At 46.7% G+C, this 144,179-nt stretch overlaps 1 protein-coding gene across 1 annotated transcript; it reads right to left on the bottom strand.

Annotated features, from left to right (window-relative positions):
- Positions 1 to 38,564: 38,564 nt before the first annotated feature.
- LOC125548299 (phosphatidylinositol 4-kinase gamma 1-like) lies at positions 38,565 to 40,593 on the bottom strand. Its single transcript, XM_048711947.1, has 2 exons — positions 40,141 to 40,593; positions 38,565 to 40,037 (listed from the first exon to the last, which is right to left on the bottom strand). The coding sequence occupies exon 2, from the start codon at positions 39,995 to 39,997 to the stop codon at positions 38,753 to 38,755; it is 1,245 nt and encodes a 414-aa protein (XP_048567904.1). The 5' UTR covers positions 39,998 to 40,037; positions 40,141 to 40,593; the 3' UTR covers positions 38,565 to 38,752.
- Between the last annotated feature and the right edge of the window lie 103,586 nt (positions 40,594 to 144,179).

Genomic DNA, 144,179 nt, shown 5'->3' with positions numbered 1-144,179 from the left:
TGGTTTCGCAGAATATCCATATCAAATAGGATAAAAACGGACGGAGCTTATTTTTGGAAAATATGGAAAATTCGGAAGGAAAATCAACGCGAACCAGTGCCCGAGGTGGTCACGAGGCAGGGGGCGCGCCCCCTACCCTCGTGAGCCCACCGTAAGGCAGTTGACGCTCTTCTTTTGCCGCAAGAAAGCTAATATTCGGAAAAAATCACGGCGAAGGTTTCAGGCCAATCGGAGTTACGGATCTCCATATATATACGAAACGATGAAACAGAGCCAGAACAGAACGCAGAACCAGAGAGAAACAGGGAGATAGATCCAATCTCGGAGGGGCTCTCGCCCCTCCCATGCCATGGAGGCCAAGGACCAGAGGGGAAACCCTTCTCCCATCTAGGGAGGAGGTCAAGGAAGAAGAGGAAGAAGGGGGGCCCTCTCCCCCTCTCCTCCGGTGGCGCCAGAACGCCGCCGTGGCCATCATCATCACCGCGATCTTCACCAACACCTCCGCCATCTTCACCAACATCTCCATCACCTTCCCCCCTCTATCTACAGCGGTCCACTCTCCCGCAACCTGCTCTACCCTCTACTTAAACATGGTGCTTTATGCTTCATATTATTATCCAATGATGTGTTGCCATCCTATGATGTCTGAGTAGATTTTCGTTGTCCTATCGGTGGTTGATGAATTGCTATGATTGATTTTATTTGCTTGTGGTTATGTTGCTGTTCTTTGGTGCCCATCATATTATTGCACGCGTGGATCACACCCTAGGGTTAGTTGTATGTTGATAGGACTATGTATTGGAAGGCAAGAGTGACAGAAGCTTCAACCTAGCATAGAAATTGATGCATATGAGATTGAAGGGGGACCAATATATCTTAATGCTATGGTTGGGTTTTACCTTAATGAACATTAGTAGTGGCGGATGCTTGCTAATAGTTCCAATCATAAGTGCATAGAATTCCAAGTCAGGGATGACATGCTAGCAGTGGCCTCTCCCACATAATACTTTCTATCGGTCTAGTAAAGTAGTCAATTGCTTAGGGGCAATTTCACAACTCCTACCACCACTTTTCCACACTCGCTATATTTACTTTATTGTTTCTTTATCTAAACAGCCCCTACTTTTTATTTACGTACTCTTTATTATCTTGCAAACCTATCCAACAACACCTACAAAGTACTTCTAGTTTCATACTTGTTCTAGGTAAAGCGAACATCAAGCGTGCGTAGAGTTGTGTCGGTGGTCGATAGAACTTGAGGGAATATTTGTTCTACCTTTAGCTCCTCGTTGGGTTTGACACTCTTACTTATCGAAAACTGTTGCGATCCCCTATACTTGTGGGTTATCAATAGGATACCCAAAGGAGACAGTTGGGTACACCTTCTATCACAGATCTGAAGGCAAGACATTCGTTGATAAGAATGGATCCTTTCTAGAGAAGGAGTTTATCTCGAAAGAAGTGAGTGGGAGGAAAGTAGAACTTGATGAGGCAACTGTACCTGCCCCCTTATTGGAAAGTAGTTCATCACAGAAATCTGTTCCTGTGACTCCTACACCAATTAGTGAGGAAGCTGATGATGATGATCATGTAACTTTAGATCAAGTTACTACCGAACCTCGTAGGTAAACCAGAGTGAGATCCGCACCAGAGTGGTACGATAATCTTGTTCTGGATGTCATGTTACTTGACCATGACAAACCTACGAACTATGAGGAAGCGATGATGAGCCCAGATTCCGCGAAATGGTTTGAGACCATGAAATCTGAGATGGGATCCATGTATGAGAACAAAGTATGGACTTTGATTGACTTGTCCGATGATCGGTGAGTCATTAGGAATAAATGGATCTTCAAGAGGAAGACGGACGATGATAGTAGTGTTACTATCTACAAAGCTCGAATTGTCGCAAAAATGTTTTTGACAAGTTCAAGGTGTTGACTACGATGAGATTTTCTCACTCGTATCGATGCTTAAAAGTCTGTCCGAATCATGTTAGCAGTTGCCGCATTTTATGAAATCTGGCAAATGGATGTCAAAAATATATTCCTTCATGGATTTCTTAAAAGAAGAGTTGTATATGATGCAACCAGAAGGTTTTGTCGATCCTAAAGGTGCTAACAAAGTGAGCAAGCTCCAGCGATCCATCTATGGACTGGTGCAAGCATCTCGGAGTTGGAATATACACTTTGATGAGTTGATCAAAGCATATGGTTTTATACAGACTTACGGTGAAGCCTGTATTTACAAGAAAGTGAGTGGGAGTAGTACGGCATTTCTGATAAGTATATGTGAATGATATATTGTTGATTGGAAATAATGTAGAATTTTTTGGAACGCATAAAGGAGTGTTTGAAAAGAGCTTTTCAAAGAAAGACCTCGATGAAGCTGCTTACACATTGAGCATCAAGATCTATAGAGATAGATCAAGACGCTTGATAAGTTTTTTCAATGAGTACATACCTTGATAAGATTTTGAAGTAGTTCAAAATGGAACAGTCAAAGAAGGAGTTCTTACCTGTGTTGCAAGGTGTGAAGTTGAGTAAAGACTCAAAACCCGATCACAACAGAAAATAGAAAGAGAATGAAAGGTTTTTTGAGAGTACGCCAAAAGCGTACCTTAACTTTATAGAAGAAGAGAGCAATGGTCACACAAGAAATACAAGAATGGAAGCAAAGCTTCCAGAGAAAGACGCACACCCTAGCACACCCAACTAACTAGCCTGTGCCTACACTCTCACAAAACGATCCGAATCCTCCTCCACCCAAACTGGCCAGTCTCCAATCTTTGAGCTCTGCAATAATGGCAAGCGCCAACTCAGACGCAGTCTTCTGTTGGTTTAACCGGTGAAAACTCTGGCGTTGCGCTGCTTCCAGAGAGACCAAGTGGTCGCTATGATCACCTTGTCAAAACCGCGCTTGTGACCTTTCCTGAAGTTAGTCCTCGTGGTCAGCCACCACTCAAGTAAATTGTCTACCGGTCTAGGGGTGGAGCCCCTCAAGCTTAATGCCTCGAACATGTAGTGCCACACTTCCCTAGCATAGACACACTGAATGAGAATGTGCTCCGCATTGTCTTCGTCTTGAAGACATGTGAAAGAAGGGGACGAAGCATTCTGGAGACCATGCCTAGCTCTTTTGTCAGATGTCCAGATCTGGTGTTGCACTGCCAGCCACACGAAGATTTTACACTTAAGGATAGCCCAGCTTCTCCAGATGCAAGTAGCGTAGGGGGCCCTCTCGGCGCCCTGACAAAGCCGAATATAAGTGGATTTCGCCGTATAAGATCCGAAAGGGTCAGCCGGCCAAGAGAAACGGTCGTCACTGGCGAGATCACGATTGATCATGCTTATCGCAAGGTTGAGATGCAAGAGTTGAAGGTGACCAACAAAGTTTACATCTCCGCTGATATCGAGTAACCATCTCCCCTCCAATAAACCTTCCTCAACCGTGCGTCGATTAATCGTACGCGTGTCCACTTGAGCATGAATGAGCGGCGCGATGTCCTTAACCGCAAAGTCGTGAATCCATCTGTCTCTCCAAAACAAGACCTTGCTGCCCCTTCCCACAAAAATATGCACCATGCTATCAAACCCCTCCCGAGCTTCTCTGTCCACCGCCATTGGCAAACCTTGCCAAGGCCTGTCAGGATTTATCCTTCAAAGCCACTCCCACCGAACTCTCAGGGCTAGCCCTTGTAGCTGGAGATTACAAACACCCAGCCTACCAAGCCAAGTAGGTTTACACACCAAGTTCCAGGCCACAGGGCATTGGCCTCCGTTCACTTTATCTTTGCCAGCCCAAAAGAAAGATCGCATCCATTGGTCTCTCTCTTCAAAAACCCAGACCGGAGCCTCAGTGACCATGAAATGATGAATAGGTATGGCCGCGATCACGGACTTGACTAGCACCAATCGACTTGGCCGGTGTATCAGACCCCTTTGCCAAGCCGGGGCGAAACTCTTGGCTTGGTCAAGCATGGGCTGCCAATCGGTCCTCGAAAGCTGCTTAATGGCCAATTGGAGACCGAGGTATTTGCACGGGAAGTTGCCCAAACGACAATGCAATATGGAATCCACCCGAGCTCTGTCACTATTGTCCCTGTGGATCATGATGCTGTAACGCCCTCGATGCAGCTATATCTCCTACGTGTCGAAGCACGACTTAGAGGCATAACCGCATTGAAAGCAATGTCGCAAGTGAGGTAATCTTCACACAACCCATGTAATACATAAGGGAAAGAGATACATAGTTGGCTTACAATCGCCACTTCACACAATTACATGAATAAAGCATTACAACATCCAAATACAACCAAGGTCCGACTACGAAACCAAAATAAAAGAAGAACCCCAAATGCGACAAGGTCCCCGATCGACCCCAACTGGGATCCACTACTGATCGACTGAAACGAAACAACACAAAGGACAAGATCTTCATCGAGCTCCTCCTGAGCTCAGTTGCGTCATCAGCACAGTTCAACGGCACCTGCAAGCTGGTTTTGGAAGTATCTGTGAGTCACGGGGACTCAACAATCTCACACCCTCGCGATCAAGACTATTTAAGCTTATAGGTAAGGGAAAGGTATGATGTGGAGCTGCAGCAAGCGGCTAGCATATATGGTGGCTAACATACGCAAATGAGAGCGAGAAGAGAAGGCAAAGCACGGTCGATAAAAGTATGATCAAGAAGTGATCCTAGAACAACCTACGTCAAGCATTACTCCAACACCGTGTTCACTTCCCGGACTCCGCCGGAAAGAGACCATCACGGTTACACACGCGGTTGATGCATTTTAATTAAGATAAACTTTAAGTTTTCTACAATCGGACATTAACAAATTCCCATCTGCCCATAACCGCAGGCACGGCTTTCGAAAGTTCAAATCCCTGCAGGGGTGTCCCAACTTAGCCCATGACAAGCTCTCACGGTCAACGAAGGAATAGACCTCCTCCCGAGACATTCCGATCAGACTCGGTATCCCGGTTCTACAAGACATCCTCGACAATGGTAAAACAAGTCCAGCAAGACCGCTCGATGCACCGACATCCTGATAGGAGCTGCACATATCTCGTTCTCAGGGCAACACCGGATGAACACTACGTACAGCTAAAACCAGTCCTCAAGTTTCCCCGAGGTGGCGCCGCAAGTGGCTCTAGTTTGGACCAACACTTAGACAAGCACTGGCCCGGGGGGTTTAAAATAAAGATGACCCTCAGGATGCGTGACTCCCAAGGGAAAAAGGCTAGGTGGCGAATGGTAAAACCAAGGTTGGGCCTTGCTGGAGGAGTTTTATTGAAAGCGAACTGTCAAGGGGTTCCCATTATTACCCAACCGCGTAAGGAACGCAAAATCCGGGAACATAACACCGATATGACGGAAACTAGGGCGGCAAGAGTGGAACAAAACACCAGGCATAAGGCCGAGCCTTCCACCCTTTACCAAGTATATAGATGCATTAATTAAATAAGGGATATTGTGATATACCAACAAATATATCCATGTTGCAACACGGAACAAGCTCCAATCTTCACCTGCAACTAACAACGCTATAAGAGGGGCTGAGCAAAGCGGTAACATAGCCAAACAACGGTTTGCTAGGACAAGGTGGGTTAGAGGCTTGGCTCAACAATATAGGAGGCATGATAAGCAAGTGGTAGGTATCGCGGCATAGGCATAGCAAAAGAGCGAGCAACTAAGCAAGCAAAGATAGAAGTGATTTTGAGGGTATGGTCATCTTGCCTGAAATCCCGCAAGGAAGAAGAACGAGTCCATGAAGAAGACAAACAGACGTAGTCGAATGGGTCCTCACAAACGCGATGTTATCGGAACCAACCCGAAGAAGCACACACCGGAAAGAAGCACACAACATAGTAAACAACCATCACATAATCATGGCATGATGCACAATCAAGTATGATGCATGTCTGGTTTAAATATGCATGGCATGGCAAAGTGCACAAACAATCCTACAAATTAAGTGGAGATCAATATGGAACGAGTTGCATATTGACGAAACACCACATGACTTATTTAGTTCTCTCTCGGTTATGTACCCAAAAATATTAAATGTTGTTAAGCATGGCAAGAGGTGAGGCATAACAAAACTACACCATCTAAACAATTTAAATGGGGCCAGATATAACAAATAACGAATCCGGTAAATCCCCATATGCATTTAGCAATTTGGTGCAACAACAATTTTTAAACATTTAAATGTTATTATCATGATGCGAATGACATGTGCAAGTTTTATGCAATTTTTTTATTAAGACTTGATAAGAGCATTATGAAGCATTTTTGTCATCGTGGCGGAAACAAAAGGGGTGCCCCGGCGACGATAATGAAACGGTGCCACGACAATGTTCCGGTTCCGGTAACTCGATTGAGATACCGATGCAAAGGAGAAGTGTGCGGATGCGTGCAAAAGATGGTGGGGCGCTCCCGGATTCCGGGTGTCCCACGAGTTGGCGACAAGGAAACGAGTGACAATTTGGACATGGCGCAACACGAGCCTCTCAAACATCGCAAGCATTCATTCACGGACGTCATCTCGAGGTTATACCTTCGAAGCGTGCGTTATCGGAGGGGTTCGAGTACGATGCGGTGTAGGGGAAGTAGGCATTCTCGGATGCCGAGGGAAGTAGTAGTTCATGTCCGTAGATGTTCGGGGTCACGGCATGGAACTTGACATCCACGGGGTCTTCGAGTGTCGACGGTAGTTGTTCTATGCATCAGGCGTCAAGGTACTTGTCGTTCTTAGCGAATCCGAAGACGGCGGTAGTTGTACACACGTTGTCGGGGAACTTGTTAGTCCGGTCTTGGCGACGGTAGTTGTGCACAGATCATAGACGTTCTCGGGTCATCGTTAGAGGAGCTTGGTAGATTTGAATCCCTTCGAGGTTGTCGTGGTACTTGGGGTCTTCGGACTTGCCGGTCTCGACGAAACGAAGGGGTACTTGGCGATCAACGGACGTCGTGGTACTTGGGGGTAGTGGTACTTGACGCATCGTCATGGTACTTGGCAAAATTCTTCGAGAAGATACTTGACTTTCCGGGTATGGTTCTTCGTGTATCGTCCTTGCTGATCCAAAACCAAGCGAGACAAAAGGGCCCCGGGTGGGCAGCAGCAAGGTAGGGCGGTGCGCGAGCAGTGGCAGAAGATGCCGGAAAAACAAACACAGGTATGGGCATGGCCCTAAGCAGAAGAGGCTGCGATGGTTATGCTCAGAGTAGGAGCATCTCGATGCCGGCAGCTCGATGCAGAGCAGGCGAAGCAGAGTCGCTGCTGCCGAGCAGTTGCTGATAGCCAAGCAGCGGTCTGGAGGCGGGGAAGCAGGAGCAAGGTGGCTTGTCGGCGCGAGGTAAGGCAGCGACGCAGGCGAGGAGTCCCAGCGGCGGAGCTCCATGGGAGGCGCAGTCATGCACTGCTGCTGGAGCTTCTCATGCAGAGGGGAAGCCGGCGGTGTCTAGGCACCGGGGAACCACAGCGAGGAGGAGAAAAGAGCAGGGGCGCGCGACTGGGGAAGGCAGGCAGTGGCGGCTTGCTTCGACGCGGGGAAGGTAAGGAAGAAGGGCGCGACGCTCGAGCACTGCGGGCGCGCGACGACAACAACAACGCCATTGCCGGTGATGTCCCATGGTCCCACGTAGGGGAGGCGGAGCAGAGGAACGGAGTGGCCGGCCGCTCGAGTTGCACGCTCCTTCTCTCTCTCTGGCGGCGGAACGAGGAAGAGAGGGATCGGGACGAGGGAGAGATCGAGAGGAGTGTGTCGAGGGGATCAGGATCGAGGAGATGGTGGAGTCGGGCTGCGGGTTTCCCTCTGGCGGTGCGAGGGGAGAGATGGAGTGAAAGGGAAATGGGCTAGGGTTAGCGCTAGGGTTGGTGGGCCGATGGGCCTAAGTGGCCGGCTAGGCTGGGCCTAGGAAGGCCAGCCCAAAGGAAAGGAGAACAGCCAGGACCTGCTGGGCTGCCTCTCCTACTCTTCCCTCTTAACCAAAAAGAGAAAAATACAAATAGATAGAAGGGAAAAAAAAGAAAGAGAGGGTATGGATGGAATTTGGGCATGGAAGTTAAATTCCTAGACTCACAAGAATGATCTTGATCCAAGAAAAATATAAATGGGCATGTGTACAAAGTTTGGATTGGAACTCGTTTGAATTAAATTCAAATGAGTTCGAAAAAGAAGTGGGCGTTAGAAAGGTCCCAAAATGTTGAGATTTTTGGTAGACCTCCGGAAAAAGATAAAAGAATTTATGGGCGAAGTTTGAGGAGCAAACTCGAAGCAGAAAAGACATGTGATTATTTGCAAGTGTGTTCATGGGTGATTCCGAAAATGGAATATTCAATATAGCTCCCTAATATCGGGAGGATATGTTATAAAGAGAATCACCATGTGAATTCCCTCAATTTAAATGGATCAAAGATCCATGCCATTTATTTAGTTGAGTTAAGAAAAGAAATGACATGATGCAAAGATGAAAACGATGAACCAAACAAATCACAGACGAAACCCGGAAACCCTGGAAGGCATCTGCAGCTCCGGTCTTGGGGCGTCACAACACTCCACCACTACGAGAGGATCTCGTCCCGAGATCTAGGATGGCACCGGAGGGAAAAAGAAGAGGAAGAGAAGAGGTAAAACTAAGTTGCTTCTTTGACAAACGAGTGAGACCAAAGAACCTTGAAAATGTTAAGCCATTTCGAGAAAAGAATGCAACGGAGTTGAATGAAGTTGAAAACACTCCGTTAGAAAAGAGGAACAAGGGAGAACAACTTCGGGCAGCACTCCGATTGAAAAGAAAAGGAATTGAATAAGAACTTGGCAAGATGAGAAGATACTTGATGAAATCACAACACACTGCCTCTGGAACTATTGAATGAATGGAACAAGGGGTAAGAAGGTTCTCAGACAGCACCCTGGTTTAAAAGAGATGAAAAACTTGATAAAATGAAAGAGCTTGAGAAAAGGGACACAATACTTCGGTTAAAAGGATAAGCACGATCAAAACATGGTCCTGACAATCCGAGAAGATGGGTTGAGGAGAGCAACATCACAATGCCTCCGGACGGAAGAATAGAAGATAGATAATTGCCATAGGAGAATTGAGAAGAAAATGCCAACTTCTGCCACAAAAGAGCTTGAAGAGGCATCTTTAGGGGAAGGGTCGAACGGAATTGTTGGAAAAAAACCAACAACGAAAAGAATAAGCTTGAAGTGGGCTTATAGAAGGCATGTCAACATTATGAGGTGACAACTTGCCACTCACGGAAAAGATTGGATTGATAACAACGAGGAGACGAGAAACTTATTTCACCGGGAGAATAAATGAAGAACTTGGATCATTTATGAGCACCACAATTAGCAATGATCCTTAGGGAAAGCTTAAGGTGAAATATAGCTCAAGATAACTCCAATGAAGAGATTAATGAATTGGAAAGGATGTGTTGAGCGAAGAGAAAATGATGGATTTAGATATGTCACTCTTGAAAACTGTGTGATCCATGAAACACGAAGGGAAATTATCAACAATGACATAACACCACCTCAAAAGATATGCATGAAAGAATTGCACTCCGGATTGCAAGATGGAGAATGCTTGAGCTCCTCTGAAAATAATCTCAATGAAAACTTTGAGAAGGAATTAAATCCTTTATGAACCCTCATGTAGAGCCTCCATGAAGAACTCTGGTTAAAAGAATGATCACAAAGAAGTGAAGGATGAAAAGAATAAGGTTGAAGCCTTGCAATGATTAGATGAAGCTTGCGATGAGATAAATGAGAGATCTTGAAACTCCGGGAAAAGAAAAGGCTGAACACAATTGGAATCAAGAAGTTGATGCACCTCCGGAATAAGGAATTAATCACTTGGATGAACAAGAATAAGAATTACATTATGCTTATCCTTCACCAATTCAAATTGATGACAACCAATGGAATTGGCATACTACTTATTCTCGTAGAAAGGATTAAGATAGATAATGCGCAAACTTGAAGAGGCCTTCGATGATCCACCGGTAGGATTTGAAAGAACGGAAGTATGATAACGTAAGAAGAGGAATCTTGAACAAACCACCGTAAGAATTAAAATGAACGAAGAAAAGATAAAGAAACACCGGGAAGAATTATAAAATGAACAGAGATTGAGAGGATTTAGAAACATGAGAACGAAGAGATCACGAGCCGATTAAAGATCACTAGAATGAAGGACCGGTAAAATAGGAGAATGATAACTGACAACTGAGAATGAATAAACCTGAATTGATGGACTCCGGATAACAAACTGAGAAGACTCTTGAATTGCTTCGGATAGGTGAAAAGAATACTCACGATCAAAACAATTATGAGAGGATGGCAACAAGCTAGCATCACGAGTCTCTGAGAGAACGGATAAGATATGGAGGAAAAACTCTTCTTCGGTCTTCAAATGTTGAGAATGACGACGAGAAACACCACCAAGAATTATTTAGACACTCCGGAAGAATCAAAACGAAGAGGTTGAGCCAACGATGAAAAGAATTTGAAAGATCTTGGAGAAATACATTTGACTGATGATAATTCATTCTTACGTCAAACTTTGAAAAGAAATTTGAGGATATCTCCGGGAAATAAGAAGAGTCAGGTAAGATCCTGGGAATAGACCTGTGGGTTAGGGCCCACTGAAAAGAAAACACCGTTGAAAAGATTTAAAAGAGAGGTTGCACCGGTTGAATTAAAAGGCTTGAATGAGATAACAACCTCGAAATAGTTTGAACGGATGCAAAGTGAAAACACAAATCTTCGAAATATCTTCAGCACTCCGGAACAAATGGATAGTGAGAGGAGAATGAATATGAGGTGCACCGGCATGAGAAGGTATTTGAAACGATGAAAAAGGATATGATCAACACCAAAGCTTGATTTGAATCCACCGGAGAAGAAAACGAGTGAAGAGAGACGAACTTGAAGCTTCGTTAGCATCTTCTGAGAATCAACGGATAAGAACATTGACGAAAAAGAATGGAGAGATTTCCCATAAAAAAAAGGATACTTGAAAAAGAAATCTGAGTCGTTGACGAAAAAGGGTGGGAGGGAGGGAAAACAAAGGCAACTTGGAGACGGATGAAACAAACACCGTTGAGAAGAACTGATACTTGATCTTGCGGTTGTTGAAATGATCGGATCCACTTGAAGAGAAACACGCCGGTGAAAAGAAATTGAAATGACAAACTCGATGATCGAGAAGGATTAGTATTCACATCGAAGTATGAGAACACCGCTTAGGAAAGGTATGGGATCAACATTTGACTTTGAAGCAACTCGAATACCACAACTCAAAACACAACAAAGGATTGGCTTTCAAAATAAGCCGGAACAAACATATGATAGAGATTTCGTCCGAAGTTTTCGTGGTGGGGCCTACACGGGCTCGATCGTACGGCACCATCATGTACAAGGCAGTGCACATGACATACGAAGCATCCCCGAGTCGGCATAGCCAAAGACTCTTTAAGACACAACGAGACCACTGTAAAACCAACCGTGAATAGGTGGACCACTAGACGTCGAACCCCAATTTCATATCATACATCTGTCGGAAAGATATCCAAAGAGCTACTTGAATTCCCACTTATAAACTCCCGAAACTTTCCGGTTATGCAATCAGGTGTTGGGGATACAGGGGAAGCATAATATCTCACCCAAAACTAGCAAATCCTACATCCAGCTGTATCCATCCTTCAACACATAACCAAGAAACCTTCGGAAATCATCTACCTCAACCTTCGAAAAGCATCTGTTATACAAGTTATGGCAATACTCCCGCCCCAGTACTGGGTGGCGTCGAGGTTATCTCACCAACAACTGCATAAAAGAGATTTTCGATGTCGGCAAAACTAAACTCAGGTATTCCAGAACTGCAACGATAAAATTGTGACGACAACACCTCGGAGCTCAACTCCCCGGGACACTGCCACAACCCCTAAAGACAGGAGGCACCAAGAACAATGTTCTCGTCACAAAACCATCGGAACGATTCCAAGATACCCGCGTGATCCTAATTTTTTTTTGTGAAATTTGAGAAGAGAAGAGTCAAAACTCTACGTCAGGATGCCTTACCAGAGCGATGAGGAGACTGGGGAGTAAAAAGAATTCCTAAACTCTCCGATATATAATCCCTAAATGACTCAAAACATTTTTCTAGACTCAACAACGGCTGCTAATAACGATCAAGCAGTGGGGGCTCCTAAGGTCGGGGAAGGCTCTGATACCAACTTGTAATGCCCTCGATGCGGCTATATCTCCCATGTGTCGAAGCACGACTTAGAGGCATAACCGCATTGAAAGCAATGTCACAAGTGAGGTAATCTTCACACAACCCATGTAATACATAAGGGAAAGAGATACATAGTTGGCTTACAATCGCCACTTCACACAATTACATGAATAAAGCATTACAACATCCAAATACAACCAAGGTCCGACTACGAAACCAAAATAAAAGAAGAACCCCAAATGCGACAAGGTCCCCGATCGACCCCAACTGGGCTCCACTACTGATCGACTGAAACGAAACAACACAAAGGACAAGATCTTCATCGAGCTCCTCCTGAGCTCAGTTGTGTCATCGGCACGGTTCAACGGCACCTGCAAGCTGGTTTTGGAAGTATCTGTGAGTCACGGGGACTCAGCAATCTCACACCCTCGCGATCAAGACTATTTAAGCTTATAGGTAAGGCAAAGGTATGATGTGGAGCTGCAGTAAGCGACTAGCATATATGGTGGCTAACATACGCAAATGAGAGCGAGAAGAGAAGGCAAAGCACGATCGATAAAAGTATGATCAAGAAGTGATCCTAGAACAACCTACGTCAAGCATTACTCCAACACCGTGTTCACTTCCCGGACTCCGCCGGAAAGAGACCATCACGGTTACACACGCGGTTGATGCATTTTAATTAAGATAAACGTTAAGTTTTCTACAATCGGACATTAACAAATTCCCATCTGCCCATGACCGCGGGCACGGCTTTCGAAAGTTCAAATCCCTGCAGGGGTGTCCCAACTTAGCCCATGACAAGCTCTCACGGTCAACGAAGGAATAGACCTCCTCCCGAGACATTCCGGTCAGACTCGGTATCTCGGTTCTACAAGACATCTTCGACAATGGTAAAACAAGTCCAGCAAGACCGCCCGATGCGCCGACATCCTGATAGGAGCTGCACATATCTCGTTCTCAGGGAAACACCGGATGAACACTACGTACAGCTAAAACCAGCCCTCAAGTTTCCCCGAGGTGGCGCCACAAGTGGCTCTAGTTTGGACCAACACTTAGACAAGCACTGGCCCGGGGGGTTTAAAATAAAGATGACCCTCGGGATGTGCGACTCCCAAGGGAAAAAGGCTAGGTGGCGAATGGTAAAACCAAGGTTGGGCCTTGCTGGAGGAGTTTTATTCAAAGCGAACTGTCATGGGGTTCCCATTATTACCCAACCGCGTAAGGAACACAAAATCCGGGAACATAACACCGATATGACGGAAACTAGGGCGGTAAGAGTGGAACAAAACACCAGGCATAAGGCCGAGCCTTCCACCCTTTACCAAGTATATAGATGCATTAATTAAATAAGGGATATTGTGATATCCCAACAAAATATATCCATGTTCCAACACGGAACAAGCTCCAATCTTCACCTGCAACTAACAACGCTATAAGAGGGGCTGAGCATAGCGGTAACATAGCCAAACAACGGTTTGCTAGGACAAGGTGGGTTAGAGGCTTGGCTCAACAATATAGGAGGCATGATAAGCAAGTGGTAGGTATCGCGGCATAGGCATAGCAAAAGAGCGAGCAACTAAGCAAGCAAAGATAGAAGTGATTTCGAGGGTATGGTCATCTTGCCTGAAATCCCACAAGGAAGAAGAACGAGTCCATGAAGAAGACAAACGGACAAAGTCGAACGGGTCCTCACAAACGCGACGTTATCGGAACCAACCCGAACAAGCACACACCGGAAAGAAGCACACAACATAGTAAACAACCATCACATAATCATGGCATGATGCACAATCAAGTATGATGCATGTCCGGTTTAAATATGCATGGCATGGCAAAGTGCACAAACAATCCTACAAATTAAGTGGAGATCAATATGGAACGAGTTGCATATTGACGAAACACCACATGACTTATTTAGTTCTCTCTCGGTTATGTACCCAACAATATTAAATGTTGTTAACCATGGCAAGAGGTGATGCATAACAAAACTACACCATCTAAACAATTTAAATGGGGCCGGATATAACAAATAACAAATCCAGTAAATCCCCATATGCATTTAGCTATTTGGTGCAACAACAAGTTTTAAACATTTAAATGTTATTATCATGATGCGAATGACATGTGCAAGTTTTATGCAATTTTTTTATTAAGACTTGATAAGAGCATTATGAAGCATTTTTGTCATCATGGCGGAAACAAAAGGGGTGCCCCAGCGACGATAATGAAACGGTGCCACGGCAGTGTTCCGGTTCCGGTAACTCGATTGAGATACCGATGCAAAGGAGAAGTGTGCGGATGCGTGCAAAAGATGGTGGGGCGCTCCCAGATTCCGGGTGTCCCACGAGTTGGCGACAAGGAAACGAGTGATAATTTGGACACGGCGCAACACGAGCCTCTCAAACATCGCAAGCATTCATTCACGGACGTCGTCTCGAGGTTATACCTTCGAAGCATGCGTTATCGGAGGGGTTTGAGTACGATGCGGTGTAGGGGAAGTAGGCATTCTCGGGATGCCGAGGGAAGTAGTGGTTCGTGTCCGTAGATGTTCGGGGTCAAGGCATGGAACTTGACATCCACGGGGTCTTCGAGTGTCGACGGTAGTTGTTCTATGCATCAGGCGTCAAGGTACTTGTCGTTCTTAGAGAATCCGAAGACGGCGGTAGTTGTACACACGTTGTCGGGGAATTTGTCAGTCCGGTCTTGGAGACGGTAGTTGTGCACGGATCATAGACGTTCTCGGGTCATCGTTAGAGGAGCTTGGCAGATTTGAATCCCTTCGAGGTTGTCGTGGTACTTGGGGTCTTCGGACTTGCCGGTCTCGACGAAACGAAGGGGTACTTGGCGATCAACGGACGTCGTGGTACTTGGGGGTAGTGGTACTTGACACATCGTCATGGTACTTGGCAAAATTCTTCGAGAAGATACTTGACTTTCCGGGTATGGTTCTTCGCGTATCGTCCTTGATGATACAAAACCAAGCGAGACAAAAGGGCCCCGGGTGGGCAGTAGCAAGGTAGGGCGGTGCGCGAGCAGCGGCAGAAGATGCCGGAAAAACAAACACAGGTATGGGCATGGCCCTAAGCAGAAGAGGCTGCGATGGTTATGCTCGGAGTAGGAGCATCTCGATGCCGGCAGCTCGATGCAGAGCAGGCGAAGCAGGGTCGCTGCTGCCGAGCAGCTGCTGACAGCCAAGCAGCGGTCTGGAGGCGGGGAAGCAGGAGCAAGGCTCGGCGCGAGGTAAGGCAGCGATGCAGGCGAGGAGTCCCAGCGGCGGAGCTCCATGGGAGGCGCGGTCATGCACTACTACTGGAGCTTCTCATGCAGAGGGGAAGCCGGCGGTGTCTAGGCACTGGGGAACCACAGCGAGGAGGAGAAAAGAGCAGGGGCGCGCGACTGGGGAAGGCAGGCGGTGGCGGCTTGCTTCGACGCCGGGAAGGTAAGGAAGAAGGGCGTGACGCTCGAGCACTGCGGGCGCGCGACGACAACAACAACGCCATTGCCAGCGACGTCCCATGGTCCCACGCAGGGGAGGCTGAGCAGAGGAACGGAGTGGCCGGCCGCTCGAGTTGCACGCTCCTTCTCTCTCTCTGGCGGCGGAACGAGGAAGAGAGGGATCGGGACGAGGGAGAGATCGAGAGGAGTGGGTCGAGGGGATCAGGATCGAGGAGATGGTGGAGTCGGGCTGCGGGTCTCCTTCTGGCGGTGCGAGGGGAGAGATGGAGTGAAAGGTAAATGGGCTAGGGTTAGCGCTAGGGTTGGTGGGCCGATGGGCCTAAGTGGCCGGCTAGGCTGGGCCTAGGAAGGCCGGCCCAAAGGAAAGGAGAACAGCCATGACCTGCTGGGCTGCCTCTCCTACTCTTCCCTCTTAACCAAAAAGAGAAAAATACAAATAGATAGAAGGGAAAAAAAGAAAGAGAGGGTATGGATGGAATTTGGGCATGGAAGTTAAATTCCTGGACTCACAAGAATGATCTTGATCCAAGAAAAATATAAATGGGCATGTGTACAAAGTTTGGATTGGAACTCGTTTGAATTAAATTCAAATGAGTTCGAAAAAGAAGTGGGCGTTAGAAAGGTCCCAAAATGTTGAGATTTTTGGTAGACCTCCGGAAAAAGATAAAAGAATTTATGGGCGAAGTTTGAGGAGCAAACTCGAAGCAGAAAAGATGTGATTATTTGCAAGTGTGCTCATGGGTGATTCCGAAAATGGAATATTCAATATAGCTCCCTAATATCGGGAGGATATGTTATAAAGAGAATCACCATGTGAATTCCCTCGATTTGAATGGATCAAAGATCCATGCCATTTATTTAGTTGAGTTAAGAAAAGAAATGACATGATGCAAAGATGAAGACGATGAACCAAACAAATCATAGACGAAACCCGGAAACCCTGGAAGGCATCTGCAGCTCCGGTCTTGGGGCGTCACAGATGCCCATGGATTTTTGGTAGTTTATCCTCAGGCCTGAAGCCTCACCAAACACCTGTAACACCATCCTAACGAACGTGAGGTCCAGCGCCAGGGGCTTTATGAACATGACTACATCGTCTGCATAGATTGACACTGATTGGTGAGCAACGATGCCCGGAAACTTGCTGATGATGCCAAGGTTGGCAGCCTTGATCATGATGCACGATAACACATCCATGGCAATAACAAATAACAGGGGCGAGACCGGATCCCCCTGCCTGAGGCCCTTGGCGTGGGTGAAGCTTTTGCCGGGGACCCCGTTAACGATCACCTTAGTGGAGGCGGTCCGCATGAGAATAGCGATCCACCCACATCACTTCTGACCAAAACCTTTGCACCTCATAATATCCAACAGGAACAACCAGTTGAGGGAGTCAAAAGCCCTAGTAATATCCAACTTCAGGAAAACACTGGCCTCCTTGCGATAATGCAACTTCCTGGCCACTTGCCTCACAAGGAGGAAGTTGTCGCGTAAATGCCTCCCATAGATGAAAGCCGATTGATTGGCCGTGACGATTTCTTTCATTCTTCTTCTGGCTCTATTGGCAAGCAATTTGGCGAAGATCTTAGCCACGCTGTGCGGGAGGCTAATGGGCCGGAAGTCTCCTACCTCCTCTGCATCCGGCTTCTTCGGAATGAGGACAATGTGGGCTCGATTAAGCTTGCCGAAACCAAGCCCGTCACCAACATAAAGCTTATGGAACACCACCATGATCTCGTGCTTGATGATCGGCCACACCTTCTGATAAAAAGCGGCAGTGAACCCGTCCGGGCCTGGCGCCCGCTCCGGGTGCATCTCCTTGATCGTGCTCCAAACTTCCTCTTCAGTGAAGATATCATCCAGTTCCGAGAGATCGAGCTCGACCGGGTCTAGAAATCCAAGATCAATGTCGGCTTCTCGAGAAAAAGCATGACCCAACAGCTGCTCATAGGTCTCTATGAAGATCTCCTCCTTCCTCTCTTGTTGCGAGACCAACTCGCCGTTGTGCCTTATGTGGGGGATGAAGTTTTTGTTCTTCTGCCGTTAGCCACTGCTTGGAAAAGCTTGGTGTTCGCATCCCCCTCGTGGATCCATCTCAAGCAAGAGCGCTGCCTTTCAATGGTGCGCTGAAGAGAGGCTAGTCCCAAGAGTGCATGCTTAAGAGTTCTCCTCAGCCACCTCTCCCTCATATCCAAATGACGAGCATCCATTGCTTTGTCCAACCTCAGGATTACGTAATCGGCGATCGCCATATGAATTTTGATGTTGCCAGTCTTCCGTTGGCCCCAGGCTTGAAGGGCAGAAGCTGTGTTCCTAAGCAACACATTGAGTCTCTTGAATGGGTCAACGACATCATCCTCACAAACCCAGGCGTCTTTGACCGCTTGCTCGAATCCTTCCAACCGAGCCCAAAAAATCTCAAACCAGAACCTGCGCTTCAGGCAGAATGGGGCAGAGGTGGACAAGTGAAGCGGTGCATTATCCGAGATGTTCGAAGATAGGGCTTGGAGCAACACATCGGGAAAGTTGAGGTCCCAATCTACCGAGACAAGGACCCGGTCGATCTTCATCATCACTACCTGATCTCTTTCATTAGACCAAGTGAAACGCCTACCGTGCATGTATAACTCCTTAAGCTCATTGTTGTCCAAAAATGTCTTGAACTTTCTCATCATGCTCCTGTTGAGGTTTGGATTGCTCTTCTCGTTAGTGCGAAGGATCATGTTGAAGTCACCAAGCACCATCCATGGCCCCGGGGACACATCCCTACGATGTTGGAGCTCCACAAGAAACTGTGTCTTGAGCTCGTCCCCTTGGGGGCCGTAAACCACCGAAAGCCACCACTCCGAGCCATCTATGCTATGAACCAAGCCGGAGAGGAAATTGGTGTCGTGAGTGATGCTATTGATCACTAAATACGCGCTGCTCCATCCCAAGAGGATTCCACCCCTAGTCTCCAACGCAGGTAAATAGGAAAAACCATCAAACGATGTTCCAATGCATTGCATCACTAAATACGGGTCAAATACATCAATCTTCGTCTCTTGAAGACAAACAAGGTTCACCTTAGCCTCGACTACAAACTCCCGGACATCATTTCTCTTGGCGGGGTTGTTGAGCCCCCTCATGTTCCAGCACAACACCTGAGGGTTCCAATCCATGGAAGCGGAAGGAACACCCGAACCCCCTCCAAACGAGGAAGATCATGCCGCGCTCAACACCTCCACACCGCCAGAGCTCATATCCGGAGCCAGTGGCACCTCTTTGCCAAAGAGCGTAGCGATCACCCTCATGTGTTGCTCCCTCAGAGGGGAGTCAAAGATCTCGGCTAACTCGGAGATGGTATCTTCGTTGCCTTACAGATCCTCCGGAACCAAACCGAGAGCTCGCATGAGCACATTCTCGGCCTGCGTGGCCTTGGACTTGAAATCCTGTGCCCTCTTGGCGCTTCTCGTGGCCCTGCACAGGGTGAAAGGCTCGGCTTCAGACCTGAGAGATGACTGAACCTCCAATAGGAGAGGTGGCACAAGCTTCCTGGACAACGTTTTTCAAAACCATTTCAGTTTTCCATAAGCGATCACCTCCTGTGGTGTCATCCCCTCATCGTGACCTTGAATCCGTTGTTGCATGTCCTGCTGCACGTTAGAATTGCCCAGCACGGGCGCGCGGTCCTCAGGAGCCGCCATGTGTGGCCTCACATCCTCAAAGACCGGGGGATCATCGCCAATCATTTGTGGGCCCTCCATCTGCAACGGGATCTCCACAGTGCCATGCAACTCGTTGCAATGACCAACTAGCATTGCCGGATGTAATAGCTCGGCATCCGAGGCTTCCACACTCGGTCCCACCTCCACCAGCACAGGCGCACACCCCACCACCAAATCAAGCATCGGGCCCGCCACCACCTCAACCAGGGCCACAGGGGGCGCAAGCACCAAGGGAGTGGGGGTAGACGTCGGGTTTGTCTGTACGTGCGTCTCGGGCGGCACCAAAGAGCAATCCGACCGAGCGGTCTCCAACCGAGGAGCCACCCTCTTGGGGCCCACTAACAGCCGCGAAGGCGATCCGCGGTGATGCGACACAATTTGACCCACCAGACTGCCGATGCCCGAGCCAATCACGCAGGGCCCACCCGCCTGGTGCGATCCAATGGGCACCCGATCCTGAGCCGCGACCGGCACCAAGCTCCTCGAATCTTCCACCAACTCCCTCTAGATGAATGAATGGCCACCAGCTGGCAGCGCTGGAGAGGTCGTATCATTCTCAGGATCACTAACCACCACCCATGGAACCGGGGACGAGCCGTTGGCGCCCACCTGATTAGAAATCCCAGCACCTGGGCTAGCTGTCGCCACCACCCGTCCAGCCGTGCCTCCGAGGCGGTCAAAAGCAGACAGGCGTGAGGTCAGCCTATCCTAAACCAGAAGCGCTGGCCCACCTGCCGGGCCCGCGAGCTGCACCAGATCCAATGGGGGAAGCTGCCAAGGCACCGACGCCCGGTCGTCATTCCCTATGCCTCACTCATAGGTTCTATAAAGTATGCTACGCTGTTTACCAATCCTATTGTATACCTTAGCATGAATCTAGCAAGGGCGTACAATAGTGATCTAGGAGTAGATCACTGGACAACGGTCAAAATTATCCTTAGAGGACTAAGCAAATATTTCTCGGTTATGGAGGTGATAAAAAGAGTTCGTCGTAAAGAGTTACGTCGATGCAAGCTTTTTACATCGATCTAGATGACTCTAAGTCTCGATCTGGATACATATTGAAAGTGGGAGCAATTAGCTAGAATAGCTACGTGAGAGCATTATAGACATAGAAATTTGCAAAATACATACGGATCTGAATGTGGCAGACCCGTTGACTAAATTTCTCTCACAAGTAAAACATGATCACTCTTTGGGTGTTAATCACATAGCGATGTGAACTAGATTATTGAATGTAGTAAACCCTTTGGGTGTTAGTCACCTGGATATGTGAACTAATCACATAAATATGTGAATTATTGCTGTTAAATCACATGACGATGTGAACTAGATTATTGACTCTAGTGCAAGTGGGAGACTGAAGGAAATATGCCCTAGAGGCAATAATAATGTTATTATTTATTTCCTTATATCATGATAAATGTTTATTATTCATGCTAGAATTGTATTAACCGGAAACATGATACATGTGTGAATACATAGACAAACAGAGTGTCAATAGTATGCCTCTACTTGACTAGCTCGTCGATCAAAGATGGTTATGTTTCCCAACCATAGACATGAGTTGTCATTTGATAAACGGGATCACATCATTAGGAGAATGATGTGATTGACTTGACCCATTCCGTTAGCTTAGCACAATGATCATTTAGTTTGTTGCTATTGCTTTCTTCATGACTTATACATGTTCCTATGACTATGAGATTATGCAACTCCCAATTACCGAAGGAACACTTTGTGTGCTACCAAACATCACAACATAACTGGGTGATTATAAAGGTGCTCTATAGGTATCTCCGAAGGTACTTGTTGAGTTGGCGTATTTCGAGATTAGGATTTGTCACTCCAATTGTCGGAGAGGTATCTCTGGGCCCACTCGGTAATGCACATCACTATAAGCCTTGCAAGCATTGTAACTAATGAGTTAGTTGCGGGATGACGTATTATAGAACGAGTAAAGAGACTTGCCGGTAATGAGATTGAACTAGGTTTTGAGATACCGACGATCGAATCTCGGGCAAGTAACATACCAATGACAAAGGGAACAACGTATGTTGTTATGCGGTTTGACCGATAAAGATCTTCGTAGAATATGTGGGAGCCAATATGAGCATCCAGGTTCCGCTATTGGTTATTGACCGGAGAGGTGTCTCGGTCATGTATACATAGTTCTCGAACTCGTAGGGTCCGCACTCTTAAAGTTCGGTGACGATCGGTAATATGAGTTTTTGTGTTTTGATGTACCGAAGGTAGTTCGGAGTCTCAGATATGATCACGGACATGATGAGGAGTCTCGAAATGGTCGAGACGTAAATATCGATATATTGGACGACTATGTTCAGACATCGGAAAGGTTCCAGAAGGTTTCAGACATATACTGGAGTACCGGGGGTTACCGGAACCCCCCTGGGGGCTTAATGGGCCTACGTGGGCCTTAGTGGAAATAGAGGGCAGCAAGGGGAGTGTGGGGCGCGCCCCCCAAGGCCCAAAACGAATTGGTTTAGGGGAAGGGGGGACGGCCCCCACTTTCCTTCTCCTCCTCTCCCTTTCCTTCCCCCTCTCCTACTCCTAATAGGAAAAAGGAGGAGTCCTACTCCTTGTGGGAGTAGGACTCCCTCCCTTGGCGTGCCCTCCTTGGCCGGCCGCCTCTCCTCCCTTGCTCCTTTATATACGGGGGCCGTGGGGCACCCCATAGACACAACAATTGATCATTGATCTCTTAGCCGTGTGCGGTGCCCCCCTCCACCATAATCCACCTTGATCATATCGTAGCGGTGCTTAGGTGAAGCCCTGTGTCGGTAGCATCATCATCACCGTCTCCACGCCATCGTGCTGATGAAACTCTCCTACGAAGCTTTGCTGGATCGGAGCTCGAGGGACGTCATCGAGTTGAACGTGTGCAGAACTCGGAGGTGCCGTGCGTTCGGTAGTTGGATCGGTCGGATCGTGAAGACGTACGACTACATCAACCGCGTTGTGCTAAGGCTTCCGCTTTCGGTCTACGAGGGTACGTGGACACACTCTCCCTCTCGTTGCTATGCATCACCATGATCCTGTGTGTGTGTAGGATTTTTTTTGAAATTACTACGTCCCCCAACACCGCGATCTGCACACGTTCAGCTCGGTGACGTCCCGCGAACTCACGGTCCAGTAGAGCTTCGTGGGATAGTTTCGTCAGCACGACGACGTGATGACGGTGATGATGTTGCTACTGGAACAGGGCTTCGCCTAAGCACCGCTACGATATAACCGAGGTGGATTATGATGGAGGGGGGCACCGCACACGGCTAAAAGATCAACTTATCAAGTTGTGTGTCCATGGGGTGCCCCCTCCCCCATATATAAAGGAGTGGAGGAGGGGGAGGGCCGGCCCTCTACTATGGCGCGCCCTGGGGAGTCCTACTCCCACCGGGAGTAGGATTCCCCCCTTCCATGTAGTAGGAGTAGGAGAGAAGGAAAGGGAAAAGAGAAGAGAAGGAAGGAGGGGGCGCCGCCCCCGCTAGTCCAATTCGGACTAGGCCTTGGGGGGCGCGCAACCTCCCCTCTCTCTTTCCCCTAAAGCCCAATAAGGCCCATATACTCCCCAGCGAATTCCCGTAACTCTTTGGTACTCCGATAAATACCCGAACCACTCAGAACCTTTCCGATGTCCGAATATAGCCTTCCAATATATCGATCTTTATGTCTCAAACATTTAGAGACTCCTCGTCATGTCCCTGATCTCATCCGGGACTCTGAACAACCTTCGGTACATCAAAACACTTAAACTCATAATACCGATCGTCACCGAACGTTAAGCGTGCGGACCCTATGGGTTTGAGAACTATGTAGACATGACCGAGACTCATCTTCGGTCAATAACCAATAGCTGAACCTGGATGCTCATATTGGTTCCTACATATTCTACGAAGATCTTTATTGGTCAAACCGCATAACAACATACATTGTTCCCTTTGTCATCGGTATGTTACTTGCCTGAGATTCGATCGTCGGTATCTCAATACCTAGTTCAATCTCGTTACCGGCAAGTCTCTTTACTTGTTTTGTAATGCATCATCCCTCAACTAACTCATTAGTCACAATGCTTGCAAGGCTTATAGTGATGTGCATTACCGAGAGGGCCCAGAGATACCTCTCCGATACTCGGAGTGACAAATCCTAATATCGATCTATGCCAACTCAACAAACACCATTGGAGACACCTGTAGAGCACCTTTATACTCACCCAGTTATGTTGTGTTGTTTGGTAGCACACAAAGTGTTCCTCCGGTACTCGGGAGTTGCATAATTTCATAGTCATAGGAACATGTATAAGTCATGAAGAAAGCAATAGCAACAAACTAAATGATCATCGTGCTAAGCTAACGGATGGGTCAAGTCAATCACATCATTCTCTAATGATGCGATCCTGTTAATCAAATGACAACTCATGTCTATGGTTAGGAAACATAACCATGATTGATTCAACGAGCTAGTCAAGTAGAGGCAAACTAGTGACACTTTGTTTGTCTATGTATTCACACATGTACTAAGTTTCTGGTTAATACAATTCTGGCATGAATAATAAACATTTACCATGATATAAGGAAATATAAATAACAACTTTATTATTGCCTCTAGGGCATATTTCCTTCAGTCTCCCACTTGCACTAGAGTCTATAATCTAGTTCACATCTTTATGTGATTAGTTCACGTCTCCATGTGACTAATACCCAAAGAGTTTACTAGAGTCAATAACATAGTTCACATCGCTATGTGATTAACACCCAAAGAGTGATCATGTTTTGCTTGTGAGAGAAGTTTAGTCTATGGGTCTGCAACATTCAGATCTGTATGTATTTCACAAATTTCTATGTCTACAATGCTCTGCACGTAGCTATTCTAGCTAGTTGCTCCCACTTTCAATATGTGTCCAGATCGAGACTTAGAGTCATCTAGATCGATGTAAAAAGCTTGCATCGATGTAACTCTTTACGACAAACTCTTTTTATCACCTCCATAACCGAGAAATATTTCCTTAGTCCTCTAAAGATAATTTTGACCGCTGTCCAATGATCTAATCCTAGATCACTATTGTACGCCCTTGCCAGAATCATGCTAAGGTATACAATAGGACTGGTAAACAGCATATCATACTTTATAGAACCTATGATTGAGGCATAGGGAATGACTTTTCATTCTCTTTCTATTTTCTGCCGTGGTCGGGTTTTGAGTCTTTACTCAACTTCACACCTTGCAACACAGGCAATAACTCCTTCTTTGACTGTTCAATTTTGAACTACTTTAAAATCTTGTCAAGGTATGTACTCATTGAAAATATATCAAGCGTCTTGATCTATCTCTATAGATCTTGATGCTCAATATGTAAGTAGCTTCACCAAGGTATTTCTTTGAAAAACTCTTTTCAAACACTCCTTTATGCTTTCCAGAAAATTCTACATTATTTCCAATCAACAATATGTCATTCACATATACTTATCAAAAATGTTGTAGTGCTCCCACTCACTTTCTTGTAAATACAAGCTTCACCGCAAGTCTGTATAAAACCATATGCTTTGATCACTTTATCAAAGTATATATTCCAACTCCGAGATGCTTGCACCAGTCCATAGATGGGTCGCTGGATCTTGCACACTTTGTTAGCACCTTTAGGATTGACAAAACCTTCTTGTTGCATCATATACAACTCTTCTTTAAGAAATCAATTAAGGAATGTAGTTTTAACATCCATTTTGCCAGATTTCATAAAATGTGGCAATTTGCTAACATGATTTGGATAGACTTTTAAGCATCGATACGAGTGAGAAAATCTCATCGTAGTCAACACCTTGAACTTGTCGAGAACATTTTGCGACAATTCGAGCTTTGTAGATAGTAACATTACTGTGAGCGTCCGTCTTCCTCTTGAAGATCCATTTATTCTTAATGACTCACCGACCATAGGGCAAGTTAATCAAAGTCCATTCTTTGTTCTCATATATGGATCCCATCTCAGATTCATGGCCTCAAGCCATTTCGTGGAATCTGGGCTCATCATCGATTCCTCATAGTTTGTAGGTTCGCCATGGTCTAGTAACATGACTTCCAGAAAGGATTACCGTACCACTCTAGTGCGGACCAAACTCTGGTTGTCCTACGAGGTTCAGTAGTAACTTGATCTGAAGTTCCATGATCATCATCATTAGCTTCCTCACTAATTAGTGTAGAGATCACTAGAACTGATTTCTGTGATGAACTACTTTCCAATTCGGGAGAAAGTATAATTACCTCATCAAGTTCTACATTCCTCCCACTCACTTCTTTCGAGAGAAACTTCTTCTCTAGAAAGGATCCACTCTTAGCAACAAAGATATTGCGTTTCGGATCTGTGTTAGAAGGTGTACCGAACTGTCTCCTTTGGGTATCCTATGAAGACACATTTCTCTGATTTGGGTTTGAGCTTACCAGGATGAAACTTTTTCACATAAGCATCGCAACTCCAAACTTTAAGAAACGATAGCTTAGGTTTCTTGCCAAACCATAGTTCATACGGTGTCGTCTCAACGGATTTAGATGGTGCCCTATTTAACGCGAATGCAGCTGTCTCTAATGCATAACCCCAAAATGATAGTGGTAAATTGGTAAGAGACATCATAGATCGCACCATATCCAATAAAGTACGATTACAACATTCGCACACACCATTATGCTGTGGTGTTCCAGGTGGCGTGAGTTGCGAAACTATTCCACATTGTTTCAAATGAAGACAAAACTCATAACTCAAATATTCGCCTCCGCGATCAGATCGTAGAAACTTTATTTTCTTGTTACGATGATTTTCGACTTCACTCTGAAATTCTTTGAACTTTTCAGTTGTTCCAGACTTATGTTTCATTAAGTAGATATACCCATATCTGCTCAAATCATCAGTGCCACAAATAGGTTGCACTATCATTATTAACTTTGCATCTTTTGGTTTCAATATTATGAATATGTGTATCACTACGATCGAGATTCAATAAACCATTCACCTTGGGTGTATGACCACAGAAGGTTTTATTCATGTAAATAGAATAACAATTATTCTTTGACTTAAATGAATAACCGTATTCCAATAAATATGATCCAATCATATTATGCTCAATGCAAACACCAAATAACATTTATTTTAGGTTCAACACTAATCCCGAAGGTAAAGGGAGTGTGCGATGGTGATCTTATCAACCTTGGAATCATTTCCAACACACATTGTCACCTCGTCCTCAACTAGTCTTTGTTTATTTTGCAACTCCCATTTCGAGTTACTACTCTTAGCAACTGAACTAGTATCAAATACCGAGGGGTTTTCTATAAACACTAGTAAAGTACACATCAATAACATGTATATCAAATATTCCTTTGTTCACTTTTCCATCCTTCTTATCCATCAAGTATCTAGGGCAGTTCCACTTCCAGTGACCATTTCCTTTGCAGTAGAAGCACTCAGTTTCAGGTTTGGGTCTAGCTTTAGGATTCTTCATGGGAGTGGCAACTTGCTTGCCATTCTTCTTGAAGTTCCCTTTCTTTCCCTTGCCCTTTTACTTGAAACTAGTGGTCTTGTCAACCATCAACACTTGATGCTTTTTCTTGATTTCCACCTTCACCGATTTCAGCATCGCAAAGAGATTTGGGAATCGTTTTCGTTATCCCTTGCATATTATAGTTCATCACGAAGTTCTAGTAACTTGGTGATAGTTACTAGAGAACTTTGTCAATCACTATCTTATCAGGAAGATTAACTCTCACTTGATTCAAGTGGTGGTAGTACTCAGACATTCTGTGCACATGCTCATTCGTTGAGCTATTCTCCTCCATCTTGTAGGCAAAGTACCGTCAGAGGTCTCATACCTCTTGACACGGGCATGAGTATGATATACCAATTTCAACTCTTGGACATCTTATATGCTCCGTGGCATTTAAAACATTTTTGAATTCCCAGTTCTAAGCTGATACATCCATTTTGCATCATGCTTTTATATCGATATTTATTGCATTATGTACTGTTATTTCACTTTATGTCACAATACTTATGGCTATTCTATCTTATTTTACAAGGTTTACATAAGGAGGGAGAATGCCGGCAGCTGGAATTCTGGGCTGGAAAAGGAGCAAATATTAGAGACCTATTTTGCGCAACTCCAAAAGTCCTGAAACTCCACGGAACATCTTAAAATAAATAAAGAAAAATCCTCGCCAAAGATGAAGGCCAGGGGGCCCACACCCTGCTCACGAGGGTGGGGGGCGCGCCCCCTACCTAGTGGGCCCCATGGTGGCTGTTCGACGTCCATCTTTGTAACGCCCTCGATGCGGCTATATCTCCCACGTGTCGAAGCACGACTTAGAGGCATAACCGCATTGAAAGCAATGTCGCAAGTGAGGTAATCTTCGCAAACAACCCATGTAATACATAAGGGAAATAGATACATAGTTGGCTTACAATCGCCACTTCACACAATTACATGAATAAAGCATTACATCATCCAAATACAATCAAGGCCCGACTACGGAGCCAAAATAAAAGAAGACTACCCCAAAAGCTACACAAATCCCCGATCGACCCCAACTGGGCTCCACTACTGATCAACTAGAACGAAACAACACAAAGGACAAGATCTTCATCGGGCTCCTCCTTGAGCTTGGTTGCGTCATCTGCACGGTTCAACGGCACCTGCAAACTGGTTTTGGAAGTATCTGTGAGTCATGGGGACTCAGCAATCTCGCACCCTCGCGATCAAGACTATTTAAGCTTATGGGTAAGGTAAAGGTATGAGGTGGAGCTGCAGCAAGCGACTAGCATATATGGTGCCTAACATATACGCAAAAGAGAGCGAGAAGAGAAGGCAAAGCACGTTCGAGAAATCTATGATCAAGAAGTGATCCTAGAACAACCTACGTCAAGCATAACTCCAACACCGTGTTCACTTCCCGGACTCCGCCGGAAAGAGACCATCACGGTTACACACGCGGTTGATGTGTTTTAATTATGGTCAACTTCAGGTTTTCTACAACCGAATGTTAACAAATTCCCATCTGCCCATAACCGCAGGCATGGCTTTCGAAAGTTCAAATCCCTGCAGGGGTGTCCCAACTTAGCCCATCACAAGCTCTCACGGTCAACGAAGGATATTCCTTCTCCCAAGACATTCCGATCAGACTCGGCATCCAGGTTACAAGACATTTCGACAATGGTAAAACAAATCCAGCAACACCGCCCGAATGTGCCGACAAATCCCGATAGGAGCTGCACATATCTCGTTCTCAGGGCACACTCAGATGAGACATCCTACGAGTAAAACCAAACCTCAAGTTGCCCCGAGGTGGCCCCGTAGTCTGCTCGGTCTGACCAACACTCAGAGGAGCAGTGGCCCAGGGGGGGGGTTAGAATAAAGATGACCCTTGAGTCTGCAGAACCCAAGGGAAGGTGGTAGGTTGTTAGTGCAAATGGTAAAACCAAGGTTGGGCATTGCTAGAGGAGTTTTATTCAAGGCAAACTGTCAAGGGGTTCCCATTATAGCCCAACCGCGTAAGGAATGCAAAATCCGGGAACATAACACCGATATGACGGAAACTAGGGTGGCAAGAGTGGAACAAAACACCAGGCATAAGGCTGAGCCTTCCACCCTTTACCAAGTATATAGATGCATTAATTAAATAAGAGATATTGTGATATCCCAACAAGTAAACAGGTTCCAACAAGGAACAACATCTCCATGTTCCAACAAGGAACAAACTTTGATCTTCACCTCCAACTAACAATGCTATAAGAGGGACTGAGCAAAGCGGTAACATAGCCAAACAACGGTTTGCTAGGACAAGGTGGGTTAGAGGCTTGGTTCAACAATATAGGAGGCATGATAAGCAAGTGGTAGGTATCGCAGCATAGGCATAGCAAAAGAGCGAGCAACTAACAAGCAAAGATAGAAGTGATTTCGAGGGTATGGTCATCTTGCCTGCAAAGTTGTCAGAGTTGACTGGATCCTCGATAGCAAACTCAACGGGCTCCTCGTTAGCGAACTCGTCTCCCGGCTCTACCCAAACAAGACAAACAAGCAACAAGAACACAATCAACCACGTGCAAAGCTCAAACAACATGATGCAACAAGGTATGCTATGCGGGATGCGATATGTGATGCATATGCAAGATTTGACAAGGAATGAAAGAACCTGGCCTCAACTTGGAAATCCAAGTGTGCCACTGGAAAGGTGATGTGATTTTGCTTGAAAACGATATAAAGATCACCGGAATCGGAGACACGGTTTGGAAATGGCAAGCAATTCAAATATGGCAACGGTCTGCGATAAACAGCAAGTAGCCATCTAAATGCAACAAGATGAACATGCTACAACACCCAAACATGACAAAAAAATACATGGCAGGGATCCATTCATGAATCTTAACAAAATATGAACACTGAGATACGGCCAATTCATCCATTAACAGGTTCAAACAAGCATGGCAAAAGTGCAATTGCTAAACAGATTTCAGACTTCGTGAAATTAACACTTGTATGGAATTTCAGATCAGGTAGCACACTTTGGAGCATGAAAACTATATGCTACAGGAACTTAAAATGGCAAAGTAAAGCATGGCATGGAGCTACTCAAAGAGCTTAACAAAAGTCCCTTAGTGACCTTGAGCCAAAAGTGATCAGAAAATACAATTGCAAGCATGTGAACATGGCAAAAAAAACTTAAACAGATCACAAACTTAGTGAAAAACTGGAGCATGCAAATCAGATATCAAGTAGGCATGTTTACGAGCTCGATGCACTCACTACAGAGCATGTCATGACAATCTAAGCATATAACCATCAAGAATATACATTATACAAGCTAGACATGGCAAGAACAATAACATAGCATGCACGGACCAACTACAACATCCTCGGCAAAATCGCTAACAAGTAGACAATCTGCCCAGATTCACGAAATAGTAAAAGTAGAGCTCGATTGACTCAAGCTAGGGTGCTCCATAATTGCAAACAAGGACATGGATGGATAGAGCAATACAAGATTAACAAATCACCCTTACTGATCATCCTCAAAAGAGGCACGGACCACTAGGAAACAACATGAACATATGGCATATTGATAAAAACAGATCAAGGACTTAGTGAAATTCTAAGTCCCTGAAAACAGCATTAACGAATGCACTACTTTGCAAGCTTGTGCTAGTCACCACACATATCACAACAATACATGGATAGCACCTCTGGAAAGATGGCAAAGCATATAGCAAAACTCATGTAGAACTCAGGGGCATATCATGCACACAATAATCATGGCAAAAATGACAAATAGCTATTTGATGCAGCAGATCTGACAATTAACTCAAATAGCACTCTTCCAACAGCATTTCGGGCAGCAAGATGAGCTCAAATGAAAATGATGCAATGAGATGAAATTATGTACTCTCTGAGGCGAACATTTTGATATGCTACACGCCCAAAACGGATCTATGGATGCAAAGTTATAGGATGATGAACATGGGCATTTGAAACATGGAAATCTCGGGGACTTAGTGAAATATTACCTCCGTGAAAGTCAACGCGGGACGGAGGGATCCGGGACGGAACAGATCGGGACACGGGGAGGCCGTTTGGTTGGACTCCCGGTGGATCTCATCCAGGCGGGGTGGATCTGGCCGGGACGGGCTTCGGCGAGGTCGGCGCGCTCCGGCGAGTGGACTCTGGCGAGCATGGCGCAGTGGAGCTCCGGCGGCTCGGCGGCGGCCGGGAGCCGGAATGGACAGCGGCGAGGCGAGCTAACCGCGGCGGGGCGGCGGAGCCGCGCCGGCGTGAAGGGCGGTGCCGCCGGACGGCGGCCATGGCCGGCGAAGGCGGCGGAGTGCAGCGCGGCGAGGAGGTGGCGGCGCCGGCGATGGCTTCGTGCGGCGGCGCGCGGCGTACTCCGGCGAGAGGCGCGGGGAAGGCGCTCGGGCGGCGGCGGCCCAAACTGGCTCGGGGCGGGCCCGATCTGGGCTCCCTCGGGCCCGACGGCGGGGAGGAGGCAGGGGGGCGACGTGTCGCCTCCTGGTTGGTCGCGGGAGGCGGTGAGCTGACGTGGCGGCTCCCGATAGGGCGGAGCGAGGTGGCGGCGGCGGCTGGACATGTCCGGCCGGTGGAAGAAATGTCCGACGGCGCGGAGGGAGTGGATCTAGGGTTTCGTCTGCACAAGAATTTCGAAGGGAGACACATATTTATAGGTAGAGGGAGCTAGGAGTGTCCAAATGAGGTGCGGTTTTCGGTCACGCGATCGTGATCGAACGACCGAGATGATGGAGAGGGTTTAGGTGGGTTTTGGGCCAAAATGGAAGGGTGTTGGGCTGCAACACACACGAGGCCTTTTCGGTCCCTCAGTTAACCGTTGGAGTATCAAACGAAGTCCAAATGGCACGAAACTTGACAGGCGGTCTACCTGTAGTACACCAAGGCCGCTTGGCAAGTCTCGGTCCAATCCGGAAATGTTTAACCCCCACACATGAAAGAAAGGTAGAAAGGACCACTAGAGGAGATAGGAGCGCCGGATTGCAAAACGGACAACGGGAAAAATGCTCGGATGCATGAGACGAACATGTATGCAAATGAAATGCGCATGATGACATGATATGCAATTCATGTCACGCAAGCAATGACAAGGCAACAACATCGAATAACTGGACGACACCTGGCACATCGGTCTCGGGGCGTTACAATCTTCTCCTATATGAAGTCCTTCAATGAGAAAAAAATCAGAGGGAACTTTTCGGGACGAGACTCCGCCGCCACGAGGCGGAACCTTGGCAGAACCAATCTAGAGCTCCGGCAGAGCTGTTCTGCCGGGGATACTTCCCTCCGGGAGGGGGAAATCATCACCATCGTCATCACCAACGCTCCTCTCATCGGGAGAGGGCAATCTCCATCAACATCTTCACCAGCACCATCTCATCTCCAAATCCTAGTTCATCTCTTGTATCCAATTCTTGTCTCAAAGTCCGGGATTGGTGCTAGTAGGTTGCTAGTAGTGTTGATTACTCCTTGTAGTTGATGCTAGTTGGTTTATCTGGTGGAAGATCATATGTTCATATCCTATATGCATATTATTACCCCTCTGATTATGAACATGAATATGCTTTGTGAGTAATTACGTTTGTTCCTGAGGACAAGGGAGAAGTCTTGCTTTTAGTAGTCATGTGAATTTGGTATTCATTTGATATTTTGATAAGATGTATGCTATCTAGCCTCTAGTGGTGTTATGTGAACGTCGACTACATAACACTTCACCATTATTTGGGCCTAGAGGAAGGCATTGGGAAGTAATAAGTAGATGATGGGTTGCTAGAGTGACAGAAGCTTAAACCCTAGTTTATGCGTTGCTTCGTAAGGGGCTGATTTGGATCCATATGTTTCATGCTATGGTTAGGTTTATCTTAATACTTTTGTTGTAGTTGTGGATGCTTGCAATAGAGGTTAATCATAAGTGGGATGCTTGTTCAAGTAAGAACAGCACCCAAGCACCGGTCACTCACATATCAAATTATCAAAGTATCGAACGCGAATCATATGAACGTGATGAAAACTAGCTTGACGATATTCCCATGTGTCCTCGGGAGCGTTTTTCCTATTATAAGAGTTTGTTCCGGCTTGTCCTTTGCTACAAAAAGGATTGGGACACCTTGCTGCACTTTATTTACTTTTGTTACTTGTTGCTCGTTACAATTTATCTTATCACAAAACTATCTGTTACCACTTATTTCAGTACTTGCAGAGAATACCTTGCTGAAAACCGCTTATCATTTCCTTCTGCTCCTCGTTGGGTTCGACACTCTTACTTATCGAAAGGACTACGATAGATCCCCTATACTTGTGGGTCATCATAAGCCGTAAAGCATGGTGCACTAAACTATCAAGTAGTCATCATACCGAGCTTGTCAAACGTTCATAACGTCTGCATCTACTCCTGCAATAGGTCTGTCACCTAGCGGTGCATCAAGGACATAATTCTTCTGTGCAGCAATGAGGATAATCCTCAGATCACAGACCTAGTCCGCATCATTGCTACTATCATCTTTCAACATAGTTTTTCTCTAGGAACATATCAAAAAATAAACGGGGAGCCACACCGCGAGCTATTGATCTACAACATAGATATGCAAATACTATCAGGACTAAGTTCATGATAAATTAAAGTTCAATTAATCATATTACTTAAGAACTCCTACTTAGATAGACATCCCTCTAGTCATCTAAATGATCACGTGATCCAAATCAACTAAACCATGTCCGATCATCACGTGAGATGGAGTAGTTTTCAATGGTGAACATCACTATGTTGATCATATCTACTATATGATTCACGCTCGACCTTTTGGTCTCCAGTGTTCCAAGGCCAAATCTACATATGCTAGGATCGTCAAGTTTAACCCGAGTATTCCGCGTGTGCAAAACTGGCTTGCACCCGTTGTATGTGAACGTAGAGCTTATCGCACCCGATCATCACGTGGTGTCTCGACACGACGAACTGTCGCAATGGTGCATACTCAGGGAGAGCACTTATACCTTGAAATTTAGTGAGAGATCATCTTATAATGCTACCGCCGAACTAAGCAAAATAAGATGCATAAAGGATAAACATCACATGCAATCAAATTATGCGACATGATATGGCCATGATCATCTTGCGCCTTTGATCTCCATCTCCAAAGTACCGTCATGATCACTATTGTCATCGGAATGACACCATGATCTCCATCATCTTGATCTCTATCAACGTGTCATCACATGGTTGTCTCGCCAACTATTGCTCTTGCAACTATTGCTATCGCATAGCGATAATGTAAAGCAATTATTTGGCGCTTGCATCTTATGCAATAAAGAGACAACCATAAGGCTTCTGCCAGTTGCCGATAACTTCAATAAAACATGATCATCTCATACAACAACTTATATCTCATCACGTCTTGACCATATCACATCACAACAAGCCCTGCAAAAACAAGTTAGACGTCCTCTATTTTGTTGTTGCAAGTTTTATGTGGCTGCTACGGGCTGAGCAAGAACCGTTCTTACCTATGCATCAAAAACCACAATGCGGTATAGTGATTGCTTTTTGATCTTCAGAAAGAACCCTGTTCATTGAATCCGATTCAACTAAAGCTGGAGAAACAGACACCCACTAGCCACCTGTGTGCGAAGCACGTCGGTAGAACCAGTCTCGCGTAAGCGTACGTGTAATGTCGGTCTGGGCCACTTCATCCAGCAATGCCACTGAATCAAGAATCAACTAGTGACGGCAAGCGATATGTATATACCCACGCCCACAACTTCTTTGTGTTCTACTCATGCATATAACATCTACGCATAAACCTGGCTCAGATGCCACTATTGGGAACACAGTAATTTCAAAATTTTCCTATGCACACGCAAGATCATGGTGATGCATAACAACGAGAGGGGAGAGTGTCGTCCACATACCCTTGTAGACCGTAAGCGGAAGCGTTATGACAATGCGGTTGATGTAGTCGTACGTCTTCACGATCGACCGATCCTAGTACCGAACGTACGTCACCTCCGCGATCTGCACACATTCAGCTCGGTGACGTCCCGCGAACTCACGATCTAGTAGATCTTCGTGGGAGAGTTTCGTCAGCACGACGGCGTGATGACGGTGATGATGTTGCTACCGGAATAGGGCTTCGCCTAAGCACTGCTACGATATAACCGAGGTGGATTATGATGGAGGGGGGCACCGCACACGGCTAAAAGATCAACTGATCAACTTGTGTGTCCAAGGAGTGCCCCCCTCCCCCGTATATAAAGGAGTGGAGGAGGGGGAGGGCCGGCCCTCTACTATGGCGCGCCCTGGGGAGTCCTACTCCCACCGGGAGTAGGATTCCCCCCTTCCATGTAGTAGGAGTAGGAGAGAAGGAAAGGGAAAAGAGAAGAGGAGGAAGGAGGGGGCGCCGCCCCTCCCCGTAGTCCAATTTGGACTAGGCCTTGGGGGGCGCGCAGTCTCCCCTCTCTCTTTCCCCTAAAGCCCAATAAGGCCCATATACTCCCCGGCGGATTCCCGTAACTCTCCGGTACTCCAATAAATACCTGAACCACTCAGAACCTTTCCGATGTCCGAGTATAGCCTTCCAATATATCGATCTTTACGTCTCGAACATTTCGAGACTCCTCGTCATGTCCCTGATCTCATCCGGGACTCCGAACAACCATCGGTACATCAAAACACATAAACTCATAATACCGATCGTCAACGAACGTTAAGCGTGCGGACCCTACGGGTTCGAGAACTATGTAGACATGATCGAGACTCATCTTCGGTCAATAACCAATAGCGGAACCTGGATGCTCATATTGGTTCCAACATATTCTACGAAGATCTTTATCGGTCAAACCGCATAACAACATACGTTGTTCCCTTTATCATCGGTATGTTACTTGCCCGAGATTCGATCGTCGGTATCTCAATACCTAGTTCAATCTCGTTACCCGCAAGTCTCTTTACTCGTTCCGTAATGCATCATCCCGCAACTAACTCATTAGTCACAATGCTTGCAAGGCTTATAGTGATGTGCATTACCGAGAGGGCCCAGAGATACCTCTCCGATACTCGGAGTGACAAATCCTAATATCGATCTATGCCAACTCAACAAACACCATTGGAGACACCTGTAGAGCACCTTTATAATCACCCAGTTACGTTGTGACGTTTGGTAGCACACAAAGTGTTCCTCCGGTACTCGGGAGTTGCATAATCTCATAGTCATAGGAACATGTATAAGTCATGAAGAAAGCAATATCAACAAACTAAATGATCATCGTGCTAAGCTAACGGATGGTTCAAGTCAATCACATCATTCTCTAATGTTTGATCCCATTAATCAAATGAAAACTTATGTCTATGGTTAGGAAACATAATCATCATTGATTCAACGAGCTAGTCAAGTAGAGGCAAACTAGTGACACTTTGTTTGTCTATGTATTCACACATGTACTAAGTTCCCAGTTAATACAATTCTAGCATGAATAATAAACATTTATCATGATATAAGGAAATATAAATAACAACTTTATTATTGCCTCTAGGGCATATTTCCTTCATTCAAGACATACTGATCACACAAACACATGCCTCTATGAAGAAGCTCTTTCTCAATAGCAGTTCTCTAGTGTTTAGCCTGTCATGATTAGACACCAAAAATAAAAAAAACTTATGCTTCAATTGCGAGCATGCCTTCCATAGGCAAGAGATGGTAGAGATAGTGTAAAATTCTCCAGTAAGGATTTTGTAGTCATTTGCCAAAGTATATGACTTAGCAGCAGCAAGGTATTGCCATATGTCAGGATGGTCCTCTATGAATTTTGTACTAAGATCAACATGTCTTGAGATTGGGCAAAAGCTTCCACTGAAAGAGGCAGTTGAAAGATCAAGGATTACTTTCTATTGCTAGGTATCACCCTCTAAGATCTACTTCCTCCATATCATAATATAAGACATTTTTGTAGTTGAATTTGAACTGCAAAAATGTCTCATATTATGGTACATAGGTAGTAATAGTCTTGAATGATTCTAGTTGAGTGGCTTTACAATTTTAACGGTTAGGTGAATCAACCGGAGCCACACAGCTACCGTCTGACGTGAGCTGTTAATAACTATCTTAAATAAGTGAGAAGGCAAGGGTACATAGTGGATCTATTTTTACTATCTTAAATAAGGAATTAATTCATTTTTTAAAGAAAAACAAGAGCCGCCTAGCTAGTTTAGTGAGTAAAGTTTATTTTTTCGAAAAAGGGAATATATTAATATTGTGAAGATACCAATTACACTCAGACTTTGTACCTACAAGATGTCACAAGACATGCTGGATGCACACAACCAAAGGAGAAAAACAAAAAAGAAACAAAGAACAAAGGTCTTGCCACAACGATTAACTCCTCTCAGCAGTAGCACACAACCACCACCAAATATAACACCTAGAAAACATAAGAGGTCTTCAAAAGCAATGCCTTCCAAAAAGGAACAATGCACAAGCGTCGTCGTTGCCGATCCAAGATCTTAGGTTTTCATCCTGAAGGAAGTCCGAACTCTCAAAACAATTCCTTCAGTAAGGCAATTGCCACGCACGACCAATGAAGGTCAAACCTTAGGCTTTCACCCTGAAAGTCATGACTCAACACCCAAAGAGCACCACTAAAAATGAAATCCTGCAATGTTGCCGCCCCCACTTACCAGTGCCGCTCTGAGAGTTATCAAACACTTGGCTGACTCCATCACCACCGAGACCCCGTCTGACTAATTGATCCTCCGATCTTTGCCACCATGACCTTCTTCATCGATGTCTACTCCATGAAAATTGAGAGGCCTATATGTCCCATGGTATTAACAAACTACGGAGCTTCGCGCTGCGCCCTCAGAACCTCGTAGGTTGATTTGGACATGCACGGCCGGATACTATCCGATCCAGATCTCCTGGGCAAGATCATCGTCAGCAGTTCCAGAACCTGTCGATGACCAGATCAAGGAGTGTTGATCATGCCGAGCGTTGCCGAGATGCGAGCAAAGCACGAGGGCCGTCACCTTTATTCACGACAGCGGGCCCGCACGCCGTGCCGAACCAGCCCGTCGCCGCCTGGCTGGCCACCATCCGCACCACCATGGTGCCTACCAGGCGCCGCCAGGCCCCCAACCGTGCCACCGTAGCCGTTGTAAGATCTGGACGATAACCGAGATCCACGGCCACCACCTCCGCCCGCATCTGGCAGAGAGAAGCGGGCACACCGGATGCCCGCGCGATTCGCCGGAGCCGAGCTCGGCCGCCGCATCATCGCAACGCGGTGCCAGCGCACGGATCAAAGCAAGGAGCCGCCGCCAACGTCGTAACGAAGGTATGACAGTGTGAGGGGCAAAAACCGCCCCGCCGCTCTCTCAGCCTCTGCACCAACATAGAAACCTAAATCCGCCTCCGTGAGGATTTGAACCGAGACGTTGGGTTTGTACATCCACTCCTTCAACCAATTGAGCCAGGCTCACTCCCAACGTTGACCTTCTTGAGAAGGGGACGTTTGTCGTCCAATGCATTGTGTTGGCATCGCTACAACGTTTGGTGTCAGCTCCTTCGGAAGATGGTTCCAGAGCTGCATGCTCTCCGTAGCATGTCACGGCACAAGCTCACGTACACGTACGGCCTCGACCAATGTACGCACACACACATATAGGAGTAACACGCAAGGCTTCTCTCTTTGGTTAAATCACCACGACACACGTATGCATACATGTACACCCTGCGTGCAGAACGTACGTACGTTTCATCACGGTCGTCGGCGTTAATTCAGCGCAACGCCAGCCCCGCGCTTCTTGTCCTCGAACGCCGGCGGCAGCAGCTGCTCAAACTTCTCCATGAACGCCGCCCACTCCTCGCCACCCAGCTCCCCGAACGACACGCGCTTCGGCGACTGGGTGTCGATGGAGTCCACGGCCTTCTTGCAGAGGGCCTCGAGCGCGCTCAGCCCCTCCTCCGCCGACGAGAACTCGCGGGTCATCATGTCGCCGATGTCAGCCAGGCAGAGCCCCGCCGCGGCCGCGCGCTGGAGGAAGACGGTGCACAGCGTGAGGATCCGGATGGCCGGTTCCGTCAGGGACGGCAGCTCTTCCCGGAGCATCTCGGCGTCCTTGAAAGGGTCCAGCGACGCGATGTAGTCGAGCTCGGTGCCGGAGAATGGTCGCGACGACTGCGGCCAGTGCAGCCACTCGAAGTACGGGTCGTCGAGCTCCTCAGGGAGGCAGAGGCCGTGGTCGATCGGCACGAGCTCCAGCGGCGCCGCCGACGTGCTGCCATCCGCGGCGCAGTCGCTGGTGGGCGGATTCTTGACGAGGATGTTGCCGGCGTGGCGGTCGATATTGAGGAGGCGCACGTCCAGGATTCCTACGCGGTGCACGGAGGTCACGGAGAACCTAGACGGGCCGAGCTCGCCGGCGTCGTAGTGGTGCGCCACGAAGCGCTGGATGGACGCCACGGTTGTCTCCATCTCGGGGCGGGATATCTTGATCAGCGCCGTCGGCGCGACGCTGGCGAACCCGTCGTGGTCGAGGAGGTACGCGGCCACCTCCCGGAGCACGGCCTTGCTCTCGTAGCCGCCTCCGACGTTGGTCGATGGAGAAGACGTCGCGTCGTCTAGCGGCTTGATCACCGCCACGTGCTCGCCGGAGCGGCCGTCCTTGAGCAGCAAAGCCCCGCCGAGGCCGCTCTGCGCTGGCACAAGCCGCGTCCCTGAGGCGATGGCGCCCGCGGCCTCCGCGATGAGCTCGTGCACGCCGCGGGCGTGGCGACCCGCGACGATCTCCACGCGGGGCATCTTCTTGTCGTCGTGGGCGTCGTCAGAGGCGGGTTCGGTCACGGTGGTGAAGCACGGGGAGGAGAGACACCGGCGCTGCGGTGACAGTGCATTCCGTTCCTGATTGTCGCGTTCGAGCAGCGACCGGTCGAGCTGGGTGACGGAGTGCGGACGGTAGTGCCGGCCGCGGACGGCGGGCGGCTTGAGGTCGTGGCAGTGGCCGACCGCAATCGCCATCAGGTGATGGTGGTGGCAGTAGCCCGTGGCAAACGGCCGGCTACTCACAGATTCGATCCATGCATGAAACCAACTTCCTCAGATCACATAAGGTGGCATGTGCACTGTAAATTAAATCAATGGCGACCGGAGACACGACGTACCTCAGTTTGTGTTTCTGGCTTGTTACAACATGTCAATCGAGAGCTAGCTAGCTACTACATCCAGGTCGAGTCAGTAGCAGCCGTCGCGGCCGGGAAGGGACGACAGTGACGACGGCTCGGCGGCGACGGCGGGTGCAGACGAAGGCATTGGCAGTGCGGAATTGATTTGATACTCTTTTTCTCCACGATCAGGGTAGAAGAGCCGTACCGAATGGATCGATCAAGGCAGCGTGCAGAGGGAGAAGGGGCGTGTGCTGCGCTTCCCCCGCCGGCCGGCCGGCCACCACCGCCCACACCGTCGCTCGCCGCCGCCTTCTCCCGGCCCGATCTTTGATTGCTACCTCAAAGTGTTAGTTGTACACGAATCTACGCAGCTTTAGTTAATCCTTGTTCCTTCCCCTTCCTTTCTAATCTTCCCCTTCCCTCCGCTGCGTCTGGGGAAAGGAAAGGAAAGAGAAGGAGCTCTATTTTTGCAACCCCGGGGAAGCCATGGCGATGTATATAGATCGACCATCGTGCTGTTGCGTTTCTGTTTCGGCCATGGCTAAATTTGGCGCTGGCTTGCCCTGCCTGGCCCGTACGAACTACCCAAGCCACGGACGCGCCGGCTGCACAACCGTTGTGAGGATTGGAACTTGGAAGGTCGACGTCGCGAGTCGAGCGGCGGCGGGAGCCGGAAAGCCTGTGGTATGCCGGATCTTGTGGAAAGTTCTACAAGTTCTGAAGTATACTCCACTAATCTTCTTCTGTTTTTTTTTTGACTAGCACTAATCTTCTTCTGTTACCATTTTAACCGGCTAATCGAAGGTTGATTCTAATAGTCGGGCATGTCTAACTTCCGGGCACCCGCTGGGCTCTACAAGAAACTTTCAACGAAAAATTGCATCCGTTTTTTTTGAAAGATCCAGTATATTACTGGCTTTTCATTGATAAGCAGAAAGCACTGTGGAAATACAAAGGGTGGGGTGAGGGTCCTAGGACCAGTTAGTTTACAACACGGTAAACCCCGGAAGGACTTGTGCTTTAAATTTTCATGGTGGATCCCAAAAAGTCTCTCCAGATGAATTGCTCCCGCTTGCCGCCAAAGCTCGATGGAGTGCTCAATGGCCTTGATGATGTCTTGCGCTGAAGGTGTCTTTCCCTTGAACACACATCGATTTCTCTCTTGCCAAATCTCCCAGCATGTTAAGAGCATGGTGGCATTGCTGGCCCTTCGTTGAGCCGGCTGGGTGCTTGCCGCCATCCGTTGGAGTGTGGCGATGACGCTTTCTTCTTGCACCTATTGCTGTGGGTGAAACTGTTGGCACTCTCGTGGTGCGGCTGCCCTTTCCCAAACCTCACGGGCTAGTGGGCAGCTCCAGATGAGATGGTGCGCTGTTTTCAGGTTGCGAACACACAGAGGGCAGAAGTAGTTGTTCGGCCAGCCACGCCTTTGTAGCCTGTCGCAAGTCTAGAGGCGGTTTTGCAGGAGGAGCCAGGTGAAGATCTTAATGCATCCAGACACCTTTGCCTCCCAGATCAAATTCTGCCAATCAACTTGCACCCTGCCTTGGAATTGCACGGCATAAGCCGAGCTTGCCGAGTATTGTCCCGAAGCGTCTAAGTTCCACCTAATCTGGTCACTGCTCCCTTCCGTTAGCACGGTCGACGCGATCGTGCGGTGCAGCCTGACAAAATCCGGTAGTAGTGGTTGCAGGTTTCCGTGCCGCAGGTCTTTTATCCAAGTTTCACCGGTGAGAGCCTCGCGCACCGTCCTATTTTTCTGCTTGGAATGCGAGTAGAGGAGGGGGTAGGAGCTAGCTAGGGTGCTCAGCCCGATCCAGGGGGAGTGCCAGAAGAGTGCCTTTGCACCGTCGCCGATGGTGACCGTGGTTGCCACCATGAAGAGGGCTTTGTCGCTGTTGCTGCATGGCGGCTCCGTGCCGACCCAAGGCCGCTAAGAATCAGTCTAGGAGATCCAGAGCCACCGCAATCTGAGGGCGCGGCTGAACCGCTCGAGATCGAGGATTCCTAGTCCTCCATGTGATGCAGGAGTGCACACCGCTGACCAGTTGACCTTGCAGCTACCACCTGTGATCTCTTCATCTTGTTTCCAAAGAAACCTGCGCCAGCACTTGTCTATCTTCTTTAGTAGCTTCTTTGGCACTCTGAGGACAGTTAGTGCAAATGTAGGCATAGCGCCGAGGACACATCGAACCAGCACTCGCATACTAGCAATTGGCAGAAGTTTCCCTTTCCATCCCGCAAGGCGAGCTTTGATTCTGTCTATAATGAACTGCAGGTTTGCTAGTCGTAGTCTAGCTAGTGTCAGCGGCAAACCTAGGTCGGCCATCGGGAAATGCCCCTCTGTTCCTCCAAAATTTTGCAACACATACCCTAGGTCAATATTCTCACATCTGATGGGTAATGCCGTCGACTTAGAGGGGTTGATGTGTAGCCCGGAGGCTGCGCCAAACTTGCACAGGATGTCCATCAGTGCATCGATCTCCTGTCTAACCGGGTTTGGGAAGATGACCTCGTCGTCGGCGTACAAACTAATCCTAAGTTTTAGCTCCCGTCCTGGCAGTGGTGCAATGATGTGCTGTTCATCAGCGGCCTGAAGTAAGTGGTGCAGTGTGTCGATCGCTAAGATGAAGAGGAAAGGCGACAAGGGGTCGCCCTGCCGTAGGCCTCTCCGGTGCTTGATCTTCTTTCCGGGGACGCCGTTGAGGAGGAAGGACGATGAGGAGGAGGACATCAGCAAGGCTATCCAATCTCTCCATCGTGCACTGAAACCCCGTTGTTGCAGCATCTCCAGGATGTACTCCCATGACATATTATCGAAAGCCTTAGCTATATCCAACTTGAGAAGTAGAGCGGGTGTTTTCCGGCGGTGCAGGGCCTTGATGCAGTTTTGAACGTATAGAAAACTATCGTGTATGCATTTTGTCCGAAGAAAGGCCGACTGTGCTGGTGAGATGAGTGTGTGGATCACATTGGAGAGCCTGAGGGAGAGTACTTTGGATATCAACTTTGCTATGGAGTGGATGAGGATGATTGGCCTGTAGTCGTTGATTGACGCCGCTCCATCCTCCTTTGGCAGTAATGCAACCACCGTAGTATTTAGGGCCCCAAAATTGCTGCCTACTAAGTTGTAAAACTGGTTGAACGCTGCCATGATGTCGTTTTTGATTGTTGCCCAGCATGACCGGAAGAAGAGGCTGGAGAAACCGTCCGGGCCCGGCGCACGATCTGCCGGTGATGCTTTGATTGCATGCCATACCTCACTCTCCGTGAAAGAGTTGTCAAGCCCTCCGCCTTGCAGCCTGGCCATGGTGAGAGAACGCCAACCGATGGTAGTGCTGCGGTGCGCTGCCGTACCCAGCATGGAGGAGAAATGATTGTACATCAAACTTTCCTTGTCCTCCTGTGTGGTGGCTACACCGGACGGTCCATGGAGCGTGTGAATGAAACCTTTTCGTCTCCTAGCATTGATCTTCACTTGGAAGAAGGCTGTTGGCGCGTCCCTAGCTCGTAGCCAAGTAATTCTGGAGGCCTGGCGCTTCCTTGCACGCTCGATTGCTGCAAGTCTTAAAATCTTGAGCTTGAGCATTTTCCTAAGTTGAAACTCCGCATTAGAGAGGGCTCTAGTTTCTTGAGCTATGTCGAGGCGTAGGACTACTTCAGTTGCAATGTGCATCTGGATCTTTGCCCCACCAAACTGAGACTTGCTCCAGATTTTTAGATCCTTAGCTACCCTACTCATTTTCTCTTTTATCCTTGCAAAAGCGCATCGTGTTGAGGATGGGCGGTTCCAGTCATGTTGGACCATCTCCTGGAAGCGCGGGAACCGGGGCCAGAAGGATACAAATTTGAAGGTTGCCGGACGGCGTGGGGCTGTAGCAGCTGCGAGAAGCAGGGGCAGTGGTCCGAGCAGGATGTAGATGCAGCATGCAGGAGAAAAGATGGGAAAAGTCCCTCCCAAGCTATGGTGCAGAAGAACTTGTCGATACTAACTAAGGTAGGGTTTTGACGCTCGTTGCTCCAGGTGAAACAATGGTTTTTACACTTGATCTTGATACTTCTCCAACGTATGTATAATTTTTGATTGTTCCATGCTATTATATTATCTGTTTTGGATGTTTATGGGCTTTATTAAACACTTTTATATTATTTTTGGGACTAACCTATTAACCCAGAGCCCAGGGCCAGTTTCTGTTTTTCCCTTGTTTCAGTGTTTCGTAGAAAAGGAATATCAAACGGAGACCAAACGGAATGAAACCTTCGGGAGCGTGATTTTTGGAACGAACGTGATCCAAGAGACTTGGAGTTGAAGTCAAGGAAGCTTCGAGGTGGCCACGAGGCAGGAAGGCGCGCCCCCACCCTCGTGTCTCCCCTGACCGACTTCTTTCGCCTATATATGTCCACATACCCTAATAGATCGGGAGTTTCGCCGCCAGAAGCCTCCGTAGCCACCAAAAACCAATCTAGACCCGTACCAGTAGCTATGTGTTTGATCTATCTCTCTCTCTCTCGTGTTCTTGAGGTGGTATGATCTTGATGTATCGCGAGCTTTGCTATTATAGTTGGATCTTATGATGTTTCTCCCCCTCTACTCTCTTGTGATGAATTGAGTTTTCCCTTTTAAGTTATCTTATCGGATTGAGTCTTTAAGGATTTGAGAACACTTGATGTATGTCTTGCATGTGCTTATCTGTGGTGACAATGGGATATCATGTGATCCACTTGATGTATGTTTTGGTGATCAACTTGCGAGTTCCGTGACCTCGTGAACTTATGCATAGGGGTTGGCACACGTTTTCGTCTTGACTCTCCGGTTGAAACTTTGGGGCACTCTTTAAAGTTCTTTGTGTTGGTTGAATAGATGAATCTGAGATTGTGTGATGCATATCGTATAATCATACCCACGGATACTTGAGATGACATTGGAGTATCTAGGTGACATTAGGGTTTTGGTTGATTTGTGTCTTAAGGTGTTATTCTAGTACGAACTCTATGATAGATTGAACGGAAAGAATAGCTTCATGTTATTTTACTACGGACTCTTGAATAGATCGATCAGAAAGGATAACTTTGAGGTGGTTTCGTACCCTACCATAATCTCTTCGTTTGTTCTCTGCTATTAGTGACTTTCGAGTGACTCTTTGTTGCATGTTGAGGGATAGTTATATGATCCAATTATGTTATTATTGTTGAGAGAACTTGCACTAGTGAAAGTATGAACCCTAGGCCTTGTTTCCTAGCATTGCAATACTGTTTGTGCTCACTTTTATCATTAGTTACCTTGCTGTTTTTATATTTTCAGATTACAAAAACCTATATCTACCATCCATATTGCACTTGTATCACCATCTCTTCGCCGAACTAGTGCACCTATACAATTTACCATTGTATTGGGTGTGTTGGGGACACAAGAGAATCTTTGTTATTTGGTTGCAGGGTTGCTTGAGAGAGACCATCTTCATCCTACGCCTCCCACGGATTGATAAACAAGAAGAAGGTTGTGTAGTAGACATCAAGCTCTTTTGTGGCGCCGTTCCCAGGGAGGTTAGCGCTTGAAGGTATATCTTTAGATCTTGCAATCGAATATTTTAGTTTCTTGTTTTATCACTAGTTTAGTTTATAAAAGAAAACTACAAAAAAATGGAATTGAGTTTTCCTCATACGCTTCATCTTTTTAATATCTTTCGTGAGAATGATGGAAAGGAAAATTGTGCTCAAGTGCTAGAAGAAGAAGTCTATAAAATGTTTGGCACTAAATCTTTGAATGATGAGCATGATTGCAATGTTATTAGTATGAACTCTTTGAATATCCATAGTACTAATGATGATTGCACTAGTCATGATGAAAATATCTCTTATAAGCATATCGATTTTTGTGGAGTGCATAGAGTTTGCAAGTACATACCAAACAAGGAAGATAGATTCTGCAAGAGGCATAAGTATTTGGAAACTAAATGGTTGCAAGAAAGGCCAGATGTTTGTGCTGAATATTTAAGCTTTCTTAGCCGTACTTGTGAACTTTGCAATGAACATGATCATTTTAGTACCCAATGCAAATTGTTTCATTATCGTATCGTGTCCAAAAGTTGTGATGACTTGATTTCCCTTGCACATCATAATGAACTTAGTTTGCTCTTGGGTTATGAAGAAATGAAACGTATATCTAAGGTTATTCCAGAATTTGCCCTTGATAGAGTTATTAATCTTGATCTAGAGGAAATTTATATGTATTGTGCGGTGAATTGCATTGAAAATCCTTATATTGCCAAGTACATAAAGAAAAGAAAAGAAATAGAAGATGAAGAGAATACTAATGAAAGGGAAGAGGCTTCCCAATATCCCCCTATTATTTCTTATGATGAATCAGGTAATGAGGAGGAGCCTTCTATTCAACCAATCTCATTAATAAGGAGCTCAAAAAAAGAGGGTTAAACCCACACATGATGTGAAGAAGAAAAAAGAAAAGACGGAGAAGCAAAGGTAGAAAGGTATCCCTCCAAAATGATGTTGCTCCTACTACTCATTGTGATGATGATAATTGTTGTACTATCGATGTCATGGATCTAAGACTGACAGTAGAATGGGGGTAGGTATGAGGAGGCAAGATCCTAGCTATGGCGAAGTTGTACACACGAGTTTTACGAGTTCAGGCCCTTCGTAGAGGAAGTAACAACCCTACGTCTCGGTGCCCGGAGGCAGTCAACTGGATTATGTATGTGTGTGTTTACAGGGGGTGCGAACCCTTGTGCCAGTGGAGGGGGGTGGCTTATATAGAGTGCGCCTAGACCCCAGCCAGCCCACGTTACAAGGGTTTTAAGGTACATCAAGAGGGGCGTTACTGGTAACGCTAGCAATAAAGTGACATAAATGTCTATTAATTCTATGAAGTAAATGTCCGACCGTTGTCGTGCAGAGTGACTTTAGATCTTCTATCTGTCGAGTGGTAGTCGTCGCGGTCGAGTGACTTCAAGTCTTCCGAGTGGAATGCTTCGAGGTCGAGTGGATTATGCTATCCCTCGAATGTTTCTGGTTTTAGGATGATGTCCTAGGGGAGGGTGTCTAGGTGAGACCTATGACCCTACCCTAGGTACATAGCTTCATCATTAGCCCCCGAATGGTTCAGGGTTCGAGTGGAGAAGGAGTTGAGAACACCTCCGACTCAATTTCGCGCTTCAGAAGCGTCTTATTGGGACCAAATGAGCAATCACGATGACTTCAACTTCTTTTTCAGTCGCCTTGATCCATTCTTGGTTTTGTCGAGTGAACTTTTACTGCTAAGCTTCAAGTGCTGATATGGGAAAAATCTTCTGTCTGATAGGTTACTCTGCTGCTCGCGGATCTTGTGGGATTCAAATTTTGGGAAGCGCGCGGGGTGGAGGAGGCCACAGTAATCTGGTTGGATTAGGCAGGGCCGCCTCGATCACCGCGCCACCTTTTTTGCCACGTATCGCGCGCGCGACTGTTGCGGGATTCGATAGGACCGCCTGGACCCACTGGTCAGCCACTCAGAAACGACCTCATATAAGGTGCCGGATCGGGTTTTTTTTTGCATAGTGCATTCCCATTCTTCCTCTTTCTCCCCCGTTTCCTCCGCCACATCCATCTTTGCTCCCGGCGCCGCCGCTTTGTTCGAGCTCCGCCCGCTGCAATGGGGAATAAGAAGATGGTGGCCTTGGAGCGCGCAAAGAAGGCGACGGCGAAGGCGAAGGGGAAGAAGTCCAGCCAGGGCGGATCTTCTTCGAGGTCCGGCCTGCCGCGCGGCTGGATCCAGGGCGATTGGATTCGGTCGACGATTCATCAGGACGACATCGACGATCTGGTTGAGGGGGGACTGATCCCCCACGAATCGGCGCGGCACTCGGAGGGCGAGACCGAACCGCATCCGCAGGAGGGTGAGTGCGTTCTCCTCGCCACCCATGTTGGCCACGGGTTTTCTTTGCCTCCCCATCCTTTTTTCCGAGGCTTCTTGAACTTCTTTGGAGCACAACTCCACCACTTTTCCCCCAACACCATCGTGTACTTCACTACCTTTGTGTCCATGTGCGAGAATTTCTTGGGTTGTAGACCACACCGGGGCCTCTTCAAGCACATTTTCACGTGTCGTTCTCAGTCGGTAAAGAAGGACAACCCGAGTGATGAGAGGACGCACGTGATCTAGATGTGTGGGGGTCTTGGGATTGAAATGAGAGGTAAAAGCACTTTCCCAGCCATGATCCTTCCTAAGTCAGTCCAAGGGTGGCAGTCGACCTGGTTCTACTGCAAAGACCAGCCGACTCCAGGTTAGTCGATCGGACTTCCCCCCTTTTCCATGGCTCGAGTCGAGAAGCCCTTCGCCTTGAAAGTGACCCCGGAGGAGAAAGCGGAGGTGGAGGTGCTGGTCGAGCAGGTGGTCCAACTCATCCGTGATGGAGTGACCGGCATGGATCTGTTGGAGGTCTTCCTTAAGCGACACATTCAGCCGCTTCAAGCTCATGACCATCCGATGTGGATGTATTCGGGCATTGAGGATTCCACTCGGATCCACCCAGAATAGGTCGACGAGGATACGGTGGAGAAGTGGCTGAGGGGTATCACTGGCAACAAAGACAACCCCAGGGGGTCTAGGAGAGTCCCTCCACTCGACAACTCGCGCCAACCAGACAAGGTCCAACTCTAAATTGCCGAGTGTTCTCTTGATTTATCATGTAACTGCTTGTTGTCAACCGACTGATTTTTGCTTCGCTTGTTGTCTTTTAGGCCCTTGTTGAGATGTACTCTATGCCCAACGGGGAGCAGGAGCAGGATCCGGAGGGGGAGGTGAGCGGAGGCGAGAGCGGCGAGTGGCACTCTGATGAAGAGGAGGATGAGGAGAGTGACGGCCCGAGTGATGAAGAAGAGGTCGAGTCACCTCCCCGTAGGGAAAGGCGATCCAAGCACACTCACGACCCGACAAGCATCCATGACAAAGCGACCGCGCCGACTGGGCAGTCGTCAAAGCGCCCTCGGACGTCTTCTCCAGTGCCGACTGAGAAGGCACTGAAGCAACCGAAAGCTGTGCCCTCTCAAGCACCGACTGAGAAGGCACTGAAACAACCGAAAGCTGTGTTGTCAAAACCGCAGAAGGCCTTGCCCAAGATCAAAGTGGCCATTCTTACTGTTTCCGGGCAATAGTCGGACCTGATTTCTTGGTTTAGTACGAATCGAGTTTTGGTCGACCCACCGTGATAGACATGACCGACTGAATCTTGAAATTTGCAGTGCTGCTACCTCCGAGACTTCCACCCACAAGTATGAAGATGAATAAATGGAAGATGCAGTCACTTCCAACCCGGGTACAACTCTCATAATCTTGTCCCCAGTTACTCGGCCGTTTTGTTGGTCGATTAAATTCTGGCGATTGGTTCTTTTTGCAGCTCCTCCCAATGCCATTGAACTTCCAGACGACGACGAGGACGTGCCGCTGAGGCCCAGGAGGAACAAGAAGGCATCAGTTGGCAAGACATCCCAATCGGTGCTGGCGGCAGAGAAAGCGATTCAACAGCCTGAAGATGTGACTCGGGCTTCTGTTACTTTCGCTGATCCAGTATCGAGTGAACGCCCCACATCGTCGACTGTACCAGTGTTTTCTTCAACCGTCCAGCTTCATGCCTCGGAACTTCAAGCTGCTGCATCTGCACCGTCAATCCTATTCTTCACCACTCATCACGTTCCAGAAAGCCAGGCGGACACTGCTGCAGAAGCCATTCGCCAAGCTGGCATAATGATGGAGCGAGTGAAGGTGGTGCACGAAAATAGTCAGACTGCTTACGATGCCAGCGTGGCCCTTCGAGCCAATGTCCAGGTAAGTTGGCCTCCGACTGAACTCTTATCTTGTTGTTTGTTCTGTTAGGATACGCTACCTGAAAACTTTTCTCCGTGCAATTTCTTGTTATTCTGCACTTCGCATCTGTGCACCCAGTGGGTGTTTGACATCTTTGTTGTTTCACTCTTCCACTTGGTTTGGGCGGACCATGTCGAGTGGAATCTGAACCAGTGGGGGAACGCTAAGTACACCCACTGGGTGTAGTCCCGAGACCGCAGTCGACTGCTGGCAGTCGGTTGGGGTCTGAGTATGTCTTTCTCTCTTCTTCTCTCTCTTTTTTTCTTCCACTCGGTCTAGGCAGACCATGTCGAGTGGAATCTGAACCAGTGGGGGCACGACAAGTGTACCCACTGGGTGTAGTCCCCGAGACTACTGTAGAATGTTTGATTCTGCAGTAGTCTTAAAGTTTTATTCACTCGGAAGCAAATGATCTTTGATCTTGTCCATTGACATGTCTTTTACTAATTGTAGAAATCCTGTGCGCTTATCTCCAAGTTCGCTAAATTCGAGGGAAAGCAGGGACAACTCAACCTTGACTTGGAGCTGGCCCATCAGAACTTGAAAAAGGCTAAAGATGAAGTGGCTGGTACGGAAGGTAACGACCTGTCAACTGTTTATCTTAATCATCCCTCAAGTTATCTCTTCATTCTTCTGTCTGACCCGAGTTTATATCTTGCAAAGAAAATGAGGCAGGCTCTGGCGAAGAAGGACCTCGATCTTGCAGCTGCGCAAAACGAGGCTCAGGAGAAGACTGCACTTGCTGACAAAAAGCTGGCTTCGATCGGTGCGCTAGAGGAGGAAATCACCAAGCTGAAGACGTCTCTTACCGAGTCCAACCGAGAGGCGACTCGTCTGAAGAAAGATAAGGTGACTCTGAATGAGCAGCTAGAAAGCGTTTCTCGTAGGAGAAACGACCTAGAAGCTTATCTAAAAGCACTCGCCAAGAAGCTCTTCCTTATGCTCGAAGGTACTTTTCTTTATCCGACTGATTTACTGTTTGCAAGTCACCATGAACCGGTCGACTCATTAATTCTTTGAATCTGCAGAATTCTGCCAAAACTTTCAAGAAGAAACTGGATGGATCGAGACGGGCTTGGACCCCATCCTTTCTCGTGTCGGTGATGAGGCTGCCATGAACGTGCTCTGACTGGAATCCCGTGTTGCCAGCGTTACAAGCTATCTTGCTCGCCTGAAGGTGGCGGTGTCGCGCATCAATACGTCACTTTGGCCAAGGGCAACGCTTCAAAATGACCTCGAGTCTCTGATGACTCGACTCAATGAGGTCCCTGGTCGAGTGCAAGAATGGAAGAAGTCTTCTGCCCGATGCGGTGCTGACGTGGCTCTGTCGCTGGTTCGGGTCCACTGCAAAGAAGCCCGAGAAGAGAAGCTGGCGGCGATCAAAGTTGCCAACACAAAAAGGCATGACTTCCAATCCTTCATGGAAACCTTCATTGCTGCTGCCACTTAGATCGCTGATGGAATCAATCTGGATGAGTTCGTCGAGCCTGCAAGCCCTCCTCCTGCGGAGTGAACAAACTTTATATCTCGCCTTAAATTTGCCTCGGAATGCCGAGTGATTTTGTAACCATTAAACTCCATCGGGCCTGATGCCCGAGTACTTTTATCTGTGTTCTAGAACTTTAGGATTTATCTAAACTTGGTTTATCTTCTGAATGTGCTTGTGTTTGCCTTCGAGTGGAACTTGTTCTTCACTCGGAATAGTCTTTGTACTTGAGATGCAGTTCCGAGGAGGATGTCCCAGTCGACCTGCACCTCATCGTCCTTGTAGATTAGGATGGAGCGCACGTTGTATTTGTGGCGCAGCTCCGAAGAGAAGGTTGCAGTCGGCCTGCACCTCATCTTCCTTGCGGATGAGGATGGAGCTGATACGTCCATTTTGCATCATGCTTTTATATTGATATTTATTGCATTATGGGCTGTTATTACACATTATGTCACATTACTTATGCCTATTCTCTCTTATTTTACAAGGTTTCCATAAAGAGGGAGAATGCCGGCAGCTAGGATTCTGGGCTGGAAAAGGAGCAAATATTAGAGACCTATTCTACACAGCTCCAAAAGTCCTGAAACTTCACGGAAGACGTTTTCAGAATATATAAAAAATACCGAGCGCAAGAAATTCACCACGGGGGCCACACCCTGCCCACGAGGGTGGGGGGCGCGCCCTACCCCCCTGGGTGCGCCCCCTACCTCGTGGGCCCCCTGGTGGCCCTCCGATGACCATCTTCTGCTATATGAAGTCTTTCGATGAGGAAAAAATCATAAGCCATCTTCTCGGACGAAACTCCGCCCGCCACGAGGCGGAACCTTGGCAGAATGAATCTAGGGCTCTGGCGGAGCTGTTCTGCCGGGGAAACTTCCCTCCGGGAGGGGGAAATCATCGCCATCATCATCACCAACGCTCCTCTCATCAGGAGAGGGCAATCTCCATCAACATCTTCACCAGCACCATCTCCTCTCAAAACCCTAGTTCATCTCTTGTATCCAATTCTTGTCTCCAAGTTCGGGATTGGTACCTGTGGGTTGCTAGTAGTGTTAATTACTCCTTGTAGTTGATGCTAGTTGGTTTATTTGGTGGAAGATCATATGTTCAGATCCTATATGCATATTAATACCCCTCTGATTATGAACATGAATATGCTTTGTGAGTAGTTATGTTTGTTCCCGAGGACATGGGAGAAGTCTTGCTATTAGTAGTCATGTGAATTTGGTATTCGTTCGATATTTTGATGAGATGTATGTTGTCTCTACTCTAGTGGTGTTATGTGAACGTCGACTACATAACACTTCACTATTATTTGGGCCTAGAGGAAGGCATTGGGAAGTAATAAGTAGATGATGGGTTGCTAGAGTGACAGAAGCTTAAACCCTAGTCTATGCGTTGCTTCGTAAGGGGCTGATTTGGATCCATATGTTTCATGCTATGGTTAGGTTTACCTTAATACTTTTGTTGTAGTTGCGGATGCTTGCAATAGAGGTTAATCATAAGTGGGATGCTTGTCCAAGTAAGGACAGTACCCAAGCACCGGTCCACCCACATACCAAATTATCAAAGTACCGAATGCGAATCATATGAACGTGATGAGAACTAGCTTGAAGATATTCCCATGTGTCGTCGGGAGCACTTTTCTTTATATAAGAGTTTGTCCAGGCTTGTCCTTTGCTACAAAAAGGATTGGGCCACCTTGCTGCACTTCATTTACTTTTGTTACTTGTTGCTCGTTACAAATTATCCTATCACAAAACTATCTGTTACCACTTATTTCAGTACTTGCAGAGAATACCTTGCTGGAAACCGCTTATCATTTCCTTCTGCTCCTCGTTGGGTTCGACACTCTTACTTATCGAAAGGACTACGATAGATCCCCTATACTTGTGGGTCATCAAGACTCTTTTCTGGCGCCGTTGCCGGGGAGTGAAGCGCCTTTGGTAGGTGGAATTTGGTAAGGAAAAATTTATATAGTGTGCTGAAATTTACTGTCACTTGTTACTATGGAAAGTAATCCTCTGAGGGGCTTGTTTGGGGTATCTTCACCCCGACCGGTAGAGCAAAGAGTTTCTCCTCAACCTACTGAACCTACTGAAAATTAAAATGAAAATGAAAATGTCTGCTTTGAAATTCCTTCGGGTATGTTAGTAAAACTGCTAGCTAATCCTTTTGCAGGAGACGGAACAATGCATCCTCATGAGCACCTAATATATGTTGATGAAGTTTGTGGATTATTTAAGCTTGCAGGTGTAATCGGAGATGTTGTTAAGAAGAAGGTCTTCCCTTTATCTTTGAGGGAAGATGCATTGACATGGTATAGGCTATGTGATGATACGGGGTCATGGAACTACAAACAATTGAAATTGGAATTTCATCAGAAGTTTTATCCTATGCATCTTGTTCATCGTGATCGCAATTATATATACATATATATATATATATATATATATATATAATTTTTGGCCTCGCGAAGGAGAAAGCATCGCTCAAGATTGGGGGAGGCTTAAATCAATGTTATATTCATGCCCCAATCATGAGCTCTCAAGAGAAATGATTATTCAAAATTTATATGCTCGGCTTTCTGATAACAATTGCACCATGCTCGATACTTCTTGTGCTGGCTCTTTTATGACGAAGACTATTGAATTCAAATGGAATTTATTGGAAAGAATTAAACGCAACTCTGAAGATTGGGACCTCGACAAAGGTAAGGAGTCAGGTATGGCACCTAAGTTTGATTGTGTTAAATCTTTTATGGATACCGATGTTTTCCTTAAATTTAGCACTAAATATGGACTTGACTCTGCGATAGTAGCTTCTTTCTGTGAATCTTTTGCTACTTATGTTGATCTCCCCAAGGAGAAGTGGTTTAAATATCATCCTCCCTTAGAAGTAAAAATAGCTGCACCTATTAAAGTTGAAGAAAAGATTATCACTTATAATGATCCTATTGTCCCTACTTCTTATGTTGAGAAAGTCTTTGGCCCGTTAGCAAGGAACTGGTTGAGTGTAGCAAAGTGACTCTGATTGCTGCCTTGATTCCCTTGACTGCCTTGATTGCGCTCTTGAAGAATTTGCATGATCAGCTGTGTGTTTGCATTGGTTGCGGCCATCACAGCTTTCCATGCCTCCGGAGGAGGTGGAGGTGGTGGTGGATCAGGATTCGGAGTCGTGCGCGTTGGAGGAGCCATCCTGAAGAGGTTGACCACCATTAGCACATTGACAGATAAATATTGAAGCTGAATCCAATGGAATGAAAATTGCAACATATAGTCTTCACATCCGAACAAAATGAACGAATGCATTCCTCTTGAAATGGTCACATATCCATAAATTGAGAAGCCACGTAGAGTTAAGGTAGAGAAATAAATCAACAAGGTACGGATCAAGAACGAATAATCGGTAAGAAATCCCAATCTCAAACCAATATCCGTGGAAGAAGAACTAGAGATACTAGAATTCCCACCTATGAAACTCCCGAACCTTTCCGGTTATGCAATTAGGTGTTGGGGATACAGGGGAAGCATAATATCTCACCCAAACTAGCAAATCCTACATCCAGCTGTATCCATCCTTCAACACATAACCAAGAAAACTTCAGAAACCATCTACCTCAACCTTCGAAAAGCATCTGTTATACAAGTTATGGCGATACACCCGAACTCCCGCCCTAGTACTGGGTGGCGTCGAGGTTATCTCACCAACGAACTGCATAAAAGAGATTTTCGATGTCGGCGAACTAAAGGAAATATGCCCTAGAGGCAATAATAAAGTTATTATTTATTTCCTTATATCATGATAAATGTTTATTATTCATGCTAGAATTGTATTAACCGGAAACATAATACATGTGTGAATACATAGACAAACTTAGTGTCACTAGTATGCCTCTACTTGACTAGCTCGTTAATCAAAGATGGTTATGTTTCCTAACCATGAACAAAGTGTTGTTATTTGATTAACGAGGTCACATCATTAGTTGAATGATCTGATTGACATGACCCATTCCATTAGCTTAGCACCCGATCGTTTAGTATGTTGCTATTGCTTTCTTCATGACATATACATGTTCCTATGACTATGAGATTATGCAACTCCCGTTTGCCGGAGGAACACTTTGGGTGCTACCAAACGTCACAACGTAACTGGGTGATTATAAAGGAGTACTACAGGTGTCTCCAAAGGTACATGTTGGGTTGGCGTATTTCGAGATTAGGTTTTGTCACTCCGATTGTCGGAGAGGTATCTCTGGGCCCTCTCGGTAATACACATCACTTAAGCCTTGCAAGCATTGCAACTAAATGAGTTAGTTGCGGTATGATGTATTAAAGAATGAGTAAAGAGACTTGCCGGTAACGAGATTGAACTAGGTATAGGAATACCGACGATCGAATCCCGGGCAAGTAACATACCGATGACAAAGGGAACAACGTATGTTGTTAAGCGGTCTGACCGATAAAGATCTTCGTAGAATATGTAGGAGCCAATATGGGCATCTAGGTCCCGCTATTGGTTATTGACCGGAGACGTGTCTCGGTCATGTCTACATTGTTCTCGAACCCGTAGGGTCTGCACGCTTAAGGTTACGATGACAGTTATATTATGAGTTTATGCATTTTGATGTACCGAAGGTTGTCCGGAGTCCCGGATGTGATCACGGACATGACGAGGAGTCTCGAAATGGTCGAGACATAAAGATTGATATATTGGAAGCCTATGTTTGGATATCGAAAGTGTTCCAGGTGAAATCGGGATTTTACCGGAGTACCGGGAAGGTTACCGGAACCCCCCGGGAGCTAAATGGGCCATGATGGGCCTTAGTGGAAAAGAGAAGAGGCAGCCCTACATGGGCTGCACGCCTCCCCCTTCCCCTAGTCCTATTAGGACTAGGAGAGGTGGCCGGCCCCCTCCTTCTCTTTCCCCCCTCCGCGAATCCTATTCCAACTAGGATTGGGGAGGGAATCCTACTCCCAGAGGGAGTAGGACTCTCCTGGCGCGCCACACCTTGGCCGGCCAGCCTCCCCCCTCTAGTCCTTTATATACTGAGGCAGAGGCACCCTAGAACACACAAGTTGATCCACGTGATCTATTCCTTAGCCGTGTGCGGTGCCCCCAGCCACCATATTCCTCGATAATACTGTAGCGGAGTTTAGGCGAAGCCCTGCTGCTGTAGTGCATCAAGATCGTCACCACGCCGTCGTGCTGACAGAACTCTTCCCCGACACTTTGCTGGATCGGAGTCCGGGGATCATCATCAAGATGAACGTGTGCTCAAACTCGGAGGTGCCGTAGTTTCGGTGCTTGATCGGTTGGATCGTGAAGACGTACGACTACTTCCTCTATGGTGCGTCAACGCTTCCGCAGTCGGTCTGCGTGGGTACGTAGACAACACTCTCCCCTCTCGTTGCTATGCATCACATGATCTTGCGTGTGCGTAGGAAATTTTTTGAAATTACTATGAAACCCAACACGAACATATGTCAAGTATTCGAGAATTGCAACGATAAAATTATGCTGACAACACCTCAGAGCTCAACTCCCCGGGACACTTCCACTAAACCCCTGATAGGAGGCACCAAGACAGTATTCTCATCATAAGCCATCGGAACGATTCCAAGATACTCGCGTGATCCTAAATTTTTTTAGTGAAATTTGAGAAGAGAAGAGTCAAAACTCTATGTCAGGATGCCTTACCAGAGCGATGAGGAGACTGGGAAGTAAAAAGAATTCCTAAACTCTCCGATATATAATTCCTAAAGACTCAAAACATTTTTCTAGACACAACTCGGCCGCTAAAAACGATCAAGCAATGGGGCTCCTAAGGTCGGGGAAGGCTCTGATTACCAACTTGTCACACCCTCGATGCGACTATAGCTCCCACGTGTCAAGGCACGACTTAGAGACATAATCGCATTGAAGGCATATGTCGCAAGTTAGGCAATATTCAGTACATCCCATGTAATATGAATATTAAAGGGGAGATAACATAGTTGGCTTACACTCGCCACGTCACATCAAAGTACATAAATAACATCCATCATTCAAACACTCATGGCCCGACTACGGCGCCAAAATAGAAAAGAACCCAACATGCGACAAGGCCCCGAATCAAACCCCAACTAGGCACCACTACTGATCATCAGGAAAATACACGTAGTAACGCCGAGAGTCTTCGTGGAACTCCCACTTGAGCTCGTACTCGTCACCTGGAGCGGAGTCACCTGGACCTGCATCTGGAGTTATAGTATCTGTGAGCCACAGGGACTCAGCAATCTCGCACCCTCGCGATCAAGACTATTTAAGCTCATAGGAAGGGTAAGGCAAATATATGTGGAGCTGCAGCAAGCGACTAGCATATATGGTGGCTATCTTATTCGCAAAAAGAGAGCGAGAAGAGGAGGCAAAGCGCGAGCGTGAAAAAACTAGAGGAACAACCTGCGCAAGCATTACTCCAACACCGTGTCCACTTCCCGGACTCCGCCGAGAAGAGGCCATCACGGTAACACACTCAGTTGATTCATTTTAATTAGTTAAGGTTCAAGTTATCTACAACCGGACATTAACAAATTCCCATCTGCCCATAACCGCGGGCACGGCTTTCGAAAGTTCAATCCCTGCAGGGGAGTCCCAACTTAGCCCATGACAAGCTCTCACGGTCAACGAAGGAATAGACCTCCTCCCAAGACGTTCCGATCAGACTCGGTATCTCGGTAACTCAAGACACTTCGACAGGTTAAAACAAGACCAGCAACACCGCCCGAATGTGCCGACAAATCCCGATAGGAGCTGCACATATCTCTTTCTCAGGGCACACTCAGATGAGCCAGACGTCGGGTAAGCCAGCCCAGAGTTGCCCCTGGTAGCCTCGGACATCGCTCGGTGGGACCAACACTCAGAGGAGCACTGGCCCGGGGGGGTTAAATAAGATGACCCTTGAGTCTGCAGAACCCAAGGGAAAGAAAAGGCTAGGTGGCGAATGGTAAGACCAATGTTGGGCATTGCTGGAAAAGCTTTAATCAAGTCGAACTATCAAGGGGTTCCCATTATAACCCAACCGCGTAAGGAACGCAAAATCCGGGAACATAACACCGATATGACGGAAACTAGGGCGGCAAGAGTGGAACAAAACACTAGGCGAGAGGCCGAGCCTTCCACCCTTTACCAAGTATATAGATGCATTAAGATAACATAGCAATATAATGATATCCCAACAAGTAAATAAAATGATGTTCCAACAAGGAACGGCCTCCAATCTTCACCTGCAACTAGCAACGCTATAAGAGGGGCTTAGCAAAGCGGTAACATAGCCAATCAACGGTTTGCTAGGACAGTGGTGGGTTAGAGGTTTGAGATGGCAATTTGGGAGGCTGGCAAGCAAGTGGTAGGCATCGTAGCATTGGCATAGCAAAGAGCGAGCAAACTAGCATAACAAAGATAGTGGTGATTTCGAGGGTATGATCATCTTGCCTGCAAAGCTGTCAGAGTTGACTGGATCCTCAAGAGCAAACTCAACGGGCTCCTCGTTAGCGAACTCGTCTCCCGGCTCTACCCAAACAAGACAAACAAGCAACAAGGATACAATCAACCACGTGCAAGACCAAGCAATATGATGCAAAGATGATATGCTATGCGGGATGCGATGCGAGATGCGAAATGCAAGATATGACAGGAAATGCATGAAGCTGGCCTTAGCTTGGAATGCCAAGGGTGACACTGGAAAGAGGGGATGAAATCGCTTGAAAACGATATAAAGAACGCCGGAATCAGAGTTACGGTTTGGAAATGGCAAGCGTTTCAAAAATGACACCGGTCTGCAATTTACAGCAAGTAGGCATCTAAATGCAACGAAATGAACATGCTACAGCACCCAAACATGACAAAAAAATGCATGGCAGGGATGCAAACAAGATGCTTAACAAAAGTCTAGCACTGAGCTACGGCCAATTCATCCATTATGAGGTTCAAACAAGCATGGCAAAAACGCAAATGCAAAACAGATTCCAGACTTAGTGAAATGAACACTTGTCTGAAATTTCAGATCATGAAGCCCTCTTCGGAGCATCAAAACAACATGCTACAGGACCTGAACATGACAAGGAAAGACATGGCATGGAGCTACTCAACAATATTAACAAAAGTCCCTTAGTGACCTTGAGCCAAAAGGGATCACAAAATATACTAACGGGCACACGAACATAGCTAAAACACAATCAGTTTTCAGACTTAGTGAAAACTGAGACATGCTGAAATATAACTCACGAAGGCGTGTAAACGAGCTCGATGCACTCACTACGGTGCAAGTCATGGCAAGGCAAGCATACAACCATAAAGAAGGCACAAAATACAAGCTAGAAATGGCAAGAACAATGGCATAGCATGCACAGATCAACTACAATAACATCGGCAAAATCGCAAACTAGTTGACGATCTGCCCAGATTCACCATGAAGCAAAAGTAGAGCTCGATTGACTCAAGATAGGGTGCTCCATAATTGCAAAAAAATACATGGATGGATAGAGAACTACAATATTAACAAAACTTCCTTAATGATCATCCTCAAAAGAGGCACGGATCACTAGGAAACAACATGAACATATGGCATCATGAACTAAACAATCCCAGACTTAGTGAAAATTACAAAGTCCCTGAAAACAGATTTAACGGGTGCCTCACTTTGCAAGCCTGCACAAGTCACCACACACATCCTAAAAATGCATGGGTTGCACCTCTGGGAAGATAAAAAAATGCTTAACAAAACATATGAAGGACTCACAGGCATAGCATGCACACATTAATCATGGCAAAAATGACAAAAGTCTAAGATGAATTAGCAGATCTGACAATTAACTCACGAAGCCTCCTTCTAACAGAATTTTGGGCATCAAGATGAGCTCAAATGAATATGATGCAATGTAATGTAATGATGTACTCATTGAGACGAACATTTTGATATATTATATGCATGAATCGGAGCTACGGATGCAAAGTTACGGAGCCGCGAACATGGGCATATGGAGTAAAAATTCTGAGGACTTAAGTGAAAAAAAAACTACCCAGATCTGGATCTAGGGTTTCGATTCACTGTAGCAACCGGGTCGGGGCGCGCCTCCCGAGGCGACTCCGGCGAAGACGAGGATGGCGGCCGGCGGGGGCGACGTCCGGTGGCCGGGGCGGCGGCGCCGGGGCCGCGGTGGCCTGAGCCGGGGCCGGCTGCAGGCCGGGCGACGCCGGCAAGCTCCGCGGCGGCTCGGGGCGGGACGGCGGCTGCGGCGGCCCGGCGACGAGGTGGCGACGGCGGCCGGCGGGGCGGGCCGCGGCGGCGCGGCGCCGGAGTGGAGGGCGACGGCGGCGGGCGAAGGGCGCGGGCGACGAGGCGGCTTCGGGCCGGGGAGGGCCCGCGGCGGGCTTGCGGGCCTCGGGCGGTGGCGGTTCGCCGGGGTGCCACATGGCACGTGCTGAGAGGGCGGCGGGGCGGTGGACGTTGTCCGTCCTGGCGTGAACACGTCCGGCGGCGGCGGGATCTGTTTTTTTTCCTAGGGTTTCGGAGAGGGAGAGAGATCCGAAAACGGGGGGGGGGGCTATTTATAGGCATAAGTAGAGCTAGGAGAGTCCAAATGAGGTGCGGTTTTCGGCCACGCGATCGTGATCGAACGCTCTAGGACATGGAGCAGAGTTTGGTGGGTTTTGGGCCAAATTGGAGGGGTGTTGGGCTGCAACACACACGAGGCCTTTTCGGTCGCTCGGTTAACCGTTGGAGTATCAAACGAAGTCCAAATGGTACGAAACTTGATAGGTGGTCTACCGTAGTAAACCAAGGCCGCTTGGCAAGTCTCGGACCAATCCGGAAATGTTTAATCCCCACACACGAAAGAAAGCTAGAAATGACCACTGGAGAAGAACGAAGCGCCGGAATGCCAAACGGACAACGGGAAAAATGCTCGAATGCATGAGATGAACACGTATGCAAATGAAATGCACATGATGACATGATATGAGATGCATGACAATGAAAACAACACATGGAGACAAAGACCCGAACCCGAGGAAATAAATATAACTTGACGCCGGAAACGGCAAGAGTTGGAGTACAAATAGGGAAAGTTACATCCGGGGTGTTACAACACTCCACCACTACGAAAAGATCTCCTCGTGAGATCTAGGACTGAAAGAACTCCGGGTACTCAGAACGGAGGTGATCCTCGCGTTCCCAGGTAGCTTCACGGTCGGAATGGTGTGACCACTTGACTTTGAGAAATTTGATTGACTTGTTGCGAGTCTCGCGTTCAGTCTCTTCAAGAATAGCAACTAGGTGCTCACAATAGGAGAGATCTTCTTGGAGCTCAATGTCCTCGAAGTTGACGGTGCGGTCAGGAGTCTTGAAGCACTTTCGAAGCTGAGAGACATGGAACACGTCATGAACATTTGCAAAGTTTGAAGGAAGCTCGAGTTGATAGGCGAGGTCGCCTCTCTTGCTGACAATCTTGAAAGGTCCCACGTATCTAGGGGCAAGCTTCCCTTTGATACCGAAGCGACGAGTACCTTTCATAGGAGAGACACGGAGGTAAACATGATCTCCGATCTCGAAAGCCAAATCACGGTGCTTACTATCATAGTAGCTCTTCTGGCGGGATTGGGCTGCTTTGAGGTTATCACGAATGACTTTGCACATTTCTTCTGCTTCTGTGATTAAGTCATTACCCAAAAGCTGACGTTCACCGGTTTCAGACCAGTTGAGAGGGGTATGCACTTCCTGCCATACAGAATTTCAAAAGGGGCCTTGCCCAAACTTGCTTGATAACTGTTGTTGTATGAGAATTCAGCATAAGGAAGACAATCCTCCCACTTCATGCCGAAGGAGATCACACAAGCCCTGAGCATATCTTCAAGAATCTGGTTGACACGCTCGACTTGACCGCTTGTTTGAGGATGGAAAGCAGTGCTGAAGCGGATGTTGGTGCCCATGGCCTTCTGAAAAGAATCCAAAACTTCGAGGTAAAGATGCTGCCACGGTCTGAAGAGATCACTTGAGGAATACCGTCCAGAGAGACAATACGAGAGGTATAGAGTTCCGCCAATTGAGCTGCAGTGATCGACTCTTTGATAGGCAGAAAATGAGCCACTTTGGTGAGTTTGTCGATGACAACAAATATAGCATCATTGCCACGCTTGGACTTTGGAAACCCAGTCACGAAGTCCATTTTAATGTGGTCAAACTTCCATTCTGGAATGGCAAGAGGTTGGAGGAGACCAGCTGGCCTTTGGTGTTCTGCCTTCACTCTTCTGTAGACATCACATTCATTCACGAATTGAGCGATCTCGCGCTTCATTCGAGTCCAGCAATAAGCTTGCTTAAGGTCCTGATACATCTTCGTGCTCCCAGGGTGGATGGAGAGGAGATAATTGTGAGCCTCGTTCATGATCACTTTACGGAGGTCACCTTTGGGCACAACAATACGATCCTCGAAGAAGAGAGTGTCCTTGTCATCAAGGCGGTAGCACTTGTACTTGGACTGACTCTTGGCAATCCCAATCTTCACCTTTTTCACCATAGCATCAAGAAGTTGAGCTTGGCGAATCTGGTCTTCTAAGGTAGGAGAGACTTGAAGGTTGGCGAGGAAACCTTGTGGAACAACTTGCAGATTAAGTTTGCGGAAAGCTTCACAAAGCTCGGGTTGATAAGGCTTAAGAATCAAACTGTTGCAGTAAGCCTTCCTGCTCAAAGCGTCAGCAATCACATTGGCCTTGCCTGGAGTGTACTCAATACTCGGATTATACTCTTGAATCATTTCGACCCATCGAGTTTGCCTGAGGTTGAGATTAGGCTGAGTGAAGATGTACTTGAGACTCTTGTGATCAGTGAAAATGTCCACTTTTCTTCCCAATAGAAGATGTCTCCAAGTCAAAAGAGCATGCACAACTGCCGCCAACTCGAGATCATGAGTGGGGTAGTTCTTCTCATTAGGCTTCAACTGGCGAGATGTATAAGCAACCACTTTCTTCTCTTGCATCAATACTGCGCCAAGACCTTGGAGAGAGGCATCACAAAAGACCTCGTACGGCTTGGATTCATCAGGTGGAGTCATAACTGGAGCAGTGATCAACTTCTCTTTCAAAGTGTTGAAAGCAATATCACACTCCGGAGACCAAACGTACTTGACATGCTTCTGAAGAAGATTAGAGAGAGGCTTCGCGATCTTGGAAAAGTTTTCAACGAATCTTCGGCAATAGCTTGCGAGACCGAGAAAACTGCGGAGTTGCTTCACGTTCTGAGGAGGTTCCCAATTCACAATTGCAGACACCTTCTCAGGATTCATGGCAATGCCCTTGGCAGAGATGATATGACCAAGATAAAGAGCCTCATCGAGCCAAAATTCACACTTGGAGAACTTGGCGTAGAACTGATGTTCCCTGAGCTTATCAAGAACCAAACGCAAGTGCTTGGCATGATCTTCCTTGTTCTTGGAGAAAACCAGAATGTCATCGAGATAGACCAAAACGAAGTCATTGGTGTAGGCATTGAAGATGAAGTTCATCATGCGAGAGAACGTCGGAGGAGCGTTGGCAAGGCCAAAAGACATGACGGTGTATTCATATGAACCAAAGCTTGTTCTGAATGCTGTCTTGGGAATATCTTCTTCACGAATGCGAATCTGGTGATAACCCATACAGAGATCAAGCTTGGAGAATACTTGGGCACCTTTGAGTTGTTCGAACGGCTCATTGATGTTGGGAAGTGGGTATTTGTTCTTGATGGTCTTCTTGTTCACTGGACGGTAATCAACACAAAGTCGGTCCGTTCCATCCTTCTTCTTCACAAAAAGAACACCACAACCCCACGGAGAAGAACTAGGCCGGATGAGACCCATTCTTTCTTGCTCATCGAGTTGCTTCTTCAGCTCCTTCAACTCTTCAGGTCCGAGCTTGTAAGGACGTTTGCACACAGTTTCCGTACCGGGCTCAAGATCAATAACGAATTCAACTGGCCGGTGCGGAGGCATTCCTGGGAGCTCTTCTGGAAAGACGTCTTGATATTCGCAAACGACTGGAATTTGAGAGATGGCATCCAATTCACCCTTCTCATTGAGTGAAAACAGACGGATAGTATCATCACGAGCGGCAAATACAATTACATCCTCAGACGAATGAGTCAATTGAATCTGCCTGGCTGCACAATCAAGCTGAGCCTTGTGCTTAGAAAGCCAATCCATTCCGAGAATAAGATCAATATCCGAGTTACCAAGAACCACTGGAGAAGAGAGAAACTTGTAATCGCCCAATGTGATAGAAACATCTGGGGCAATAGCGCTTGCATTCATAAATTTACCCGGAGAAACAACGGATAACTGTCTTGGCAAATCTTGCAAAGGCAACTCATGCTTAGAAATAAATGGCCTCGAGATGAAACAATGCGATGCACCCATGTCAAAAAGAACTTTTGCAGGAATATCATTAACAGGAAGGTTACCCATGATCACATCTGACGAGTCCTCTGCCTGAGCTGCATTCATCAAGTTGACCTTGGCGGACTTAGGGTTATGCTTGACCACCGCTGTACTTGCCGATCTGACAGGAGGAGGAGGAGGAAGACGCCTCTGGTTGAAACACTTGTTGGCATAGTGACCCTTCTGTTGGCACTTGTTGCACGTGACCTCTGAAAGCGGACGGTGATACGGAGCACTCGATCTTGGAGCTTGAGACGATGTCTTGTTCTGAAAGCCAGGGTTGGGGGGGGGGGAAGAACCACTGCCACCTTTGCTCTTCTGCTGATACGGCTGACGGAACGGAGGAGGAGGAAGCCAAAACTTCTGCTGCTTGGCCACTTGAGTAGAGGAAGAAGGAGTAGCATCTCTGACTCGCTTCCTGGAAGCATCACACCTCAACTGAGCAGCCTCTTGCTTCAGTGCCATGTTGTAGAACTCATCGTATCTCAAGGGCTCGAAGAGGACAAGAGCAAGCTGAATTTCTTCTCTGAGACCACCCCTGAACTGATATATCATGCTCTTCTCATCAGGCACGTCCTGCTTGGCAAAGCGGGCGAGCTTCTGGAACAACTTGTTGTAGTCATAGACAGACAAAGAGCCTTGCTTCAGATTGCGGAATTCCTCACGCTTGCTTTCAACCACGCTCTGGGGAATATGATGAGCTCGGAAATCTTGACGGAAATCATCCCAAGTGATAACACGTCCACCTCTGGAGTCCTTGTACTGCTGGAACCATTCTGCAGCTTGATCTTTGAGTTGGAAGGAAGCGAACTTGACAAAGTCCTCAGGCCTGACGTTACTGCACTCGAAATGCTTACACAGATCCACAAGCCAATCGTCAGCATCGGTTGCCTCAACACAATTGCTGAAAGTCTTTGGCCCGTTAGCAAGGAACTGGTTGAGTGTAGCAAAGTGACTCTGATTGCTGCCTTGATTCCCTTGACTGCCTTGATTGCGCTCTTGAAGAATTTGCATGATCAGCTGTGTGTTTGCATTGGTTGCGGCCATCACAGCTTTCCATGCCTCCGGAGGAGGTGGAGGTGGTGGTGGATCAGGATTCGGAGTCGTGCGCGTTGGAGGAGCCATCCTGAAGAGGTTGACCACCATTAGCACATTGACAGATAAATATTGAAGCTGAATCCAATGGAATGAAAATTGCAACATATAGTCTTCACATCCGAACAAAATGAACGAATGCATTCCTCTTGAAATGGTCACATATCCATAAATTCCGTTCGAATCAGATCTGGCATTTGACCTTAATCTGAGATTAGATGGCACCACTATCATCGATCCACACATAGCCAAGCACGAGATCTCCTCAAACTATCTCCGTGGCTACAGCAACAATTCCAATATTGCCCTCAAAAAAACATAAGCTATCTAGACCAAATCAGACCGAGAAGAGTCATACTGTCTGCACACGTCAGCAGAAGAAAACAAATGACTTGAGGAAAAGATCTGAGAGCCAAAGATGATCGCTAAGCATATGCTGCCCATTGCAATTTGTCTTGACAATGAACTATCCGTCAATCTGCCACATCTTCACAGAGCTGATAGTTTGATCAAGCGGCACAGGTGCAGAAGCAATGTATTGCAGTATCAGATGTATTGGACCACCTAGTTGCTTGCAGGATATGGCGCCACACTATGCGTGAGTGCATGCTCCCGAGAGAGAGTGGCGATTCAGGAAGATACGTAGAGACTGTGCGCACTAAGCATGTGAGAGAGCACAGTCCGAAGAGTGCTAATGACGCACATGTATTGAGCACGATTTGACACGAGATAAGAGAGTCGGCACATGCTAGGAGAGCAGTAAGGTGTCTGAATCAACAACGAATGCAAATTGCACATAGCATCTTAACATACACCACGAACAAGACATGTAATCTGCACAATGCATTCCGCTGAAAGGCCACAACACATTAAATGAGAAGCCTCCGTAATCTTAGACGTAGAGACAAACACCACATAATCCATAGCAGAGGTACGGATCCCAAAAGAAACGAATCAACGAGACTATAATATTGCCGCCAAATAACCCTAAACCCATATTATCCAAATCTGGGGATATGAAACAACTAGAGGAGCTTATTCTACGAAGCGCGCCACACTATTGGAAACTCGAACGATTTCCCGGCACACGATTCATATGCGCAATCATCAGCCTGAGGGATCAGGGTAATCAGATTATGTTCCACGCAAACTAGCAAAATCCACATCCCAGCTGTATCCATCCTTCAACACATAACCAAGAAAACTTCCGGGCAGATACCCATAGATTTCCATACACTTCGATAAAGCAAATGGACGGTCTCGAAGTGAAGGCACTCGCGAATACTCAAAATAAAAACCAATGCGCGAATACCTGAAATCTGTCCCGAACGCATTCTCCCATCGTCACCCTAGACTGTGCTGCTGTGATAGTCGAAGGTTATCTCACATATATAACGGCACATAAGAGTCTGACTCAGGCGACAAGCTACATCAAGTATATTTCGAAAGAACTCGATACGTAAATATATGATGCACAAGACAAGCACTAAGGGACTTTTTTTAAAGCCTTGGATATCACCAATTCCCTACAGCATCAACTCTGCCCATATTCACACGGGGAACAGCCTTAGCAGTATCGAAACATCCATTTCCACAATGACACAATTCCACTTCGTTGGACCATAGATGGAAGGAGCGAGCGCCGGCATCCATCACCTACAAGAGACCAAACTTATGTTAACAAACGTGAACTGCATCCCGACCTATGAATAGTTTCACTGATTGGCTGCCTTATACACACGACGGCCAAATAGAGACTCGGCATCAGCACTAACGACCCACTGTGCAAATCCAGACCCCGCCCAGTGTCAAATGACCGCTGCCATCCCAAAACCGGAACCCGATCCGGAGTCGATACCTAAAAAAAAATTTAGTGAAATTTGAGAAGAGAAGAGTCCACACAACTCTACGCTCCGTCGGCAAAATACGACCTCTCAAACCTTAGTAGAACGATGAGAGGAACAAGCGGGACATGATGTACCCAAAGATTGAGACGTAGAAATCAATTGCACCTCTTCAATTCTGCATTAACGCTCTCTCCCGCTCCCCCAAGACAACCACCTTACCAGAGCGATGAGGAGACTGGGAAGTAAAAAGAATTCCTAAACTCTCCGATATATAATTCCTAAAGACTCAAAACATTTTTCTAGACACAACTCGGCCGCTAAAAACGATCAAGCAATGGGGCTCCTAAGGTCGGGGAAGGCTCTGATTACCAACTTGTCACACCCTCGATGCGACTATAGCTCCCACGTGTCAAGGCACGACTTAGAGACATAATCGCATTGAAGGCATATGTCGCAAGTTAGGCAATATTCAGTACATCCCATGTAATATGAATATTAAAGGGGAGATAACATAGTTGGCTTACACTCGCCACGTCACATCAAAGTACATAAATAACATCCATCATTCAAACACTCATGGCCCGACTACGGCGCCAAAATAGAAAAGAACCCAACATGCGACAAGGCCCCGAATCAAACCCCAACTAGGCACCACTACTGATCATCAGGAAAATACACGTAGTAACGCCGAGAGTCTTCGTGGAACTCCCACTTGAGCTCGTACTCGTCACCTGGAGCGGAGTCACCTGGACCTGCATCTGGAGTTATAGTATCTGTGAGCCACAGGGACTCAGCAATCTCGCACCCTCGCGATCAAGACTATTTAAGCTCATAGGAAGGGTAAGGCAAATATATGTGGAGCTGCAGCAAGCGACTAGCATATATGGTGGCTATCTTATTCGCAAAAAGAGAGCGAGAAGAGGAGGCAAAGCGCGAGCGTGAAAAAACTAGAGGAACAACCTGCGCAAGCATTACTCCAACACCGTGTCCACTTCCCGGACTCCGCCGAGAAGAGGCCATCACGGTAACACACTCAGTTGATTCATTTTAATTAGTTAAGGTTCAAGTTATCTACAACCGGACATTAACAAATTCCCATCTGCCCATAACCGCGGGCACGGCTTTCGAAAGTTCAATCCCTGCAGGGGAGTCCCAACTTAGCCCATGACAAGCTCTCACGGTCAACGAAGGAATAGACCTCCTCCCAAGACGTTCCGATCAGACTCGGTATCTCGGTAACTCAAGACACTTCGACAGGTTAAAACAAGACCAGCAACACCGCCCGAATGTGCCGACAAATCCCGATAGGAGCTGCACATATCTCTTTCTCAGGGCACACTCAGATGAGCCAGACGTCGGGTAAGCCAGCCCAGAGTTGCCCCTGGTAGCCTCGGACATCGCTCGGTGGGACCAACACTCAGAGGAGCACTGGCCCGGGGGGGTTAAATAAGATGACCCTTGAGTCTGCAGAACCCAAGGGAAAGAAAAGGCTAGGTGGCGAATGGTAAGACCAATGTTGGGCATTGCTGGAAAAGCTTTAATCAAGGCGAACTATCAAGGGGTTCCCATTATAACCCAACCGCGTAAGGAACGCAAAATCCGGGAACATAACACCGATATGACGGAAACTAGGGCGGCAAGAGTGGAACAAAACACTAGGCGAGAGGCCGAGCCTTCCACCCTTTACCAAGTATATAGATGCATTAAGATAACATAGCAATATAATGATATCCCAACAAGTAAATAAAATGATGTTCCAACAAGGAACGGCCTCCAATCTTCACCTGCAACTAGCAACGCTATAAGAGGGGCTTAGCAAAGCGGTAACATAGCCAATCAACGGTTTGCTAGGACAGTGGTGGGTTAGAGGTTTGAGATGGCAATTTGGGAGGCTGGCAAGCAAGTGGTAGGCATCGTAGCATTGGCATAGCAAAGAGCGAGCAAACTAGCATAACAAAGATAGTGGTGATTTCGAGGGTATGATCATCTTGCCTGCAAAGCTGTCAGAGTTGACTGGATCCTCAAGAGCAAACTCAACGGGCTCCTCGTTAGCGAACTCGTCTCCCGGCTCTACCCAAACAAGACAAACAAGCAACAAGGATACAATCAACCACGTGCAAGACCAAGCAATATGATGCAAAGATGATATGCTATGCGGGATGCGATGCGAGATGCGAAATGCAAGATATGACAGGAAATGCATGAAGCTGGCCTTAGCTTGGAATGCCAAGGGTGACACTGGAAAGAGGGGATGAAATCGCTTGAAAACGATATAAAGAACGCCGGAATCAGAGTTACGGTTTGGAAATGGCAAGCGTTTCAAAAATGACACCGGTCTGCAATTTACAGCAAGTAGGCATCTAAATGCAACGAAATGAACATGCTACAGCACCCAAACATGACAAAAAAATGCATGGCAGGGATGCAAACAAGATGCTTAACAAAAGTCTAGCACTGAGCTACGGCCAATTCATCCATTATGAGGTTCAAACAAGCATGGCAAAAACGCAAATGCAAAACAGATTCTAGACTTAGTGAAATGAACACTTGTCTGAAATTTCAGATCATGAAGCCCTCTTCGGAGCATCAAAACAACATGCTACAGGACCTGAACATGACAAGGAAAGACATGGCATGGAGCTACTCAACAATATTAACAAAAGTCCCTTAGTGACCTTGAGCCAAAAGGGATCACAAAATATACTAACGGGCACACGAACATAGCTAAAACACAATCAGTTTTCAGACTTAGTGAAAACTGAGACATGCTGAAATATAACTCACGAAGGCGTGTAAACGAGCTCGATGCACTCACTACGGTGAAAGTCATGGCAAGGCAAGCATACACCCATAAATAAGGCACAAAATACAAGCTAGAAATGGCAAGAACAATGGCAAGAACAATGGGATGTAAACGAGCTCCGCGGCGGCTCAGGGCGGCGACGGCGGCTGCGGCGGCCCGGCGACGAGGTGGCAACGGCGGCCGGCGGGGCGGGCCGCGGCGGCGCGGCGCCGGAGTGGAGGGCGACGGCCGCGGGCGAAGGGCGCGGGCGACGAGGCGGCTTCGGGCCGGGGAGGGCCCGCGGCGGGCTTGCGGGCCTCGGGCGGCGGCGGTTCGCCGGGGTGCCATGTGGCACGTGCTGAGAGGGCGGTGGGGCGGCGGACATTGTCCGGCCTGGCGCGGACACGTCCGGCGGCGGCGGGATCTGTTTTTTTCTAGGGTTTCGGAGAGGGAGAGAGATCCGAAAACGGGGGGGGGGGCTATTTATAGGCATAAGTGGAGCTAGGAGAGTCAAAATGAGGTGCGGTTTTCGGCCACGCGATCGTGATCGAATGCTTTAGGACATGGAGCAGAGTTTGGTGGGATTTGGGCCAAATTGGAGGGGTGTTGGGCTGCAACACACACGAGGCCTTTTCGGTCCCACGGTTAACCATTGGAGTATCAAACGAAGTCGAAATGGTATGAAACTTGACAGGTGGTCTACCGGTAGTAAACCAAGGCCGCTTGGCAAGTCTCGGACCAATCCGGAAATGTTTAATCCCCACACACGAAAGATAGCTAGAAATGACCACCGGAGGAGAACGAAGCGCCGGAATGCCAAACGGACAACGGGAAAAATGCTCGAATGCATGAGATGAACACGTATGCAAATGAAATGCACATGATGACATGATATGAGATGCATGACAACGAAAACAACACACGGAGACAAAGACCCGAACCCGAGGAAATAAATATAACTTGACACCGGAAACGGCAAGAGTTGGAGTACAAATAGGGAAAGTTACATCCGGGGTGTTACAAGAAGCTATTCCAACTAGTAGTGCTGATCATAACACTTCTATTAAAATGCTTAAAGAAGTTATTTTTCCAAGATTTGGAGTCCCTAGATATTTAATGACAGATGGTGGTTGACATTGTATTCATGGTGCTTTCCGTAAAATGCTTGCTAAATATGATGTTACTCATATAATTGCATGTCCTTATCACCCTCAGTCTAGTGGTCAAGTAGAATTGAGTAATAGAGAGCTCAAATTAATTTTGCAAAAACTATCAATAGGTCTAGAAAGAATTGGTCCAAGAAACTTGATGATGCATTATGGGCCTATAGAACTGCATATAAAAATCCTATGGGTATGTCTCCGTATAAAATGGTTTATGGAAAAGCATGTCACTTACCTCTCGAACTAGAACACAAGGCATATTGGGCTATTAAAGAGCTTAATTATGATTTTAAACTTGCCGGTGAGAAGAGGTTATTTGATATTAGCTCACTCAATGAATGGAGAACCCAAGCCAATGCCAAGTTGTTTAAAGAAAAAGTTAAAAGATGGCATGATAAAAGGATACAAAAGCGTGAGTTTAATGCAGGTGATTATGTATTGCTATAAAACTCTCATTTAAGATTTTTTGCAAGAAAACTTCTCTCTAAATGGGAAGGTCCTTACGTTATCAAGGAGGTTTATCGTTCCGGTGCCATAAAAATCAACAACTTCGAAGGCACAAATCCGAAGGTGGTGAACGGTCAAAGAATCAAACATTATATCTCAGGTAATCCCATAAATGTTGAAACCAATGTTATTGAAACCGTAACCCCGGAGGAATACATAAGGGACACTTTCTGGAACGTTTCAGACTCCGAAAAGGAATAGGTATGTGGTACGGTAAGTAAACCGACTCCAAAACAGTTTTAAGGCAATATTTCTCCGTTTTGGAATATTTAGAAAAATAGAAAAATAAGTAGCAGTCCGGGAAGGACACGAGGGATCCATGAGGGTGGAGGGTGCGCCCTACCCTACTGGGCGCGCCCTACCTTGTGGGCACCTTGTGCGCTTTCTGGACTCCGTTTTCTTACATGACACATATTTTGGTCGGTAAAAATTCATTATATAATCTCTCGGGGGTTTTGAATCCTGTATCACGCAATTATCCTCTATTTGTGTTTCGAGCTGTTCCTGTTGCAGATTAGAGCAAGATGTCTTCGCAATAGTCAGTCGGGGAGAGTCGGGTGTCCATCCGGCACCGAGATCAATGACAAACAACAATGTTGACCTCTTTGGGCCAGCAACGGAGGAAGAGATGGAGGATGATTTGAAGAGGATAGATGCCATGGAAGAGGATCAAGAAGTCACTTCCCGCTTCCGAGCTGGATTCACAATGGGAGAACTGCAGAGCTCGGCTATTCCAAACTCGGTTATCCCTTCCAATGTTAAATTTCCTTCTTATGAGAATATGAAAAAGAGTGTCACTGGTTCTCCCGCAGCTATGCAGCACCCTTGGGTGCAGGGAGCTTTGGCTGTTACAGGAAAATTTCGAAAGGAAATAATGGATCTCAAGCAGCAAGTCAATAAGCTCGAGGAGGAGAATCGTATCCTGAGGGGCATCATCGCCAAAAGTATCACATCACCATCCCCGAAAAGAGAGACATAATCACATGGGTATGGGCACTCCCCTGGGCAACTACCAAGCTTGGGGGAGTGCCCCGGTATCGTATCACCATCACTTTTATCTTTACCGTTTTCTTAGTTCGATCCTTTTGGTAATATCTTTATCTAGTAGAATAAAAGCTTTTTAGTATGATCTAGTTGTGAGTTTGCTTTATGATCCTTCTATGTAATCGAGTTCGTGAGCAAAATATAATAAAGATTAGTGTTGATTCAAGGGCTTGATTATTTTGCCATGATCCTTAAGTGATTAAAAGAAAAGAGAAAGAAATAAAAAGAAACAAAGAGATCATATGGATCTTATGGGGAGTAATGAGCTCACATAGAAAAAGTATGATGAATAAAAGTTGTTGAGAGTTGACAAACATAGTTTTGGTCATCGTTGCAATTAACAAGAAGTAATAAAGAAAGAGAGGTTTTCACATATAAATATACTATCTTGGACATCTTTTATGATTGTTAGCACTCATTAAAATATGACATGTTAAAGAGTTGACGTTGGACAAGGAAGACTATGTAATGGGTTATGTTTTCTTACATCTGAGATAAATTATATTGCCATGGATCATCCAACATGGTTGAGCTTGCCTTTCCCCCCATGCTAGCCAAATTCATCGCACCAAAGGATCTTCCTGGACTGAAGGTATATGAATATGTTCCAAAAACACATTACTGGGAATGGCTTCCCTCTTGGAACCTATCTTCGCCAAATCATCCGCTGCTTGATTTTCAGTCGGAGTATGTGATGGAGCTCTAAACCCTCAAACTTCTTCTCTAACTTTCTCACTGCATTACAATAGCCAGTCATAGCCGGGCTTCTGACGTCCCACTCCTTCATTACTTGATTCACCACCAAATCTGAGTCGCCGTAGACCATGAGGCGATGGATGCCGAGTGAAATGGCCATACACAACCTGTACAAAGTGCCTCATATTTAGCTTCATTCTTGGAGGAATCAAAATGGATCTGGAGAAAATAGTGGAGCTTGTCGCCTCAGGGGGATACCAATACTACCCCAGCACCAGAACCATTCAACATCTTAGATCCATGAAAGAACATGGTCCAATGATCCGAGTGAATCTGAGTCTGCAGTTGCTGTTCGATCCGCTCGGCAAGGAAATCTGCTATTGCCTGGGACTTGATAGCTTTCTCTGTCTCAAACTTGATATCCAAGGGGAGGAGTTCAATCGCCCACTTTGCCACTCGACTAGTTGCATTTTTGTTGTTCAGAATTTCTGACAATGGTGCGCCGCTGATGACTGTAATGGAGTGATCAAAGAAATAATGTGCAACCTTCTTTGTGGTCATGTAAATCCCATAAACAAGCTTCTGATAATGTGGATATCTTTGCTTGGATGGAGTCAGAAATTCAGAAACGTAGTATACTGGGCGCTGAACTTTATAGACTTTTCCTTCTTCTTCCCGCTCGACCGTGAGTACTGTACTGACAACTTGTCCAGTGGCTGCAATATAAAGCAGTAAAGGCTCTTTGCTGATTGGGGTAGCGAGCACCGGCTGGGTGGAAAGCAGGGCTTTGAGTTCTACAAACACTGCATCAGCTTCGGGAGTCCACTCGAACTTATCAGATTTCTTCATCAGTCGGTAAAGAGGCAATGCCTTTTCACCAAGGCGAGAAATGAATCGACTCAAGGCGGCCAAACAACCAGTAAGCTTCTGGACATCATGCACACGCACAGGGCGCCTCATCCGGAGTATGGCACCAACTTTCTCTAGGTTCGCGTTGATCCCTCGTTCGGAAACGAGGAAGCCGAGTAACTTTCCGCCAGGAACTCCGAATGTGCACTTTGATGGGTTAATCTTGATATCATATCTTCTTAGGTTGGCAAAGGTTTCAGCAAGGTCAGTCAGCAGGTCGAAACATATACGCGACTTTATCACAATGTCATCCATGTATGCTTCCACATTCCGACTGATTTGAGTGAGCAGACACTTTTGAATCATCCTCATGAATGTAGCTCCAGCGTTCTTGAGACCGAATGGCATGGTAACATAACAAAAACACCTGAATGGTGTGATGAAATCTGTTTTTATCTCATCGGGTCCATACAGTCGGATCTTATGGTACCTGGAATAGGCGTCTAGAAAAGACAAACGCTCACACTCCGCAGTCGAGTCGACAATCTGGTTGATGTGGGGGAGAGGAAAATGATCTTTTGGGCAAGCCCGATTGATATGCTTGAAGTCAATGCACATGCGAAGTGAGTCGTCCTTCTTGGGGACCATGACAACATTGGCGAGCCACTCGGAGTGGTAAATCTCTCGGATGAACTCCGCTGCTAGGAGCCGAGCCACTTCCTCACCAATTGATTTTCTCTTCTGTATGGCGGACCGTCGAAGATGTTCCTTGACTAGTTTTACTTTCGGGTCGACCCACAAATAATGCTCAGCCAGTCGCCTGGGTACACCCGGCATGTCAGAAGGTTTCCATGCAAAGATGTCCCAGTTCTCACGGAGGAACTGGATGAGTGCTTCTTCCTATTTGCTGTCGAGTGAGGTTGAGATATGAGTAGGAGCAGCATTAGGATCGGTCAGGTGAATATGAATCGGCTTGGTTTCACCGGATGACTGAAATGCAAAATCTGTGGCAGGCTTCTTGGAGCGCAACAAATCACTCGGATCTGCATTTTTCTGGTATTCTTGCATTTCGACTGCTGCCATTTGTGCATCGGCAATTTTTGAGCCCTTCTGGAAGCACTCTTCTACCTTCTGCCGATTGCCAGTGACAGTGATCACTCCTCTGGGACCAGGCATTTTCAATTTGAGGTACACGTAACACGGTCGAGCCATGAAACGTGAATAGGAAGGCCTACCCAGAATAACATGATAAGCACTCTGGAAATCCACTACTTGAAATGTCAACTTTTCCTTGCGGTAATTCTTGGAATCACTGAAAACCACATCAAGGGTGATCTGGCCGAGTGATTCAGCCTTCTTGCCAGGTATAACACCGTGGAAACTCATATTATTTTCGCTGAGCTTGGACATCGGAATCCCCATTCCCTTCAAGGTTTCAGCATAAAGGATATTCAGGACGCTACCACCATCCATCAGCACTTTATTCAGTCGAGTGCCTTCAACAACTGGGTCGACCACCAACGCTTGCCTCCCAAGGGTGGCTATACGTGCTGGATGGTCAGACTGGTCGAACGTGATGGCACTCTGGGACCACTTCAAATAACTTGGTGTTGCCGGAGCAACCATGTTCACTTCTCTATTCATAACTTTCAATCGACTCTTTCTCTCAACATCAGCAAAAATCATCAGAGTGGAGTTGACGTTGGGAAAACCATCATCATCCTCTTCCTTATCCTCACCCTTGTTTGACTCCTTTTCCTTCTCATTGGGTTGTTTCTCTCGGAACTGCTGGATCAAGAGTCGACACTGCCGAGTGGTGTGTTTAGGATAAATTAGATTACCCTCTTCATCTTTCTTGGTGTGAATGTGACATGGCAAATCCAACACACCATTTCCGTCTTGATCTTTCACTTTCTTGGGGTTCCAGGGCCCTTTGGGCTTCCCATTGAACTTTCCTTGAGCCACAACTAAGGCCTCACCAGGAGCAGCTGGCTCGGCCTTACGCTTCTATTTCCGACTGGAAGTACCTCCACCGATGTCCTGGGCGACTGTTTTGTGCTTGCCACTTCGGAGTCGGTCTTCTTCTTTGGCGTTAGCGTACTTGGTGGCAATCTCCATCATCCGAGTCAGGGACATATCTCCTGTCCGACCGAATTTCAGATTCAACTCCCGATACTTAACGCCTTCTTTGAGGGCACAAACTGCTTGGTGATCCGACACATTCTCCACTGTATGATGTAACGTGATCCATCTCTGGATATAGTATCTCAGGGTTTCTTTCGGTTTTTGCACACAATGCTGTAATTCAGTCAACCTTGCTGGTTGCTTGCAAGTACCTTCAAAAGTCCTAACAAACACTCAGGCGAGTTCTTCCCAACTGAATATATTGCCAGGTGCTAACTGGTTTAGCCATGCTCTGGCCGAGCCTTCCAACATCAGAGGAAGGTGCTTCATGGTGACTTCATCATTGCCACCACCAATTTGTACAACTACTCGGTAGTCCTCAAGCCAAGTGTCAGGCTTAGACTCACCTGTAAACTTGCTGGCTCCAGTCGCCAACCTGAAATTGGGAGGAATCACTGCGGCCCTGATGGCTCTGCTAAAACACTCGGGACCTAAAATGTGCACTCTACCGCTAGTCGGATAATCTCTTTCATGGCCTTCTCTATGTGCTCTGTTCCTGTCGACTAGACCTTGAACGAGAATAGATCTCGCATCAAAGCCTGGCTCCCTTGGGTTGACTGGTATTCTTCGCTCGCCGCTGTGAGGGCGTCTGTCATCATGCCACCGAGGCACATATGACCCACTCCTCGGAGGAGGAGTGGGCACTCGACGATGGTCATTGTGGCCGAGGCGGTGATCATATTGCTCGTGGTTTCTGTACTGGTCTTGCCTGTGCCCACGTCCCTCATGCCGCGGGGGCGATCTTGGGCTGTGGGCCGACTGTACTGTACCTGATATCACAGACCTGCTATGAATCCTATTCCGCGACTGAGACACTACCGTGTTCTGCTCTCCGGCTACTCGGAGCAAGGCCCAGATCTGCATCAAACCTCTGCCAGCTTCCGACTAGGAAGGCTGAATTGACTCTGTTATTCGGGTTGCAGCTGTGAGATTTTGAATCGGAGTGCGGTATACCTAAGTTTGGGGCGGAAAAAGTTGCCATCGACTGGATTCAGGGATCCGCTGCCGAGAACGCTCGTCGAGTGCATGCTGCAGGTTCTCCGGTCGAGTGCGCTCAGCCAAGTTGGCCAGGCACGCTTCCTCCAAGGCCCGGGCCTCGGGGGTTTCTCCAACGATAGGAGTGTGAAGTGCATCCATATTGCGGCGGCGAAGCTCTTCCCTCCGCTGGGAAGAAAGGGGCTCGGGGCGGTACTCCTCGTGAACGCGCGACGGATCGCCGCTACCATCACCACCATCGTCGCGGGGAAAGCCAGGAGGACTGCGTGGTCCGTTGACCATCAAGACTTCTGCCGCGGGATCGCTGCTGTCGCACTCGGATGCGGTCTCGACAGAGCCAGTCGAACAGGCCGTAGAGGGTTTCCTCGGGCTCGATTGCCGCAACTTGTGAGGTGGCCGACTGGCGGGCCACCGCGTGTCTCACCCACCGCTGGAGCCTCGACCGACCGGAACGTTTACGCCGGCGAACAGCGGGTAGACAGTTGCTGGAGAAGGACGTTGCGGACGCACGCGCGAAAGTGCGTCACCCCGCGGACGGGGAGCGCTTCGAAGTCGAGTGGAGCTTCCTGAAGCCAAGCGGAGTCATTGGCAATGAAAACGAGTGCGCCGAGACGGATCTCGCGACCCTCAACCAGTCCGCCGGTGGAAACCATGATGATGAGAATCAGAAAAAAATCGCAACTCCACCAAAAAGTCGCTCAGACACCTTCCCCACGGTGGGCGCCAACTGTGGACTGGCAGTAGTGTAACACCCACGATGCGGCTATATCTCGCACGTGTCGGAGCACGACTTAGAGGCATAACCGCATTGTAGGCATGTCGCAAGAGGGGTAATCTTTACACATCCCATGTACTGAATAAGAAAGAGGTACAGAGTTGGCTTACAATCGCCAATTCACACAACACATAAATATAGCATTACATCAACCAGATACAATCAAGGTCCGACTACGGAACCAAAATAAAAGAAGACTACCCCTAATGCAAAAGATCCCCGATCGCCCCGACTGGGCTCCACTACTGATCAACTGAAAACGAAACAACACAACGAACACGATCTTCATCGAGCTCCTCTTCGAGCTGGGTTGCGTCACCTGCACTGACATCATCGGCACCTGCATCTGGTTTGAAAGTAATATGTGAGTCACGAGGACTCAACAATCTCACACCCTCGCGATCAAGACTATTTAAGCTTATGGGTAGGTAAAAGGTATGTGAGGTGGAGCTGCAGCAAGCACTAGCATATATGGTGGCTAACTTACGCAAAAGAGAGCGAGAAGAGAAGGCAAAGCATGTTCGAGAATCTATGATCAAGAAGTGATCCTAGACTACTTACGTTCAAGCATAACTCCAACACCTTGTTCACTTCCCGGACTCCACCGAAAAGAGACCATCACGGCTACACACATGGTTGATGCATTTTAATTAAGTTAAGTGTCAAGTTCTCTACAACCGGACATTAACAAATTCCCATCTGCCCATAACCGCGGGCACGGCTTTCGAAAGTTCAAAACCCTGCAGGGGTGTCCCAACTTAGCCCATCACAAGCTCTCATGGTCAACGAAGGATATTCCTTCTCCCAGGAAGACCCGATCAGACACGGAATCCCGGTTACAAGACATTTCAACAATGGTAAAACAAGACCAGCAAAGCCACCCGAATGTGCCGACAAATCCTGATAGGGGCTGCACATATCTCGTTCTCAGGGCACACCGGATTGTCCAAGGTTCCAGTAGGCCAGCCCAGAGTTGCCCCTGGTGGCCACCGGTAGCTGACAGGTTGGACCAACACTCAGAGGAGCACTGGCCCGAGGGGGGGGGGTTAAAATAAAGATGACCCTCGGGCTCCGGAAACCCAAGGGATAAGAAAAGGCTAGGTGGCAAATGGTAAAACCAATGTTGGGCCTTACTGGAGGAGTTTTATTCAAGGCGAACTGTCAAGGGGTTCCCATTATAATCCAACCGTGTAAGGAACGCAAAATCAAGGAACATAACACCGGTATGACGGAAACTAGGGCGGAAAGAGTGGAACAAAACACCAGGCATAAGGCCGAGCCTTCCACCCTTTACCAAGTGTATAGATGCATTAAAGTAAACAAGACATAATAATGATATCCCAACAATAAACATGTTCCAACAAGGAACAAACTCCAATCTTCACCTGCAACTAACAACGCTATAAGAGGGGCTGAGCAAAGCAGTAACATAGCCAAAAAATGGTTTGCTAGGACAAGGTGGGTTAGAGGTTTAACATGGCAATATGGGAGGCATGGTAAAGCATGTGGTAGGTATCATAGCATATGCATAGCAATAGAGCGAGCATCTAGCAAGCAAAGATAGAAGTGATTTCGAGGGTATGGTCATCTTGCCTGCAAAGTTCTCCGAATTGACGTTAGCTTGATCCTCGTAAGTGTACTCAATGGGTTCCTCGGTCACGTACTCGTCTCCCGGCTCTACCCAAAGCAAGAACACAAGCAAAGGGAGACACAATCAACCACGTGCAGTGCACAAGCAACATGATGCAAAACATGGCATGATATGCGAAACGTGAAATGCAATGCATATGCATGCTCCGGAAAGGAAAGATTGAACCTTGCCTCAACTTGGAAAACCAAGAGTGCCACTGGAAAGAGGAGTCGATTTCGGTCGAAATCGATATAAAGATCACCGGAATCGGATGCACGGTTTGCAAATGGCAAGCAAAACAATAATGGCACAAAGCTGCGATTAACAGCACGAGGCCATATAAATGCATCAAGAACAACAAGCTACTGCACTCTAACATAGCAACAAAGCACATGGCAGTGATCCACTCAAGATTCTTGACAAAATATGAACACTGAGCTACGGCTAAATCACACAATAGCAAGTTCAAACAAGCATGGCAAAAGTGCAAAAGATATCAGGTTTCAGACATAGTGAAAATAACATGTCAGGAATTTAACATCAGGAAGCAATGTTTAGAGCAAGATAACAACATGCTACAGGAACATATCATGGCAAAGCAAGGCATGGCATGAAGCTACTCAAAGCATACAACAAAAGTCCCTTACTGACCATAAGCCAAAAGGGATCAGAAAATACAATGGCCACCATATGAACATAGCAACTTTCGTTGACAGATTCAGACTTAGAAGAAAACTGGAACATGGCAAAACAGATTCACGTAGGTATGTTTACGAGCTCGATGCACTCACCACAAATCATGGCATGACAAACTAAGCATACTCCCAGCAAGTAGACATGGCATAGAAGCTAAACATGGCAAGAACAACCTCATAGCATGCACAGATCAACTACAACAACCTCGGCAAAATCGCTTAACATGTAAAAAATCTGCCAGGAACATTTTATATCAAAAGTTGTGCTCTATAGAGTCAAGCTAGGGTGCTCCATAATTGCAAGCAAAGACATGGATGGATAGAGCACAACCATATCTACAAAACATCCTTACTGATCATGCTCAAAAGAGGCATGGATCACTCTATAGCAACAAGAATACATGGCATAAAAATATTAGCAGGAAAAGGACTTAGTGAAATTCTAAGTCCCTGAAATCAGCAACATCACGAGAGCTACTTTGTATGCTTGTTCTAGTCACCACATTGATCACAAAAATACATGGCATACACCCCTGTAAAGATGGCATGCCATATAACAAAACACATGTAGAGCTCATACTCATAGGAGGCACACATTAAACATGGCAAAAATGACAAATGTCCAATTACCGATAAGAAGCTGAGACTAACATTACATAGCACTCTTGCAACAGCATTTAGGGCATCAAGATGAGCTCAAATGAACATGGTGCAATGGAATGAAATGAAGTGCACATCGAGACAAACAATTTGATATGCTACATGCCCAAAACGGAGCCACGGGTGCAAAGTTATGATGCGATGAATATGGCATGAAAGTATGCAGATCTGGGGACTTAGTGAAAATATACCCTCGCGAATAAAATCAACGGGCCGGAGGAAGCGGGCCGACGGGTACGGAGCTGGGCCGTGGCCCACGTGGCCGGCGGCGAGGTGGTCCTCCTCCTCCTCGATCCCTCCTGGATCGAGGGAGACAGGGGCGGCAGCGCATGACGACGGGACGCCGGCATTGGGGCGCGGCGAGGGGTCGCCGGAGGGCGCGAGAGAGGAGGCAGGACCGGCGCGAGACGGAGGGGCGGCCGGCGCCCGCACGAGGCGCGGCGACCCGAGGCGGCGAACGGACGGGCGAGGCGCGGCGACCCGAGGCGGCGAACGGACGGGCGAGGCACGGCGACCCGAGGCGGCGAACGGACGGGCGACGGCGGCGGAAGGCGGGGCGGCGTGCGGAGGCGAACGGCGGCACTGGCGGGAGGAGCCGGGTGGCGGACGCGGGCGCTTGCCGGCGGTAGCGAGGCGGCAGAGCTGCAGGTGCGTACGCGTGCCCGCAGGTGGCGGCGCTGGCGGAATGGGCCCGGCGGGCCGGATCTGGGTTCCCCGGGCCCGCGGTGGGAGGAGAGAGAGACGCGGCGAGGTGGCGGCGCTGGATAGGCTGTGGGTGGCGGTGCGATGACATGGCACGACAGGGTTGATCGGAGCGACGTGGAGGCTGGACATGTCTGACGCGTGATGGACATGTCCGGCGGCGTGAGGAAGAGGGAGGCTAGGGTTTAATCTGCGCGGAATTTTTGGAGGAGAGCACCTATATATAGGTAGAGGGAGCTAGGAGACTCCAAATTGAGCAAGGTTTTCGGCCACGCGATCGTGATCGAACGACCGAGATGATGGAGGGGGTTTAGGTGGGTTTTTGGGCCACTTTGGAGAGGTGTTGGGCTGCAACACACACGAGGCCTTTACGGTCCCTCGGTTAACCATTGGAGTATCGAACGAAGTCCAAATGGCACGAAACTTGACAGGCGGTCTACCAGTAGTGAACCAAGGCTGCTTGGAAAGTCTCGGTCTAATCTGAGAACGTTTAACACCCGCACACGAAAAGAGGCAAAAGGGGACGCCGGAGGACATAGGAGCACCGGAATGCAAAATGGACAACAGGGAAAATGCTCGGATGCATGAGACGAACACATATGCAAATGCGATGCACATGATGACATGATATGAAATGCATGACACGCAAACAACTGACGAGGCAACAACAGCGAATAACTGGAAGACACCTAGCACATCGGTCTCGGGGCGTTACAACACTCCACCACTACGAGAGGATCTCGTCCTAAGATCTAGAATGGCACCGGAGGAAAAATGGAAGAGAAAGAGAAGAGGTAAAACTAAGTTGCTTCTTTGACAAACGAGTGAAACCAAAGAGCCTTGCGAGGTTGAGCAAATTGAAAGAAATAGTACAACAAAGATGAACAAAGTTGAAAACACTCCGTTAGGAAAGAGGAACAAGGAACATTGCGAAAAAAATTGAGGTTGAAGGGCAAGATATATATTGAAACCACTCCGGCTAAGAAAAAACAAGATAGAGAAGGATTAAGAATGATATAATTTGGACAGTACTCTGACTGTAAATGGACGGAATCAAACAAGAAATTGAAAAGATGAGAGTATGCTTGATGAAATCAACAACACACTGCCTCCGGAACTATTGAAAGAATGGCACCCTGGGTAAGAAAGATTTCAGACAGCACTCCGGTTGAGAAGGGAGGAAAAAACTTGATAAGATGAAAAGGAACTTGAAAGGAGAACACCACACTCCGGTTAACGGATAAGCACGAAAAGGAACATGATCTTGCCAAAACAAGATGATGGGTCGAAGAGAGCAACATCACAATGCCTCCGGAAGAAGAAAGAAAGAATTCCATGGAATGAACGGAGGGAAACAAGATCTTCAGTGAGCACGCTTACAACATATGCTAGAACGGAGTTGTTGGATTATCAACAACGAAAGGATAAGCTTGATGTGGGCTTACGGAATACATCTCAAAATTATGAGGTGACAACCTGCCACTCACGGAAAAGATTGGATTGATAAGAACAAGGAGATGAGAAACTTATTTCACCAGGAGGATAAATGAAGAACTTGGAACATTTATAAGCACCATAAATAGCAACAATCCTTAGGGAAAACTTTAGGTGAATATAACCCAAGATAACTCCAACGAAGAGATTGATGGGTTGCAAAGGATCCCATGAACGAATTGAAAATGATGGGTTTAAAATATGTCATTCGGGACAACATTTGAATCATGAAACACAAAGCAATTGCCAAAATGACATAACACCACCTGAAAAGATAAGATTGAAAGAATTGCACTTCGGAATGCAAGATGAAGAATGCTTGAGCTCGTCTTGGCAAACACTTCGAGAACGAATTAAATCCTTGATGAACCACCATGTAGAGCCTTCATGAAGAACTCCGGTAACAAAATGATGATAGAAAGAAAGAGAAGTTGAAAACACAAGGTGAAGCCTTGTAATGATTTAGATGGATCTCCGTGGTGATATAATTGCGAGAGCTTGGAACTCCGAGAAAAAGAAAGATGAACAAAAGAAATCAAGAATTTTGATGCACCTCCGGAATAAGGAATTAATCACTTGGATGAAACAAAGAATAAGAATTACATTATGCTTATCCTTCACCAATTTAGATTGATGACAAGCCATGGATTTGGCATACTACTTATTCTCATAGAAAGGATTAAGCTAAAATTAGCACAAACTTGAGAAAAGACTTCAACGAATCGCCGTTAGGATTGAAATAACGAATAAATCGATATGATACCAAGAGAAAAGGAATCTTGAATGAACCACCATAAGAATTAAGAAATGATCAAGGAAAAGATAGTGAAACACCGGGAAGAATTAGCAAATGAACGAAGAAGCTTGATTAGAAAATATTTGAATGATGCACCGGTAAGATTTGGAGAATGAGAGCTGAAAGTAGGAATGAATAACCCTGAAATGATGGTCTTCGAAGAATCAAACTGAAAAGACTCTTGAATTGCTCCGGATGGGTGAAAAGAATTCTCACAATCGAAAACAATTATGAGAGGATGGCAGCAAGCTAGAATCATGAATCTTTGGAAGAACGGATAAGATTTGGAGGGAAAACTCTTCTTCGGTCTTCAAAAGCAGAGAATGATGATGAGAAACACCACCATGAATTGTTGAGGCACTCCGAAATAATGAAGAATAAAAAGATTGAGCCAATGAGGAAAAGAATTTGACAGATCTTGGATAAATACATATGACTGATGATAATTCATTCTTACGTCAAACTTGAAATGAATTTGAGAATACTCCGGAAAAATTAGAAGAGTCAGGTAAGATCTTGGGAAAAGACCTGTGAGTTATGGGCCCAATCAAAAGAAACACCGTTGAAAAGATTGCTTGAAAAGAGAGATTGCACCGATTGAATTAAATGGCTTGAATGAGATAACAATCTCTAAATAGGTTGAACGGATCTTAAATGAAAAGACGAGCCTTCTGAGATATCTTCAACACTTCGAAACAAATGAATAGTGAGAGGTGAATGATTAAGAGGTGCACCGACATGAGAAGGTATTTGAAACAAGGAAAGGATATGATCAACAAAGCTTGACTTGAATCCACCAGAGAAGAAAACGAGTGAAGATTGACGAACTTGAAGCTCCGTTAGTATCTTCTTGAGAATCACCGGATAAGAACATTGACGGAAAAGAATGGAGAGACTTCACATCAATAAGCTGGATACTTGATTAAGAAATCTTAGTCCTTGAAGAAAAAGGGTGGGAGGGCGGGAAAACAAAGGCAATTTGGGATGGATGAAACAACATCGTTGAGAAGACTTGAGTTGATCTTGCGGATGTTGAAAAGATTGGATCCACTAGAAGAGAAGCACACCAGTTGAAAAGGAATTAACATGACAATCTTGATGATCCAGAAGGATTTGTATTCACATAGAAGTATGAGAACACCATTTAGGAAAGGTATGGAATCAACATTTGACTTTGAAGCAACTCGAATACCACAACTCAAAACAAAACAAAGGATTGGCTTGCAGAATAAGCCGGAACAAACATATGATAGAGATTTCGTCTGAAGTTTTTGTGGTGGGGCCCACACGGGATCGATCGTACAGCACCATCATGTACAAGGTAGTGCACATGACATACGGAGTGTCCCCAAGTCAGCATTGCCAAGGACTCTTTAAGACACAGCAAGACCACTGTAAAACCAACCGTGGATAGGCAGACCACTAGACGTCGAACCCCAATCTCATATCATGCATCTGTCGGAAAGATATCCTAAGAGCTACTTGAATTCCCACTTATAAACTCCCGAAACTTTCCGGTTATGCAATCAGGTGTTGGGGATACAGTGGAAGCATAATATCTCACCCAAAGCTAGCAAATCCTACATCCAACTATATCCATCCTTCAACACATAACCAAGAAACCTTCGGAAACCATTTACCTCAACCTTCGAAAAGCATCCGTTATACGAGTTATGGCAATACTCTCTGAAAGGATCGATATGGTTGACTAGAGAGGGGGGGGGGGTGAATAGGCAACTAACAATTTTTAGCTTTTATTTAACAATTTAAACTTTGCATCAAAGTAGGTTGTCTAGATATGCAACTAGGTGAGCAACCTATATGATGCAACAAGGATAGGAACACAAGCAAGCAAGAGATATAACACAAATAAGCTTGCACAAGTAAAGGCACGAGATAACCAAGAGTGGAGCCGGTGGAGACGAGGATGTGTTACCGAAGTTCCTTCCCTTTGAGGGGAAGTACATCTCCGTTGGAGTGGTGTGGAGGCACAATGCTCCCCAAGAAGCCACTAGGGCCACCGTATTCTCCTCACGCCCTCACACAATGTGAGATGCCGTGATTCCACTATTGGTGCCCTTGGAGGCGGCGACCGAGCCTTTACAAACAAGGTTGGGGCAATTTCCACAACTCAATTGGAGGCTCCCAACGACACCACGAAGGTTCACCACAATGGACTATGGCTCCGCGGTGACCTCAACTGTCTAGGATGCTCAAACACCCAAGAGTAACAAGATCCGCAAGGTATTAGTGGGGGGAATCAAATTTCTCTTGGTGGAAGTGTGGATCGAGGCCTTCTCAACCACTCCTGAGCAAATCAACAAGTTTGATTGGCTAGGGAGTGAGATCGGGAAAAAATGGAGCTTAGAGCAACAATGGAGCTTAGGGTTGGAAGAGATAAGTCAAAGGGGACCCCTTTTATAGTGAGGGACAAGGATCCAACCGTTATCCACCTACCAGCCCGTGGCCAGCGGTACTACCGCACCAGGCCAGCGGTACTACCGTGGGCCCACGCGGTACTTCCGCTTGCTGCCAAGCGGTACTACCACAAGGTCACGCGGTACAACCGTGCAGGCCCGCGGTACTACCGCTGCACCAGCAACAGCTAGGGCAAACCTGTAGCACAAGTGCTGAGGGCGGTACTTCCACGGGCGCGGTACTACCGCTCCCCCTCGCGATACTACCGCAAGGCAGGAACCCCCTAGCCTGGGAAGAGTGTGGATAAGGAAACATCCATGCCTACTTCCGCTGGAAAACGGAAGAAGCAAAAACCCGACACAGTACTACCGCAGAGGGGCGGTACTACCGCCTGACAGCTAAGCACGGTACTACGCGGAAGGAAAGCGGTACTACCGTGGTAGGCGCGGATGTAAAAAATTACATCCGCCCCTACTACCGCGGGGGAGCGGTACTAGCCTGGTGGGCCACGGTAGTGCAGCTCCAGGGGAGCGGTACTACCGTGGGCACCTACGGTACTACCGTGCCGCAGCACTGTACTACCGCTGGTGCCTACGGTACTACCGCTCACCTGGGAGCAGTACTACCGCGAGCCAACACAGCAGCCAGAAACAAGGTGATGAGATAACATTGGAGGAAGCTCCAAGGTGCAAGGGAAAGGAGGGGACTAGGAAGAAACGTGTACGTGATGAAGGTTCCACACGAGCAAAGATGCCGGTGCCATTCTTACCACTAGAAGAAGGAGCCTTTTCACTACTAGCTTCCCCCTAATCGGAGGTAGCATCCGTCACCTTGTCGGTGGGATTACCCACTTTCAACGGTGCGGTGGATAGTTTAAGCCCTTCAAGGAATTTAGTAAACATGCTTTCAACCTCGGTCGTCATGGAGGTTTTCAATGTCTCCAAGGCCACATTGAACTCCTCACGTGAGACCAAGGTTCCCCCATCACCCGTAGACGAGATCGGATTCACACCGGAGTGTTCCTCCACACTGTCTACGGTATCAACCATACTCTTCGGACGATAAAGCCCTTAATAAAGAGATGATGCTCTGATACCAATTGAAAGGATCGATATGGTTGACTAGAGGGGGGGGTGAATAGGCAACTAACAATTTTTAGCTTTTCTTTAACAATTTTAAACTTTGCATCAAAGTAGGTTGTCTAGATATGCAACTAGGTGAGCAACCTATATGATGCAACAAGGATAGGAACACAAGCAAGCAAGAGATATAACAAATAAGCTTGCACAAGTAAGGCACGAGATAACCAAGAGTGGAGCCGGTGGAGACGAGGATGTGTTACCGAAGTTCCTTCCCTTTGAGGGGAAGTACGTCTCCGTTGGAGCGGTGTGGAGGCACAATGCTCCCCAAGAAGCCACTAGGGCCACCGTATTCTCCTCACGCCCTCACACAATGCGAGATGCTGTGATTCCACTATTGGTGCCCTTGGAGGCGGCGACCGAACCTTTACAAACAAGGTTGGGGCAATCTCCACAACTCAATTGGAGGCTCCCAACACACCACGAAGCTTCACCACAATGGACTATGGCTCGCGGTGACCTCAACCGTCTAGGGTGCTCAAACACCCAAGAGTAACAAGATCCGCAAGGGATTAGTGGGGGAATCAAATTTCTCTTGGTGGAAGTGTGGATCGAGGCCTTCTCAACCACTCCCGAGCAAATCAACAAGTTTGATTGGCTAGGGAGTGAGATCGGGCGAAAATGGAGCTTAGAGCAACAATGGAGCTTAGGGTTGGAAGAGATAAGTCAACGGGGAAGAAGGGGACCCCTTTTATAGTGAGGGACAAAGATCCAACGTTATCCACCTACCAGCCCGCGGCCAGCGGTACTACCGCACGGCCGGTACTACCATGGGCCACGCGGTACTTCCGCTTGCTGCCAAGCGGTACTACCGCAAGGTCATGCGGTACAACCGTGCAGGCCCGCGGTACTACCGCTGCACCAGCAACAGCTAGGGCAGACCTGACAAGTGCTGAGGGCGGTACTTCCGCGGGCGCGGTACTACCGCTCCCCCTTGCGGTACTACCGCCAGGCAGGAACCCCCTAGCCTGGGAAGAGTGTGGATAAGGAAACATCCGTGCCTACTTCCGCTGAAAAACGGAAGAAGCAAAAACCCGACACAGTACTACCGTAGAGGGGCGGTACTACCGCCTGACAGCTAAGCACTGTACTACCGCGGAAGGAAAGCGGTACTTCCGTGGTAGGCGCGGATGTAAAAAATTACATCCGCCCCTACTACCGCGGGGGAGCGGTACTAGCCTGGTGGGCCACGGTAGTGCAGCTCCAGGGGAGCGGTACTACCATGGGCACCTGTGGTACTACCGCGCCGCAGCACGGTACTACCGCTGGTGCCTACAGTACAACCGCTCACCTGGGAGCAGTACTACCGCGAGCCAACACAGCAGCCAGAAACAAGGTGATGAGATAACAATGGAGGAAGCTCCAAGGTGCAAGGGAAAGGAGGGGACTAGGAAGAAATGTGTACGTGATGATTCCACCCAAACCTTTCCGACACGGACCCCCTCTTAATAGTACGACTTTCCTATGACTCAAATCCACCAAAAAGAAATGTAGAAAAGACGCCGTCTTCAACAGTCTTCGAGGGGCACCCAACCATCTTGTGCCTAGCGATGAAACGTCTGGGATACTCAAGGCACACGATTAGTCCGCAAACGCATTGTCATCAATCACCAAAACACCTTAGGGATAAATATGCCCTTACAATCTCCCCCTTTTTGGTGGATTGATGACAATACGGGATTTGCACAAGGAAAATAATAATAAGCAAATGCAAACCCCTCCTCTCTAGAATATAGACGGGCTCCCCCTAGATGTGTGCCAACTAGATGGGTTCTTTGGACTGCACGACACACATACTAGGATCAAAGCTCCCCTATATTATAGAGACAAGGCATATCTTGCAATAGAAAGGCTAACACTAGACAAGATAGCACAAACATAAGTTAACTAAGATAGACTAGGGAGCATATGTCTTACACCATATGTAGGATAAGTCTCGAAGGCACAAACCAAACAAAGGCAAACGAGGTTCAAACGACAAAGCAAACACACCAAGCACGACACAATGCAAATCCCTACACTCTCTCCCCCTTTGGCATCGAGACGCCAAAAAGGCAGAGAGGACACCTACACACACGGGGTGGCTCAGGCAGAGAAGTCATCCCACTGCTCCTCATGCTCCTCGTCAGACTCAGCGGTGGGGACGGACTCCTCGATGTCCTCCTCAGAACTAGTCCACTTGTACCCCTGCTTCGCCATCCATGCGGCCTCTGGTGTGATGACATCCTCAGAACCGCCAGAGACATTCTCTCCAAAGAGCCTCATGACCTTCTTGTCGTGGCAGCGACTCTCCTTGTCTGCCACGTGAGTCCTGTACTGTCCCTTTGCCTGCATGCAGAAGAGAGTCTTCATCTTGTCCTTTAACTTCTTGGCCCACGATGGCTCAGAGGAAGGTGTGGTAGACCTAGCAGCACGGTCCTCAGCAACATTCTCAGCACCAGCCTCCTCCTCACCAACAGCCCTCCTAGAAGTAGAAGCCTCAGCACGGGTAGTAGTGTTGGCCCAGTTGGGCTTGACACGGAGACTGATGGACTCATGCCGAATCCAGTCTGGAGCAAGGAACTCATCACCAGGGTACATCTTCTCCCAAGTTTTGGAGAGCAGCAGAAATAGGTACGGTCCATAGATAGGTACCTTGCGGGTGAACACTGCAAACCGAAGCTCACACCACATGATGTGTGACATATCAAGTGGCTGAGTCTGAGACGAACGTGCCTCCGCACACAGGAGCAACATGTCCACCAGATAGGAATGAACCTTGTCCTTGTCGCCAATGCATGGGAACAGAGTGTTGCGGAAGATGCGATGCATGATATCCAGAAAGGAATTCAGTACCCAAGTCGACTTGCCATTGGGGAGCACCTTCTCAACAAGGAATGGTTGAAGCAAGTTCTTGTTAGCAGACTCAAAGTTGGCGTGGAGGCGAACACCAACGGGTGTGTGAAGCCCGTCATCAGGAATGTGAAGCAGATCCATGAACTCCTTCCATGTAGCAGACAGCTGATGGCCGTTGGTCATCCAGGTCATCCTCCGCTCATCCCCGGGGTGAAAGTAAATGGAGGCAAAGAACTGACAAATAAGCTCAGGGTCATAGTCAAGGTGAAAGGAGATCACAGGCTCAATAGCAAACTGCTCCACCAAGTCCAGAGCTTCTCCAAAATAGTCACAAAACTTGTCCTTCCTCATGTGATTCATGTCTATCCACTTGACATCCATGAAGGTATTCTTCTTGTTCTTGATCACATCCAAATAAATGAGAGCCTGCTGCTTGGTCCAAAACAACTCAGTGCCTCTGAGGACAGCACGAGGATTCACATAGGGGTTGATCTTCCGGCGTTCGACATACTCATTGAGGGAAATCTTGTCCATGCCCTTAGCAGGTTCCTTTTGCTTGCTGGCAGTGGTCTTGACATTGCACTTGGGGGCATTGGAGCCCTCTGGTGCTTCATCTTGGGGATTGCGCAGACGCTTGGAGCCAGTGTGACGACTGGGATTGGAACGGCGAGAGCCACCACCTGAGACACAAAGAGCAAAACACACACGACAAGCAAGAAGGATCAATGCAAAGACCACAACAAAGCAAAAGAAATATGTAGAAAGCACACAAGAGAATTGCCATGAGAGATATTTGACCCCTACGGTAGAACTGCCAAGTGCTGCGGTACTAAGATTGTAGTACCGCTCCTAGTTGCGGCAGTACCGTGTAAGGTCACGGTAGTACCGGGTCTGGGAGAGGTAGTAGGATCTTAGTGCCACAGCTAGCGCGGCAGTACTGCATCTGATGGGCGGTAGTACCGCATGAGCGGTAGTACCGCACGTGAGACACGGTAGTACCGCACCGCGTCAGATCCGAACAAGTTCAAATCTAAGAAAGCCCGCGAAACCACGGCGGTACTATGGTTGGACAAATCTATCACAGGACAACATATCAAGTATGATTCCTACGCAACACGACTCTCCTACAACCTACTCTTGCACATATTTGGCCTAAAATCTCAAGAACAACATGCATCTCCCCAAAAACCTAGAAGCGAGAGAACAACCAAGAAAGAGAGGGATTTGGGGAAAAACCTTGTTCCATGGCAAGAGGAAGTGGTGGGGAACGATCCCACCAGTTGAGATCCGAGGAGAGTGGCAGGAGATGGAGATCCGGCGAGGACCTCCGGCGCCGTTCTTGAGCGAGAGAGAGAGACATGGGGAGAGAGACAAGTGAATGGGTATGGGGAGTTGGAACTCCCCTGCCCGAGTCATAACCCCCACGCCCACTCGACGGCGCGGTAGTACCGTGCATCATCGCAGTAGTACCGCTCGGCAGAAGTACCGCACCTGAGCGGTAGTACCGCTCTCCGGCGTGGTAGTACTGTGCCCTCTCAATGCGATAGTACCGCGGCAAGCCGCGGTAGTACCGTGGGCTCAAAAAGTTGCGAGTTTCAAGCACACGAAAAATGGTCTTTGCACGAAAACTTTGAGGCAACACGACATCACAAGACCACGCGACACACGAAGGCAGAAAGGCAAACGACCACACGAAGCAACCACGATACACCACCTCTCCAAAGAGAGGGCAGTGGCCGGAGCCACCTATATTTGAGTCAATTGGTATGGCACCGCGAAGAATTATCCTTGGGCCCATGACCAAAACTCGTCTTTGAAGCACAAGTACCATCAAACATGGCTAATGTGAAAGACTTGATCAATTTATGCATAATGGGGGGAAGGAGAGTTCATTGAGAGAACAACACTCCCCGTATGTCCATGCCTACATCTAAACAAGACAACAAGTTGAGTATGGTGGGTGTGCAAGGGTTCAAGCAACATTGCTCGAATCAATGATATTTAGCTCATGCCTTAACTCGCAAAATCTTGCTTCATCCAAGGGCTTCGTGAAAATATCTGCAAGGTTATCATGAGTGTTGACATAGTTGAGCTCGATCTCTCCTCGCCTAATGTGATCCCGGATGAAGTGATACCGAATCTCAATATGCTTCGTCTTGAAGTGTTGCACCGGGTTGAGAGAGATCTTGATGGCACTTTCATTGTCACACCAAAGAGGCATTTGTCACAAATGACACAGTAATCCTTTAAAGTTTGCCTCATCCATAAGAGTTGTGCACAACAACTACCAGCCGCCACATACTCTGCTTCGATGGACGATAGAGACACACAACTTTGCTTTTTGCAAGACCAACTTACCAAAGAGCAACCAAGGAATTGGCACCCTCCGGAAGTGGACTTCCTATCCACCTTGTCTCCCGCCCAATCGGAATCCGAATACCCTACAAGCTTGAAGTTTTCTCCTCTTGGGTACCATAAGCCAAAGTTTGGGGTATGAGCCAAATATCGAAAGATTCGTTTAACCGCCACATAGTGACTTTCCTTAGGTGTGGCTTGAAACCGTGCACAGATTCCCACACTCAACGTGATATCCGGTCTAGATGCACAAAGGTAAAGCAAGGAGCCTATCATGGAACGATATACCTTTTGATCCATCGCTTTACCATTGGGATCTATGTCAAGTTGGCACTTGGTGGGCATTGGAGTGGAAGCCGGCTTGACATCACTTAGCTTGAATCTCTTGAGCATGTCTTGAGTGTATTTGGCTTGGTTGATGAAGGTTCCTTCTCTTCTTTGCTTCACTTCGAACCCTAGAAAGAACTTCAACTCTCCCATGGAAGACATCTCGAACTTTAAGGTCATGAGAGCGGCAAATTCCTCATTTAAAGCTTTGTTAGGGGAACCAAAGATAATATCATCAACATATAATTGGCACACAAACAACTCCCCTTTGACCTTCTTAGTAAAAAGAGTGGGGTCGATTATCCCAACTTCAAAACCACGGTCTTGTAACAACTCGGTAAGGTGGTCATACCACGCACGTGGGGCTTGTTTAAGGCCATAGAGTGTCTTATCAAGTTGATACACATGATCGGGAAAGTAGGGATCCTCGAACCCGAGGGGTTGCTTGACATAAACCAATTCATTAATAGGACCATTAAGAAAAGCACTCTTCACATCCATTTGTTGTAACTTAAAGTTATGATGTGAAGCATATGCAATCAACATGCGAATGGATTCAAGACGAGCAACGGGAGCAAAGGTTTCACCGTAGTCGATACCCTCGACTTGGAAGTAGCCTTGTGCTACGAAACGAGCCTTGTTGCGAATGATAATCCCATGGGCATCTTGCTTGTTCTTAAATATCCACTTGGTTCCAATGACATTGTGGTTCCCCGTTGGTCTTGGCACCAATCTCCACACTTTGTTGCGCTCGAAGTTGTTGAGTTCTTCATGCATGGCATTGAGCCAATCCGGATCTTCGAGCGCCTCATAGACCTTGTGGGGTTCGACACAAGAGACAAACGCGTGATGCTCACAATAGTTTGCTAATTTTCTATGAGTGCTTACCCCCTTTCTTGAGCTTCCAAGCACATTCGTCATGAGATGATCCTTGGTGGAGAGCTTGGAAGCAACCTTGGCGGCACGACGCTCCAATTCCTCCTCGGGGGTGAGACGAGGAGTGGTCACTTGATCATCTTGAGCGTCGTCTTGAGCTTGTTCTTGTTCTTAAACTTGCTCAGAGGAGAGAACTTGACCTTGGGCATCACTTGGTGTGTCAACACCATCTTGAGCATGATCTTGCCCTTGGTCTTGTTCTTGAGGATGAGGGCCTTCATGTTGTTCTTCGGAAGCGTGTGGGCCTTGGGTTGGTGATGGCTCCACTTGAGTGGAGCATTGTCCTTCTCCTTCAGCCACAAGGGGTTCCTCAATGGGTAGGATAAAGCCAACACCCATTCTTCTTATGGCTTGAGGAGGAATTTCATCACCTACATCACAAGTGCCACTTTGCTCCACTTGGGAGCCGTTATTCTCATCAAACTCCACGTTACACATCTCCTCAATAAGTCCCATGGATTTATTGAGGACACGGTAAGCATGAGAGTTTGTAGCATAACCAACAAATATGCCCTCATAAGCTCTAGCTTCAGATTTAGACAACCGAACACCTTTCTTGAGAATGAAACACTTACACCCGAACACCCGAAAGTACTTGAGGTTGGGCTTGTTACCGGTGAGTATCTCATATGGAGTCTTGTTCAAGCCCTTGCGGAGGTAGAGCCGATTGGATGCATGACATGCGGTGTTGATGGCTTCGGCCCAAAAGTTGTATGGAGACTTGAACTCCGCCATCATGGTCCTTTCCGCATCCATCAACGTCCGGTTCTTCATCTCCGCAACACCGTTTTGTTGAGGGGTGTAAGGTGCGGAATATTGATGCTTAATCCCCTCATCACTAAGAAACTCATCCAAGGTGTAGTTCTTGAACTCGGTGCCGTTGTCACTTCTTATAGTCAAGATCTTTGCATTGTGCTGACGATGTGCTTCATTTGCAAAGTCAATGACGGTTTGTTGGGTCTCGCTCTTCCTCTTGAAGAAATACACCCAAGTATATCTTGAGTAGTCATCCACAATCACCAAGCAATACTTCCTACCCCTAAGACTATCAAAGGATGGAGGCCCAAAGAGATCCAAGTGAAGGAGCTCCAAAGGCCTCTTTGAGTAAATGATAGTCGTGGGAGGGTGAGCCTTCTCATGTAGCTTTCCTTTGATACAAGCACTGCAAGCATGATCTTTAGCAAAACTAACATTCGTTAGTCCACGGACATGGCCCCCCTTGAGAAGACTTTGCAAAGATCTCATATTGACATGGGCTAGACGGCGATGCCAAAGCCACCCCACATCAACTTTAGCCATTAGGCATGTCGCGGTCTTAGTGGGTCGCTCCGAAAAGTTAATCACATATAGACCATTCTTGACATGCCCAACAAAGGCTACTTTAAGAGTCTTTCTCCACAAGAGGGCCACGGTATCGGTATCAAAGAAAGTGGCAAAGCCCATGATTGCAAGTTGACAAACGGAAAGTAAATTGTATGCAAGGGACTCAACAAGCATGACCTTCTCGATCATGAGATCATGAGAGATGACTACCTTGCCAAGTCCCAATACCTTAGAAGATGAGGTGTCACCCTACTCGACATTGGTGGGCATATATGGAATCTTGTGCACGTCCACCACCAAGTCCTTGCTTCCGGTCATATGATTTGTAGCTCCGCTATCGAGCAACCATGATCCCCCATCGGAAGCAAACACCTACAAGAGATCAATGCTTGGTTTTAGGTACCCATTTTGTAATGGGTCCTTTGATATTAGTAACAAGGGTCTTTGGAACCCAAATAGACCATTCAATGTACTCATGAGGAGAACCAACGAATTTGGCATAGACATGCCCATCACTAGCACGACATAACGTATAAGATGGATTAAAGTCGCCGGCTTTGATGGGAGAAGTGGCATTGCCCTTTTTGACACTGTCACCCTTCACATTGTTCTTCTTCTCCTTGGAAGCACTCTCTCCCTCCTTAACAAAGGTTTGCATGAGAGGAGGAGGTCGTTTGGTCTTGTCATTCTTCTTCTTGTTCTTGAACTCGGGCACGTACCCAACCCCTTCCTTGGCCACAACTCCCTTTTGATTGATCAAGAGGTCGTTGAGGTTCTTCTTGCCTTGTATGCAAGTCGCAAGACCTCTCTCAAGTTGCACCTTTAGGTTAGCGTTCTCCTCAACAAGATGCATGCTCTTCCTCAAGAGCATTGGAAAGATCCGAAATCTCATCGGCATAGTCACGACTACGCCCTTCCATCTTAGTGATGGTATCTTCGTGATCCTCGATCATGTCATTGGCTTCACCAAGTTGTTCCAAGAGAGCAACAAAGTGCTTCTTGGATTTACCCTTAAGTTTGCCCATAAAGGCCTCAAACTCATTCGCCTCCACATTAGCTCCCTCATGTTCATCAATGCTATCCATCGAAGAGGGATGATTAATGATGGTAGTTTTGATGTTGGGGGTTACCTTGTTGGTGGCTTTAGCCATGAGGCACTTGGCGGTGATGCTCTCATTGGGTGAGTCGAAGAGAGACACCCGTGGAGTCGTTGCAATGGCAACTGAGGCCATGGCAGCCGACTCATAGTCTTCATCATCGTCATCATCCTCATTGTACTCTTCTTGTACCACCAATGCCTTGGGAGGAGTCTTCTTGGTGAAGTTGCTCTTGTTGGGGAACGACTTGGCCTTGTCCTTTTGGATGAGCTTGCCACCATTGTCTTCCCTCTTCTCATACTGGCACTCCGCAACAAAATGACTCACATTGCCACAATTGTAGCAAGTCCTTACACGTTGCTTGCTCTTCGTGCCACTTGAGTTGTTTTTGTTAAAGTTTGGCCTTGAGTTTTTCTTGCTCCAAAATTGCCTTGAAGCGAGTGCCATGTGTTCATGATATGAATACTTTGTATCTTCAGGGTTGCTCTCCTCTTCTTCCTCTTCTTCTTCTTCTTCAACGCAGAGCTTGGCCTTCAATACAAGGTTGGGCTTCTTTGCCCTTTGAGAATGAAGCACTGCATTATCGGCGGTCTTGTCCAAAATGTTCATGGCCACAAACTCATCCAACACCTTGCTTGAGGTCAAAGTGTGGAAGTCCGGCCTTTGAAGAATGACGGAGGACATGGCCTTGTGGTAGGGCATCATTGCCTTGAGGAATTTGCGCTTGATCCAATTGTCATCCATGTCCTTGCTCCCGTGATCTCGGAGTGAGACCACGAGTTTGGTTACTCTCCGATAAAGTTCACGAGGTTCTTCATCTTCTTTCATTGCAAACTCATCGGCCTCATCTTGCACCACTTCATAGTTGGAGCGTTGAATGCTTGCGCTTCCCTGGTAGAGAGAGACAACACAAAGCCATGCGTCTTTGGCCAAGGCAAATGGCCGAAGGTGAGGTAGATCTTCGGGTGGAATTGCATCTTGAATGATGAAGAGAGCATTTTCATTGAATTGATTATCCGCGGCTTCTCGAGGAGTGAAGTTGCTTGGATCATGCGGATAGAAACCTACTTCAATGATTCTCCAAAGATTAGTGTTCACATGATTTAAATGACGTTTAAAGCGGTAAACCCAAGAATCAAAGTCCTCATTTTTGAGAACCTTAGGGGGAGGACCAACATGATTCAAATGAGTGGAAGGAACCGGTCCACCATAAACAAGTGGTGGTTCCACACGAGCAAAGATGCCGGTGCCATTCTTACCACTAGAAGAAGGAGCCTTTTCACTACTAGCTTCCCCCTTATCGGAGGTAGCATCCGTCACCTTGTCGGTGGGATTACCCACTTTCAACAGTGCGGTGGATAGTTTAAGCCCTTCAAGGAATTTAGTAAACATGCTTTCAACCTCGGTCGTCATGGAGGTTTTCAATGTCTCCAAGGCCACATTGAACTCCTCACGTGAGACCAAGGTTCCCCCATCACCCGTAGACGAGATCGGATTCACACCGGAGTGTTCCTCCACACCGTCTACGGTATCAACCATACTCTTCGGACGATAAAGCCCTTAATAAAGAGATGATGCTCTGATACCAATTGAAAGGATCGATATGGTTGACTAGAGGGGGGGGTGAATAGGCAACTAACAATTTTTAGCTTTTCTTTAACAATTTAAACTTTGCATCAAAGTAGGTTGTCTAGATATGCAACTAGGTGAGCAACCTATATGATGCAACAAGGATAGGAACACAAGCAAGCAAGAGATATAACACAAATAAGCTTGCACAAGTAAAGGCACGAGATAACCAAGAGTGGAGCCGGTGGAGACGAGGATGTGTTACCGAAGTTCCTTCCCTTTGAGGGGAAGTACATCTCTGTTAGAGCGGTGTGGAGGCACAATGCTCCCCAAGAAGCCACTAGGGCCACCGTATTCTCCTCACGCCCTCACACAATGCGAGATGCTGTGATTCCACTATTGGTGCCGTTGGAGGCGGCGACCGAACCTTTACAAACAAGGTTGGGGCAATCTCCACAACTCAATTGGAGGCTCCCAACGACACCACGAATCTTCACCACAATGGACTATGGCTCCGTGGTGACCTCAACCGTCTAGGATGCTCAAACACCCAAGAGTAACAAAATCCGCAAGGGATTAGTGGAGGGAATGAAATTTCTCTTGGTGGAAGTGTGGATCAAGGCCTTCTGAACCGCTCCCGAGCAAATCAACAAGTTTGATTGGCTAGGGAGTGAGATCGGACGAAAATGGAGCTTAGAGCAACAATGGAGCTTAGGGTTGGAAGAGATAAGTCAACGGGGAAGAAGGGGACCCCTTTTATAGTGAGGGACAAGGATCCAACCGTTATCCACCTATATACCAGCCTACGGCCAGCGGTACTACCGCACCAGGCCAACGGTACTACCATGGGCCCACGCGGTACTTCCGCTTGCTGCCAAGCGGTACTACCGCAAGGTCATGCGGTACAACCGTGCAGGCCCACGGTACCGCTGCACCAGCAACAGCTAGGGCAGACCTGTAGAACAAGTGCTGAGGGCGGTACTTCCGTGGGCGCGGTACTACCGCTCCCCCTTGCGGTACTACCGCCAGGCAGGAACCCCCTAGCCTGGGAAGAGTGTGGATAAGGAAACATCCGTGCCTACTTCCGCTGAAAAACGGAAGAAGCAAAAACCCGACACAGTACTACCGTAGAGGGGTGGTACTACCACCTGACAGCTAAGCACGGTACTACCGCGGAAGGAAAGCGGTACTTCCGTGGTAGGCGCGGATGTAAAAAATTACATCCGCCCCTACTACCGCGGGGGAGCGGTACTAGCCTGGTGGGCCACGGTAGTGCAGCTCCAGGGGAGCGGTACTACCGTGGGCACCTGTGGTACTACCGCGTCGCAGCACGGTACTACCACTGGTGCCTACAGTACAACCGCTCACCTGGGAGCAGTACTACCGCGAGCCAACACAGCAGCCAGAAACAAGGTGACGAGATAACAATGGAGGAAGCTCCAAGGTGCAAGGGAAATGAGGGGACTAGGAAGAAACGTGTACATGATGATTCCACCCAAACCTTTCCGACGCGGACCCCCTCTTAATAGTACGGCTTTCCTGCGACTCAAATCCACCAAAAAGAAACGTAGAAAAGACGCCGTCTTCAACAGTCCTCGAGGGGCACCCAACCGTCTTGTGCCTAGCGATGAAACGTCTGGGATACTCAAGGCACACAACTAGTCCGCAAACGCATTATCATCAATCACCAAAACACCTTAGGGATAAATATGCCCTTACACTCCCGAACTCCCGCCCCAGTACTGGGTGACGTCGAGGTTATCTCACCAACAACTGCATAAAAGAGATTTTCGATGTCGGCGAAGTCAGGTATTCCAGAACTGCAATGATAAAATTGTGATGACAACACCTCGGAGCTCAACTCCCCGGGACACTGCCACAACCCCTAAATGTCAGGAGGCACCAAGAACAATGTTCTCGTCACAAAACCATCGGAACTATTCCAAGATACCCGCGTGATCCTAATTTTTTTTAGTGAAATTTGAGAAGAGAAGAGTCATAACTCTATGTCAGGATGCCTCACCAGAGCGACGAAGGGGCTGAGGAGTAAAAAGAATCCTACTCTCCGATATATATAATCCTATAAGACTCAAAACATTTTGCTAGACTCAACAACGTCAGCGATTCGATCAAGCAGGGGGCTCCTAAGTCGGGGAAGGCTCTGATACCAAATTGTAACACCCATGATGCGCTTATATCTCCCACGTGTCGGAGCACGACTTAGAGGCATAACCGCATTGTAGGCATGTCGCAAGAGGGGTAATCGTTACACATCCCATGTACTGAATAAGAAAGAGGTATAGAGTTGGCTTACAATCGCCACTTCACACAATACATAAATATAGCATTACATCAACAAGATACAATCAAGGCCCGACTACGGAACAAAAATAAAAGAAGACTACCCCTAATGCAAAAGATCCCCGATCGCCCCGACTGGGCTCCACTACTGATCAACTGAAAACGAAACAACACAACGAACACGATCTTCATCGAGCTCCTCTTCGAGCTGGGTTGCGTCACCTGCACTGACATCATCGGCACCTGCATCTGGTTTGAAAGTAATCTGTTAGTCACAGGGACTCAGCAATCTCACACCCTTGCGATCAAGACTATTTAAGCTTATGGGTAGGTAAAAGGTATGTGAGGTGGAGCTGCAGCAAGCACTAGCATATATGGTGGCCAACTTACGCAAAAGAGAGCGAGAAGAGAAGGCAAAACATGTTCGAGAATCTATGATCAAGAAGTGATCCTAGACTACTTACGTTCAAGCATAACTCCAACACCGTGTTCACTTCCCGGACTCCACCGAAAAGAGACCATCACGGCTACACACGCGGTTGATGCACTTTAATTAAGTTAAGTGTCAAGTTCTCTACAACTGAACATTAACAAATTCCCATCTGTCCATAGCCGCGGGCACGGCTTTCGAAAGTTCAAAACCCTGCAGGGGTGTCCCAACTTAGCCCATCACAAGCTCTCACGGTCAACGAAGGATATTCCTTCTCCCAGGAAGACCCGATCAGACTCAGAATCCCGGTTACAAGACATTTTGACAATGGTAAAACAAGACCAGCAAAGCCACCCGAATGTGCCAACAAATCCCGATAGGAGCTGCACATATCTCGTTCTCAGGGCACACCGGATAAGCTAAGCGTACGAGAGCCAACGTAACCCAAGTTGCCAAGGGATGGCCCCGCACAGTGCTCTAGGTTGGACCAACACTCAGAGGAGCACTAGCCCGGGGGTTTAAAATAAAGATGACCCTTGAGTCCGTGAAACCCAAGGGAAAAGAGGCAAGGTGGCAAATGGTAAAACCAAGGTTGGGGCATGCTGGAGGAGTTTTATTCAAGGCGAACTGTCAAGGGGTTCCCATTATAACCCAACCGTGTAAGGAATGCAAAATCAAGGAACATAACACCGGTATGACGGAAACTAGGGCGGCAAGAGTGGAACAAAACACCAGGCATAAGGCCGAGCCTTCCACCCTTTACCAAATGTATAGATGCATTAAAGTAAACAAGATATAATAATGATATCCCAACAATAAACATGTTCCAACAAGGAACAAACTCCAATCTTCACCTGCAACTAACAACGCTATAAGAGGGGCTGAGCAAAGCGGTAACATAGCCAAACAACGGTTTGCTAGGACAAGATGGGTTAGAGGTTTGACATGGCAATATGGGAGGCATGGTAAAGCATGTGGTAGGTATCATAGCATATGCATAGCAATAGAGCGAGCATCTAGCAAGCAAAGATAGAAGTGATTTCGAGGGTATGGTCATCTTGCCTGCAAAGTTCTCCGAGTTGACGTTAGCTTGATCCTCATAAGCGTACTCAACGGGTTCCTCGATCACGTAATCATCTCCCGGCTCTACCCAAAGCAAGAGCACAAGCAACGGGAGACACAATTAACCACGTGCAATGCACAAGCAACATGATGCAAAACATGGCATGATATGCGGAATGTGAAATGCAATGCATATGCATGCTCCGGAAAGGAAAGATTGAAACTGGCCTCAACTTGGAAAACCAAGAGTTCCACTGGAAAGAGGAGTCGATTTCGGTCGAAATCGATATAAAGATCACCGGAATCGGATGCACGGTTTGCAAATGGCAAGCAAAACAATAATGGCACAAAGCTGCGATTAACAGCACGAGGCCATCTAAATGCATCAAGAATAACAAGCTACTGCACTCTAACATAGCAACAAAGCACATGGCAGTGATCCACTCAAGATTCTTGGCAAAAGATGAACACTGAGCTGCGGCTAAATCACACAATAGCAGGTTCAAACAAGCATGGCAAAAGTGCAAAAGATATCGGGTTTCAGACTTGGGGAAAATAACAACATGTCAAGAATTTAACATCTAGAAGCAATGTTTAGAGCAAGATAACAACATGCTACAGGAACATATCATGGAAAAGCAAGGCATGGCACGAAGCTACTCAAAGCATACAACAAAAGTCTCTTACTGACCATAAGCCAAAAGGGATCAAAAAATACAATGGCAACCATGTGAACATAGCAATTTTCGTTGACAGATTCAGACTTAGAAGAAAACTGGAACATGGCAAAGTAGATTCACGTAGGCATGTTTATGAGCTCGATGCACTCACCACAAAGCATGGCATGACAAACTAAGCATACACCCATCAAGTAGACATGGCATAGAAGCTAAACATGGCAAGACCAACCTCATAGCATGCACGGATCTACTACAACAACCTCGGCAAAATCGCTTAACATGTAAACAATCTGCTAGGAACATTTTATAGCAATAGTAGGGCTCGATAGAGTCAAGCTAGGGTGCTCCATAATTGCAAGCAAGGACATGGATGGATAGAGAACAACCATATCTACAAAACATCCTTACTGATCATGCTCAAAAGAGGCATGGATCACTCTGTAGCAACAAGAATACATGGCATAAAAATATTAGCAAGAAAAGGAGTTAGTGAAATTCTAAGTCCCTGAAATCAGCAACATCATGAGAGCTACTTTGCATGCTTGTTCTAGTAACCACATTGATCACAAAAATACATGGCATACACCCCTGTAAATATGGCATGGCATATAACAAAACACATGTAGAGCTCATACTCATAGGAGGCACACATTAAACATGGCAAAAATGACAAATGTCCAATTACTGATAAGAATCTGAAACTAACATTACATAGCACTCTTGCAACAGCATTTAGGGCATCAAGCTGAGCTCAAATGAACATGGTGCAATGGAATGGAATGAAGTTCACATCGAGACAAACAATTTGATATGCTACACACCCAAAACGGAGCCACAGGTGCAAAGTTATGAGGCGATGAATATGGCATGAAAGTATGCAGACCTGGGGACTTAGTGGAAATATACCCTCGCGAAAAAAATCAACGGGCCAGAGGAAGCGGGCCGGCAGGGATGGAGCTGGGCCGCGGGAGGCTGGGCCGTGGCCCACGTGGCCGGCGGCGAGGTTGTCCTCCTCCTCTTCCTCGATCCCGCCTGGATCGAGGGAGACATGTGCGGCGGCGCACGATGACGGGACGCCGGCATCGAGGCACGGTGAGGGGTCGCCGGAGGGCGCGAGGGAGGAGGCGGGCCCGGCACGGGATGGAGGGGTGTCCGGCGCCAGTGCGAGGCGTGGCGACCCGAGGCGGCGAACGGACGGGCGGTGGCGGCGGAAGGCGGGGTGGCGCACGGAGGCGAATGGCGCGGAGGGCGGCGCCGGCGGGAGGAGCCGGGTGGCGGACACGGGCGGTTGCCGGCGGCGGCGAGGCGGCGGAGCTGCGGGTGCGTGCGTGTGCCCGCGGGCGGCGGCGCTGGCGGAATGGGCCCGGCGGGCCGGATCTGGGTTCCCCGGGCCCGTGGTGGGAGGAGAGAGAGACGCGGCGAGGTGGCGGCGTCGGATAGGCTGTGGGCGGCGGCGCGATGACATGGCGCGAAGGGGTTGGTCTGAGCGACGTGGAGGCTGGACATGTCCGGCGCGGGATGGACATGTCTGGCGGCGCGAGGAAGAGGGAGGCTAGGGTTTGATCTGCGCAGAATTTTTGGAGGAGAGCACCTATATATAGGTAGAGGGAGCTAGGAGACTCCAAATTGAGCATGGTTTTCGGCCACGCGATTGTGATCGAACGACCGAGATGATGGAGGGGGTTTAGGTGGGTTTTTGGGCCACTTTGGAGAGGTGTTGGGCTGCAACACACACGAGGCCTTTACGGTCCCTCGGTTAACCGTTGGAGTATCGAACGAAGTCCAAATGGCACGAAACTTGACAGGCGGTCTACCGGTAGTGAACCAAGGCCGCTTGGCAAGTCTCGGTCTAATCCGAGAACGTTTAACACCCGCACATGAAAAGAGGCAAAAGGGGACGCCGGAGGACATAGGAGCGCCGGAATGCAAAACGGACAACGGGGAAAATGCTCGGATGTATGAGACGAACACGTATGCAAATGCGATGCACATGATGACATGATATGAAATGCATGACACGCAAACAACTGACAAGGCAACAACAGCGAATAACTGGAAGACACCTGGCACATCGGTCTGGGGGCGTTACAAGTAGAATGGGGGTAGGTATGAGGAGGCAAGATCCTAGCTATGGCGTTACGAGTTCATGCCCTTCGCGGAGGAAGTAACAACCCTACATCTCGGTGCCCGGAGGCAGTCGACTGGATTATGTATGTGTGTGTTTGCAGGGGGTGCGAACCCTTGTGCCAGTGGAGGGGGTGGCTTATATAGAGTGTGCCTAGACCCCAGCCAGCCCACGTTACAAGGGTTTTAAGGTACATCAAGAGGGGGCATTACTGGTAACGCTAGCAATAAAGTGACATAAATGTCTATTAAGTCTATGAAGTAAATGTCCGACCGTTGCCGTGCAGAGTGACTTTAGATCTTCTGTCAGTCGAGTGGTAGTCGTCGCGGTCGAGTGACTTCGAGTTTTCTGAGTGGAATGCTTCGAGGTCGAGTGGATTATGCTATCCCTCGAATGCATCTGGTTTTAGGGTGATGTCCTAGGGGAGGGTGTCTAGGTCAGGCCTATGACCCTACCCTAGGCACATAGCTTCATCAATCGGTGCTATGCATACTATTAATGATGAGAGTGATTATGCTTATAATATGAAAAGGCCCAAGCTTGGGGATGCTATGTTTGATGAGAATGACATGTTTGAGAATATATTTGCTACAATTAATGTCTGTCCCAAGCCTGGGGATGCTACGTTTGATGAAGATGATATTTTTAGCCTCCCAAGTTTTGATATGCAAATTTGTTATGATGATAGCATGCCTCCTATTTATGATGATTATATTGATGAAAGTGGATTTGGAAGAGTGTCAACTTTAGGAAGTAGTAATCCCACTATTTTGGAGGATGTCGAATCTTATTGTGATAATTATGAAAGTGGATTTGGAGAGGTCATGACTTTATTTAGTAATGATTCCACTATCTTGGAAGAGGTTTCAATCGATTATGATGAGAACAAAGTTGCGACTTATGATAATTATTGTGATGATACATATGCTATAAAAAGTAGTGATGATTATATTTATAAAACTTGTCATGATTTTAATTACCATTTTTCTGAACATTACTCTTTTAATGTGGAAACAATTTATAGTATTCGAGTCTCTTATGATACTCCCACTATTCCGATTGAGAAGAATTTTTCTTATGTAGAGAGTAGTAAATTTTCTATGCTTGTAGATCATGAAAAGAATGCTTTATGTGATGGTTATATTGTTGAATACATTCATTATGTTACTAAAAATTATTATGAGGGAGGAATATATGCTTGTAGGAGTTGCATTAATATCAAGTTTCCTCTCTATGTGCTTAAAATTTTGAAGTTTTGCTTGCTTTACCTTCCTATGCTAGTTGATTATTGTTCCCATGAGTTATTTTCTCACAAAATCCCTATGCATAGGAAGTGGTTTAGACTTAAATGTGCTATTTATATTCTTCATGATGCTCTCTTTATGTTTCAATTCCTATCTTTTATGTGAGCATCATTGAAATCATCATGCCTAGCTAGGGGCATTAAATGATAGCGCTTGTTGGGAGGCAACCCAATTTTATTTTTGTTCTTCGCTTTTTGTTCCTGTTTAGTAATAAATAATTCATCTATCCTCTGCTTAGATTTGGTTTTATTTTTAATTAGTGTTTGTGCCAAGTAAAGCCTTTAGGACCTTCTTGGGTGATTGTTATTTGATCTTGCTGTAAAAAAACAGAAAGTATGCGCTCACAAGAATAATTTTCATTTCTTACCAGAGAGCGATAAAATACAAATTCCACTTGAAGTAGATTAATAAACAAATTTCCAAGGACTTCCTAACTTCTCAGGATTTTTGGAGTTACATAAGTATTCGAATCCTACAGATTACTACAGCCTGTTCTGTTTTTGACAGATTCTGTTTTCTATGTGTTGTATGCTTATTTTGATGAATCTATGAGTAGTATCGGAGGGTATGAACCATAGAGAAGTTGGAATACAGTAGATATTACACCAATATGAATTTAGAATGAGTTCACAACAGTACCTAAGTGGTGATTTATTTTCTTATACTAACGGAGCTTACGAGTTTTGTGTTGTGAAGTTTTCAAGTTTTGGGTGAAGATTCGATGTACTATGGAATAAGGAGTGGCAAGAGCCTAAGCTTGGGGATGCCCAAGGCACCCCAAGGTAATATTCAAGGACAACCAAGAGCCTAATCTTGGGGATGCCCCGGAAGGCATCCCCTCTTTCGTCTTCGTTCATCGGTCACTTTACTTGGAGCTATATTTTTATTCACCACATGATATGTGTTTTGCTTGGAGCGTCATTTTATTTTATTTTGATTTGCTTGCTGTTTGAATAAAATACCAAGATATGAAATTCTTAAATGTTAGAGAGTCTTCACATAGTTGCATAATTATTCGACTACTCATTGATCTTCACTTATATCTTTCGGAGTAGTTTGTCATTTGCTCTAGTGCTTCACTCATATCCTTTTAGAGCACGAGAGTGGTTTTATTTTGAAGAAATAGATGAACTCTCATGCTTCACTTATATTATTTTGAGAGTCTTTAGAACAACATGGTAATTTGCTTTGGTTATGTAATTCCTAAATATGATGGGCATCCAAGAGGGATATAATAAAAACTATCATACACTACAAAAAAAAAGACACATCCGTGGCATTTTGGGCCGAATGAAATTTTTTTCTGTCATACATACGACAATTCTATGAAAATAATTGTGAAAAAACCCGGTATCATCATAGATGTGGTGGGATCCTACTTCTATGACAAGAAATCATGATAGAAAATGGGCTTTTCGTCCTGGGCGGGCCAGAGACGCAGCTGCATGACATTCTTTGGGCCGTACATGATGGAAAAAACCATGGTAGAAGTGAGGGCGAGGAAAATTTTGGGGAGTTCCCGGTTATGGCGGGAGGTCGGGGGCCGAGCGATGCGTGTTTCTCTCTAACTGAACCCGAGCGAGGCGTTGGGCTCTAACTGAACCCGAGCGATTGCACTGCAGGCTACGCATTACTGAACCCGAGCGATCGATCGATGGCTGTTAACTGAACTCGATCGAGCGATTCCTTCGCTACTGCTGCTAACTAAAGCCGATCGATTGGATGAACAGTGAGCGTTGCGGGGGGGGGGGGGGGTGGATGAACAGTGAGCGGTGGCGTTGCCTCTGGATGAATAGGACCCCGTGGTGTGGGGGGCTGGATGAACAGTAGACAGTGGAGGGGTGGTTGAACAATAGCCGGTGGAGTAGCGCGCGGTGGAGGCTGGATGAACAGGAGCCCGTGGAGGCTGGAGGAGGTCGACGGTAGCCCGTGGAGGCTGGAGGAGGTCGACGGTGGAGATGAACAGTATCCCGTGGAGTCCCATTTTGCGGTACGCCACACCCCTCCCGATGAACAGGACCCCTGTTTCGACCGTAGGAGGTCCGTTTCGTCCGTTTTGCGGTACGCCACACCCCTCCTGATCAACAGAACCCCCGTTTCGACCGTAGGAGGTCCGTTTCCACCGTTTTACGGTACGCCACACCCCTCCCGATCAGCAGGACCCCCGTTTCGACCGTAGGAGGTCCGTTTCGTCCATTTTGCGGTACGCCAGACCCATCCCGATGAACTGGATCCCGTTTCGAACGTGCCCAGTCGAACACAAGGCCGTTTCCTCCGTTCTGCGGTACGCCAGGCCTCGTTTCCACCGCTTGTTCCGTCCAAGCCCTCCCGATGAACACGACCACGCATTCCGTTCCGACCCAGCCGGTTGGCTCCCAAGCGTTCCGTTGCCTCCCGATGAACACGACGCATTCCGTTGCCTCCCCATGATCATGACGCATTCCGTTACCTCCCCATGAACACGACGACGACGTTGTTTCTCCGTTCCAACCCAGCCATGTCAACGAGCCCTCGCCGTACGTATGCGCGAGTAGGCGTTCGAGACCCCGCCCGTATGTACACATACGTGGCCGTATTTTCTTTCTTGCACCCTAGCCGTTGTACGTACATGTACATGCTACATGCGCGCCTCTACTATGATACATGCGCGCCTCTACTACGACACGTGTGCGCCTCTACATCCACCAGTATATATGTACGCACACGTTCGCGACCAGAATGACAACGCTACGTACGCTTAGACTAGGTGGGTCCCAACTGTCAGGCACTTCCTTGCGTGCGAAGATGTGGCTGGTGGGTCCCAGCAGTCAGGGGGGCGAATCGTTTTGTTTTTTTGCCCGGATGCACTTCCTTGCGTGCGAAGGTGTAGCTGGTGGGTCCCAGCAGTCAGGGGGGAAACATTTTTTCGCGAAATACGGTGGCCCGTCTGATGGGTCCCCGCTGTCAGGTGGAGGAATAATTATTTTGCGCGTAATAAGGAGGCACTTCCTTGCTGAGGCTGTGGACCCAGTTGTCAGTGTCTCCACGCACAGTACTCTTCCGATGTAAGTCGGTCGTTGACCACATTGACCACGCCGCGCCAAGAGCACGACGGCGGTGGACGACGGCGAGGCCTAGGAAGGGGACGACACAGAGGCAGGGAAGACTCGGCAGTTGTTTCCCATGCGGAGGGTAGTACAACTGTACGAGGGTTTATTGGTTCGTCTGCCGTCGCCGGAGAATAACAGCAGGTGTGGGTGAGTAGAGGGATGGCTAGGCCAGCGATGGGAGTACGGTGGGGAGGTGAGGCCTGTGCGGTAACACAGCCGGCCACAGGGAGGAGGGAGAAGGCAGTCCCGTCGGCGCTTGTTTGAGCAGCTGGAGCAGGAAGAGTAGAGATTGAAGAAGCACGACGGCCGTTGGATGGACATACAACAGTCAGTGCTTGTGCGTCAACCTTTTTTTAGGAAAGCCTCAAATCTGTGGAAAACAGCATACAACCCATCTGCCATTATTTCTAATAACTTACAACCCATTTGCTAATTCTTAAGGTTTTTTTGGAGCCCATATTCTTTTTGTTAGAATTACAGCCCATATTGTGGTCACGGTTAAAAAATTATACGAAAATTTTGCATATTTCGGTGCGGTCCGAACTATTTTTAATTTGAAATTTCGACTCACATTCAAACTGATTTTGAAAATAAATGTATATCAATATAAAATCCAACAAATTCTCCACACATAAAACTTAATGTAATTTAAAATCTTGAAATGAAAAAAAAGATATTTGAAACTAATTGCTGGTTTGATGTGTTTAAAAAAATGTACAACCCATTTCTCATTACTGATGGGCCATTTTCTCGGCCAGCCGAATGAACGCTCTCCTCGTCTTGAAAGATTTGCAGCCCAACAGGCCTGACAAAGCGACTAACTTGGCAAATCACAAAAAAACCGGGCTGTGGCCGTGGACCCAGCTGTCAGCCTCTCCACGTACAGTACTCTTCTGATGGAAGTCATTCCTTCACCACGTTGACCACGCCGCGCGGAGAGCACCACGGCGGTGGACGATGGCGAGGCCTAGAAAGGGGACGACGCGGAGCCGGGGAAGACGGGGCTATGAAAGCCCGTGCGGAGAGGAGTATGAGGGTTCACTGGTTCGGCTGCGGTGTGAGGCTACCATCGCCGCAGGGCCTGGCCAGCGGTGGGAATAGTAGGGGGCGGTGAGGCCTCTGCGGCAGCACAACCGGCCACGGGAGGCAGGAGCATGCGGCACGACCGGCGCTGCTTTGGGCGGCTGGAGCAAGAAGACCAGAGGTTGAAGAAGCACTATGACCGTTGGATGGACATCGTACGGTGAGTGGAGCTAGAATCGTTCATATTGGCTAAGTTGACAAAGCCCTTCGTCCCCGTCAACTTAGTGGACCCACAAGTCAGCCTCCCACCAAGGTGGGTCCCAGCTAGCCGGGGGAGTATTCATTTTTTGTGCGTAATAAGGAGGCACTTTCGGTGGGTCCGAGCTGACAGTGGGGGGAACGTTTTTTTCACGAAATACGGTGGCCCATCCGGTGGGTCCCAGCAGTCAGGGGGAAACGATTTTTTTCGCAAAATACTGGTGGCCCGTCTGATGGGTCCCCGCTGTCAGGTGGAGGAATAATTATTTTCCGCGTAATAAGGAGGCACTTCCTTGCGGCTGCCGTGGACCCAGCTGTCAGCCTCTCCACGTATAGTACTCTTCCGATGGAAGTCGGTCGTTGACCACATTGACCATGCCGCGCCGAGAGCACCACGGCGGTGGACGACGGCGAGGCCTAGGAATGGGACGACGCGGAGCCGGGCAAGACGCGGCAGTGGATGCCCACGCAGAGAGTACGAGCGTTCACTGGTTCGGCTGCGGTGTGAGGCTACCGTCGCCGCAGAATAACAGGGGGTGTGGGTGAGTGGAGGGATGGCCTGGCTAGCGGTGGGAGTAGTATGGGGGCGGTGAGGCCTCCGCGGCAGCACAGCCGGCCACGGGAGGCAGGAGCAGGCAGCACGACCGACGCTGCTTTGGGCGGCTGGACCAAGAAGACCAGAGGTTGAAGAAGCACTACGGCCGTTGGATGGACATCGTACGGTCACTGAAGCTAGAATCGTTTATATTGACTAAGTTGACAAAGCCCTTGGTACGCTCCAACTTAGTAGGCCCACAGGTCAGCCTCCGAAACGGTGCGCCCTAGATGTCAGGGGGAGGAATCATTTTTTGGGCGCCGAAGCTAAGAATATCCGAGATTGAAGAAGAAGCACGACATCCATTGGATAGACATCCAACGGCCACTGCTACTAGAATCGTGTGTTTACTATAATAAGTTGACAAAGCCTTGCATACGCGTCAACTTATTTTTTTAGGGGACGCGTCACTTAGTAGGCCCACAAGTGTGTGGCAGAGAACTTATAGCCCATTTGCGTTTTGTAAGAATGTACATCCCATTTTTGAATTCTAATGGAATTTACAACAACCCATTTACAGTTTGTTAAAAGTACAACCCATTTTCTAACTAGGACAACGATTAATAATTTCAACCAACCATTGAAGACAGAATTTAATTAAATTTCCCACATTTTGATGGGATCCGAAATATTTTTATCCCGAAATTTCTAGTCAGATTAAATATAAATTTGCATTACGTAAAAATCCAACGAAACATTGCGTGCGCAACAATGAAAATTTAAGATTTTCAAAATCCATAAATAATATTTTATAAACTAATTTCGTGTTTGGTGGATTTTTTTATAGTTACTGCCCAATTTTTATAATTGCATCCCATTTATTATTTTTTAAAGCTGTAACATCCCAAAATTATAAATTTTGGAATATTATAATAAATAGATAGATTTGACTGATTATTTGATTGATTGTCTGAAAGTGAGTGAATTCGAAACTTTTGAAAGTTAAATGAGAGGGAATAAAAGGACTTTCCCAAACTTTCATATTTGCTTTCTAATCTCCATGAATTCAAATGCTTTTCAAACACAAAACCCTGGAGAGAAGATGACATGACTTCTTCCGTTTATTTAAATGACAAGGGTGTTTGAAAAATATTTGAATTTCATTTGAAAATATTCCAATTCTGAAACTTTATGCAACTCAATGATTTTCACGAGAGAAGATAAAATGACTTCTTCAAATTATATGAAATATGAGTTGGGAGTTTCAAAGAATTAAATTCAAAGCTCTTTTGAATTTATTTTCAATTTGGAATGTTATACATTAGATCATCATGCATACCTTATTTTCTTGCATTTTGGTCGATCCTAGAAATTTCACGCAACTCAAGGACCCACGGAGAGAGTTGGAGATTTCGTTATTTTCATATTTGAGAGTTTTCTCGAATTTGAAAAGAGGATCATTTGATTTATATATTTCATCTTCAATTATTTTTCCAACATCAAAAATATAATAGAGGGAATAATATGACTTTCCCAAAATATAGGAAAAATGAAGATTTAATAAATAGATCAAATTTCGTTTTCCGGTGTTTGTTTGTTTTTCTTTGGATAGGGAAAAATGCGCGTTTTCGAAAATTGCATTTTAGGTCCGGAGAAAAGTTCATTTTGTTCGACTCATTTTTAGGAGTCGGGGAAAATTTACTTTAGAATTTTTGGAGCTCATTTAGATTTTCTTTTCTGTGTTTTTCTGCGCGCGGAAACTATTAAAAAAACAAAAAAAGGGGAGCTTCCCGCCAGGCCAGCCGGGCCTAAGGCCCAGCCAGCCGGCCGGCCACCCCAGCCGCGCGCCAGCGCTAGGCAGGCGCCAGCCGCCGCCGCTTCTTGCTTCTAGGCCGAGTCCAATATGGACTTAGGTCGGTTAGCCCCTCCCCTTTCCTTGTTTCGTTTTTCTTTTCCTAATCCTAGTCTATTTCTTGTCCCCTACCCCAAGAAACCCCCTCCCCTCCCCAATATAAATACCCCAATACCCCCCCCCTCTAAACACATCAAATCAAAGCCGCAGCAAGAAGCAGCGCGCAGCCCCACCCCGCGCCCCTCACCCGCACCACCGCCCTTGTGCCCTACGCCGCCGCCGCCGCCCTGCGTCACCGCCACCGCCGCACCTTGCCTACGCCGCCGCCGCCCTACGCCGCCGCCGCCGGAGCCCCTCGCCGGAGCCTCTTCGAGGTAGCCCCGCCTCTCTTCTTTTCCTCGCCTCGGTCCGGTTTTTCCTAAAAGAACCGTTCCGTTTTCTTTCCGGTTTCTTTTCTTTTCTTCCGGTTTTGTTTTGGTTCTCTTCTCCGAAACCCTAGATCGGATTCGTTTTCTTTTCCGATTTAGTTGCCTTTGGACCGTTCGCCGGACCGTTCATCCTAACGAACGTGATCACCGGATTCTTCTAGGTTAACGAACGTCCGTTCGTTTAACCGTTATTCTTTTTCTTCTCATCGGATTTATTCTGCGATCGCGGTCTCAGATCCGATCTTCGTTATCGGAATCAGGTGATTCAAGCGCCTGGAGTTTCGTCTCAAAACCGCCGTTCCGTCTAATCAACTTGAACAAGTTTTTGCCCCGGTAAAATTTGACCTAGTTCCACTTGCTAGAACCGAGTTGTTTTCTTCCGCCGTTTGTTTTCCGTCGTTTGTTCGGTTCGTTCTTTCTTTGCAACCGGAGTTCTTAAGTTGAACTATCTGGTTCGTTCTCTTGTTCGAGTTTTACCTGTGCATTAGATGAGTACTTATTGTGTGTTTACTATTGCTTGCTTACGATAGATTGACCGGAGTGTGACGAGTAGATCTATCAAGAGATTTTTGAGTGCGAATCATCTTCATCAACCTTGCAGACAAGTTCACACTTTGATCATACCGTTTCTACAACCCAGTTTTATTGCATTAGATCAATCCTCTCACATTGCATGATTAGGATCTAATCAAATTGTGGGATGGGAAGTAGATGAGGTAGTACCTATTACCTGTATTATTATGAAACCTTTGGGAGTTACTTCTACGCTTGCTTATTATGCCATGCTATGCTAGTAGACGTGGATTGGGTGAGTGATATCCATGACAGATGCGAGATTGATAATTCTAATGGTTTATCTAAGGTGGCAACTTAAACACACATCTGGGTGGATTGAGGCACCTGATGTCTATCAGGACTTGCCTGTTTTTTTTTGGACCGCCACCCAGGCTCAAAGGGATCATAAGATCTTTCATGCTAGAAACTTCCGTGTGCAGCCACATGCTACTATGGGCTCTGGCGTAGTTGACTAAGTTGTGCGAACTCTTACGGGGTGGACTAGCAGATGTAGGGGTTGTAGGTGGTACGGTCTACCCCACATGTAAGGTGCTAGCGCTTCTGAAAGACTATGTCTCGGTCATCCGTTTCTCAAACACCATGTAGTGCGAGAAAACAAACCGAGGCGATCGAGTCATGTGGGGAAAAGTGCGCAAACCTCTGCAGAGTGTACAAACTAATCATATGGACAACTTGAGTATCTAGTACTTGAATATCATGTGAATCTCATCACGTTACTTTAATTAATGTTGTTGGGTTTTTAATTATTTTTAATTGGGATTGAGAATGCTGTCAACCATTCTCAATGTTCAACAACCACCATGATAGTTAAATAAATTTATTCCTTTGCAGTAGGGAAAAATTGGCTTTACGCAAAAACCTTATAACCATAGAGCTTTTCCACCAGCCAAATATGCATGTAGTGATAGCCATTGTTCATCATTCTCTATGGTGTGAATTTGCCAGTACATTCAATGTACTGACCCGTTTTCGGGATGCAACGTCTCATGTTGCAGGATTATCTTACGACGAGTAAGTGATACGTTAGGGTTACGATTTCTACACTCAACTTTGCCGTTGGTGTTGATGGGAATCCACAACCTCGTTGCTTCCGCTATATTGGATTGAGGTAATAGTATTTACGTTACTTTATACATGTGATTTACCTCTGTTATAAATCCTTCGAGTACTGTGTGTGTCAGCATACTGATCCAGGGATGACACATAAGCACAGAGACTTGATCCATTCGGGTCGGGTCGCTACAAGATGCTATCAGAGCACATGTTGACTGTAGGACGTGACCCTAGAAACTGGCAAGCCCATAGCAAAGATTTTTCTCTAAAACTTTACTCTTCAAAAGGATCTTTTACCTCTCTTCTTTTCTAAGCTTATTCAAAATTCCCTTTAGTGAGACCATACCCCTTTCCCTTTTGACCGCTCGAAGATTCGACTGATGAGACCACTCTAAGAAGTACATGATATCAGACAAGTAAGACCATTCGGAATGAAGAGGATTTTACCATACAGTATGATAATGGAAACTAGAACGGCTGAAGACCGAAGACAAGTAGAATTTGAAGGCTCTGAAGAATTCCCAGATCTGTATGACCTAGGAAGGCTAACCTGATGGAACTTAACAGATTATGGAAGTTGTCAATACCCGAGATCAAGGTGTGTTGGAGAAAGACCGAAGCATGTAGAGTTAAGAACTCAAGGATTTGTCAAGGAAAACCCTAAGGCAGGAGATATCAACTATGGAGAAATAGCTCATGGAAATGACAAGAGAACAACCACGGCTATCCATGAGGTTATCGCCCGCTTATGCTATTGTCACCATGCTGAGTTAAGCATGCATATGCATGGAAGGATTAAATGGTAGAAGGCTGATGGAGCACCTAGCATAAGATGAAGTTTTAGCCCTAGCCGGTATATCACCAGGGTCTGGAATAGTACATCAAGAAGTTAAAATGGAGCTCCAGGAAGTCGTATTAGACAAGGAAGCATTTCATGAAGAACTCAGGAACCAAAAGCTGAAAGTAGCCAAGCTGGAGGAGCTACAACCTCGAGATACCGGAGATTTGTCAAGAACTAAAGGACAGTAGGACCATGGTTCGTGTGAAGGATGTTGAAACTAGAAGTTTGAAATGCAACTCTGGAATATTAAAGGATGTCACGAGAGATTTCACGTCAACAGAGATTGATCTGGCAAAAGAACTTGAGAAAGACAAGCATGATCTGAAGAAGCCATTGGAGACATGAACAAGACTTGAAGAGTTTGGCGATGTTGACCTTAGAAGACCAAACCCCTGTTATATACCTACGTTAGATGCGATGTTTGTGAGCTGTCATTTGTTTGTTGTTTTTCCGACAGCCACAATAAAATTTGTCTTTTCAAAAACTTTTGTTTGTATTGTGTGCATCCCTCTTGATCTCTCTTATCTCACCCCAAACCCACATGGACCCATAGAGGATGAATGGAAATGAGCTTGTATTTTCTGGACCGATGAGTCAATTGGAGACAGACCGATGGATTCAGAACATGGAGGATCATATGGAGAACAACCCTATAGTCGGAAAGGATATGGCCCAACATGCTCTTCAATGCTTTGAAAGAGGTGCTGCTACTTGGTGGAGTATGTACCAAACCATAAATGGATGGCAAGGAGTAACCACTTGGAAAGAATTTAAGTTGACTTTGCTAAAGTCTCAGTTTGTGTCCCAGAAGTTGAAGCCTTATGGAAAGGACATGAAGAAACCTTGTGCATGCAAGATTTGTGGAGAAATCGGACACAACCATAAAGAACACAAGGATGAATGCCCTAATTGTGAAGGAAGTCACCCAGCTGAAGAATGCCCAACTAGGCAGATCACTTGTTTCTTGTGTGAAGGGACTACCCACTATCCTGCTCAGTGTCACATTTACCCCATGGTACAAAGAACCATCCAGCAAAAGGAAGAAGCAATGAAAGGAGCTCTTATGGAAAGTTTAGAAGAACCTGTGATGAAGAAAGAGTTGGAGGACACACCCAAAGAAGAACCAATTAAACCCTACACCAAGTCTTGCTATTCATGTGGAGAAGAAGGACACATCTCCCAGAATTGTATGAATGGGGATCTAGTACAATTCCCGGCCGAGGAAGTAGAGTATGACCCACAGGAAATAGAAGCCCTGATTGGAATGGAAAAGTCCAGAAAAAGAAGTAGATTGGATTCCAGGAAGGATCTGAGTCATGTCACCTGTTATGGGTGCAAGGAGTCAGGGCACTACCTCAACAAATGCCCAAAAAGGAAACCTCGATACTTGTCAGAAGTAATATGTTTTAGTTGCAATAAAGCAGGGCACTTTGCTAGTGATTGTCCGAAGGAGAAGGAGACTTGTGATAAGTAGTTGAGTTTGTACCAGAAGAAATATAGTCGTAGTAGTGAGGAAATTTTCCTCTATATTGAGGTGTTGAGTTGAGGCATGTAATGGAAAAACAGGAGATTGTAATAATTTGAGAATCAATAAAGTTAGCATCGTTGGTAAAGATTGGGTTTTATGAGTTGTTACTCTATGAAGAAGGATTTTGACCATTTCTGAGGATATGAGAAATATGGTTTATGGAAGATTTGTGCATTTAAGGGTGGTAGTACCCTGTAAGAACTGTTCACCCCTGGAAAAGATAAGGATACTCCACTAAGTGGATTTCGGACAAAATGAATATGAGTTTTGTCTCGATATGGGCGATACCCCAAGAGTGTGTGGGATGAAGTTGGAGACGTCAGTTGTTTGGACCAAATGTGATCAAAGGTGTCAGAAGAGAATGTTAAGTTGATTCGAGATAGACTGAAGGTAGCTCAGTCCAGGCAGAAGAGTTATGTAGACTCAAAACTCAAGGAGGTAGTCTATGAAATTGGAGACCGAACATGTCTTCATGTGTTCCCTCTGCGAGGAGTTAAACGAATTGGAGTTAAGGTAAAGTTAGCCCCGAGATTTGTAGGACCATACCGAATTTTGGAGCGTATGGGAGATGTGGCCAACAAGTTGGAGTCACCCGAAGGACTGTGAGGAGTTCATGATGTGTTTCACATTTCCCAGTTGAAGAAGTGCCATGCAGAGATGGCCAATATTCCCCTGTAAGGACGCTTGACCCTGGAAAGGATAATGATGTTCCACGAAGTAGAGTATGGACTTCATAAGTATAAGTTTTTACCTTGGTATGTGGGAAATCCCACGAGGATGAAGAGATGAAGTACTATTGGATATAAAGGAGGTATGATGTTGGTAATATGGAGCAATGGCAACCCCATGACAAGTCTGAGTACTCACGTCTTGGTTTGGTGCCAGTAGAAGGAAGGAAGACAGTACAATTGGATGGATTTAAGAATACTAGGAAGTTGGAACAATGATCAGTTGCCCGATAATAAGTACAAGGACTACAAGTGATGAGATGGGCCATAACCCACAGGCCCCAGGACCTGCCAAGAAGCAAGCACATTCTTGCTGAAGGAAAAAACCCTGGAAGAGGATATGCCCTTTGTCGATAGACGATTTTATAGGAGTTACGCAAAACCTGAGGGTTGGGAAGGAACGATAGATGTTTGTTTGGCTTGCAGAATCCATGGAATTATCCGAACTTAGTTCGTCGACAAGAGAAATTCTGCAATGCTTGTGAGGAATGACCAAGTGTTAGTATGCGAGATTCGCTAAACTGTGTACATGGTAATGATTTGGGTGCGGGATGGATTGATCACCATACCGACTTACTCTTATTATTCGCCTTGCTATATGGGATCGTAAATCTAAGTGACTTACCTATAGTGGAGAGACGACGATCAAAACCTTGTTTAAGCTTTAGAATGGTATAGGTATTTTTCCCTTGTACAAGGCAGCTTTGCCAACCGTAGGTTATACAGTGAGGATCAACCCAGACCCATTTCCTGCAGGAGAAACCATAAATTGTTGACCACCATGAGATATCGATAGTTGTTTAGTTTTGGCGCTAGACCCGTCAGTTAAGAAGACCCAATCTCGAAATAACCTTACCAGGATGAAAGTATAGAAGAATTGAGGAAAAGGGTTATGCCACTACCGGAAGAGCCCGGATAAGGAATTATCCTGAAGATCTAAGAAGACAGACACTGTCAAGAATAAGAATGGAGTATATGAGTTTTGATGGAACCGTAACAATGATTCTAAGGGTGGTAGCACCCCAGACCCCGGTGATGATTGATGGAATTTGAGGAGACCCCCAAACCCTAACCTTTTCTTGCTAGCCTCTCCGAATCTCGAGGACGAGATTCATTTAAGGGTGGTAGGTTTGTAACATCCCAAAATTCTAAATTTTGGAATGTTATAATAAATAGATAGATTTGACTGATTGTTTGATTGATTGTCTGAAAGTGAGTGAATTCGAAAATTTTTGGAAGTTAAATGAGAGGGAATAAAAGGACTTTCCCAAACTTCCATATTTGCTTTCTGATCTCCATGAATTCAAATGCTTTTCAAACACAAAACCCCAGAGAGAAGATGACATGACTTCTTCCATTTATTTAAATGACAAGGGTGTTTGAAAAATATTTGAATTTCATTTGAAAATATTCCAATTCTGAAACTTTATGCAACTCAATGATTTTCACGAGAGAAGATAAAATGACTTCTTCAAATTATGAAATATGAGTTGGGAGTTTCAAAGAATTAAATTCAAAGCTCTTTTGAATTTATTTTCAATTTGGAATGTTATACATTAGATCATCATGCATACCTTATTTTCTTGCATTTTGGTCGATCCTAGAAATTTCACGCAACTCAAGGACCCACGGAGAGAGTTGGAGATTTCGTTATTTTCATATTTGAGAGTTTTCTCGAATTTGAAAAGAGGATCATTTGATTTATTTATTTCATCTTCAATTATTTTTCCGACGTCAAAAATATAAGAGAGGGAATAATATGACTTTCCCAAAATATAGGAAAAATGAAGATTTAATAAATAGATCAAATTTCGTTTTCCGGTGTTTGTTTGTTTTTCTTTGGATAGGGAAAAATGCGCGTTTTCGAAAATTGCATTTTAGGTCCGGAGAAAAGTTCATTTTGTTCGACTCATTTTTAGGAGTCGGGGAAAATTTACTTTAGAATTTTTGGAGCTCGTTTAGATTTTCTTTTCTGTGTTTTTCTGCGCGCGGAAACTATTAAAAAAACAAAAAAAGGGGAGCCTCCCGCCAGGCCAGCCGGGCCTAAGGCCCAGCCAGCCGGCCGGCCACCCCAGCCGCGCACCAGCGCTAGGCAGGCGCCAGCCGCCGCCGCTTCTTGCTTCTAGGCCGAGTCCAATATGGACTTAGGTCGGTTAGCCCCTCCCCTTTCCTTGTTTCGTTTTTCTTTTCCTAATCCTAGTCTATTTCTTGTCCCCTACCCCAAGAAACCCCCTCCCCTCCCCAATATAAATACCCCAATACCCCCCTCTAAACACATCAAATCAAATCCGCAGCAAGCAGCAGCGCGCAGCCCCACCCCGCGCCCCTCACCCGCGCCGCCGCCCTTGTGCCCTACGCCGCCGCCGCCGCACCTTGCCCACGCCGCCGCCGCCCTACGCCGCCGCCGCCGGAGCCCCTCGCCGGAGCCTCTTCGAGGTAGCCGCGCCTCTCTTCTTTTCCTCGCCTCAGTCCGGTTTTTCCTAAAAGAACCATTCCTTTTTCTTTCCGGTTTCTTTTCTTTTCTTCCGGTTTTGTTTCAGTTTTCTTCTCCGAAACCCTAGATCGGATTCGTTTTCTTTTCCGATTTAGTTGCCTTTGGACCGTTTGCCGGACCGTTCGTCCTAACGAACGTGATCACCAGATTCTTCTAGGTTAACGAACGTCCGTTCGTTTAACCGTTCTTCTTTTTCTTCTCGTCGGATTTATTCCGCGATCGCGATCTCAGATCCGATCTTCGTTCTAGTCTTTCTTCTCGCTCGTTTATCAGAATCAGGTGATTCAAGCGCCTGGAGTTTCGTCTCGAAACCGCCGTTCCGTCTAATCAACTTGAACAAGTTTTTGCCCCGGTAAAATTTGACCTAGTTCCACTTGCTAGAACCGAGTTGTTTTCTTCCGCCGTTTGTTTTCCGTCGTTTGTTCGGTTCGTTCTTTCTTTGCAACCGGAGTTCTTAAGTTGAACTATCTGGTTCGTTCTCTTGTTCGAGTTTTACCTGTGCATTAGATGAGTACTTATTGTGTGGTTACTATTGCTTGCTTACGATAGATTGACCGGAGTGTGACGAGTAGATCTATCAAGAGATTTTTGAGTGCGAATCATCTTCATCAACCTTGCAGGCAAGTTCACACTTTGATCATACCTTTTCTACCAACCAGTTTTATTGCATTAGATCAATCCTCTCACATTGCATGATTAGGATCTAATTAAATTGTGGGATGGAAGTAGGATGAGGTAGTACCTATTACCTTGTATTATTATGAACCTTTGGGAGTTACTTCTACGCTTGCTTATTATGCCATGCTATGCTAGTAGACGTGGATTGGGTGAGTGATATCCATGACAGATGCGAGATTGATAATTCTAATGGTTTATCTAAGGTGGCAACTTAAACACACATCTGGGTGGATTGAGGCACCTGATGTCTATCAGGACTTGCCTGTTTTTTTTGGACCGCCACCCAGGCTCAAAGGGATCATAAGATCTTTCATGCTAGAAACTTCCGTGTGTAGCCACATGCTACTATGGGCTCTGGCGTAGTTGACTAAGTTGTGCGAACTCTTACGGGGTGGACTAGCAGATGTAGGGGTTGTAGGTGGTACGGTCTACCCCACATGTAAGGTGCTAGCGCTTCTGAAAGACTATGTCTCGGTCATCCGTTTCTCAAACACCATGTAGTGCGAGAAAACAAACCGAGGCGATCGAGTCATGTGGGGAAAAGTGCGCAAACCTCTGCAGAGTGTACAAACTAATCATGATTAGCCGTGTCCCCGGTTATGGACAACTTGAGTATCTAGTACTTGAATATCATGTGAATCTCATCACGTTACTTTAATTAATGTTGTTGGGTTTTTAATTATTTTTAATTGGGATTGAGAATGCTGTCAACCATTCTCAATGTTCAACAACCACCATGATAGTTAAATAAATTTATTCCTTTGCAGTAGGGAAAAATTGGCTTTACGCAAAAACCTTATAACCATAGAGCTTTTCCACCAGCCAAATATGCATGTAGTGATAGCCATTGTTCATCATTCTCTATGGTGTGAATTTGCCAGTACATTCAATGTACTGACCCATTTTCGGGATGCAACGTCTCATGTTGCAGGATTATCTTACGACGAGTAAGTGATACGTTAGGGTTACGGTTTCTACACTCAACTTTGCCGTTGGTGTTGATGGGAATCCACAACCTTGTTGCTTCCACTATATTGGATTGAGGTAATAGTATTTATGTTACTTTATACATGTGATTTACCTCTGTTATAAATCCTTCGAGCACTGTGTGTGTCAGCATACTGATCCAGGGATGACACATAAGCACAGAGACTTGATCCATTTGGGTCGGGTCGCTACAAAAGCCCATTTTCCTGTTAAGCCTAATGCATCCCTCCTAGGAAAGATTTGCAGCCCAGCGGGGCGGAGAATGACAAGTTGACCTTGCCTGGGTATTCCTCAAAAATACGTATAGCTGGTCTAGCCATTTTCATCTTGAAAAAATTAGTATCTGGGCTGGATATCTGGCCTGGGCTAGATGGGCCACAGCCCGCCCAGTTAATACCCTGCTCTCCTCTGAACAACAACGAAATCATTGCCAAGAAAAACTCTGCAGTGCTCACGCCTCAAAAACACAAATACTGCTCAAGCTGCTTGGTCCCAGCTGTCAGCCGCACCTTGTGCAATTCTCTCATTTATATTGACTACATAGGTTGACAATGGTGTGGGACCGTGATGTCAAGAAACCAGGATAAATCAAAAAAAATAGTTGTACATAATAAGGATGCACTTGCGTACGTACGACTATGTCCTTAGTGGGTCCCTAGTGTCAACCAGTCAAAATAAAGTCATCTCCTGAATCCTCATGTTCGTTGACGATGTTAACAATGCTCGGCGCCACGGCGAGTGCAACAACTCGAAGGACAACGGAGAGGGCCTCGCGGGCCCTACGGATGGTCTGATACAGTGCCCGCTGCTCATTCAGGAAGCCAGGATCATCAGACACCTATGAGCACCTTCAAGAAACTGAGACAGCATTAAACGGTAAGGCCGCACTTGGGAGCTCTAGTTTATTTCAAACCTGTATTAACATACACGTATAATTTACTCGTCATGGAAACAACGCGTAAAATACAGGCGTAATGAAACCGAGGGCCTGAGGTCTGTAAGTAAAACCGGCGGGTTACGCGTGTAATTTGAGAGACCAGTGTATATTTTACGAGCACTGCTATATGGACGACAATACCAGATGGTACATGCATGACATGCGTATCATGCCATCCATGGGCAAGGCTGAAACAGCAGCTAACGGCTGGATTAGCAATCGTCCGAGTGTCGTTCAGCGTTTTTATCGTGTGTGAAGTACTTCCGATATTTTACTAGTCGAAATCGACCAACCAAGCGCCTTTGCCCGAGACCATCTGCTTTAATTTACAAACATCAGTTTTACAAGCGGTTTTGGTTGGAAAACGACGATCCAATCACGTCCTAAAATCATGAGTTGGTCGGAAGATCATATGGTTTCATGTCTAACCTACCCGACTTGTCGTATAGGCTATGAATGAAACATCAGATGATGAACTTCTTAAGCACGGAAACAACAGAAGAGGATGATCTTCTTAACAAGCAAATCACTGGCATTAGATCGACATGCAAAACAATACGAAGCATTATTCTCAGGAGGCATGGTGAAAAGATCGTGATGCCGCATGCCACAACATTCCAAGCTCAACTTTGCAATCAAACACAAGGCCTGGCATTACATAGACAATATTCAAAACAAACTCTTAACACAGGAATATCTCACCAGAGTAACTATTTACTTCTAAACTGAACACAGGAATAGGAAAAAACACTCGACGCTGCTCACAGCAAGGGCGTCCCACTCAAAAATATCAAATGCATGTCTTCTGGCTAACATCAATGAGCAAATTTTGACAGGGTTTTCCAATTCCAATATATTAAACTAACGTCTTCTTGCTAACATCAATGATTAAACTTTGACAAGCTTTTCCAATTCAAAATATGAAATGCCTATAATCATGGAGTCGTGTCGTGGCTTCTTGTACTTGTTTGGGCACTTTTTGCCCAGGGCACTCCACGTGTTGTTAAATTGCCAATGGTCTCTGCAGACTAGTCATGTCACCAGTGTCTAATAATACTCTATAAAGCTTCTCGGTCATTCCTTCTGTAATGTAGCGCAAACAGTGACTGCTTCTTTTTGCAAAGTGGAGCGACCAACTAGACCCAGTAATACAACAATTTGCCTTACACATTGGCTCCTTTTGTGCAGTTCAACTAAAATCGAAGCCTGAATAAAACCGAGCTTTAATTTTGATATCCCTGTAAGCAACAATAGGTATAAGGGAAACAATTACTGAGAAATAACGGTTGATGACTTGTACTCCCAGAAGAAAAGCATCTACTGATCTACTTTATCTTAATGGGAAACAAAGCAGGAGAGTAGCAATTCTCCATCAGTGTGATTCATTCATGTTGACTAAGACATTATCTTAACAATGCCTTGTTTCAACATGTATAAAGAATGACAAAGTAGAAAAGTACCATTCCTAAAACAATGCAACTGATTCATTTTAACAGAGACATTATCTTAACAATACCTTGGTTAAACATGTAGCAAGAACTACAAAGCAGGATAGTACCATTCCTAACAAGTGTTGCAGTTTTGAACTAAGATTCAGTAGTTAATTAATTCTGAGAGTGGCATTGCTTAATTTTACTAGCGGCATTAGATTAACGAAAAGCATAAATAGTTCCAAGGGAGAGTGGGCGCAACAACAGTATGTGCTTCCATCTACTTATAAAGGGGGTGATGCAGAGTTTGTTGTAACAAAGCAACATGCATCATGTCTGGTTGGTCCCATTTTTGTTCACTACTTAATGGGAAAAGACAGCAATACAATAGCTTCAATTCAACATTTATTTAAAATAGTACCAATACAAGTAGCACAACATCTCAAAGCACACTGCACAATCATGTGGATGAAGGCCTGTACTGACCTTTCATGAGATGGACAAGATAAAATACGAATCTGCCAACACGAATAGGAAATCCAATCTCGTTTTGTGCAGTTGCACTGAAATCAAGCAAAGTGTTTCGCGCAGCGAAACAAAATATTGCAATAGCATCAAGTTGAATAGATATCCTTGTTTAAACAGAGGCAAAAAAGGAATCAATTATTGGCTAATAAAGGAGGATGAAACATGCGGCCACAAAAATGGTAATCCCGCCAATCCCTAACAAGTGTTGCAGTTTTGAAATAGGATTCAGTAGTTAATTCTGAGAGTGGCATCAATTACTGGCTTATAAAGGGGATGATGCTGAATTTGTTGTAACAAAGCAACAAGCATCATGTGTAGGTTGGTCCCATTTTTGTTCACTACTTAATGGAAAAATACAACAATACAATAGCTTCAATTCAACATTTATTTAAAACAGTACCAAAACAAGTAGCACAACATCTCAAAGCACACTGCACATCATGTAGTTGAGAGCAAGGTTTCAAACAACTCGCCATGAAGACTGGAAACAAATCTCGATCTCCTTTTGTGCAGTTCCACCAAAATTAAGCAAAGTCACCGGTGTGACATTCAAGTTGAACTGCACAAAACACTCTTAAAACATAAGTGTTTCCAGTAGCGAAGCAAAATGTCGCAATAGCAACAAGTTGAATCGATACCCCTGTGTTAACAGAGGCAAAAAAGTAAACAATTACTTGCCGATAAAGGAGGATGAAACAAACGGTGACAGGAAGAAGCATCTAACTTATCTTGGATGGAAAACAAAGTAGGACAGTAGCATTTCTAAAACGGTTGCATTGATTCATATTAACAGAGACATTCTCTTGAAACAACATTCATTAAAAAAATGTAATTTACTTTTAACAGTGGCATTGCTTCAATTATCCGGCAGCATTCTTAGATTAACAACAGCAAAATAGTTGTATGGGACATGCCAGCTGTTGGGTTTCATAGTAATTTCAAAAAATTTCCTACGCACACGCAAGATCATGTGATGCATAGCAACGAGAGGGGAGAGTGTTGTCTACGTACGCACGCAGACCGACTGCGGAAGCGTTGACGCAACGTAGAGGAAGTAGTCGTACGTCTTCACGATCCAACCGATCAAGCACCGAAACTACGGCACCTCCGAGTTCGAGCACACGTTTAGCTCGATGACGATCCCCGGACTCCGATCCAGCAAAGTGTCGGGGAAGAGTTCCGTCAGCACGACGGCGTGGTGACGATCTTGATGTACTACAGCAGCAGGGCTTCGCCTAAACTCCACTACAGTATTATCGAGGAATATGGTGGCTGGGGGCACTACACACGGCTAAGGAATAGATCACGTGGATCAACTTGTGTGTTTCTAGGTGCCTCTGCCTCAGTATATAAAGGAGCCAAGGGGGAGGGGGGCGCCGGCCAGGAGGAGGGCGCAGGAGGAGTCCTACTCCCTCTGGGAGTAGGATCCCCCCCCCCCCAATCCTAGTTGGAATAGGATTCGCGGAGGGGGAAAAGAGGAGGAGGGGCCGGCCACCTCTCCTAGTCCTAATACGACTAGGGGAAGGGGGAGGCGCGCAGCCCATCTAGGGAAGCCCCTTCTCTTTTCCACTAAGGCCCACTATGGCCCATTTAGCTCCCGGGGGGTTCCGGTAACCCTCCCGGTACTCCGGTAAAATCCCGATTTCACCCGGAACACTTCCGATATCCAAACATAGGCTTCCAATATATCAATCTTTATGTCTCGACCATTTCGAGACTCCTCGTCATGTCCGTGATCACATCCGGGACTCCGAACAACCTTCGGTACATCAAAATGCATAAACTCATAATATAACTATCATCGTAACCTTAAGCGTGCGGACCCTACGGGTTCGAGAACAATGTAGACATGACCGAGACACGTCTCTGGTCAATAACCAATAGCGGGACCTGGATGCCCATATTGGCTCCTACATATTCTACGAAGATCTTTATCGGTCAGACCGCATAACAACATACGTTGTTCCCTTTGTCATCGGTATGTTACTTGCCCGAGATTCGATCGTCGGTATCCAATACCTAGTTCAATCTCATTACCGGCAAGTCTCTTTACTCGTTCCATAATACATCATCTCACAACTAACATATTAGTTGTAATGCTTGCAAGGCTTATGTGATGTGCATTACCGAGAGGGCCCAGAGATACCTCTCCGACAATCGGAGTGACAAATCCTAATCTCGAAATACGCCAACCCAACATCTACCTTTGGAGACACCTGTAATGCTCCTTTATAATCACCCAGTTACGTTCTGACGTTTGGTAGCACCCAAAGTGTTCCTCCGGCAAACGGGAGTTGCATAATCTCATAGTCATAGGAACATGTATAAGTCATGAAGAAAAGCAATAGCAACATACTAAACGATCGGGTGCTAAGCTAATGGAATGGGTCATGTCAATCAGATCATTCAACTAATGATGTGACCTCATTAATCAAATAACAACACTTTGTTCATGGTTAGGAAACATAACCATCTTTGATTAACGAGCTAGTCAAGTAGAGGCATACTAGTGACACTAAGTTTGTCTATGTATTCACACATGTATTATGTTTCCGGTTAATACAATTCTAGCATGAATAATAAACATTTATAATGATATAAGGAAATAAATAATAACTTTATTATTGCCTCTAGGGCATATTTCCTTCACCAGCACCATGTGCATCCACACGTATAAATGGGTGATGCAGAGTATGTAGCCAAGCAGTATATATGTGCTGTTCCCATATTTGTTCTCTTTGAACCTTCTTCCTATGTGAGGGCAGCAAATCTAGTCCTACACAAACTACCCGACCCCCTAGTTTCTTTCCCTTTTCAACAAAGAGATCGGTTCCTTACAGATGTGTGTACTGGGTTACCCCCCTTTTCCCTTTTCGACCTACAAAGCGACTGGATAGCCAGCCTATACTAATTTCCGCCCCTCCTTTCCTCATTGAACCATGCCCTAGATTCTTGCTCCACCCCACCGCACCCTTCTTTCCTCTTTGAACCAAGACCTAAATTCGACTACAGATCGAAAAAGATCCACATGCAGCTAGAGCAACAACGGTTTCAAAGAAACTTATACCTTAGGGTCGTCGGGATGTGGCAAGGCATGCGGCGAGAGGCCGGATCTGCCCACACTATGTACGGCAGCGAGGAAGAAGGGGTCGGTGGTCCTACCTCATAGGCGTTGGGTGAAAGAGAACAACACAGCCGGCAGTGGATTGCCTCCCTCGCCGAAGGCGATAGAGTGAACGCTGCACCTCCTCCCCTTCCTGGTGCGACGGTATACGGATGCCTCCTTGTCCAGCTGTGAGGGGGGAGAGAGAGACAAGAGGCCAACACAATCTTGTTTAGATCTGGTGAAGAGAGGGTGAGAGACTATGAATATACCAAACCCTAGCAAATGAACGCTGAGCCTCCAGCGTGTAACATATATGTAGTGCGGCAAGCGTGTGGAGAGTGCAAACCCTAGCGAACAAGCGTTGAGGCTCCCGCTTATATATATACTACTGTAGTATGGACTGAGCTCTGGTGCCTTCACTGCACCTACTTTTGGCTATATGACAGGTGAGCCAGCCACATTTTGGGCCCACCTGTCATAAATCCAAAGGCAGGTGCACTAAGTCAAAGAAGCTGCGTCCATATAGTACTCTCGTGTATACGACTAATATATAGTGGAGTGGTTTTCTTATTCTCTCCATAACAATCGTTTTAAATTGTGTAAGTACGAAACGAAACTCTTTATTTGATGTACAGTGAAGAAAACTAGTACTACTTCTGATGAACTAACGATCCACGCCCACGCGTCCTGGTCGCACTTCCTGTCCTTCACGTGTGGTACACTACCCTCCCTTAAGTGAACAACCACACATGCGCCAAATTATCGGAAACGTGTGAGACTGTGTACAAATAAAGAATTTTTATTCAATTATCGGAAAGGTTTGAGAGTATTACAAAGTTTGACTTCAGTCAAATCTAATATGCGGAGTAAATAAAAATGGAAGGCTACTACGTCCATCCGGGTTTTTAGTCCACACCATTTTTTAAATCAAAGTTAATAGCTGGACAAATAAAATTACAGGGGAGCTGGAGACAAAGTTGTGAGAAGGCTTAGAAATCAATAGAAAACTTATGCTCTTAGTACCAACGTCGATCCTTCTTCAAGGAAACATTTGGTTCATAGCCAATTGTGTGATAAAATTGCACCAACGTGAAAGACGACTGCGTCTCCAACGCAACCAAGGTGAACTGACGAAGGATATCATCTTTGTGCGTAACAAGCAAACAGCACTAATGGAAGACAACTTGTTTTTCATTGAAAATCGATCAGCTTCACCAGCCAATGCAACCATGAGGCACAACCATGAGCATCGATAGGTCATCGTGGTGATGCATCATCCATTTGGCATCAAGTTTGGGTGAGGCACCTATGAAGTTCGACAAATCCTCACGGTGGTCTGTTTCTTCTCAGTAATGAAGCTCGAGGACGGAAGAACCACGTGGCAGAGGACAGTGAGGCGGAACAACAATGGCCATCCAATTTTGTGCAGTTCCACAAAAATTGAGGAAGACATGCCCGGGTTTGGAGACACGCGTCGCTGTTTCCAAAAATATAAAAAAGGGTTAGCAACGACATCTCAATTGTTAATAATAATTAATGAAAAGTACACCAACAAACATAAGCATCATAATTATCTTGATGGGAACTAAACCAGGATACCCGAGAAAAAAAGCATTTCTTCATTTAACCAGTGATAGTACTACCACCATATGGACAATGACCGCACAACCACCATGTACTTTTTGTTGAAACAACATGTATACCTCCACCGAGGCATAATCAGGACAAATTTTCGAGTGGCATTTCCTCTATAATAGTGCTAGTAGGTGATGTTGGACTAGCCGACGAACCCTAGCTACTATGCATGGGGAGCTGGGGAGTAGTCGCATAGAAGAAAACCCGCATGCAGCGAGCTGGGGAGCTGGACCAGTACAAGAAGTTATACCTCAGGTGGGTGAGATGTCGTTTAGGCGGGCAGGCGGGATCTGCCCACACGACCGCAGCGAACAAGGGCGCGGAGGATCTTCATCCGCGCCAGCGCCGGCTCCGAGAGGACGGTGCGCATCGGCTTCCTCCGTTGCTGACAGCGACAACGTCAACGCTGCACCTCCTCACCTCCCGCAGCGGACGGGATTCGGCCGGATCTGTGACCACCGGTGAGGAGAGAGATAGAGTGGGCACTATCATCTTGTTTTGATATGCAGAGGGTGAGAGAGCGAGACGCGAGAAACTCTATCAAACAAGAGGCTATAATGGAGTAAAAAAATCTCTCCATAGCAGTGGTTTTAAATAGAATACACGCGTTCCCGGAAAAAAGAAACGAAAACTGGCGGACAATTTTTTAAGGGTCTGCCTAGGACACATCTAGATGTGAGATAGTTGATGTCCACTCTGTTTGTGGTCTATTTTTTCCTAGTTTTTTTTGTTTCTTGTTGCTACATTATATACTTGTGGGAGCTTAGATGTGATATCCTTAAATAACATCTAGATGTGAATTAGAAAAACTGATTTTCTAACGTACCAAGAAAGAAAACTCGATCAAAAACACGCCCCCGCTTCCAGGTCGCGAGAGTCGTCGCGCACACACACATAGACATAGACATGCATATCCGTGTTTACGTAAAATTCCATTTCCATCTCCATCTCCAATCATATTTGTCCAACTGGCACATTATTTATGTTGTTAATTATATACGCAGCAATATTAACGTACAACATCTCTTGTTTGCGCATGTCCGGACCGCTGCCACGGCCGGTCCTGACCAACCTGAACCCTCTTCATCACCCGCGCGTGCTTCCCGCCCGAAACGGTCAGTGCCGCATTCATGCCCGGCCAGAGCGGACGCGACCTCTCACTGGCGCCGGCATTGAAGCGGCGCACCGGCCGAGAGAGTGTCGCCCGCGCCGCTTTCGGGTGCACAAGGCTGCTCCGCGTTCAAAGGTCGCAATAGCCGGCTACAACATGCATGTAAAAAGTTCTTGGGAGTCCGTGCTACAACTAGCTGTCCTCCCCCAACTCGTTAATCTCTTCCAGTAGTGCTAGTACTCCATGGCGCGATCCATCGACAAGCAGGCGGGAAAGTTATCGTATACTCGGTTTGCGGTGAGTGGCATGCCGAGCAACCGTGTGGGGTCGAGCCTTGGAGGAGGGTGAGACACGAACATGCCAGACGTGATTTAAACGTTGGTTTTGCTCGATGGCGCGATCCAACGAAACGAAACGTTGGTTTCTCTCCGTTTCCGTTTTTTCTCTGGAAAAACAGAAACTTTCCACTCCATTTTCATTCCTATTCCAAGGTTTCCCCGTTACAACATTCCATCAAATACAAAGGAAAACTAACACGCATGCTGATGCATCTCAATGATTCACAGATCATAGCCAATATTTACTTCACAACTAAAGAAAAAAGTTGTGAGAGCATGTACGAAAGAAAAACTACTGATGGGGTCACTACGACTTAAACCCTAAACCCTAAACATGATTTAATTTCCTGGCCAGGTAGAACCTATCAAAGGAAAGATAGCTGGCACCCTCGGATCATATGATGCTTTTGTGCAGTTCCACTAAAATCGACCTGAGCATCCCTGATGGCAAAGACATTGAAGAAGTGTGATTAGAATAATAGTACTGGCACAAGTTCATGAGACATAAACTCATCACAAGTAGAAGCCGGTAGAAGTAGAGAAAGATCGACATGGAGATCTAGCTAGGGTAGTGGAGCAAGCCGGCTCCAAAAGGAAGATGGACTACCTGGGACGTCAGGCTGTAGCTAGAAGGGCGGTTGGGACGCGGCATCGGCCCATACCGCGGTGACCCCCGATTGGGACGCACCGACTGTGGGTTTTCTCCCTCGCCGATGTCGACCGCGTCTATGCAGAACATTGTTCCCTTCCCCCAGCCACGGGATCAGGCCCGTCGTTCTATGCTTGTGAAGAGAGCAACCTAAGCAAGCAGGCTTGTAGCTTAGGCTCCTGTTAGTGTATATACAGTGGTTTTCTTTTTCTCTCCATATCAACCATTTTATATTGCGTACGTGTCATTCAATAGTGAAATGATGGTTGCTTCTTCCGACTAACTTACTATGTGATTTGACTGCTCCTTAGTGGCCCCTACACGTACTCCCCCTATGTGTATGCAACAGTCACACGTACACATGGATGCAAAAATGCGCGTGATGCCCTAATGCATGCATGCCCGAGCACACGACGGAACACACACGGTCATGCTCAAGTGCTCAACCTACACGTGCATGCACACACATACTCAGTCAGGGTGAGCTAGTGACCGTATAAACACCGGAATATATATATATATATATTGAGCGCAATGAGCGTATTATGAAGTCCACTGACCGTATTTTTACAAATATATAGTGACAGATAGTGTATTTATCTTGTTTGAAATTAAGCCATATTAACCGGAGAGGAGGCAGTATGGACTAGCATTACTTTGCTGTGTCCCGTCAACTTGCCGAATGAGGAGAAGGTTGTAGGACGGGAGAAGCTTGTGCGCGGTGGCTCACAGGACAAGGAGAAACTTTTGACTAATGCAAGCTCTCCCTCGCTCAGGCAGTGGAGCTGCAACAGTTAATTCGGTGTCAGATTGCCAGAAGCATACACTATACTACTAGTGCTATTATTGTTCGACTTCCCGAATAGGCGAACAACCAAGCGCAAAGTTTACTAGTACTACTACTATAGTCTATAAAGGTACGTACTATACTAGTACTAGTACTAGGAACCGGATGGAGGAGCGTCTGCACTCTTATTATAATTTTAAAATGTGATAAAGCAATCTTCGACACATTTGGTTCTCTTTGAGGGTTCTTGCATGTGATAATGGAAGTTGATTGCATGGAACACTCGCCACAACTCTCACTTAATTCTGGCTCATATCCTGTTACAAATAGTAGCACTCGGTAATATTACCTCATTTTTTGTTATTCAACATGCAAACAGGTCAGCAAACCTTGTGGCGCATCTTCGTGCGAACCGTGCTTGCTGCACTATGAATGTGGCCGAGAGCTGGCTTGATGAAACACCTCGCTTCCTACTTCTTTTTTTGCGGGGTACCTCGCTTCCTAGTGACCAGTGTCTTGGCTGATCGTCCTAAGAATGCTTATATATGAATAAAGCTCTCTCATTTAGATGCAAAAAAGATTAAGCCATATTAACCGGAAAGGAGGGAGTATGGACTAGCACTACTTTTTGGTGTGTCCCGTCAACTCGCAGAGCGAGGAAAAGCTTGCAGGACAAGGTGAAGCTCGCTTACACCTTTTGACTAATGCAACCTACCCTCGGTGGACATGCATCGGTCCATTCGGTGTCAGATTGTCAGAGGCATACACTGTAGTACCCAACATGTGGAATTGTGGAGTACCATCATTGTTCGACTTCACGAAGAGGTGAAGAGCCAAGCGCAATAGTACGAGTACTACTACTACTAGAACCGCATGGTGGAGCATCTGTACTCTTATTCTTTTATCTTTGATAAAGTACACGTTTATTCCGGAGAAGGGCGGAAAACAGAATCCCAACATGTAATGAATGATATCGATCAACCAACCATGCTCGAATATATCTTGGCCTCCGTGCGAGCCCGTCTGTGTGTTCTCGCTCCTCGTCTCTCTCAAGGAACGACAGGTTGGCTCTTTGCCGTCAATTGAGATCGGTTTTCTCACACTCCTGTCCCACATGTCAGTGATATGCCAAGAGGAGGTGCTTTGACCGACTGGCCATACGCGTACTTGGTTTTGCACCTTGATACTACTCCTCCCTCCGTCACAGTTTACATGGCGTGCTTCATTATGATGCATTTCTCTCAATGCATTTCCACCACCAGAGAGACTTTAGACGCGTTTGGTTTAATGCTCAATTAATTAGGGCGTGGTAACCGCAATCAAGTTCACAATTTTCTCTCCATGTACTATAATACTACGGAGTGGAGTAAGTGCATGCATGTGTGTACCCGAGGTGGAATCACTGCATGCTTGTGTGTACACATTATTCCCTTTAGTAATAGACGCCGTGCTATAACTATCAATGCTATTTTTCAGGCCGATCGCTAGTTGCCTTGGTCCCACATATTTTTTTCTTTTTTCTGAAGCGCGCTGTATAAACAGTGGCGGATGGAGTAGTATGAGCGGATTCAAAGAAGAGCGTATTGATGGTTGCTTCTTTAGAGAAACTTACAGTGCGAAAGGTGGGGCTTATGATTTGATTGCTCATTACACACTATTAATGCGGTGCAACGACCGGGCTGAGTCTCCCTTGCGGTTGTGCACTACCCCCTCGGTTCTTAAATATACTCCGGAGTATTTGTCTTTCTAGAGATTTCAACGAATGACTACTCAAATATTTGTCTTTTTAGAGATTTCAAATGGACTGGCACATACGGATGTATATAGAAATATTTTAGAGTGTAGATTCACTCATTTTGCTCCATATGTAGTCACTTGTTGAAATCTCTAGAAAGACGAATATAATATTTAGGAACGGAGGGAGTACACATATGAAGCAAAATGAGTGAATCTACACTCTAAAATATGCCCGTTTGAAATTTGTAAAAGACAAATATTTAGGAATGAAGGAGTATAATTTTGTGCATGGCACATGGACCCGGATGATGAAGAGGCTTCTGGGAATGCTATCAAGCTTCCATCATTTGTTTACATAATTGACGTACTATACACATAATTTTCTAGCGACATGAAATTGTACAATGGTGTGAGCTTTCAGCTTTTGTTTCGCGTGTCTTGCCATCGATGCTCTTTCGGAAACAATAAAAAATGAACTTCCTTGCTAATGCATGTCAATTATTAGCAGATCAGAGCTAATAATTACATCACAACTGAAGACAGAGTTGTGAGAACGTGTTAAATTAAAATTGATCCATGCTTTCATTGGCAGCAACGTCCCCCCAGCTCTGTCTAAATCAACAAGGCATGTTGGGAAAAAAGTAGCTGTCTGGAGCATGCAACATTCTGATCATTTTGTGCAGTTCCACTAAAATAGAGCTGAGCGTCCCTGTTCCAAAGATATTAAGTGTGATTACGATAATAGAGGACTGCTGATGAAACAATAAACACACAAATAGAAGCCGGTCACCTTTGCAGTCTCTCTTAAGACTAACTAGTTGGAGAAGATTAGGCTCGGAGTTGGGTGAGGTGGATAGAGCAAAACCAATCTCCCTTTGTGCAGTCACACTGAAATGTAGAGACGTTGCCCGTGTGACATTTTAGTACAACTGCACAAAACACTCTTAAGAAAAAAGTGATTTGTGCAGTTCACCAAAAGGTCGCAATAGCAACAAGGTGAAATGGATAGCCCTGTTTGCAAAGAAGAGGTAGAAAGGAAACAATTGCTGGCCAATAACAGTTGATGACACATGCGACAACAAAAAAGAAGCATATTCCTTGTCCTAAGGGAAGATAACAACACGGTTGTGTTTGTCTAAAACGGTGTGAGGACGAGAATGCAATATGGAAAGTACGCCGGACGAGCTACGTTTTGGGCAAAGAACTATGGAAGATCCACATGCAGCAACGTGGAAAGACGGACAGTGGAGCAAGGCCGGAGGGGATACCTGGAGGTCGTCGGGATGTAACTAGGTGAGTGGCGGCAGGTGGAATCTGCGAGCAGGTGGCGTAGGCCCTGCCGCGCCGGAGCTTGGTCAGAGAGAACGGCATGTACCGCAGATCAGGACGTGCTGCCTCGGCGCCGTCGAATGGAGAAACGATGCACTTCCTCCCTTTCCCCCGGTGGACGGGATGCAACTGGATCAGTGACCAACGGTGAGAGAGAGAGAGAGAGAGAGAGAGAGAGAGAGAGGCCACCGCACTCCCTTTCCCCCGGCGGACGGGATGCGGCCGGATCAGTGACCAACGGTGAGAGAGAGAGAGGCCACCGCAGCCTTGTGTGAGATACTCTGAAGAGCGACAAACCAGGCAGGCAAGCTCCATTGTATATAGTGAGCGGACTACCTTTTTCTCCATAAAAATTGTTTTATATTCTGTGTATGTGCCATTGAGCGCTATAACTTTATTTAAAAATAACGCGGCAACGCGTCAAGTCGAACTTTGTTTCGTGCACACGTGGTACACGACCTCCCTAGGTAAAAAACCACTACATGCATTCAAATTAGCACGTGGGCTGCCATTTCGTAAAGAAATGAGCTCCACGGTGTACCCGCGCGGGTGTGGCTGGGCACGAAGCGTGAGTACGTGCACGGTGCACCTATTCTCTTCTTGTATACGTACACCACCTATGTGGGGTTGTGTGAGAGAGATACAAACCTAGAGAGATATAGTGTGTGGGTTCTTGAGAGTTTTTTTGGGGTCAATCAAAAAATGTAACATATGCAATGTGTGTGAAATAGAGTCCTGGATATAACATATATATAGAGGGGGCGATCCACGAGAAGAGAGTGGAGGTATCATCGGCTTGAGGTGTCCATAGAATCGAAGAGAGGGATGATGTGTGTGTGTGCGCGCGCGCGATCGATAAAGAGTGCCATCGAATTTGTGTGTGCCCACGTCAAAGATATAGAGTGGCTGGCCTACTAGAACGTGAGATGGGACATGTGCAGTTTGTCTCTGTGGCATGGATACCTACCTCCAGCGCTCGACTATCGGTATGTGGTGGGGGAAGAGGGAGGCCCAATTAACTATAGAGGTACAATGGCTGGTATATGTGTGGAGGAGGAGAGAGGCCTACCTCATGTATTAAGGAGATCGATCTGCCTCATGTATTAAGGGAGATCGATCGACATCCATGCATATGTGCAGGAGAGGAATAAGGTTGGGAGAGAGACAGAGCTAGAGTGTTGGAGGGGTGGTAGTGGAGTTGCTTCTAACAAATGGTGGGATAGGCTTGCTAGACAAACGGAGGGCACACCCGCAATATCAATAAGAGAGGAGATGGCTGCTTGTTGTCTGTGCACATGCGTGTGAGAGACGGGTCAGGAGGCATGCACGAATGATGAGGGGGGACGATGTGGCTGTGGTAAGCAAACATAACTACATAGGAAGATCAATCTCCCTTTGCTAGAGAATGGAGAGACATAACTTGTGAGGTACGTCGATCGATGGGGGGGGGTAGTTAAAGTCGATCTAGGTATATGTTGGGAGATCGATCGATATACATGCATGTGTGTGTTAGAAGCAAATGAGGCACGAGGAGAAGGATAGAGATAGAGGGATGCATGTAGGAGGTGGTACGAGAGGCATACTATATCGAGGGGGGAGGAGTGTGCGAGTACGAGAACGATGAAAAGAGTGGTGGGAGTGAGGCATGGACGGTGACAAGAGAAGAGGGGAAGCTTGTGTTTGTGCTAGGAACACCTAGCTAGAGAGGCATATCGATCGATGTGTGCCATAAAGAAGGAGCTGGGGGGCCTACACACACCATGGGTGAACGACCTAAAGTGAAAAGACGAATTTGCGCGATGGAGCTAGAGAATGCTGAGGGAGGGTGAGAGGGATGCGGGCGTGTGCATGCACAAGAGAAAGTTAACGCTAGCTACAAAGATAAGAGGGTTGTGTGGGTGTAAAAGACGAACAGAGATCATATATACTTCATTATAAAAAGCGAATCGGATATTTGAAGAATTTATCATAGTGTTTCAAACTGACGCATGTGTGAATATATATAACGGTGATGCACATGGTGTGGTTATGAACATGTTATACTACATTTAATATATTTTATCTCTGCTCTTATAAGAAAACGGAGTTGTTGATGATGGTGTGCCTGCCATCCTGCATTATAGGCCGTCTGATTTATATCTGGCGGATAGCAAGGAAACTATGATGGTTGAAGTTGGCAACAATCATGATTGTAGATTCTTATTGAAATAGAGAAACGAATTCAAATTTAGTTTGAATTGCAGCGGCAGTATAGACATTTGGAATGCACTAAAATGTTGGTATGAGTAGGATACATGCATTATACAACAAGCGAAAAAATTTAATCAGACATAACATGGATTCATACTCCCTCCTTCCATCTATATAGGGCATAATGAGATTTTTAAGACCGCCTTTGACTATTGACAAGATTAATAGTACATGACATGCACAATGTGAAAATTATATCATTGAAAGAACCTTTCACAGACAAATTTAACTATGTGCTTTGTGTAAGTTGCATGTCATATATCATTGCTCTAATATTTGGTCAAAGTTAGCATCGAAAAACGCATTAGGCCCTATATAGATGGAAGGAGGGAGTAGCTTTGAATAGCATTTGTATAGTAAAACGGGGCAAGACTCTTTCTTTGTGTGGTGTGAATAGTTTTATTTTTTTAGTTTTCTTTTTGGTTGAGGCAAGTGCGAATTGATTTGGTACCTACAAGTACAATATTACTACACGTTAGGCTTGTCCCTAAAATTCAACCCGCGTCTTGTTATATCCCAAAAATTTAGATATCCTGCTCCCAAAACTGGCGCCTTCACAACCCGCGCCTTGCTATCCCGAAATTACAACACGCGCGAAAACTCCCTCCAGCTGCCAAATCCCGACAAGCGAAATCCCCCTTCTAACCCCGAGCCGAAAGGGCCGCTAGTTCAAATCGGTGGGGGGTACTTTTGTAACACACCCTACATTTTGGACAAGCGCGTCCCTAAGTCATGCTTCACCCCCTCCCATCGCCCCCTTTTCGCCGTTCGAAGTCCCAGTCCGCCATAATCTCTGTGCTCCAGCCGCGAAACCCCACCCTCCTCCGTCCGCCACATCACCGCTGCCCAACCGGAGCCTCTTCCCCGACGATGTCATCCACCACAACAGCTCGACGTCCCTCGTCCACCTCCCCAGATGAGGATCCGTCGTCCATCTCGCCGTCCCTCCGGTTCAGCCGCCCGTTCCTCCACCTCCAAGGAGCTGCTCCGACGATCACCTCATCTATCGCGGCTGCTCCATCCCCACAGCGCCGCCTTAACCTGCTCCACCGGAACCGCAACATCCTCACCGACTCCTCGGACGAAGCCGAGGCCTACTCGACGCCACCAAAGAGGTTGTACAGTCATTGCATCGCACCTTCTCCTTAACTCGACCTCCCAGCGCTGACGGTGCTCCATCCTGCACCCCCATGGAGCGGCTACCTTGAAGCCGGCGCCGCGGGCGACATCTTCATGGCGGCTCTCCCCCCAGTGCGAGGCCCCTTCGGCGGCAGCGTCCATACCAGCCAGATCTGCTGCTGCTGCTCCGGCTCTCGCTCGCTCGCGCTGCTGCTGCTGCTCCGTCTCTCGCTCAACCGCTCGCTCACCCAGCTGCTGTTGTTGCTCTCCCCCTCGCTCGTGCTGCTGCTCTGCTCCGATTAAGCCACACTTCAGTCGACTGAATCGACTTTTGGGTCAGTCGATTTTCAGGGGTTGGGGGGCTCGCCAGAGTTAAGGAAGAACCACCCGCAGCGGGGACGGGGGCTCACCAGAGAGGTACCCCACTATCTATCTTAGTGTTCAGGGTGGGGGCGGGGGGCCTAGAGGGCTGGCCGGGGCGACGGTGGCGAGTTGTTTCAGGGCGGCGAGGTGGCGCTGGGGCCAGCGGTTCAGGCTCAAGGGGGTGCAGGTTGAAGATGAACTGCAGGCCCTCCCTAAACTACATGTCAAGTGCCTCTCTGCTACTATTGCGTTCAGTTTCGACAGTAGCATTCAGATTCCACAATAAATTTCACTTTCGATAGTTAAGTTCAGAGTCAACAGTTTTTACCTCATCTGTTGTAGTCAGGTGGTTTTTGGTGATGTTAATTTTACATCCATTTTAAATCATCTATTGGAGATGCTATTAGAATCCCACTTGAGAATGACGATGTCTGTCTTGTGCTGCTTCAGCCTTGACGTGTTACGGCTCACCGGAGCTGCTCCAACGACAGAACGATCCATCACAACAGAGCAGTGCCCTGGATGCCGTCTACAGATTCCTCAGATCTTCCTCCACACGTTCAGCGACCAACCCAATGATGCTGAGGTCGACACGGCTACAGCAAAGAGGTTATACACTTGTGCATCACTTATTACTATACATTCACGTCGATCCATTAGGGCTATTTTGGTTCAACAGAAAAACATCGATCCACTGGTTGTTAGCATCACTCTAAATTTCTGCATGCTCTCCTTACATAATCTCACCATATTTTTTTCGTATGCATGTCAGATATTGTACACAGTCATGCTGAACATGTCGAGAAAAAGAGAAGAGTTTTGCGCGACAATACAATGTCATGCAGAAGTCGCTCCATGGTGGGTTCAATGGCAAACCCTCCCCACCCCTCTCTAGATTGTAATCCAGAGGAAGATATCTGTTCTGAGGCGGATTCAGACACCGCTGACCACTCCTATTTACCCCCCAAGGTGTTTGCTCTACCTTGGCATGATGATGTTAGTCATATCATGCATATGTTGCCTTGCAGTGCCTACTTTTGACGTCATATATGTCATCTACTTAGTTTAGACATGTTCTATAATGCCACCTATTTAGTTTCTATATCATATATGGGAATTATGCAGTCTCAAGTTGAAAGTGCAACTATCCCCGGGTGGTTTTGGTAATTCCTAACAACATATAGCTCATTGAGCTAACATTATTCCAAGATTAATATTTCAGGAAAAGCTCAATGAATGGCATGGCATGGATGAGGAAAGTGGATCCCTCAAAATTCTAAGGACAAAAGTTTGGCTCAAGCTTCAAGATCAAGACTCTACATTTTATATTTTAGTGATCCAAGATCACATTGCGTCTATAGGAAAAGCCAATACTATCAAGGAGGGATGAGGTGTTGCTTAATGGCTTGCTTGCTCAAAGTGCTTAGTGATATGCTCCAAAACCCTCAACTACCTTCCCACATCCACATATGACCTAAACCAAAAGTCAAACTCGTCCACACCGATTCTATCTATCCGGCGCCACCGAGTTTCAAATGTCATAGCCACTGCCACAAACCCTAGGCAAATCGGTTTCACCGATAGGGATCTCGGTCTCACCGAGATGGGATTGTAATCTCTCTGTTTCCCTTCGTAACGTTTCGGTCTTACCGAGATGAGAGATCGGTCCCACCGAGATTGCAATGTAAACTCTCTATTTCCCTTTTGTAACATTTCGGTGTCACCAAGATGAGTGAATCGGTCCCACCGAGTTTACCTGACCAACTCTCTAGTTAGCTTATTACCAAAATCGGTCCCACCGATTGTGTGTAATCGGTCACACCGAGATTACGTTATGCCCTAACCCTAACCATATCGGTCCTACCGAGTTGCATCTCAGTCCCACCGAAAATCCTAACGGTCACTAGGTTTGCTGAATTGGTCCGACCGAGTTTAACCATTCGGTCTCACCGAGTTTGGGAAATTGTGTGTAACGGTTAGATTCTGTGTGGAGGCTATATATACCCCTCCATCCACTCTTCATTCGTAGAGAGAGCCATCAGAACATACCTACACTTCCAATACACATTTTCTGAGAGAGAACCACCTACACTTGTGTTGAGGTCAAGATATTCCATACCAACCATATGAATCTTGATCTCTAGCCTTCCCCAAGTTGCTTTCCACTCAAATCTTCTTTCCACCAAATCCAAATCCCGTGAGAGAGAGTTGAGTGTTGGGGAGACTATCATTTGAAGCACAAGAGCAAGGAGTTCATCATCAACACACCATTTGTTACTTCTTGGAGAGTGGTGTCTCCTAGATTGGCTAGGTGTCACTTGGGAGCCTCCAACAAGATTGTGGAGTTGAACAAAGCAGTTTGTAAGGGTAAGGAGATCGCCTACTTCGTGAAGATCTACCGCTAGTGAGGCAAGTCCTTCGTGGGAGACGGCCATCATGGAATAGACAAGGTTGCTTCTTCGTGGACCCTTCGTGGGTGGAGCCCTCCGTGGACTCGCGCAACCGTTACCCTCCGTGGGTTGAAGTCTCCATCAACGTGGATGTACGATAGCACCACCTATCGGAACCACGACAAAAACATCCGTGTCTCGAATTGCGTTTGAATCCTCCAAACCCTTCCCTTTACATTTTTGCAAGTTGCATGCTTTACTTTCCGCTGCTCATATACTCTTTTTCATGCTTGCTTGAATTGTGTGGAGATTGCTTGACTTGTGCTAAGATAGCTAAAATCTGCCAAGAACTAAAATTGGGAAAAGGCTAGATTTTTATTTGGTCAAGTAGTCTAATCACCCCGCCTATAGACATACTTTCGATCCTACAAGTGGTATCAGAGCTTTGGTCTCCATTTGCTTTGATTTCCATAGCTTTTGGTGGTCATAGCCTTGGTTTCACAACCTAGGAGAGTATGGCGTCTAGCAAGGGAAATTATCACCGTAGAGGTCCTTACTTTGATGGTACTAATTTTGCTAGTTGGAAGCATAAGATGAAAATGCATATTCTTGGACATTACCCCGCCGTTTGGGCTATTGTGTGTGTTGGCTTGCAAGGTGAATTCTTTGATGGGAAAGAACCAAATCGTGAAGCTACCGCGGATGAGTTGAAGATGCTATAATACAATGCTCAAGCTTGTGATATCCTCTTCAACGGATTGTGCCCTGAAGAATTCAACAAAATCAGCCATCTTGAGAATGCAAAGGAAATTTGGGATACTTTGATTGACATGCATGAAGGTACCGACTCCGTCAAGGAATCCAAGTTGGATGTGCTTCAAAGTCAACTTGACAAGTTCAAAATGAAGGATGGTGAAGGTGTCGCTGAAATGTACTCTAGGCTTGCTCTTATCAAAAATGAGATTGCCGGCTTAGGGAGTGAAGAGATGATCGATAGATTCATCATCAAGAAAATCCTAAGAGCCTTGGATGGAAAATATGAACTGTGTGCACATTGATCCAAATGATTCCCAATTAAAAAGATCTCAAGCCAACGGAAGTCATCAGAAGAATTGTTGCTCATGAGATGTCACTCAAGGATAAAGAGGAACTTCACAACAAATCAAGTGGTTCTTACAAAGCCTCATGTGAAGCCCCCACATCATCGAGTGAGAAACAAACCTTCAATGAAGAATTGAGCTTAATGGTGAAGAACTTCAACAAGTTCTACAAGAGTAGAAGCAAAGAGAGAAGCTCCAAATCAAGGTCCTACAATGACAAAAGATCTTCTAGTCGAGAGCGAAACTGCTACAATTGTGGAAGGCCCGGACACTATTCCAATGAGTGTACGGCCCCCTACAAGAGAAGAGAAGATTCTCCCAAGAGAAGAAGTAGAAGAGAAGAATCACCATCTAGAGAAAGAAGGAGTAGAGATGATCGTTATGAACGAAGACCCTCACGGAGAAGCAAGGATTCGGAAAGAAAGGACAAGTCAGCAAGGAGCTACACAAAACGAAGACATCAAGCTCATGTTGGTGAATGGGTATCCGACTCCGACTCCGACAACCACTCCGAGAGAAGCTATCACTCCGACTCCGAATATACTCAA

This window comes from Triticum urartu, chromosome 3, assembly GCF_003073215.2.
Source record: "Triticum urartu cultivar G1812 chromosome 3, Tu2.1, whole genome shotgun sequence".
Lineage (NCBI taxonomy): Eukaryota > Viridiplantae > Streptophyta > Magnoliopsida > Poales > Poaceae > Triticum > Triticum urartu.
Note: the sequence above shows the minus strand (reverse complement) of the source record. Positions and strands in the feature narration are given on the sequence as shown.

What these genes read in the sequence shown, in the direction of transcription:
- LOC125548299 (XM_048711947.1), bottom strand. Translation starts at nt 39,997, where the DNA reads ATGGCGATTGCGGTCGGCCACTGCCACGACCTCAAGCCGCCCGCCGTC.